The 144,179-nt window shown below is 44.2% G+C and overlaps 2 protein-coding genes and 1 pseudogene across 4 annotated transcripts; 1 reads left to right on the top strand and 2 right to left on the bottom strand.

Annotated features, from left to right (window-relative positions):
- Nucleotides 1–37,634: 37,634 nt before the first annotated feature.
- On the top strand, nt 37,635–97,567 carry XDH (xanthine dehydrogenase). Of its 3 annotated transcripts, none has more exons than XM_043468249.1 (36): nt 37,635–38,026; nt 43,051–43,108; nt 45,998–46,094; nt 47,716–47,824; nt 50,868–50,994; nt 51,940–52,001; nt 55,735–55,803; nt 56,136–56,225; nt 57,391–57,532; nt 60,178–60,270; nt 60,864–61,015; nt 62,259–62,352; nt 63,714–63,823; nt 65,576–65,760; nt 67,889–68,063; nt 69,452–69,532; nt 71,302–71,471; nt 72,878–73,001; nt 74,753–74,872; nt 75,355–75,451; nt 76,355–76,479; nt 77,209–77,342; nt 77,714–77,801; nt 78,757–78,843; nt 81,990–82,181; nt 82,359–82,504; nt 83,293–83,374; nt 84,110–84,205; nt 84,814–84,942; nt 85,573–85,647; nt 88,953–89,005; nt 90,943–91,057; nt 91,697–91,762; nt 93,384–93,572; nt 95,069–95,245; nt 96,835–97,567. In XM_043468249.1, exons 1-36 carry the CDS (start codon nt 37,985–37,987, stop codon nt 96,883–96,885), a joined length of 4,002 nt encoding a protein of 1,333 aa, XP_043324184.1. In that variant the 5' UTR covers nt 37,635–37,984; the 3' UTR covers nt 96,886–97,567. The 3 variants fall into 3 exon arrangements, with proteins under 3 accessions (XP_043324184.1, XP_043324183.1, XP_043324182.1); XM_043468248.1 differs by having other exon boundaries at nt 37,638–38,026; nt 56,139–56,225; nt 69,449–69,532; XM_043468247.1 differs by having other exon boundaries at nt 37,638–38,026; nt 69,449–69,532.
- A 10,363-nt stretch (nt 97,568–107,930) lies between these two features.
- On the bottom strand, nt 107,931–112,394 carry FAM136A (family with sequence similarity 136 member A). Its single transcript, XM_043468246.1, has 3 exons — nt 112,244–112,394; nt 111,259–111,399; nt 107,931–109,449 (listed from the first exon to the last, which is right to left on the bottom strand). The coding sequence occupies exons 1-3, from the start codon at nt 112,370–112,372 to the stop codon at nt 109,261–109,263; spliced, it is 459 nt and encodes a 152-aa protein (XP_043324181.1). The 5' UTR covers nt 112,373–112,394; the 3' UTR covers nt 107,931–109,260.
- Nucleotides 112,395–133,182: 20,788 nt separating this feature from the next.
- Nucleotides 133,183–133,317, bottom strand: LOC122442572 (annotated as a pseudogene).
- Between the last annotated feature and the right edge of the window lie 10,862 nt (nt 133,318–144,179).

Genomic DNA, 144,179 nt, shown 5'->3' with positions numbered 1-144,179 from the left:
CTTCCAGGGAAATTATATATTGGCACCATCTATAAGGTACATAGCCCAGTTTTCTAGTGTTACTAGACTGATTATCCTTAGTATGATTTAATTGTTTCCAACACAGAGGAGACTTTAAATCTAAATTACCATAGCCTGGTGTTATCTATATAAATCCATCCCATAACTGTCGGGGATTTTTCCTCCTTTGCTGAAACTTTTCTTGTTGCTCTGATTGAGCTTGAGTAATAGAAGAAAGCTCAAATTTATGGCCAGAGTCAGAGAAGGCATTATTAATTGGCCCAATGAGGGGATCCCATCTAGTAATATCAAAGTGACCTGAATATGACTATAATTTTTTTTTAAGTAAATTTTCTCAGGGCCAACCAGTTAGAGTCTTGTAGTAGAGAAATTCACAAAGGTAACCCAGGACTAGACACAGGTAATTGGCCACAAACCCAACAATTGGATTGATTTCTAAAACTAGCATAGGATCAGGCCTATGATAGAAAAGCATTTGATTTATAAGCAAAGGTCTAAAAAGTCAAGAAAACATTATAAATGATCATACGAATCAGGTCCAACATCTTGGGCAAGCTGTCTACCTCTGATGTCGTCGTCTTCTCATCCTGGTGTAGTGTAGTTTCTTCTGATAAAAAAGTCCTTCCATCCAGGTTGGAGACAGTCCCTTAAATTACGCCTTTTTCCAGTCCTGGTTGCAGGTCATGAGGCATCTGATCTTCATCCAAAGATAGATTACTGAGATAAGCTTCAGAAACAAACTTAGGGTGTTCTTTAAGAATTGAATTAAATTTTACATTAATATCACATAACAGCAAAGAACTATTCAAGAAATGAGTTTTACTACATGCAGACCTCCATTAAAAAACTGGGATTTAACATTTCTTGAAACATCTTTTTCCCCTAAAATTACCCTCATTTTTATCAGATATAACCAAATTAAGGCTAGTTTGTTTGCAAAATAGGTCTGTTCTCACTAATTTTGGTCTGATGATTTATATAACCATAATTGATCATAGACTTTTAATTTTGCTGAAACACTTATAGAGTCTCAGACTGAACTTTTAAAATAAAACCGGGCTGGGAAACACACCAAAGGCTTATCACAGATTTTGCCTGACAAATCTAAGTGAATTCTTCCCTTTTTAAAGTCTCAAAACTCCTTGAGATTTTTGTACCTGTTAGTGACATAACCTTCCTAATTCGTTTGATAAGCTTACTGGAAACCTAAGAGTTTCCAATTTCTGGAGGAGTCAGAGAGAAAATATAATTGTTTTGTTTATAATGTATATTTTTACCAAAGTATTGTCATAACTAGTTTGAGAGGAAGGTTTTCCCTACTCCCGGAAAACACAAGATTCAAACCTGTAATTTTTCAGATAGAAACCGTAAAAGTTATAAGCATATTGGCTAGTTCATTCAGTCCTTTTGTTAACTTTTGTGAAGTCATCAGGTTTTCCATTAGAATACCAGGACATATCAGAATGTTAAGAACTCCATATAATTTATAGTATATCTGTATTAGTAATTTTACCATACACTATAACATGAGTGGATTTATTACTCATTTGATAATCTTTTTCAAGTAACAAATAAACACAGCTTAATATCTCTCTTTGGGATGTTTCAGGGGCCCTCTGAAGCACCCCAAAGTTCAGTCAGTTCAGTCGCTCAGTCGTGTCCGAGTCTTTGCAACCCCATGAGTCGCAGCACACCAGGCCTCCCTGTCCATCACCAACTCCCAGAGTTTACTCAGACTCATGCTCATCGAGTTGGTGATGCCATCCAGCCATCTCATCCTCTGTCGCCCCCTTCTCCTCCTGCCCCCAACCCCTCCCAGCATCAGGGTCTTTTAGAATGAGTCAACTCTTTGCATGAGGTGGCCAAAGTACTGGAGTTTCAGCTTCAGCATCAGTCCTTCCAATGAACACCCAGGACTGATCTCCTTTAGGATGGACTGGTTGGATCTCCTTGCAGTCAAGGGACTCTCAAGTTAGCTAGCGGTAAAAGGAACTTCAAAAGAATTCGATTTAGGAGGTTTTATCGAAAAGATCAATTAAAAGCGTTTATAACATTTGGTCAGATTTAGTCAGTGTTGATGGGTGTATCATTTAGCTTGTTGATATGTCACAATGGGCGTAAATACCAAGGCTCAAGGTCTAGTGAAAGTCAGCTCCGCCATCTTGGACCTAGTTGGCTCTAACCAGTTTTCTTGTGGCTGTGTCATTCCTAACAAAATCCATTTATCTAACTAATTGTAATCCAATTTTAGAAAATCCTGATCTTGCATAACTCTTTTTAGTATTTTTTGATATCTTTTTTTTTTTAAACTGGAAACACACTTCCTACTTTCTTTTAGCAACCAAGAGCTAACTTTTATATTAGCATTTTATAGATTGGTGAGCATAAATACCAGTGATAATTTCTAAAACCCTTGCTTTCTTAGAACATTTTGGGATGGCACCAAACATTATTCATTTATAGTCCCAAATCTCTCTAGTTTCTCTGTAAAAGGAAATTAGTGTTTAGTAGTAAATGTTTCAAAATCTTATTTTATTTGGAAATGACCTAACTATTCAATAGACTTCCAACACTTAGCACACTCAGCACAACCCTTAGAAATTCAAGTTACGCCAATCAGGAGAGACTATTTTAGACAGATATTCCTAAAGAATAATTATTCTTAATAGAGTTTATATAAAAGCTCATATCTCATTTACATTTTTTTAGAATTTTCTTCACTCAAGGTAATTTCCTTGTTGACAAACTTGTAACAGATATAATATTTAACTTATATTAAATCTAGGTACAATGAAAATATTCTACTTAATATTAATTACTCTAAGACATGTCTATATTAGATAGGTCAACAAACAAACATTAATATCAGGTATTTAATACTGAATATTTCCCAGTTCACATGAACCTGGAATTTATTGTTTAATTTAGAATTATTTGATTTATAAGCGCTTACCTTTCTTTAAGCCAATTAAATAGAGCTCATTTACAAATTAACCTCAAAAATATTACCCAGAGACAAAGACACACCAAGACATATTTAGACAGACACAGTGCAAGATCTAGGTTCATTTTTTAGTTTAGTCATGAATTAGATATTACAATATAAAATTTACTAGTTTATAAAAAAACAGTTGAAATAAATAAAAATTTTAAAGTCTTTCCCCCTTTTTCCCTCAGTCTCAGGAGTTAGAGATGGTCTAGATAAGTGTTCCTGAGAGCCCTGGTCTCAAGGCACAGGGAGAGAAAATCAAATTCTAATAAAGGTGGCAGGTCTAAACAAAATGGTGGCCAGACAAAGCAAAATGCCTATCAAAAATCACAACACAGAATACAGAGTTAAAACACACACATATAAACCTGGCAGTCCTCATCAGACACTCCCTTAAATCTTCAAAGATTTCAAAGGGAGGAAAGGAAGCCAGGTTGAAAGAAGAAGGGGGAGGAGGTGGGAGAGGGGGGCAAAAGAGGTGGCCTTACAGACGTCTTCTGCCACCTGCAGATACCCAGGCATTATGGGACTTTACCCTGGGCCTCCAGAAAAGGGAGGACTGGAACTCGGCCCTACCAGAAATCAGAATTCGAGTTCTCTGCCAAGAGGAGGTGATCAGCCTCCAATCCTCAGCTTAGGCTGAAGCCCTTCGACCAGATTCCTGAATCCAGGACAGGGGGACTAGAAAAATGGGGAAGGATAGGAAGAAGGGTTAAGGAGAGGAAAGAGAGAGGGCACGGGAGAGAGGTCAATAAAGTCTCTTGTTTCTTACCGCTTGGGGCACTCTGGCCAGTTGTCTGCGTCAGGAGGAGACCAGGGACAAAAGTGTCCCAGTTGTGGCCGCTGGCTCTGATCCATTGGCAGGCAAGCTGGTCCCTGAGTACCCCGAGTGGTCAGGATGTCAGTCTCAGCGAAGAAGAGTCCCCACCAGAGTCGCCATTTGTTGCAGGAAGGGGGACCCCTTCCAGGGCCTGAAACTGGGCTCTTACCTAACACTCGGAAATGAATTGTCCCAGGAGACACATGTGCTGACAAAGCAAGAGATTTTATTGGGAAGGGCACCTGGGTGGAGAGCAGGAGGGTAAGGGAACCCAGAAGAACTGCTCTGCCCGAGTGGCTTGCAGTCTCAGGTTTTATGGTGATGGGGTTTTCTGGGTTGTCTTTGGCCAATCATTCTAATTCAGAGTCTTTCCTGGTGGTGCATGCATCACTCAGCCAAGATGGATGCTAGCAAGAGGGATTCTGGGAAGTGGACGGACACGTGGTCTCCTTTTGACCTTTCCCAAACTCTTCCAGTTGGTGGTGGCTTATTAGTTCCGTATTCTTACCAGGATCTCCTGTCATTAAAACAACTCATGTGAATGGTTACTGAAGGGCCTGACCAGGGTGGGAGGTTAGTCAGTGTGCTTCCCCTAACAAAACCACCAACTTTTTTCTTTTTATGGCCTCACCTTGCCCCAGATCCAAGGAGAGGCGGCTGCGCCGGCGGAGGAGGGCCGAGAGGAGCTACTCCATGCTCAAGGTCAGGAGGCGCGGCCGTGAGGAGATACCCCTCATCCAAGGTAAGGAGCAGTGGCTGCTCTTTGCTGGAGCAGCTGTAAAGACATACCCCACATCCAAGGTAAGAGAAACCCAAGTAAGATGGTAGGTGTTACGAGAGGGCATCAAAGGGCAGACACACTAAAACCATAATCACAGAAAACTAGCCAATCTGATCACATGGACCACAGTCTTGTCTAACTCAATGAAACTAAGCCAGGCCTTGTGGGGCCACCCAAGACAGACAGGTCATGGTGGAGAGGGCTAACAGAATGTGGTCCACTGGAGAAGGAATGGCAAACCACTTCAGTATTCTTGCCTTAGAACCCCATGAACAGTATGAAAAGGCAAAATGATAGGATACTGAAACAGGAACTCCCCAAGTCGGTAGGTGCCCAATATGCTACTGGAGATCAGTGGAGAAATAACTCCAGAAAGAATGAAGGGATGGAGCCAAAGCAAAAACAATGCCCAGTTGGGGATGGGAGTGGTGACAGAAGCCAGGTCCGATGCTGTAAAGAGCAATATTGCATAGGAACCTGGAATGTTAGGTCCATGAATCAAGGCAAACTGGAAGTGGTCAAACAGGAGATGGCAAGAGTGAATGTCAACATTCTAGGAATCAGCGAACTAAAATGGACTGGAATGGGTGAATTTAACTCAGGTGACCATTATATCGACTACTGTGGGCAGGAATCTCTTAGAAGAAATGGAGTAGCCATCATGGTCAACAAAAGATCCGAAATGCAGTACTTTGATGCAATCTCAAAAAACGACAGAATGATCTCTGTTCGTTTCCAAGGCAAACCATTCAATATCACAGTAATCCAAGCCTATGCCCCAACCAGTAACCCTGAAATAGCTGAAGTTGAACGGTTCTATGAAGACCTACAAGACCTTTTAGAACTAACACCCAAAAAAGATGTCCTTTTCATTATGGGGGACTGGAATGCAAAAGTAGGAAATCAAGAAACACCTGGAGTAACAGGAAAATTTGGCCTTGGAGTACAGAATGAAGCAGGGCAATGGCTAATAGAGTTTTGCCAAGAGAACACACTGGTCATAGCAAACACCCTCTCCCAACATCACAAGAGAAGACTCTACACGTGGACATCACCAGATGGTCAACACCAAAATCAGATTGATTATATTCTTTGCAGCCAAAGATGGAGAAGCTCTATACAGTCAGCAAAAACAAGATCGGGAGCTGACTGTGGCTCAGACATGAACTCCTTATTGCCAAATTCAGACTTAAACTGAAGAAAGTAGGGAAAACCACTAGACCATTCAGGTATGACATAAATCAAATCCCTTATGACTACACAGTGGAAGTGAGAAATAGATTTAAGGGACTAGATCTGATAGACAGAGTGCCTGATGAACTATGGATGGAGGTTCGTGACATTGTACAGGAGACAGGGATCAAGACCATCCCCATGGAAAAGAAATGCAAAAAGGCAAAATGGTTGTCTGAGCTGTGAAACGAAGAGAAGTGAAAAGCAAAGGAGAAAAGGAAAGATATTCCCATCTGAATGCAGAGTTCCAAAGAATAGCAAGGAAAGATAAGAAAGCCTTCCTCAGCAATCAATGTAAAGAAATAGAGGAAAACAACAGAATGGGAAAGACTAGAGATCTCTTCAAGGGAACAGTTCATGCAAAGATGAGTTTGATAAAGGACAGAAATGGTGTGGACCTAACAGAAGCAGAAGATATTAGGAAAAGGTGGCAAGAATACACAGAAGGACTGTACACACCTAGAAGTGATCTAGGTGTGATCACTCACCTACAGCCAAACATCCTGGAATGTGAAGTCAAGTGGACCTTAGAAAGCATCACTATGAACAGAACTAGTGGAGGTGATGGAATTCCAGTTGAGCTATTTCAAATCCTGAAAGATGATGCTGTGAAAGTGCGGCCCTCAATATGCCAGCAAATTTGGAAAACTCAGCAGTGGCCACAGGACAGGAAAAGGTCAGTTTTCATTCCAATCCCTAAGAAAGGCAATCCCCAAAAATGCTCAAACTACTGCACAATCGCACTCATCTCACACGCTAGTAAAGTAATGCTCAAAATTCTTCAAGCCAGGCTTCAGCAATACGTGAACCATGAACTTCTAGATGTTCAAGCTGGATTTAGAAAAGGCAGAGGAACCAGAGATCACATTGCCAACATCCGCTGGATCATCGAGAAAGCAAGAGAATTCCAGAAAATCATCTATTTCTGCTTTATTGACTATGCCAAAGCCTTTGACTGTGTGGATCACAATAAACTGTGGAAAATTCTGAAAGAGATGGGAATACCAGACCACCTGACCCGCCTCTTCAGAAACCTATATGCAGGTCAGGAAGCAACAGTTAGAATTGGACATGGAACAACAGACTGGTTCCAAATAGGAAAAGGAGTACGCCAAGGCTGTACATTGTCACCCTGTTTATTTAACTTATATGCAGAGTACATCATGAGAAAGGCTGGGCTGGAGGAAGCACAAGCTGGAATCAAGATTGCTGGGAGAAATATCAATAACCTCAGATATGCAGATGACACCACCCTTATGGCAGAAAGTGAAGAGGAACTAAAAAGCTTCTTGATGAAAGTGAAAGAGGAGAGTGAAAAAGTTGGCTTAAAGCTCAACATTCAGAAAACTAAGATCAGGGCATCCGGTCCCATCACTTCATGGGAAATAGATGGGGAAACAGTGGAAACAGTGTCAGACTTCATTTTTTTGACTCCAAAATCACTGCAGATGGTGATTGCAGCCATGAAATTAAAAGACACTTACTCCTTGGAAGGAAAGTTATGACCAAACTGGATAGCATATTAAAAAGCAGAGACATTACTTTTCCAACAACGGTCCATCTAGTCAAGGGTATGGTTTTTCCAGTGGTCATGTATGGATGTTAGAGTTGGACTGTGAAGAAAGCTGGGTGCTGAAGAATTGATGTTTTTGAACTGTGGTGTTGGAGAAGACTCTTGATACCCTTGGACTGCGAGGAGATCCAACCAGCCCACCCTAAAGGAGATCTGTCCTGGGTGTTCATTGGAAGGACTGATGCTGAAGCTGAAACTCCAATACTTTGGCCACCTCGTGCGAAGAGTTGGCTCATTGGAAAAGACCCTGATGCTGGGAGGGATTGGGGGCAGGAGGAGAAGGGGACGACAGAGGATGAGATGGCTGGATGGCATCACCGACTCGATGGACATGAGTTTGAGTAAACTCCGGGAGTTTGTGATGGACAGGGAGACCTGGTGTGCTGCGATTCATGGGGTCGCAAAGAGTCGGACACGACTGAGCGACTGAACTGACTGACTGACTGTAGCATGTGAGATAGTAGTTTGACTAGGGATCAAACCTGTGCCCACTGCAGTGCAAGCTCAGAGTCTTAACCACTGGACCACCAGGGAAGTCCCCTGAAACCATTAACTCTTTAAAAAATTTTCTTGTTAGTCACGGCCTGTTTACTAGCTGCCATTTCATTTTAAGAGACCACTTCCAAATGTGTTGAGGATTCACAACAGACTATGGCCCAGTGCATTTCTACTACCATTTATTTAATGCAACAATAAACATTTACTAAATTCTTCTTAAATGACAGACACTTTTCTGTGTCAGGCATCACAGAGGGTACAAACATGAATAAGTCGCAATTCTTACTCTGGAGAATATCACTGTATGTGTGTGTGCGTGCTCAGTTGTGTCCGACTCTTTGCAGCCCCATGGGTTGAAACCCACCAGGCTCCTCTGTCCATGCGATTTTCTGGGCAAGAATGCTGGAGTGGGTTGCCATTTTTTCCTCCAGGGGATCTTCCTGACAGAGGGAGCCAACCCACATCTCCTGCATCTCCTGCATTGACAGGTGGATTTTTCACCCCTGAGCAACCTGGGAAGCTCCCATCTCACTATTTAGTGGGAGAAATAAGACAGATAAAAAATATTGGTCTCTCTAAGGTCAGGAAAAAGGCAAGGATATCTACTCATCACTTCTATATAACATTGGTCTGGAGATAATAATCAGTATAATAAGGCAAAAATTTAAAAAAGAGAAATGATAGTATAAATATTAGAGGTGAGTATTAAAACTCTTTATTTCAGACAAATAAAAACTTCTTTGTATTTTGTCACAGTCTTTGTTTTAGTGTCTAGTTTGCCTGATGCAAATATTGCTACTGAAGATTTCATGTCATTTTTATTTGCATGAAATAATTTTTTCATCTCTTCACTTTCAGTTTCTGTGTGTCTTTAAATCTGAAGTGAGTCTCTTGTAGGCAGCATGTACATGAGTCTTCTTTTTATATCCTTTCAGCCATTCTATGTCTTTGATTGGAGCATTTAGTCCACCTATATTTAATTATTGATAGGTACGCAATATTGCATTCTGTTAATTGTTTTGAAGTTGTTTTATAATTCTTGTTCCTTTTCTCGTCTTTTGCTCTCTTCCTTTGTGATTTATGACTGTCTTTAGTGTTATGTTTGGATCCCCTTCTTTGTTTGTGTGTATCTATTTGTTAGAAAACGCCGCGGGAGGGAAAAAGCCGCCTCTAAGGACCGGTGGTAAAGGCCTTTATTGAGCGGTCGTTCTCGGGCAGAACTCCCGGGGACGGGTGAGTGAGGAGACAAAGGGAGTCTGCAAGGTATGAGGGAGTGGGGAGGGGTTTTATAGCCAGGGCCAGCGTCCAAGCCAGGTCTTTTCATATAAGGAAGAAAGCGCGGGCTACAGCGGCGGTCAGTGTCCAAGGGCTCTGTGTTGGTACCTGATTGGACCAGGCTGCAGGGGGTCGGCCTCCGGAAGTTTAGCCAGCCTCCGGAATTTGCCTTGTGGCACTTTCCCGGGGCATGTCTCAACATACCCGACCTTTCACTATTCTCAACGTTTGGTTTGTGGTTACTATAAGGATTCCAAAATGGTGCTTACCAGCACTGGTGTCCTCCTGTTAGAATGAGCTCCCCCAAAATGTCTGCTTCCAGTGTCTGTGTACCCTGGGTCAGTCCCAGTTGCTCCTGCCTCTCCTCTCTGGGAGGTTCTTCAAGATCGGCAAGCAAGTCTGACCCAGGTTCCTTTCACATTAATACTTCTGCTCTGAGCCTTAGAGTGTGTGAAATTTTCTATGCATCTTTTAAGAGCAGAAGCTCTGTTTCCCCTAGCTCTCTGAGTTTCCCCAAAGCCAGCCCCTTTGGCCTTCAAAGCCAAACATTCTGGGGGCTCATATTCCCAGAGCGGGAGCCCTGGGCTGGGGAGCCCAATGTGAGACTCAGACTCTGACCTTTGCAATTGATTATCCTTCCATTTGTGGGTCATACATCAGGGAGTGGGGGTCTTGATTATACTGCATGTCCCCTCGCTCCCACCCTCTTGTTGTGGTTCCATCTCAGAGTGTTAATAGTGTTGGACACTTGAGGCCAGAGGTCCCCAAGCAGCAAGAGGAAATAAACTGCAAGTGGCAGACATTTTGTTTAAAATTTTCTCTTCTAATCCTGTGTTGTCATGGTGACACCTGTTTCTGCCTGAGCTTAACTCCATCTCAACCCTTGAGCAAAACAATGCGTTTTTCTTATGGAAATGTTTTCTTAAGCTATGTTAATGAACTATGTATTTGCTTGGAAATCTGCCTTGAAGATTCATGTTAATTGTTTTATGGCCGGGTATGACTCACCTTGTGCCAGTTCAGTTCAGCTCAGTCGCTCAGTTGTGTCCGACTCTTTGCGACCCCATGGACTGCAGCACGCCAGGCCGCCCTGTCCATCACCAACTCCTGGAGCTTACTCAAATTCATGTCCATCGAGTCGGTGATGCCATCCAACCATCTAATCCTCTGTCGACCCCTTCTCCTCCTGCCTTCAATCTTTCCCAGCATCAGGGTCTTTACCAATGAGTCAGTTCTTTGCATCACGTGGCCAACGTATTGGAGCTTCAGCTTCAGCATCAGTCCTTCTGTTAGGGGAGTGTATAATTTCCTTGATTCTGTCTCATCACAACAAAAATTTGAAGCGATGGACGTTAAGGCCCTCAGTGTGTCACAACTCTCGGACAGTGTTACGGCTCCATGTTACCGCTCAGTTTTATTTAGAAAATAAAGGAAAATACATCCTTGAGGTGCGAGGGCATACTGACCCAAAAGACACGAAGAGAAGAGAGCGAGAGCGCGCGCGCACACGGGGGTGGGGGTGGAGAGACACCCCTGGCCCTTTGGTTTTTCTTTTTATGTTTTTTCCTCCCCCTGGGCCTGCCCTATGTAAATTGGAGTGCTGTTTGGAGAAGGCAATGGCATCCCACTCCAGTACTCTTGCCTGGAAAATCCCATGGACGGAGGAGCCCGATAGGCTGCTGTCCATGGGGTCGCTAAGAGTCGGACACGACTGAGCGACTTCACTTTCATTTTTCACTTTCATGCGTTGGAGAAGGAAATGGCAACCCACTCCAGTATTCTTGCCTGGAGAATCCCAGGGACGGGGGAGCCTGGTGGGTTGCCGTCTATGGGGTCGCACAGAGTCGGACGACTGAAGCGACTTAGCAGCAGCAGCAGTAGGAGTGCTGTTTGTTCTACCTGAGGTCCTCATTCTGGTCCTCAGAACTTCCTTTGTTCTATTTTCACAGGCTTTTCCCTTCCTTGTCTTTTAGCCACTGCTATTCTGGACTTCTTTTTCCTATTCTAACTACCTAATACTTCCAATAAATATTCAGGACTGATTTCCTTTAGGATGGACTGGTTGAATCTCCTGGCTGTCCAAGGGACTCTCAGGAGTCTTCTCCAACACCACAGTTCAAAAGCATCAGTTCTTTGGCTCTCAGATTTCTTTATAGTCCAACTCTCACATCCATACGTTACTGCTGGAAAAACCATAGCCTTGACTAGACAGACCTTTGTTGCAAAGTTATGTCTCTGCTTTTTAATAAGCTGTCTAAGTTGGTCATAACTTTTCTTCCAAGTAGCAAGTGTCTTTTAATTTCCTGGCTGCAGTCACCATCTTCAGTGATTTTGGAACCCCCCAAAATAAAGTCTGCCACTGTTTCCACTGTTTCCCCATCTATTTGACATGAAGTGATGAGACTGGATGCCATGATCTTAGTTTTCTGAATGCTGAGTTTTAAGCCAACTTTTTCACTCTCCTCTTTCATTTTCATCAAGATGCTCTTTAGTTCTTCTTCACTTTTTGCCATAAGGGTGGTGTCATCTGCATATCTGAGGTTATTGATATTTTTCCCAGCAATCTTGATTCCAGCTTGTGCTACATCCAGCCAGCATTTCTTGTGATGTACTCTACATATAAGTTAAATAAGCAGGGTGGCAATATACAGCCTTGATGTACTCCTTTCCTGATTTGGAACCAGTTTGTTGTTTCATGTCCAGTTCTAACTGTTGCTTTCTACCTGCATACAGATTTCTCAAGAGGCAAGTCAGGTGGTCTGGTATTCCCATCTTTTGAAGAATTTTCCACAGTTTATTGTGATCCACACAGTAGGGTTTGGCTTAGTCAATAAAGCAGAAGCAGATGTTTTTCTGGAATTCTCTTGCTTTTTTGATGATCCAGTGGATGTTGGCAATTTGATCTCTGGTTCCTCTGCCTTAACCCTAACCCTAACACCTTGTGCCAATGCATCTCAAAATGCATGTTGTGGGTGAGGGGCCTGATGCAACTCTCTCAGTTTTGAGGAGTTTCCTTTGTCTAATTAGCAGCTTGCTAACAGGTATATCACTTCTTGCTAAAAACTAGGAAGGGGGCACTCTTTCTGTCCCCTTCTGATGTCTATGTCAGAAGCTTTCACTATCTCTTTTCTACTTTAATAAAACTTTATTACACAAAATCTTCAAGTGATCAAGCCTTGTCTCTGGCCCTGGATCGAATTCCTCTCCTCCAGAGGCCACGAATCCTGGCGTCACACAGGGCTCGTAGCTGCAACCTTTCACTTCTTTATATCTTTAGTTGTAGAAGGTATTTGTATTAGCCTTCTGGTCATTTGCATTCACAGCTGCTCTGTAAGTAGCTGTGATTTTGGTGTGACTTTGGGAGGAGGTGAGCTCAGAGTCTTCCTACTCTGCCGGCTTAGCCAAGCTCCCCCGTGTACGAACTTTTTAAGAACCCAAAGCAGTGTATGAGACAGGAGCTCTACCTGTTTCTCCCCACTGCTAAATCAAAACCCCTGGTGACATTAACGCCCAGCTTTCTTCCTCTTCTGTGCCTGAGAAGAAATGTGACTTCCCCTCCTCTGCAAAGCAAGGCTCCCTATTACTGGTCTGGATCCCACCCTGCCCTGTTTGCCTTACAAGGCTGTTTGTTCCTTATTAGGGATTCTGCCTTTACTCTCTTCAACTCTTCACTCTCCACTGGATCCACCGAATAAATAGTCAACATTTGTATACCACCCGTGGGCTTCCCTGCTAGCTCAGTCAGTAAAGAAGTTGCCTGCAGTGGAGGAGACCCAGATTCAATCCCTGGGTCAGAAAGATCCCCTAGAGAAGGAAATGGCAACCCACTTCAGTATTCTTGCCTGGAAAATCCTATGGACAGAGGAGCCTGGTGGGCTACAGTCCACAGGGTGGCAAGAGTCAGACTTGACTTAGCAACTAAACCACCTATGTGTTACTCTAATCTTCTGAAGTATTGCCCCAATTTTCTGTTTCCCTACTTAACTGCACTTCTTTCGAGAGCTGTCTGTGTCATGTCCTCACCTCTTATTAATTCTTCAGTGTTTTCAATGGCAGTTCTGCACCCTCCACTCCATAGAAACCCATTTTGCTAGGTCACTTTATGCTGCCCAAGCCAACACTGATTTCTTTGTCCATGTTTTGCTGGACCTTTCTGTGGTATTCTAGGCTGTTGACCACTTCTTTTTTCTTGTAATAAAAGCTTCCTCTCTTGGCTTGCATGACACTGTACTACTCCGGCTTTCTCCTAACTCCTTAGTCTTCTCAAACTTCTTTGCCAACACCCTTGTTCTTCCTCCCATCATCTGAACTCTAATACTATATGCTCTTCAAGAAGCCATTCATGGACTCTTCTCTTCTCCCATTAAATCCACATCCCATCAATTCCCATGACTTTTGACATTGCTTTATATATAATGATCCTTATATAAATATTGATAGTCCAGATGTTTCTTCTGGGCCTCAGATTCCTATATTTAATGACTAGTTTGATATTTCTAACTTGGATGGTTCAAAGGAATCTCAAAATTAACATATACCAAAGACGTATTTCATTCCAATTTCATCATTCTTTTTCATCTGGGTAAATTTCATTCAGGTGGAAATAACTGTTTTTGGCCACCCTGTACAGCATGAGGGATCTTAGTTCCCGAATCATGGATCAAACCCATGCCACCTGCAGTGGAAAGGCAGAGTCCTAAACACTGGACCACCAGGAAATTCCCAGGCAGAAGAAACTCTATCTTTCTTGCTACATTTTCCTCATTCACTGCTTCCTGTCTCCCAACACATTCTAATTCATCACAAAATCCTGTTGATTCTATCTCTAAGTCAGTGGTCTTGGAATATCATGGATATGTCCATATCCATCTCCAGAAGTTTACCCCAAGTCACCATTATCTTTTGTTTGACTCCTGCCTAACCTCCAAACTGGTTTTCCTTTGTCAACTCTTTCCTTCCATCAATCTTCTCTCCAGATAGCAATAAAAATGATTTATAAATGAGTATGGGATAATGTCTCACACTTGTACACAAATTGCATCTCTCCTCAGGATGAAAAACTGTCAATGGCTTATTTCACTTAAAATACAATAAAACCCTCACTGTGATTTCAAAACCTTGCATGATCTATCTCCTCACTAACTTGTCCTTGAACTGCTTTTACACTCACTCACTACATTGATATCCCTCCTTCTATCAGTACTTAGAGTGACCAATCTCTTTTTTTTTTCCCTCTCAGGAAGTTTGTGCAACCTGTAAGCTCTGCCTAGAATGTTCTTTCTGACATTCTTTGCCTGGCTAACTCTGTCAGGGCTAGGTTCTCATATCATGTCCTCAGCATGGACTTCTCTCTGCCTTCCTGTACCTGATAGCCCAGTGTTTTCCATTGTAACAGCCCAATTTGCAAATATATATTTATTTGGGTGTTTATTGGTTTAATGTCAGTTTTTTTCCCCTAAATATATTTAATTTCTGTGATGGTAGAGACCAGGCTGATTTTGCTTGTCACTGTTTGTTAGTTCCTGGCCCATAGTCGATACTCAGTAAGTGTTGAATGAATTTACTGTTGACTATAATATACATAACGATAAGTTCTCCAACCTAGGGCCAGGATCAATTGTCTGTTTTTCTGTAACTTTCCCTACTCCCTTAATCCCTAATATAGGCAGAACGTACCATTTCTTCCTCCAAGGTTTTATTTTATAGCCCTCTGTATTTGCCTCTATGATGCTATTAATGTCAGATGAACAAGAAATAAATCACTGTTCTTGTAAATTACTGAGATGTGGGGGGGCTGCTCATTGCCATCATTTAACCCAATGTAGAAAAGAGATAGACTCATTTCCTTGAAGCAACTAGTTCTGCCAAGAAAATGTGAGCAGAAGTCACTTGGTCATATCTTTCCAGGCTTCAGAAATCATACTTCTGGGTCCATACTTACTGGGAGCAGTAAGGAACCAGGAACGAAGTGTAGGGAAGATTAGATATGTACGACTACGTCAAGAGAGAATGAGATTGCATGGAAGACCTTTTGCATCTAATGTAAATATGCCTTAACTCTCCCATCCAAATCCTTACACTGCTTTTGGGTCACTCAGTGTTTTCTTGGATAGGACCAGACCTAGGTGTTCTGAAGTCCTGGATGTCAGAAACTCAGTCCCATCTGTGCTTGGCTCCCCACATGTGCAGGAGCATTGTAGCAGCGTGGCCTGAGGCAGGCTCTTGGGAGGGGTTCATGCTCCTCTGTCCATATGCTTGTTGCTGGTGTATCCCACAATGGGACTCAGGACCTCTCCCCTAGGAAGTGCCTATGTGACATCACCAGTTTACTGACAGATGCATTTGACTTGGGAGAGTGGCTAAATAACAGAATAAAATACTGCCAAACTCAAACTTCTGCTTCAGGAAACATTGTCTGAGTACCTGCTCTATTTCTGGCAATTAACAAACACCTTACAACCATCAGGTAAGGAAAGTATCATCTCCATTAGACAGATGGAGACCCTGGTTTAGAGATCATAGGGATCTTATGCATGGGTGCAGAGCTAGTGAGTGGAGAACAAGAAATTTGAATCTCTCTCCCTCTCTCTCTAAGTGTATATTAATGTTGTTGCACATACAACTAAATATACAACTTATTGTGTAACATTCCCTTCTTTAAATCTTGTCCCTGGGATCTTTCTCTTGAAATCTCTTCCTACTGGCCTGGTGTTGAAGGGTATTTTTCAAAGTCTTGGAAATTGTTGCTTTGTGACAAAAATCAGTTCGCAGAAGTTTGATGGAAGAGCCTGGAGGGGCAAGTCTTGGGAATCAAAACAGTGAAAACTTCTTTCCTGTTGGTTACTCCAGTACGAGCTGTGCTGGGCTGCTGGAAGGGGACAGAGACTCATAGCACTCCCAGTTGAAGCCACTGGCCAAGACAGTCCTCTCAGGGTTGCCTCACACACCTGAGCCAGTACCTAGTGTCCACCTGAATACAGTGGGATAATCCAGAGGAAGAGACCAACTGCTGGGTCTGTCTCCCCAGGACACTTCTCAGAACTAATTGTGGGCTTCCTAAGTTGGAAGGCACAGTATAATTAAGGGGATCTGCGGGGGCAGTACCAGGCACCCACAGCTCAGACAGTGCCACCCGCCACTCCCACCTGTTGCTGTCATTCCTGTCCTTAAGGTGCTCTCCTAACTCTTGAAGGTGACTAATTATCAGGTGGTGGTTCTATGGGGTGTTTCAGGGCCTGTGGCCATTTGGGCCTTCAGGGAATTCCTGGTGGGAATTTGAATGGCATGTGTGCGTTATGTTAAGCTTTATACAGAATGGTGTCTTCCTACCCTCTTTCACACATTTCCTTTCCTTTCAGTGGACTCTGGTAGCAAAGGGCTGGATCTCCAGGTCCTTACTGAAGGAGAAGAACGGGTGCTAGGTGTGTGAAAGTGGATGCAAAGTTGGGCTCTTTAATTTAGGTCATGTCAATGACCACTTCTTGGAGTTTGTATCTGCTTACATGCCATCTTCTTTTTTAATTTGAAACAAAATTTAGTTTTATCTTTTAAATTTATTTTTTATTGAAATATAGCTGAATTACAATATTGTGTTAATTACTGCTGTGCAGCAAAGTGATTCACCTGTACACACACACATTCTTTTTCATATTATTCTCCATTATGGTTTATTACAGGATATTGAATATAGTTCCCTGTGCTGTACATAGGACCTTGCTGTTTATCCAGTCTATGTATACCAGTTTGCACCTGCTAATCCCAACTCACAATCCAACCCTCTCCCACCACCTCCTTCTTCCTTGGCAACCACCAATCTATTCTCTCTGTCCCTGGTTCTGTTTCATAGATAGGTTAATTTGTGTCCTATTTTAGATTCTACAAGTAAGTGATATCACATACCCTATTCCTACATGCTGGAAAACTGACCTTTACCCACAGGAGCTGATGTTTAACTTCTTCCTTACCTTGTTCTACAAAGTCTGATATGGCACCATGCTGCTTGCTACACAACAGAAAACCAAATAAAAGCTACCCCACCCCACGTCCAAGTAGAAAGTGACTGAATGTGCAGTCTTTTGTTTTTTGAGAGGCCACAGCGGGAACCTGGCGAGAATTTCTGGAGGATAAGGGAGGCTCTGATGTCACAGCAGTTCCTTTCCAGAAGGGAGGTAAGAAAAGATTGTCTGAGATTTCTGGTGATTTTTGTTGGGTAGGGGCAGTTAGGCATGTGTTCTGCCCCTTCAAGTCAGAGCTGACTCATTTGGTTGGATGCAATTAGGTTTGCACAACACCACTGGGGTCCATGAGGCCATGGCAGTGGGCAGCTGTGACCAGCTCATCCTCCCTCTGCTGGGGCTGGTTTTCTTTGAGCTACTTTCTTGTCTCCTTCCTCATCCTCTGCCCAAACCAGTTTCCCCACCTGTTCCTTTCTCACTTTCCTTATAATCTTTTCTCGTCCATTTCTGGTCTGCTTCCATACCTTTAGCCATTCTTTTAGCCTTACCTTTAGCCAACATTCTTTCCAAACCCCTTCTGAAATGTTTCTAACAAGAGAGCACCCAGCATTGCCCATGACAGATTTCCAAACCTTGAGTAACTCCCATCTGACCTGCTCTTTTCTGGAAAGTCCTATTTTACTTAAGCTAACATTTCCGGTGACTAGGACTTACTTAAGCCAAACTCACTTCCTGATCGCTAGATTTGCAGTGTTGATTGTTGCAATTTCGTTTTATAAATGTTAAGAGTGTCCTTCCTAACTCTTCCTGATCTGTCCACGTCCAGTGTTGATGAGATCTCTGCCCTGGCCAGTTACCAAGGTCTACATGAACTTCTCAGTCATGAGAACAGTGGGGGTGTTCAAGTCATAATCTCGAGGATCAAGTCGAGAGGAAGGGACATTGAATCTGGGATTAAAACCTGGGGTTCAAGTTCACTCTGCTGCTCACTTACTCTCAGGCCTATTTCTATAGATGAAAATGGGATTATAACACCATGTATTACTTGTGAGGATACCATGAGTTGATGTATATAAAAGAACTGTTGTTGTTTAGTCGCTAAGTAATATATGAATCTTTTGCAGTCTCATGGATTGTAGCCTGCCAGACTCCTTTGTCCATGGAATTTTCCAGGAAAGAGTACTGGAGTGGATTGCCATTTCCTTCTCCAGGGGATCTTCCTGACACAGGGATCGAACCTGAATTTCCTGCATTGCAGGCAGATTCTTTACCACTGAGCCACCAGGGAAGCCCATAAAAGAGCTGTAGTGCTATACAAACCAAAGTGCATGGTGACGATTAAGGGGAAGCATCATGATAAAAATAAACATAAGATTAAGATGACTTTCTCTTTGGGCAGGAGGGAAGCAGACTTAGGTAAGTTGTGTAAGAAGAATTAGTGCCTTTTCCTCAGCTGTCTATAGCTGAGCAGAGGTCACTAAGCAAGTATTTATTGAGATGGACCATAAAGAAGACAGAGAGTCGAAGAATTGATGTCTTCGAACTGTGGCACTAGTGAAGACTCCTGAGAGTCCTGTGGACAGCAAGAAGATCAAACCAGTCAGTCTTAAGGGAAATCAACCCTTGGAAGGACTGATGCTGACCAGATCTGGTCTCTGTGTTCTGTAATAGAGGTAGATGTAAAGTGCAATGGAAATAGATGAGAGATCAATGAATTTTCCTTTGTGTGGTTGTGTGCAGAAGTCTGAGGCTATGGGCTGATTGCATTTAAGCTGAGCTTTTAAGGATTTCATTAGGGGGAGAAATGGGGAAAAGGAGTTCTATGCTGAGGGAGTGTCCTGAGGAAAGGTCTTGAGACTTGGTGGTGAGTTCAGGGATTGGGAAATAGGCTTAATCCCCGTATAGCTGAAAGATGGGTTGTGTGGGTGAGCAAGCTGAAAATGAGACTAGAAGGTGGGTGGGGTCCAGATGGGTCCTGATAACACAGCTCTGTATGCAGAAGTAAAGTTATTTGTGCTGGACATAATACCCTAGAATGTCAGAGCTGGAAGAATACGTGGAATATCACAGATAGGAAAGGGTCTTGCCATAAGTGTCAAGGAGGAACAGATCCTTAGCTATCACCTGAGTCTCTTGTCCTCTAGACTGGGATTTTTTCCATGGCTTCATCTCAACTCAGTACTTGATTGCCAAAATTCTCTAGATCAGTTGAACAAGGGCTCTGTTTCATAACAAAGAAATGGGAGGCTGGAAAATTTTGCCTTGGGAACAATATTAATTTTTTTTTGAAACAAGTTCATAAACTCTGCTCATAGACCCACCATTGAAGCACTCTGATTTAGCCTCCAGGCAAGGTGCCTCACACAGTTCCTGGGAGCTGCTACTTTCCTGGCACCCAGACATGGCTACTGGGCTGTGTGGTTCATTCACAAGATCCTTGTCACCCTAGTTCCTACTTCCATATGATTTTCTCAGAATAATAGTGATAATTAGATAGAGGTGATGAATAGGGGGCATTTAATGTAGAAAAAACACTGATAGTGATCAAGACTGAAAACTTATAGTTACTGGGTCACTGAGGACTATTAGCTATTCTGGTCTGGCTACTCACCTGGTTCTGGAAGACACCCAAGAATCACAGGGGCAGGAAATTTGACTAAGAGGCCATGGAGTGGTCCCAGAGGTAACTTCAGTTGCCATTCAATGTTCATCATCCTTGGGAACCACTCTTTTATTGCTTCCTTTGGGTATTCTGTCTTCCTTCTTGCATGTGTATGTTCTAAATCCATTAGTATTCTGCTCAGGCCCAAAGGTGTCCTCTGTGGGAGGTTAAATCTTTTCCCATTCAGGTTCATGTTCCTTTCATGTGCCAGGAAGCTACCAATCCACTCACAGACACTGCTTTCCAGACGATTCTTAGTTCTCTAGAAAAAAAAAAGGACTGAGTCCAAATGTTGGGTAGACCCTGTAAGAATACTCCCTCCTTTGTCCTTCTCTGCACATCCTGGACTGGAATTCTAGAGGAGTGATGGTAGTCATCACACATTCTGCTTCATTTATTTCTCCTGGTAGAGTGAGCCTGGGACCTGGCACCTTTATTCTTGGTCCCTGGGAGTCAGTTGTCAGATGGGTGACCGCTAAGATGGCACTGACTTCCCACTGTCTGCTTTTTCTCTCTTCCTGGAACTTTTTGACACTTTACATTTCTTTTGGGAATATAGAATTCCTTAAGATTCTTGGAGTCTGACACCCAGTTTCTGTTCTCTGGATGATCCCTGTCTATGAAGCATGTTATGGGGACTAAACTATCTCTGTGTTTTTTTCAGAAGACAGGTCTGCAGGGCTTCAAGCCTGCTTCTGCCACACTGCACAACATTCTCCCTGCTGTTTCAAGCTCTTCTGTACTCCTCTGGTTCTCTCAAGATCAAATTTTTTCAGTGCTGACACCTCTTCAATGTTAAGTGAGACCTTTATCAATGAAGCAGTTTCTCCTCTGTCTCTAGCCCCCATAATTGCTGGTGTTACACTAGGAAAGCCTAGTCTTTGCTCCCTATTGCTTTCAGAAGATTCTAGAATCAGAGAAACTTGGATTCAAATCCTAGTTCTCCCTTACCAGCCTTGTGAATTACTAAACCTCTCTGAGGGCAGACAGTTTTTCCATATAGAAAATAAGAAATAGTACCTATCTTATAAGGATATTGTAGAAAGTAAATGAGATCCACATAAAATGCTTAACTTAGGACTTGGCATATAATAGAAGCTTCATAAATCTGTGTCCTCTTCAAATAGTCTCCCTCTAAGGAGGTTATTTAACTTGGACCAGTAGACTAACCTTGGGACTGGAGGCCTTCCATTGGGGCATTTATAGCAAGAACTATAGGATGCTCTTAAAAGAGCTTAAGGTTACTTGATCAGTGGAGAGATAAGGATGTCTTGATTTCTCCAGTCATCACAAAATGCACTAAAACAAAGCTGACAGTATAAGAAATCTCCTTAAATCCCTCAGTGAGAATAGCCCACTGTTCTGTGTTGTGGATGCAGCATTATAGCTCATGAGTTTAAAATTCATGCTTCAGAAAAATGGCAAGTATGTCATGAAACTCTGGGATTACTCACAAATGGCTAAAATCTCAAATGTGCATGTGTGTGCACTTCTCCATGGACTGTAGTTTGCCAGACTCCTCTGTCCATTGGCTTTTCCAGGCAAGAATACTGGAGGAGGTTGCCATGCCCTCCTCCAAGGGATGTTCCCTATCCAGAGATCAAACCCTCATCTCCTGCATTGGCAGGCAGATTCTTTACCACTGAGCCAACCAGGAAGCTCCCAAATCGCCAATGTTATCCCACAAATTCCAATGATCAACTATCCTTCAAGATACTGGGGAGAGGGGTAGATTGTTTCCAAAAGTACAACAGAGGATGGAAGGAAAGATCCAATCAGAAGAAGATAGTATCAGCCAGACATGAATAAGACCACCAGCAGGGACTCATGTATTAGGGCAGACTCTACATAGAAAGTCCTTTCAGCTTCCTTTTCTCTCTCCTTGAGCATCAGGAAAACTGAACTTGGTATACAGAGAGGTCTGAGGTGGCCAGCTTGCTCTCTGTCCCTGATTGTTTTGGTGCTCCCTTTTGGGGCTGTATGCTCTGGGATGTAAACAGTAGTTTAATGGATTTTTTTTTTAAAGCAGGAAAGATGGTGTTCCTTCCTTTTTAGAAGAAAGACAAAGCAAATAACATCATTAACAACACTATGTTCCTGTAGACAGTTCTGGTTCAAGGACAAGTTTAGAATGGGAACAGTAGGTGATCTTCCTATACACTCTTGCACCCTGAATTCATTTCCCAGAGGTCACTGTAATAAAACTAGGGAGGCAGCCCTGGGAGGTCTAAAGGAAACTCTTAAGTTCTCCGATGATAACATATATAAGCCTAAAATCTGCAGCTTTGCTTTGGGTAGTGGTGATATTTAGGAGGAACGGTAGTGTTATATGTTCAATTTCTGCAACACTGGCCCAGAAATCAGAGATTGTCTATAAAATACAATGAGGGTGTTCTTCAAGCCTCTTTGACCTTACCAATGCCCATCATCATGTCTGAGACAGGGCTGAGTCCTAGTAAAGTTGATAAATGAATGGGTGTGTGAATGTTGCCTTATGTAGAAGTTGCTCTGAAGCCCATCCTTAAAACAGTGTGAGGATGGGAACACTAAAGGCCGAGGATGTCAGAAGGAAACAAAATTGTGTTTGGCTCAGAAGCCCACAACCCTTGGTGGCCATGATTTACACATGCAGCTTTGCACATGGGTCAAACCAGAGCACTGAGCCATGCCTCTTGCCTTTAACTAAAACCAGGTCCTTGCACTGTGTCATTCACTCATTCAGTCATTCATTCATTCAGTATTCTAAGAAGTTTCTTTCTTTCTGATTGATTATTCCATTTACCTGAGAGAGGCAGATTTGAGCTTATTTATAGAGAATTTGATCATTCTTAAGATTAATGAAAGACTCCATAGAGAAAAATTTAAAGTATTTCTTGAATAAATATTTCTTACCCTGCCCAGGCAGTGTTTTGCATGAACATATCTGTCTTTGGGGAACTTAATGTATGGGGTTGGCCAAAAGTTTTGCTCACATTTTCCTGTAAAATGGTGTGGAAAAATCCAAATGAACTTTTAGGCCAACCCAGTATTAGTGAATGTAATCCTGCATGCTAAAACAGACAACTCAGAAATCTCAGTGAGTAAAACTGATTTCCTGCTCCTAGAAAGTCAAATAAGCAATAAAGTAGAGGAGAGGAAATCTCAGATCATTGTATTTATTTAAGAACTTTGGCTTGAAATTCTGTTATGTTCATTGTGAGGCTTCCATGATTACCCTGGGCATTGACATTAGTGATCAGACAATGGAAGAAAAGATGGCAATCAGGACATTGTGAACATCACTTGCACCCATATTACATTAATCAGAACTCAATAATACAGCTTTATCCACATGAAAGGGGGCTGGGAAATGTTATTTCTGTCTGGCAACAGTTTCCCAGCAGAAACTCTCTATTACAGGAGGGCATGAATATTTCGTGGGGAAGTAGAATGCCTGCCACACTTATCTTCTATTAGGTGTGGGGAGATAGACAATAACATGTAACTGAGTATACTACATAGTATTTCAGATGATAAAAGGAAAATAAGTTAGGAGAGAGGAAAAGGGCTGCGAACAATTGTGAAAATAGTTTTCCCCAGTGGTACACATTTGGCCATATTGTCTACAGAGCATATGTGAGTTGGCCCATTAAAAGTAAGACCTCTCCTTCCTGAATTGTGCTGGAACATTTCAGACTGGAGAGACCCTACTTGGTGTCCAGACAAACCCACATTGTCATTGTCACAATGGCGATGAGATTAAAGTGTTTCTTGAAAGACATTATCAAAAAACATAGTAGATAAGGTAAGTTTAAATTTGCTTCTGGATCTTTTCTATTCTTTGAGCTTTTTGTTGGCAATATTGACTCAGGCTGAAGTTTAGAGGCCTTTAGTTTTGATTATGTATCCACTTTTGGGTAATACCACTTTGTTGATTCTAAAAGCAATCCACTTCCCAGATTTACATTGAAAATCAAGGGTTGATTTTTCTCGATAGTAAGAGAGTAATGTGGCCCTTATGCTGAAGAGTACTAGCTGGTTACCTAATATCAACAACAGAAGGTTGGTTGGAAAGAAGCTGGTGAGGGACTTTAAATGGTTCTGAGAAACCTGTATGCAGGTCAGGAAGCAACAGTTAGAACTGGACATGGGACAACAGACTGGTTCCAAGTAGGAAAAGGAGTACGCCAAGGCTGTATATTGTCACCCTGCTTATTTAACTTATATGCAGAGTACATCATGAGAAACACTGGGCTGGAAGAAGCACAAGCTGGGATCAAGATTGCCGGGAGAAATATCAATAACCTCAGATATGCAGATGACACCACCCTTATGGTAGAAAGTGAAGAAGAACTAAAAAGCCTCTTGATGAAGGTGAAAGAGGAGAGTGAAAAAGTTGGCTTAAAGCTCAACATTCAGAAAACTAAGATCAGGGCATCTGGTCCCATCACTTCATGGAAAATAGATGGGGAAACAGTGGAAACAGTGTCAGAGTTTATTTTTTGGGCTCCAAAATCACTGCAGATGGTGATTGTAGTCATGAAATTAAAAGACGCCTACTCCTTGGAAGGAAAGTTATGACCAACCTAGATATAGCATATTAAAAAGCAGAGACATTACCTTGCCAACAAAGGTCTGTCTGGTCAAGGCTATGGTTTTTCCAGTGGTCATGTATGGATGTGAGAGTTGGACTGTGAGCAATGCTGAGTACCGAAAATTTGATACTTTTGAACTGTGGTGTTGGTGAAGACTCTTGAGAGTCCCTTGGACTGCAAGGAGATCCAACCAGTCCATCCTAAAGGAGATCAGTCCTGGGTGTTCACTGGAAGGACTGATGCTAAAGCTGAAACTCCAATAATTTGGCCACCTCATGTGAAGAGTTGACTCATTGGAAAAGACCCTGATGCTGGGAGGGATTGGGGGCAGGAGGAGAAGGGGACGACAGAGGATGAGATGGCTGGATGGCATCACTGACTCAATGGACATGAGTTTGAGTAAACTCTGGGAGTTGGTGATGGACAGGGAGGCCTGGCGTGCTGCGTTTCATGGGGTCGCAAAGAGTTGGACACGAGGAATGACTGAACTGAACTGAACTGAACAATGTATGGAGTGAGGGGAGAAAGTTCCATGTTTGGCAAAAGGCAAAAAGCCTTAAACATTTCTGAAAGCTCAGTTCATTCCTTGCATTGTGGGCTTAATTCAATGAGCATTTACTGGTCCTTTTTATATGCCTGACCCTACTCTGGGCACCAACAATGTGGTAGTAAGTGGTTCTGCTTCTAATCTCAGGAGCTCACCATCTAGGCATGGGAAAATTCACCAATGAGAAGACTGGATTTCAGCTGGACAGAGAAGACCCATGAGCATTGTGCTAACAGTTTTGAGCTTAATGTTTCCTAGTTAGTGAAGAAGCATCAGAGAGGATTTCTCTGCTGGGTCGTGGGTGATAAGTGTTGAAACCGGTACTTGCTTACTATGAGACAGCTGGCAACTCAACTTATCAGACTTCTATTTTCTCTGTCTGGAAAGTGAAGATAATAATAACTTCCTGCTCTTCTGGGAGGACTTTCATAAGGATCTAAAGAAATCACATGGGAAAGAAATGCTATTCTGGTGAACTATTATTAGGGCTGATTAATAATCTAGACATGTGAGAGAACAAAGGAGGACTTGGGTGCTGGGCAGTGATGCTGTGAGAATATAGCAAAATCTTTCATCTAGAATGGACATATGTAGGAGGGAAATCAGTCTTAGTGAAAAAAAAACCACACACATAATGCACAACAACTTAGTGAAAAATAATATCAACAATGGAACTGATTTTTTTTTTTTTCAAGTAAAATTTGTTGTAAGTGAAGAAAGTGAACAGGGATCCTGGTTGGCACCAGGAAGATGCACATCTGGATTCAAAGAGAGGGAGTGAGCAGACCAGAGGCCCTGCTGCAGAGACAGGTTAAGGGCTGGCAGTGAGACATCTGCAGGGATCTGGGGATCTGCCAGTGCACAAGCTACCAGAGGATCAACTCAAAAACAGCCAAACTCTACAGCTGTTGACCCAACCAAGACCAAGCCTTCAGAGAACACGAGAGCACCTGGCCCTAAGGGAGCTCATGCTTCCAGAAATAATGATTTAGCTCTTAGAAGTATTTTCTCTCTTATGATTTCCTAAAATTGTTGTTCCAAGAGGAAGAGGTTTGTGTCCAGGAGGCCTCAGAATTTATCTGACTTTTCTGTGGACTTTGGGACCTCACATGCCAATGCAATGCATATTATAAGTCAAGAAGTTCTTAGAAGGGTCTTCCTCAATGGCTCAGTGATAAAGAATCTGCCTTCAGTGCAGAAGACACAGGAGATAAGGATTCAATCCCTGGGTCGAGAAGATCCCCTGGAGGAGAAAATGGCAACCCACTCCAGTATTCCTGCCTGGAGAATCCCATGGACAGGAGGGCTATAGTCCACAGGGTCACAAAGAGTCAGAGATGACTGAGTGCCTTAACACACAGTCCTTAGGAAAATGGAGGGAATTAATGTAATGTAAGTTGTAGTTGGCCTATTTCAAGACCATGAAATCCCATCATTCAGCCCAAATGTGAGAATTCATCCCAAAGTTGAAAGCATAAACAGAAGGCTTGTGGAACAAATGCTTATTTTAGACTGTTTCTCCCTAATTTATAGCATCTTGAAAAGCTGCAGAGAAAGACATGGTCACAAACATATTTTTTTAATTTAAAGTAATCATCCTAAGTCAAAGTGTGTGAAAGTTCTGTTAAATTTCAGTCTTATAGAAACTAGTTATTATAGAAATAAAATCTGAATGATAATCTGGTAAACCTTTTTTGAAAATCATATTCAGAGTTTCATAACAGTGAAATTTTATCTCTAGGTAAGAGAAGGAGGCTAACAATTGACTGAGTGGGAAGTGACCAAGCCCTATATAAAACTGTGCTGAAAACATGCTTCTTTGAATCAGTTCCTCACACAATCTTAGAAGCTGCCTCCCAGACTATAGTCCTCAGTTTGGCTTTTGAATAGAACTTTTCTATTCATATTGTAGGTTGACTATTGATGACTTCCTTTGACATCACTTTTTGTAGTCGACACGATATCAGAAAAACCCACCTGAGGTTAAATGGAGCCTATTTTGGACTAGCACCCAGTATCAAGCACAGACCCTTGAGCCCCTACCACCTCAGCTTCACAGCATTTTTCTGATATTTTGGTGAGTTCTTCCTGATATATGGACCTCCTTACCTTAAGTTTGATGTTCTGTGACTTTTATTCAAGTTGTCATCTTAAATATTGGACTTTTATTGTGGTATCTGTATACCTGGGAGGAACTGCTAGGCATGAAAAGACTAGAAGAAATTTTTGTTATATTTCCTAGGTGAAAAGAACTTGAGGGGGATTTGCAAACAATAAAAACCTAGGGACATCCCTGGTGATCTAGGGTTTGAGACTGCACACTTCTAATGCAAGGGACATGGGCTCGATCCCCAGTTGGGAAACTAGGATCCCATATGCCATGTGTGGGATTTAATTAATTAATTAATTATCAATTAATTTATTAAAAATAAATATAATAAAATTATTTAAAGCTTCCGTGGAGGCTCAGATGGTAAAGAATCTGCCTATAACGCAGGAAACCCTTGTTCGATCTCAGGGTTGGTAAATTCCCCTGGAGAAGGAAATGGCAACACACTCCGATATTCTTGCCTGAAGAATTTCATGGACATAGGAGCCTGGTGGGCTACAGTCCATGGTGTTGCAAGGAGTCGGATATGACTGAGTGACTAACAAACAAGAAGAAACTTTGGAGTGCTTTCCTAGGTGGGGAACTAGAGGTGATTCAGGGACCTAGTCCTAGACAGGAAAACTTTAGAGTGAAATGTGTTGGTTGACCTCTTTTTCCAATTTGGCTTAAAGTGGCAAGACTGGTATGTATATATTTTTAAGAGGCTATTTGAGACTGGGTCCATTCGAGCTCTCAAAAGAAAGCATACTAGTTCCTTTAAGCCCAGAGGCATACTTCAGTTCAGTTCAGTCACTCAGTTGTGCCCGACTCTTTGCGACCCCATGAATCACAGCACGCCAGGCCTCCCTGTCCATCACCAACTCCCGGAGTTTACTCAAACTCATGCCCATCGAGTCGGTGATGCCATCCAGCCATCTCATCCTCTGTCGTCCCCTTCTCCTCCTGCCCCCAATCCCTCCCAGCATCAGGGTCTTTTCCAATGAGCCAACTCTTCGCACGAGGTGGCCAAAGTATTGGAGTTTCAGCTTCAGCATCAGTCCTTCCAATGAACACCCAGGACAGATCTCCTTCAGGATGGTTGGTTGGATCTCCTTGCAGTCCAAGGGATTCTCAAGAGTCTTCTCCAACATCACAGTTCAAAAGCATCAATTTTTTGGCACTCAGCTTTCCTCACAGTCCAACTCTCACATCCTTACATGACCACTGGAAAAACCATAGCCTTGACCAGACAGACCTTTGTTGGCAAAGTAATGTCTCTGTTTTTTAATATGCTATCCAGTTTGGTCATAACTTTCCTTCCAAGGAGTAAGTGTCTTTTAATTTCATGGCTGCAATCACCATCTGCAGTGATTTTGGAGTCAAAAAAATGAAGTCTGACACTGTTTCCACTGTCTCCCCATCTATTTTCCATGAAGTGGTGAAACCAGATGCCCTGATCTTAGTTTTCTGAATGTTGAGCTTTAAACCAACTTTTTCACTCTACTCTTTCACTTTCATCAAGAGGCTTTTCAGTTCCTCTTCACTTTCTGCCATAAGGGTGGTGTCATCTACATATCTGAGGTTATTGATACTTCTCCTGGCAATCTTGACTCCAGCTTGTGCTTCCTCCAGCCCAGCGTTTCTCATGATGTACTCTGCATATAAGTTAAATAAGCAGGGTGACAATATACAGCCTTGGCGTACTCCTTTTCCTATTTGGAACCAGTCTGTTGTTCCATGTCCAGTTCTAACTGTTGCTTCCTGACCTGCATATAGGTTTCTGAAGAGGCGGGTCAGGTGGTCTGATATACCCATCCTTTTCAGAATTTTCCATAGTTTATTGTGATCCACACAGTCAAAGGCTTTGGCATAATCAATAAAGCAGAAATAGATGATTTTCTGGAATTCTCTTGCTTTCTCGATGATCCAGCGGATGTTGGCAATTTGATCTCTGGTTCCTCTGCCTTTTCTAAATCCAGCTTGAACATCTAGAAGTTCATGGTTCACGTATTGCTGAAGCCTGGCTTGAAGAATTTTGAGCATTACTTTACTAGCGTGTGAGATGAGTGCAATTGTGCGGTAGTGTGAGCATTCTTTGGGATTTCCTTTCTTAGGGATTGGAATGAAAACTGACCTTTTCCTGTCCTGTGGCCACTGCTGAGTTTTCCAAATTTGCTGGCATATTGAGTGCAGCACTTTCACAGCATTATCTTTCAAGATTTGAAATAGCTGAACTGGAATTCCATCACCTCCGTTCCGTTCATAGTGATGCTTTCTAAGGTCCACTCAACTTCACATTCCAGGATGTCTGGCTCTAGGTGAGTGATCACACCATTGTGATTATCTGGGTCATGAAGATCTTTTTTGTACAGTTCTTCTGTGTATTCTTGCCACCTCTTAATATCTTCTGCTTCTGTTAGGTCCATACTATTTCTGTCCTTTATCGAACCCATCTTTGTGTGAAATGTTCGCTTGGTATCTCATACTTAGGCAACTGATAACCTAGAGAAAGTGTCTGAGAATTGATCATCATAACGAGTAGTGGTCCCATAGGGAACTCCACCATGACACTTCATATAATTTACAGTTCTCCTGGGAACACGTACATAAGAATTTGTCAGTAAGTGCTTTGAGCCCCCATAGAGGTTTCAGATAGCTGGCAGAAGAAACTGAAACACAAAAGAGCTGCACTGACTTGAGGGTAACACCTTGAGGAGCTAAGCTCACAAGCAGCACCCTTCTGATCCACTACACTGTCTTTAGAAATTGTTCAAACCTTTTAAATAAAATGAATGTAAAAGGGGAACAGTACTTCCAAAGTCTACCATCTGCCAGATGGGCAGCCACTAGAACTCTGTCTGAGCTCATGTACAGTTGGTCCTGAACCATTACTATCAAGTACTTATCTGGTCCTAAAATGACAATTATGGGAGTTCTTCTGACATTCTGAAACTGGTTTTTATATATGTAGCTAGAAAATAAAGCTGGATTGATAAAACATCTTTGAAAGATTCTGACTTGGAGGGAACAAAATTATTTCTAGGAGAAAGCTTGAAGTTTTAAATTTTACCATGCCCCTGAAATGTAAGCATAGCCTACATCTCCTGAGACTATGCCCTTGGTTTAATCAGTAGAACCTAAAACCTAAACAAAAAAAAGAGAAAAGAGGCCCTTTCAAACTCCAGTAGAAAAACTATGAGATCTCTCTGTATCTGGATGTACATATGTCTGTGTGTATGTTATAGACATGATATGTTCCTACCTTCAGATGGTATTATCAAAATTAAATTTTAAAAGTTCTGTATTTAAATAGCTTAAACAAGTAAGTTTTTATATAAATTCTCAGAAATAGAAATTTACTGAAAGGAATTTTGGGTTCACGTGATGTGGGAAATATTCAGTATTAAATTAATATTCAGTATTAAAGTTAGCTTCAGTTATTGGTATAACTAATACAGACAGGTCTTTACAAGTCATCAACAATAGAATAATACTTTAATTGTACCTGGGTTTATGAAAGTCAATAAACTCATGTTATCTCTGTTAGAAAAATTTTCAACAAGAAAATTAACTTGGCATGATGATACTTTCATAAGTAATAAAACAGATAGAGATAGATGGATTTTAGGTAGATTCTTTAAGACTAACTATGTTTTATGGTAAGTTTGCTTAAAAATAGTTTATCAAAAAAAATAGTTTCTCCAGATTTTTGTTGAAATCTTTACTTGAAACTAGGGTTTTGCTAAATTAAGGATGGGAATTCATCTAATGTCTATATTGTTTTTAATAAATGCTGAAACATTAATTGCTAAGCAAGTCTATGTTTACCTACTCTTGTCTTTTATTAGAGAAAAGCTAAAGATGTTTGGTTTATTGCAAAGACATCTTATACCGCATTGAGAGAAATTATGTTGTGAAAATATGCATGTTTCTAGAAGTTATGGAATATGTATGTAAGCATGCCAATCAGGAAATGCTAATAAAACAGACAACTTGCAATGATTGGTTCTTGGTTTTTGCTAGAGATTAAGAACTGAACTGAACTGAAGGCTCTTAAGGGTTAAAAATAGTTTTTTTAATATATATGTATGTATGTATATATATGTATATATATATGCATACATATAATTAAACCTACTAGAAACAGTAAGAGAAATATTTCAATATTCAAGGAAATTAGGATGTGATTCCAATAAAAGAAGATATGAGGATATGAAAATGCATTTTCTTAAGGTAAAAAGAAAGTGATTTTGTCCTAAATCTGGTTATTTCTAAATGAGAAAGAAGATAGTCAAATTTGGATATGGTAAATTGTGGAAGGTTTGTGGAAGAGGTGACCTGAGAAAAGGTAGTGGTCAGGACTAGAATTTGGTTTTCTCTGTTAGGAGGACAAAGGTTTCTCAGAATATTGATCTGTTTTGATAATGGATTGTGAAAGGTCCTTTTTTAAAAAATACATTTTAAGCAATCTGTTGTCTTTCTGTGTTTGCTTTTGAAATATTTTATTGACACTTTGGTTAATGACTAAATATTTTTTCATAGTGACTCATTTGATTAAATGTTTTAAAAAACCTTTTTGATATTTTGAAAAAATTTCCCATATTTAAATTCTAAATGAAGTCTTTTGATTTAGAACTAACTTTGAGATATTTTTCTCTCCTTATGGAAAGAGACTTATCAACTAATCCGGCATGTTGTCATGGGAAGCACTGTCAAATTAAAAGTAACATTCAGCCTTCTTTATGTAGTTACTGTCTATATAAATATGAGAAATAAGTGTCTCAGAAATTTTTATGTGAAATTCCTGGAAGTCTTAAATGTCCTGACATGAAATGTTATCTGTCATCAAAATTGAGTCTACACTAAATAAGGAAATGGCAACCCGCTCCAGTACTCTTTCCTGGAGAATCCCATGGACAGCGGAGCCTGACGGGCTACAGTCCATGGGGTCACAAAGACTGAAGTCATGACTGAAGCGACTTTCATTTTCACAAAGTGACTGAACTCGACCATCAGGGAAATGCCCAGTTTGCTCACATATGAAGGCAACAGTAAAAGAATCTGTAAAGATTATTTTATGTATAGATAAAGTCCATGCTACTGCTGCAAAAATTAACCCTTCTTTGTCAGACTTTTTTGGGCTCCAAAATCACTGTAGATGGTGACTGCAGCCATGAAATTAAAAGACGCTTACTCCTTGGAAGGAAAGTTATGACCAACCTAGACAGCATATTAAAAAGCAGAGACATTACTCTGTCAACAAGGGTCTGTCTAGTCAAGGCTATGGTTTTTCCAGTAGTCATGTATGGATGTGAGAGTTGGACTATAAAGAAAGCTGAGCGCCAAAGAAGTGATGCTTTTGAACTATGGTGTTGGAGAAGACTCTTGAGAGTCCCTTGGACTGCAAGGATATCCAACCAGTCCATCCTAAAGGAGATCAGTCCTGGGTGTTTATTGGAAGGACTGATGTTGAAGCTGAAACTCCAATATTTTGTCTACCTGATGCGAAGCGCTGACTCATTGGAAAAGACCCTGATGCTCGGAAAGATTGAAGGCAGGGGGAGAAAGGGACGACCGAGGATGAGATGGTTAGATGGCTTCACCAACTCAATGGACATGAGTTTGAGTAAACTCCGGGAGTTGGTGATGGACAGGGAGGCCTGGTGTGCTGCGGTTCATGGGGTCGCAAAGAGTCGGACACGACTGAGCGACTGAACTGAACTGTCAGACTTTTGCCATTCTGATATCCTTGTAACATGGCAACAGTCTGCTCCTAAATCAGAGGAGTTAAGATGAGTGAGGAATAGCTGTAAATTAAATAGTTGGGCCTTGGGAAACTCAAGTTGACTGCTTGGCTCTTCCTGGATTCCTTGCAAACTCCACTTTTCTTTTGATGGATTAGAACTTTTCCTTACAGCAAGGCTGATGCCCTCACAACGACAAAGGAACTGCTGGAAAATAAATGTAATTTCTACTTGGGGTATATCTTCCACAGTCTCCCTGGGCAAATTATATGAGCCTTAACAAAAACCTTGCAAACTTCTTGAGATGATCACTGACATTATCACCTTCCATCATCAGGCAAGAGTAATAAAACTAAAGGAAAAATTGGGTTTAAGCAAAACAAGAATTACTTATATGGGTTGACTGAACTGATAAATATAATAATAATTTTAGTGATTTTTTTAATCTGAAATATTACTGGCTTTTTATCTTTCTTTTTTGGATATTAGGAAACATTTCCCCTAAGCTAATTATGAAAGCGAAAGTCACTCAGTTGTGTCCGACTCTTTGTGACTCCATGTACTATACAATCCGTGGAATTCTCCAGGACAGAATACTGGAGTGGGTAGCCTTTCCCTTCTCCAGGGGATCATCCCAACCCAGGGATCGAACCCAGGTCTTCCGCATTGCAAGTGGACTCTTTACCAGCTGAGCCACAAGGGAAGCCCAAGAATAATGGAGTGGGTAGCCTATCCCTTCTCCAGCAGATCTTCCTGACCCAGGAATCACACTGGGGTCTCCTGCATTGCAGGCAGATTCTTTAACAACTGAACTATCAGGGAAGCCCAAGCTAATTATGACTTAACACCAATTTGGTAAATTAAACCTTCACCGGAATAAAAACTTTTATCTTTCCTCTCTACCTGTTTCCACCAGAATTTGGAGTATTCTTAAGTTTATGGTAATAGTTATTCGCATGAGTTTAATAAGAATTTTTTCTCCTTATGTTGATTGTTGTTGTTTAGTCGCCATGCCTGACTCTCTGCGAACCCATGGACGGCAGCACGTCAGCCTTCCCTGTCCTTCACTATCTCCCAGAGTTTGCTCGAACTCATGTCCACTGAGTCAGTGATGTCATCCAACCATCTCATCCTCTGTCACCCTCTTCTCCTCTTGCCCTCAATCTTTCCCAGCATCAGGGTCTTTTCCAATGAATCAGCTCTTTGCATCAGGTGGCCAAAGTATTGGAGCTTCAGCTTCAGCACCAGTACTTCAATGAATATTCAGGGTTGATTTCCTTTAGGATTGACTGGTTTGATTTCCTTGCTGTCCAAGGGACTCTCAAGAGTCTTCTCCAGCACCATAGTTCAAAAGGGTCAGTTCTTCAGCACTCAGCCTTCTTTATGGTCCAGCTCTCACATCTGTACATGACTACTGGAGAAACCATAGCTTTGACTATATGGGCCTTTGCTGGTAAAGTGATGTCTCTGCTTTTTAATACACTGTCTAGATTTGTCATAGCTTCCCTACCAAGGAGCAAGCATGTTTTAATTTCATGGCTGCAGTCACCATCCACAGTGATTTTGGAGTCCAAGAAAATAAAATTTGTCATTGTTTACACTTTTTCCCCATCTATTTTCTATGAAGTGATGGGACTGGATGCCATGATCTTTGTTTTTTGAATGTTAAGTTTTAAGCCAGTTTTTTCACTCTCCTCTTTCACCTTCATCAAGAGGCTCTTTAGCTCCTCTTTGCTTTCTGCCATTAAAGTGGTATCATCTGCATATCTGAAGTTGTTGATATTATATTAATAGCAAGACACAATTGGAAACACTGGCGATATTACCATGGCTTTGACAGAAATGTCATATTTGGGAATATACGTGAAATAAAGTATGCCTTAATTAACAAACATCTTAAAGAGAATAACCTGTGTATATTATGCCAGCTACTCTCAAATATTAAATGCCATACATATAACTTTTGGAAAACCTGCAAAAAAAAAAAAAAATCCATGCCTTAATACTGTGTTCAGAAAACTTCCAGTTAACAAAGCTGTCAGTGAGATTGTTTGTGCTCCCTGGAGTTTCATCTTTGCATGTGGCGTTAGAATTGGCCCACCTTCTCAGAGGTCAGCACATAAATGTCTTTATGGTAAATAAAATCATTATGTTGACAGGTACATAATGCTACCCCATTGTCTCTGTAGAAGGCAACAGATGAACCTTCTTTCTCTTTTCATTATGGAGTCATGAGATCCATTTTAGCAGAATACCAAGATACCTGGTGGCAAAGTCTTTGGGGAATCTTGATTCTTTGTGCAGAAGTATATGTAAACAGAGAGATGATTAGAAATCTATCAGTCGCTTTTGGTGAAATGGCAGAGGACAGTGCAAACAGCGTTAGAGCACAACAGACATCCCTCAACCACTTAGTCCAAGCAGTATTGGATAACAGGGCTGCCTTAGATTTTTTTGCTGGCTAAACAAAGAGATGTTTGTGCCATTGGTCACATTTCTTGTTGCACTCATATCAACACCTGAGGAAAAGTAGGTTATACACTTAGAAAAAAAAATTTCAAAAAAGCTAAAAGAAGTATGGGGAACAGACCCTTTAAATAATCTGGTTGGAGTTCATCAGTAATAGGCAATTTTTTTCAGCTTGTTTTACAGAGGATTACTGTCATCACAGTATATGTTATTATTCTTTTCCTAGCTGTCAAGGTGCACGTGATATGTATTACTCTTTGCCCTAAGCTGACTGCTAAAAGCACATGTACAATGTTGGAGCAACAATTTGATGTAATTGATAATATAACTTATAAAATGTTTACCCATCATCATATACCTCTGCGTTTCCTTTGTTCCATTAATTAATTACCTCCCCCATAATGAAAATAATTGGGCTTCCCTGGTGGCTCAGACGGTAAAGAATCCACCTGCAATGCGGGAGACCTAGGTTCAATCCCTGGGTTGGGAAGATCCCCTGGAGAATGGAATGACTACCCACTCCAGTATTCTGGCCTGGAGAATTCCATGGACAGAGGAGCCTGGCAGGCTACAGTCCATGGAGCTGCAGTCATGACTGAGAGACTTTCACTTTCACTTTCAATGAGAATAATTAGACAACTCTTTTCCTGCAAAAAATAAAAGGAGAGGAAGTCCTAGCACTGAGAGACCTGTGGGTAGGGAGCAACCACTCTGGCATCAAGGGACAAATATTTTGGTCATCACTGCTTTCTTTTCAAAGATTTTGTTCGATCAGAAAAGGGAAATGATGGTGGAAATATTCACATATTGAGGCATGAGGAAGTCATTCTGGCTTATCCATGAATTAAATTAAACTTTATCCTAACTAGGACAGCCTGTTTTGTGACCTATTAAACATATGTTGTACATCTGCTTTAACAATAAAGAAAAAATTGGTCTGCATTGACCAGAGTGAAACTGTCCATTTAAATGCCTCCCTTCCTAGGACACCAGTGCTGGTGATCCTTGGATGATAAGCCTTCTTTACCAGGTACCAGGGCTTTCCTGACTCCCTGTGTATGTGCTGACCTGTCTTTTTTGAAACTATGAAGAAATGTACTCTTGTCATGTTAGATTTTTTTTTTTTTTTTCTTTCTGACAAGATACAAAACTTCCCAAAACCGTGCTTTTCTGGAACGGTTTTTCAGAACTATTGGAGAGACTGCTTCCTGAACTGTAGTCCTCAGTTTGGCTCAAATAAAACTCTCTTTTATTATTATTATTGTTGTTATTGTCATCATTATTATTATAGATTGATTATTGATTATTTCTGTCACCAAGACATATCCCCAGGCATTGCCAAAAGGCTCCTGGGATGGGCATCATGTCTTCCCGGGTAAGAACTACTGTTTTATGTTGACCAATCATCCTAGTTTGCCCTGGACTGAGATATGTCAAGACTTTAGTGCTAAAATCAAGACATCTGGAGGCAAACTGGAATGATCAGCCACCCAACAAGTGGAATTTCATCTCCTGCTTAAATGGAGGCTGTTGTGAGAGGGGCGTTGGTTGATCTCGTGGTGGTTGTCCTGCCAGTCTTCTGTTTCTCTAAGTTATTTCTGTACCAAACACATCTGCTTTTCTCCCTCCTTGTATCCTTCAAGGGATATAGGGGAAATGACCTACCTCAGAGAGGCTGGCTGAGTAGAAGACCAGAGAGAATGCTGTTGAGTATGTGCATGTGTCAGAGAGAGAGAGAGAGACAGAGCTGGGAGGGGCATTGGGGTGCTGGGCTTTAGAACCCATTGGTGGTGTCAGGTAGGTGATATGTATGTGTGTTTATACCAGTAGTTAATGGAGACTGGATGGGGAAGGTTTTCAGCTCGGTATTAATTCTGCCTATGACTATGAGATAGGCACATTTTATTTGGTGCAGTATTTTAAAATATGTTTATGAGTTATTCTGACAGTTTACTCCATGGTGTTTCACTGAGAGAAACAAAAGGAAAACCTCAAAAATGGCTTGTTATGAGGATTATTTTTATTGTGCTGTGGAGAATACGTTTACAACAGAAAAAAAAAAATTAGGTTGTTTGCCAATTTACAAAGCACTTCCCAAGTACGTCATCTATCCCTCAGCCTTTTGCTCTTGATGTCATTCATTTGCCCATTTACAGATGAAAATCAATGAGTTCTGAAAGTGAGAAGAGACAAGCTGGAGTCAAAGGCCAGAGTTTGCATCTGAAGCACTGGACTCTGCCTCTTGTGGCTCCAGACTCCTCCAGGCTCTGGGAGAATGAGTCCTGCATGTTAAGTGCTGAGTCTGGGTCTCTATAAGTAAATGGTGAGATGACAAGTGTGGACTTGGAGGATGTGATTCATCTCTATTGCTATGACTGCGACTATGACCATGGCCCGTCCCCCTTCTATGTCTTCAAGTAGGGGATGAAGCAGGTTCCATGAGGGTGATGCCTAGGACACACAGCCATCTAGCACCAAGGCTATATCCACCGTGTCTTCCTCTGTGCTCTCGGACACAAGTGTTGGGGGTGTGATTTGCTGTGTACGGCTGTTTGCATTTTCCTTGATTGTGTAAACTGGTGGCTTGTGCCAAGAACTCTCTGTGCCCCGAAGCTCTAAGCTTGGTCCGTCCCATTGGCTGACTTCATTTCTCTTTTGGGGGAGGTGTATTTGTCAAGTTGCAGGGCAGTGATAACTGGCAGTACCTTTCGGGCGTGAGGTACCTGGAGTTTGGGGACAACCAACCCATTGACAATGACAGCAGATGAACTGGTTTTCTTTGTGAATGGCAAAAAGGTAAGCAGAAGCTGACTTTTCCTCTGGTTTCCCTGATCCCTGGGAGGGATGTTTGTCTTCTCTATTTTGGGTTCTCGCTCACTTGTTCGCCTTCTCTCTCTTCCTTCAAAGCTATTCCTGAATTTGGGGTATCACTGGTGAGAGAAGACCTTCTCAGGTCTAGAACCCAGTTGAGATCCCCATGGGGCAGAGGAACGATGGGGAGTGAAGAGAGAAGAAGGGTATATGTGAGCACTCTCCTCCCCCGCGCTCCCAGCCTGTAGAGATGCTGGCACCAAGCTGAGAAAGGTAGACAGGGTTCTTGGTGAGATTGGAGGTCACCCACCCCACCTCTATTTTGGTGTTTAATCAAAAGCATCCTAAGGCTTTTGTTGCTCTCTTTACTGAGAAAAGGAACAAGAATGTGTTTTCTTGCTAATCTCAGGATATAACGTGTACACAGGTTTGATTCTGAAATTTTATCCATATCAATGTAACAGCTAACTTGCGTGAGGACATATCCTGACATCTTGTGGCAAGTCACAATTCTTGTTTCCTAAAGGGCATGGGTCCCCCCCCCCACTCTTGGTTATATGTATAAATAGTGCAAACCTCTTACTTTGATAAAAATTGCCCACTTGGATCAACTTCACTGGTGTTCATAGGAACCTAGGAAAAGTGGGGTTGGAATGGGACAGAGGAGAGTCTTATGATATGGGTACCAGTCCTTGCAGCACCAGAGGGGTAAGAATCTTTGCAGATTTTAATGCAGGTGAAGGGAGAGAGCTGTAAGCACATCACATTGTCTCCGTTGTCCACTTGCCCTCCCTCCACCGGTGCTGAGGTGCTCGCTTCAGCTCCCGGATTGTGAATGAAATGGACAGTAAAAGAGTAGCTGTGGTTGCACATTGTGAATGGCCATGTGGATTTTATGAGTGAGGACCAAACCCAGGAGTCAGAGCAATTTTGTTTTGCAATATTGGCAATTTTAAGTTGAGAAGCTAGGCGACTTTGGAGGAAGTTTTCAAGAATTAAAATGCAGCTAGTGCTTAAATTGTCAGGGTGTGTTTGGGTGACTCCCAGGGGAATGCTGTGAGCTGTTGCAATGTAAGGGGCTTCCAAGGAGGTCAGATTCGATTTCAGTGGTATCAGCGAGTGCTCCTGGGGAAGGAGGTCACCCGTGCTCTTCCAGGTGCAGAGTGGTTTCTCTGTGTTGACTTCCTTTCAGCAAACTAAGACGTAGGGCAAAGCTTCCACGTTGGTGGTTGTAAGATTTCTGCAGCCAAGAATTCCAACAACGCTGTCACATGCAGCAGTTACATTGGAGAGATTTAAGAAACAGTTGCTGAATAGGTTTTCTTCACATATTACTTACACAGAGGCATCTTCTGTGGCATTTTTGTAAGTGATTTTTGTAATGGGTGAGCAGCTGGATTCAGTGACTTAATTCAAAGGTTTGATTATTTATGAAGCCATCAATTCACGTGTGACAGTGCAAGGTTCTTTCTTTGGGGATGGTTGCTGTGATGCACCGAATCTAGAAAGCAGCATTTCAAGGTCAGTCTGGTTTGTTGAAAGTTGTTTCCCTGTGTATTTTATTTTCACCTTAGGAAAGCAATTTAAAATTTTTTAGATGATATTATCGCATCAAACCCTACCATCTCTTGAAACTTCCACTACCGTTAAGTTTCTGTGATGAATACTGGCGCATTTAATTTTGTAAATGTGGACTTTTGAGAATCTGCTGGAAAGGTGGTGAGGCAAGGTGAGGAGTGATGAGGTGAAAACAGTGCTGTAAAAATTGGACCAAGCAAGGAATTCCCAGTCAAATAGAGGCAGATGTTTCTTCCCAATTCTATTCCCAAGATGTTCTAGATCTTTCTTTACTAGACATTGTGCAAGGAGGTTACCAAAGAAGCTGATGGAACTTGCTGACTCACTCTTAAATATGCACTTCCTCCTCTTCCTATTTCAGACCACTGTCTAGGACTCCTGTCTTCCCTTGCTGTGACCCTGGAGAGGGTGTAAGATACAAATGATCAAATACCTCCAGAGCCTTCTGTGGTGGTGACAGGCCTTGGTGACTATGGCTTCCACTTCCTCTGATTTAAAGTCAGAGTCAAAAGGAAAGAGTTGCCCAGTATTTTGGTATCACTGTAGTGATCATGCTTTTGGCTGTTTTCCTTTTTTTTTTTTTTTTTTAATGTATTTTTAATAGGAGGATAATTGCTTTACAAAGTTGTGCTGGTTTCTGCTATATGACAATGTGAATCAGCTCTAAGCATACATATATCCCCTCCTTCCTAAGCTTCTCTCCCAACCGCCATCCCCCCCCTCTAGGTCATCACAGAGCACTGAGCTGAGCTCCCTGCGCTGTACATCCGCTTCCCACTAGCTATCTCCCTTACACACGGTGGTGCATCCATGTCAGTGTTACCGTCTCGATTGGTCCCACCCTCCCCTTCCTCCGCTGTGTCCACAAGCCCATTCTCTACGTCTGCATCTCTGCTCCTGGTGGTCGGGGTGGGGGTGGGGGGTTGGTGCTGGATTCTTGTTATTCAAACAGTCCCTCTCCGGTTAGTGGAGATGTTGACCCCTGGAGAAGTCTGGAAAATTCTGCATGGAGGGTACAGCTGAAAGTGTCCAGGAGTGACGCCCACGAGAAGCAGCAGTCAGTGATAATTCAAAACTCAGTCACGTACCCACCTACCCCCCTTGTTATCAACATTTACAAGCTCCTCCCAGGCCTGAGGCTGTGGGACACACATGCATGAAAGGAACACAATCTCCAAGACCAGGCATTTACCATTTGGGAGCTAATGAACGGGTTGGCAAAGTGGATTGTGATCAGGTAAATTACCATATTCCAAAATGTATTTCAAAGACAAGTATCCCCACAAGATGCTCTTTTTAGATATTCTTATACCACTTTGTTGGCACATTGTAGGTGCCCAATTAATGTGGAAAGGATGAATGGATGGATATTAAAACCCTGAGAAATCCTCTACTAAAGAAATTTACTTTTCAAACTTTGAACTTTAAAAGTTAAACTTCTAAGGAAGTTGCAAGAAGAATACAAAGAAATGCTTGCTAAATGAATGCCAGCAAAATGATATATAGGTACATAGATATATAGATTTTTAAGTACATAATTTTATATATTTAAATATGTAATTGCAATGAACATATAAAGTATAAAATTTTATTTATGAACAATTGAAGATGAATTTCAGATATCATACTTTTTTCTCCCTTAAACTAAGAATAAGGGTATTCTTACATAGCCACAATCTATTTATAAAAATCAGGAAATCTAGTGTTACTATATCATTATTATCTAATCTCTAGACTTTATGCAGCATTATTCCAATTTTCCTAAAAATATAATTTATAGCTTTTTCTCCACAACCCCAGGACCCAGGATCATGCCTTTCACTTAGTTCTCAAGTCTGTTTTTGTTGTTGTTATTGCTCAGTCACTAACTCATCTCCAGCTCTTTGTGACCTTATGGACTGCACATGCCAGGCTCCTCTGTTCACCACTATGTCCCAGAGTTTGCTCAAGTTCATGTCCATTGAGTTGCTGATGCCATCCAACCGCTGTCTCATCTTCTGTCACCCCCTTCTCGTCATGCCCTCAATCTTTCCCAGCATCAGGCTCTTTTCCAATGAGTTGGCACATTGACGGCGGTTGGGAGAGAGGCTCAAGAAGGAGGGGATGTGTGTATCAGGTGGCCAAAGTATTGGAGCTTCATCTTCAGCATCAGCCCTGCCAACGATTGTTCAGGGTTGGTTTCCTTTAGGCTTGACTGGTTTAATCTCCTTGCTGTTCAAGGGACTCTCAAGAGCCTTCTCCAGCACCACAGTTCAAAAGCGTCGATTCTTTGGCACTCAGCCTCCTTTATGGTCCCACTCTCACATTTATACATGGCTACTGGAAAAAACGTAGCTTTGACTGTATGGACTTTTGTCAGCAAAGTGATGTCTCTGCTTTTTAATACTATCTAGGTTTATCATAGCTTTTCTTCCAAGGAGCAAGTGTCATTTAATTTCAGATACCTTCTCCTCCTAATTCAGGAACATGTGGGACTCCTAGTACAGGTTTCTCTAAAGAAATTCTTATCACACGTCTGTGTGTGTGTGTGTGTGTGTGTATGTATGCTAAGTCACTTCAGTCATGTCTGACTCTTTGTGACCCTATGAACTGTAGCATCCCAGGCTCCTCTGTCCATGGGATTCTCCAGCCAAGAATACTAGAGTGGGTTGCCATGCCCCCCTCCAGGGGATCTTCCTGACCCAGGGATTGAACCCTCATCTCTTATGTCTCCTGCATTGGCAGGCAGGTTCTTTACCACTAGCGCCACCTGGGAAGCCCCTTATGACACATGCTCTCCCCTTACTCACCCCAATCATCCAAACCCTATTGTGCTTGATGATGCAAGAGGAGAAGTGAAACAGATTTTTACGGATTTCCTTCTATGATTTCCATCAGGACCTGGCACTGAACTTTGTAAGACAAACTTTCCATCTTATTGAACATTCTGTTCATGGGCCTTTGGTTTGAGACTTTTCCTCCATTTCTAACCTGTGTTAGTGTTGTTCATTGTGATAACCCAACTCACAGTACTCTGCTATGATCACAGGCCGACCAACTGGCCGCCTACTGCCTAAGAGTCTACTCTCCAGGAGACAAAGCCAGAGGTCTGTCCCTGGCATACACAGATGTTATCCAGCAGCTGGAAATGAAATGACATGCTTAACTCAAAGGGGACTTTGCCTTGATCAGCCCAGTATGGTAGGTGCCACACCTACATGCCCTGTCATGGGTCCAGAGCTGAGCATGAATGCAGAATTTTAGAATTGCAGGGTGTTAGCTTGCACACAATTTGGCTTGCAGCTAATATGTTCATCTTATGGAATGGTCAAGAAAAATACCTTCATTTTCATGATATGTTTAACACACCTCCATTAACTCTGCAAATTCTTGGGTGAGACAATGGCTAAGTATATATTTGATATAGTTTTCTTTTGTGTTTGTTTTTATAGGTGGTGGAGAAAAATGCAGATCCAGAAACAACCCTTTTGGCCTACCTGAGAAGAAAGTGTATCCTGACTTTGGAGTGGGGATGAGGGAGAGGGGCCACGGGGAACTCATTCTCTGGGCCTTAGGCCATTTGCTAGTAACTGGTCTGGAGGCCATGGAGTACAGAGAAGAGCGCTGGATTAGGGCTCTGGATCTCTGCATTTTAGCCGCAACTCTGTCACTTGGCAGCTGTCTGACCCTGGGAAGTCATTTGAACTCTGTGGGTCTGAATTTCTCAGCTGCCAAATAAGAATGTTGTCCCAGATATTCTTCAAGGTCTCTTGCATTTAAGACTCCAGTAATGCTGAGATTTAATCTTGGGCCTGTAAAACAAACAGCTCCAAAAGGCGCTCCTTAGCCCTGACCAGCTTCATGGCCTTTCCCTTCCCCACCAGGAAGAATGTGTGGGGGGGTGGGAGCCTGCCTCAGCAGACCTTTGTTAATACAGGAATGGGCTTCCCATGGAGGCTTTCAAGCTCTGCAAAGTGAAAGGGAAAGTCAGAGGAGGGGGTATTCTGGGGGAAAGGGATGCCTGAGGTGAGAATCCTGTAGGGGCACCATCCACTGTGGTAATGGCAGGTGCTGGGAAGCATGGGGTGGGGGACTCCTGTGGGGTAGGGTGTTGCTCTGCCCCCAGCGTGGGGAGGTCTTCTGTAAGATCCTGCATCCCTTTTGTTCTTTCATAGTAGGAAAGGATTCTGAGACCCTGGAACAAGAACAACAGTAAAGATAATAGGAGCTAACATCTAATGGGCACTGACCATGTGCAGGCAGAGTTCAGGAGATTTGTGTAGGCTGTCTCACTGACTCCACCGCGATCCCTTTGACAGAGGAGGAAGTGAGGCTGGGTGTGTTCAGGCACCTGCCTCCCCCACCTCACGTATTCTGCACACGTGCTGGGAGGCCTGGACTGAAGCCCAGCACCACGGTCTGAAACTCCCACCCACCACTGGAAACTTTCTAGGGGTCTGCTGTAGAGTGATGCCCATCCTGACCTCTGTCAACAAACCCCTGAGGCTCCCAGAGGTGGGGATGTCTTGTAGCTCTTTCCAGTGATGTATTTTGGAACAACAAAAAGATGTCTCAACACCCACAGAAGCCAGCCTGGAATCCATGGCCTTCCCTCTAGATTTTTCACCTCCTATCAGAGAGTGGCTGGCTCTAGTGTACTTTGTCCTGGATTTTTGACCTGGAGAGGGAAGGTCTGGAGGTTCACAGCTCATGGACCTGATGGTGTTTTTGTAGAGGCAGAGTCACTCAGTAGGATCAAGGAACTGCATGAAACTCCATTTCCAACCCATCTACGTAGGCAGCTAGGGAAGAGAGGCTCATTATTAGATTGTTAGCATCAATTTTTGGTTTTCTAATACGGTTGTGAAGACCCAGCAGGCTAAGAAGTTCCTGATCATAGCATTGGTTGGTTTAAATGCCAATTCTCAAATAAAATCCAACCCTGAAAGATGGCTTCATGTAAATATGAAGTCCTCGTGGCTTCTTGCTGCCTGTGTTGAGAGTTTATTTGTCAGAGTTCCAGGCAAGAGAGAAGACTCCAAACTTGACTTCTACCTTGGCTTCCAGAAAGATCCCCAGGCTAGCAGAAGACCTCTAGACTACTTTGGGCTGCTTCCTTTCATCCTCATGAACCCCGAGAGTGATCTCAACTGCTGATCTCATAGGTCCAGACTAGTGAAAGGAAAAACTCTAGATCTAGAGCACCCTCTTCAGCTGTACCTTAAAAGAAGCAGCAGCATGGTGAAGGAGGAGACCCCAAATCCAGAATTAGAGTACTGTGTTTGGGCCCTAACACTCAAAGTAACTGACTGTTACCTTGCAGGGCTTACATTATGTCTTGGGTCTCAGTCTTTCCTCCTTCTTTCCTTCCTTCCCTCCCTCCCTCCTTTTTCTTTCTTTCTCCCTCCCTCCTTTCTTTCTTTCATTTCACTGTTTCTTATAGCAGTTCCTGCCCTGCCTGCTAACCAAATTATTGTGAACTTCAAACATGGGTATGAGTGCTTTCCAAGTAGAAGATGCTCTATCATTGTTAATTATTAACTTTATCTTAAAATTAGGGAAATAACTAGGAGATAAGAGACTCAGTTCTTTCCATCTTCAGCAGGAAACTGAAAGCCTTGGAGGCCTGGGGGCCTGAGGGAGAAGCAGCAGTGGAGCTGGTGTGTCCCGTGGGAAAGAGGTCACCGTAATTGCTGTTCTCCAAAGCAGCCTATTAGTTAGGCACTTTTCAAACTTCAAAAAGTATCAGAGTCTTAATTTCTCCCAAGACGTAAGAGGTGTCTCCAATATTGGCTTTTGACCCCCAAGATATCCTCATTTTAATTTCCTTTCACATATCTGATGGGATGGATATTCAGAAGCCCTTAATCCAGCTCTAATTTTGGTCCCCAGACTTCATCAGTCCATCCTCATCAGTTTGGTGAGGGAATGAGGGAAGCTGAACTCAGCAAGTTCTGTACTGGCCTGTGTGGCTTCATTGCATGCCCACCTGGGATGAAGTGAGGATTGCTCCACATGCTCCATCTTTGAGGCACCTGATTCACCTGCTGTGTGAGCCCACCAGTTTGGGGGCCTGTTAAGACCACACTTAGAAGACTGTGATCCCAAGAAGATCTCCAGGTCTAGAGAGCAGTGGCACTCCAGTCCCAGGGGATGACACATGGGTGCCAGGGCCTTTCCTCCTCTGCACGTGGAGCTGGCCCCATCCCTGCCTCCCTGGGTTGCAGGGCAGCCTCTCTGAGTGGGAGGCCCTTTGAGCCTGCTGCCTCCCGGGCTGAGGGGCCTGAGCCTGTGTGTGGATGGATGGCTCTTCACTTGCAGCTCAGCCCAGGCATTTCCCAGCAGCCCAACAAAGACTTTTTTCTTTGAGTTCATACTCCTTAACCCTTGACCTTCCAGTGGGGCTGAGAGGAACCAAGCTGGGCTGTGGAGAAGGGGGCTGTGGGGCTTGTACGGTGATGCTCTCCAAGTATGATCGTCTCCAAGACAAGATCATGTATCCTTTGCTTGCTGGCTGATTGCCCTTGGGGACTAGGATGCAGGCGTCAGCTTTTGAGTGATGGTGTGTCTGTGTGTATCTGTGTGCATGTGTGTGTCTGTATGTGTGTGTATGCACACATGTGGGTAAACCCCTGTGTTCCTGAATAGGCTTTGATCATGACCAGGGGTATAATACAATGATGTCTTAGGGAACATCTTCTTGGCTTTTAAATATGGACAAGATTCTCCACTGTTGATAAAATCAGCTTTCTAAAATTCAGACTCATTTCACATCCCATGAAATCCTTCAGTAGGCCTCCATAGCCCCCAGTCTAAGTCTAAATTTTTTGCTCAACATGTGAGGTCTTTCAATTTGCCCCACCTTTCCTCTCCAGTTTTCTTTCTCTCCATGGGTCCAGCACTCCGCTCATGCAGAAACAGTTATGAACTACCAATGCTCCATGTCCACTCATTTCTTGGTCTCTGCACAAGCTGTTTCCCACCTTGAATGTCCTTTTTTCAAGGACTTCTCCACCTGACTAATTCTTATTAACACCTTAGGATTGGGCAAAATATCACCTCCTCCATGAAGGCTTCCTTGACCTCCTAAGGTTGGGTTAGGAGCCCTCTGTGCTGGTTCTTTGGTGCCACATACGCAGCCCTCCTGCAACCCTTACCATAAGATATTTAAACTGCATCTTCACACTGGTTTCTGCTTTCCTGAGTTGAAGGCAAGCTATTAAAGGACAGAGTTTTTGTCTGATTCACCTTTATTTCCTCAGCCCTCAGCAGGGTGCCTGGTATAAGGTTGGCCTTCAGTGACTGATGTTGGTTGCATGAGTGGGTGAGAGGTGAGTAAAAGGATGGAGGTGGGGAAGCTCTAAGGGCTGTTCACCTGGGGGTTTTGGCCTCCCTCTCCACACAGATGAATGGGAGAAATGGAGGTGAGTGAAAGCAGAGAAGCAAAAGTGACAGGAGGTTCTGAAATTGAAGTGGCTAAGGGCTTCCCTGGTAGCTCAGCTGGTAAAGAATCTTCCTGCAATGTGGTTTGATTCCTGGGTTGGAAAGACCCCCTGGAGAAGGGGTAGGCTACCCACTCCAGTATTCTTAGGCTTCCCTGGTGGCACAGACAGTAAAGAATCCTCCTGCAATGCAGGAGACTTGGGTTCGATCCTGGTTGGGAAGATCCCCTAGAGGAGGGCATGGCAGCCCACCCCAGTATTCTTGCCTGGAGAATCCCCATGGACAGAGGAGCCTGGTGGGCTACAGTCCATGCAATCACATGACTGAGCAACTAAGCACGTAGAGAAAAAGGGACGCATTAGACCTGGGACCTCCCAGAGGCTTCCTCTTTACTCAGCCTCCAGGATCTACCTGAGTAAGAGGCAGCTGAAAGTGCCCCTGGCTTCCACGCTCCAGCCCAGAGGCCTAGGGTGCACCAATGCGTGCCCCCACAGGACAACCGGGGGGGCTCGGGCCCTGGCCCGGGTGGAGAGATGAGGATCCCTGTGGAAAAGAGAACATAATGTAGAGTGAGGAGAAGTGACACGAAGCATCACAAATCTCTCAGACCCTGCGCTCGGGTCCGCTCTGATGGCCTGACTGGTCAGTGGGATGACCTTAATCTGGGGTTCCAGCCACTTTTCTGCCAATGCCTGCCTGGCCCCCATCTGCTCCTTGCACCATGTGGCTGTGACGACCGTGGAAGGAATTGGAAGCACCAAGACGAGGCTGCATCCTGTGCAGGTAACCAGCGGCTCTTCCCAAGGCTGCAGGCTTGCTCTGGATTGTTGGGATGAGGGTTGCAGCCTGAGGCAAGGAGGCATTCTGGCTGGCCACCCCCCTCCATTCCTGTGGAGGTCAGGGGGCTAGCTGTGAGGTGGAAAGAGGAGACGCCCGAGCCTGAAGCTCCCTCCTGTGTTTGAGTGGCTGGTGACATTGCATGGCCCCGTGGGAACCACGAGATCAACTTGATCTGGTGGCTGCAGGTCTAGCTGTACCAGAGCTGGGGGAGGAGGGGCGGAGGACCTTCCTCTCTGTGCCCAAGTGTGCTTAGGAAGCCCCCTGCCTTCTCGGATTGAAGATTCCAAATGCTGTGTGCCTTTGATCAAAAGCCCACTTATTCCCTGCTCCCTCCCACAGTAATTCCATTGCACCTCTCACCTCCCACCCACAGATCACTCAGACACAGGCTTGTTAAAGTGGCGGCTAGCAAGGGCAGAGTCAGAGACATGTGGGTGTCTGACCAAGGCTTTCTTTCTGGTGGTATCAGGCATCTGATGATGGGTTGAGATTGGGACCTCTTTGGGCAAGAGTGGGCAGTAGTCAGGGTTCTGTGGAGTGAGAAAGGGTGTTCGTAGGCTAGGTGGGAGAGGCCCCACATCGAGCAGGGCACAGAGGAAGGAAAGGCCGCAGTTCCCAGCGCTCATGTTAAACTGAGGTGGAGGTCTTTGGGAGGGTGTGATCACAGAGGGTGTCTGAGCCAGACCCTTTTCTTAATATTCCCTGTACCATATCATTCGGATCTTGCCTTCCTTGGGTCCCTGACATGAATCCTGGAGCCAGGGCTGCCAGTCGAGCAAGCTAATTATACCCCCAGAGGGAGCATCTTGGACCAGTCATGGGGGTCAGAGTGGGGTGAGGCGGTATTACATCACCTGTGTGGCTTCACTTCCTAGGCAGGAAAGTGGCAGGTTACTAAACTTGTCCAACCTGCAGCAGGTGTGAGAGGGTTAATGAGGGCTTGTAATTTTCTTTGAAACAAATAGATGAAAGAAAGGAGCTGTTTAAACACAGGGATCGCATCCCTAGAATCAGAGGAAAGCTCTCCCTTTCCAATGGTACAGAGCCTTATTCCTGATGTGCTTCTTTTGGCTCCAGATAAGCTTAGATTCCACTTTCCCTTGTCCGTTTACGTTTTCTTCTGGGATTCTAAGACACCACATTTCCGCCCTCCCTCCGTGCTGGAACCACGTGCAGTTCCTTCTCAGCTCAGTCCCTGATCACCACAGCACCCTGGGCTCTGGCCTGGGCCCAGTCACTTCTCCACCTTCACACTCTCCCGACATGAGTTTAAGACCATATCTTCATATCTTCAGCTTCAACCTCTCCTCAGAGATCAGACTCCGATTTCCAGCTGCCTACTTGAATCACTAGATGGACGTCTGATCTAAAACTTAACAAAAACTCTTTTTCCCCCCAAATTCGTTCTCCCCTGGTCTTCCTCCATCTGAATCAATGGCAAAGCATCCATCCAATTTCTCACGACAAAAATCTAGGAGTCCCCTGTGATGTTTTCATTCCCTGCACCCAGTCCATCCAGAAGTAATAGCTACTCTACCTCCAGAGTTTACAATGAAATCTTCATTTGTTTCTCTGTCTCCCCTACAACTGTTTCGTCCAGGTCACATCCCTTCCCACCTAGGCCACATCAGTGCCGTGATCCACTGTGTCTTCTCTTGCCCCCTTGGCCATTCTCTATTCAATAGCTAGAGTGATTCTTTAAAAACACAAACTTGATCGTATCAAGCCCTGCTGAAATTCCCATAAAGGCTTCCCATCATCACACCCAGAATCACAATCAGGATCCCTAATCCTGGCTGTGAAGAGCTGCAGGCTCTGGCTGTTTCCTGTTTCCCGGGCTGACATCTCTCGTCCCAGGGTTCCACCTGTCCTGGCCTTTCAGCAGATTTTCGCACTGTCTGTGCTCAGAGTCTTTCACTCACTGTTCCTTCTGCCTGGGTGACTCTCTTCCTTGTTCCAAATCATGTCATCAAGTTCACCTTAAAAGTCGCTTTATCATAATGGCTTTTCTGACCGCTCCAAATAGCCACTAGTCACTCTGAGTCATGTCATCTTGTACTAATTCTCTATATAACACCAACCTCCACCTCGAATATTCTTCTTTGTTTTTTTCAGTATTTCCCCCACTAGGATGTGAGCTTCGTGAGACCAGGGACCTCATCTCTCTTCTACATGCTCCATCCCCAGGACCTATACTATGCCTGGCACATAATAGATTCTCAGTAAATATTTCTCAAATTAATGACTATCCGAGCTAAGTGCTGGTGATACAACATTCTAGCAATTTTACTTGACGTAAGTTCCAAGAGAGATTCCCAAGAGATCAAAAAATAATGTAGATGAGGAGAATTTCGTTGTAATAAAGATCTGGCAGGTCTGAATGAAAATTCTGTGACGTTCAATGCTTTTAGTGAATTCTACAGCACACATTCCCCAATTCTTAAGTCTCCATCCATTGGGCTTCAAGAATTGCCTTCACTTAAGAATACAGGGGCAATTTAATTTGGAATAAAATGGATTCACTTGGTTGATTTTGGATTGTGGGGTAGTGAAGTTAAAAGAACTTGCACAGTTCTTGCATTCACCACTGTGATCTTACACACATCCCTTAAATCTCTTAAATCTTCCTCCTCTGTCTTTAGTAAAGAAAATAGTTCTAATTGCCACTGTTCTTTGAGGGGGTATCCTATTAATAACTGCCATTGGTTAATAACATGCCAGGTATGATGGCTAAGTGTTTTACATGAATGATCTCACTGAATTCTCAGCACAGCTCTGAAGATAAGTGCTAGGGTAGTGCTAAACAAACAGACAAGGTTTAGGGAGGCTTGGTAACCCAGCCGAGGTCACAGCTGGTAAGTGGGAACACTAGGATTTGACTTTGTACAGTGCAGACTGTCAACGTGGACTGTCTTTAGTTGAGTCACATAGGGAGCCTGGCAGGGGTTCTGCCAACACAGGTGTCTATGTCATCTGCCCCTTTTAGGAGAGAATTGCCAAAAGTCACGGCTCTCAGTGCGGGTTTTGCACCCCCGGCATCGTCATGAGCATGTACACGCTGCTTCGGAATCAGCCCGAGCCCACTGTTGAAGAAATTGAGGATGCTTTCCAAGGTATGGTCCTTGTGCAGGGCCCAGGAGGCAAAGGGCAAGTCGGTTTCCGAGGAGGGCAGGGCAGGGGCAGAGTAGAAGCCAGGAGTGAACTAGGAGTTCCAGGCACTTTTGAGAGAAAGGCTCAGGCTATCCCATCATGGTAGCTAAGATTTCCTGGGAGATTGGCCCTTTCTTAATTTGAAGAACACTTGGTTGGTTTGAAGACCTTCTGGGTTCTCCTGCCTTAGTGTCCATCTTCCTGCACTGTCTTCCTGACCACCCTCTATGCTGGCAAGGGTGACCTTGAGTGGCTGGCATGGGAGGTGGTCATCTGGGAAACTGCACAGAAGTCAATGACATGGCATCTGCCTTGGCAGCTTCCCCAGAGCAGGGTTCCAGGGGGCAAAGGCCATGTGTGAGGAAGGCGGCCCTGATTCTGTCTTGGGCAGGGACTGGCTCCCCACTTTGACTTCTGTGAATGGGCCCAGGTGGCTGGACCTGATATCTCTTCCTCTGAATTGAGTAGAGAAGGTTTCCCATCCATTCAATTTCTTTCAGTGCATTATTTATTCCAGTTATTTATATGATGTCCAGTCATATGTCAGGCACTAGACAGGGTACAAGGACACAGGAATGGAAGATAGTCCCTCTTCTCAAGGAGTCCATGTTCTGCAGGGGAAGAAAGTTTATAATGTAGTTTGATAAGCTCACTGATAAAGCTTTGACTAGGAGTCACCATGGGAGGACTTAGGGGAGCACTTCATTCAGTCTAAGCATTCTAGGAAGGCTTCCTGGAAGAAGTGGTAGATGTTTGGAAGTCAGGGGTACAAGTAAGAGGAGGATCATTCCAAGTAAAGAAAATAGAATATGTAAAGAGGGCATTTAACTGAGCTGGGAGCAAAGCCACAAACCCCTTAGCTGCCCTGGGGCCAGTGCTGACATTGCAGATTTTTCCTTGGCCCACAGGAAACTTATGCCGCTGTACAGGCTATAGACCCATCCTCCAGGGCTTCCGGACCTTTGCCAAGGTGAGTGGGGGCTCGGGGACAGCAGTGGCCTGGTTCCCGAAGCAGCAACGCTCAGGAATCACAGTTGGGAGGGATGCCAAGGGCCTCTGGGTTACAGAGAAAAAAGATAAGATGGCCAACTGGCAGAAACTTCTGCTGTAGGTACCTGGCAAGGGTGCTGGGCTTTGCCATTCTTATTTGGGGTGTGGGGTAAGTGGTGGTTCTCATCAATAGCATGGAGACTTTCCTTCCAGGAAAGGCCTGGAGAGCTGGCTCCTGAAAGAAACATGCCACCTAAGAGCAAACTTCCTCCAGGGCGTTCGGGCTTGGCATTCTGCCTTGGTGTCTGGCCCGCTCAGCCCATGGTGCAGGTGCTGAATGTGACATTTAGTAACAACCCAGCCTGACTCAGCACTCGCGTCCCTCTTCCCTTGCCGTCCAGGCTGCTTTCTGCAGCTGGCACCCTGCTGGGTTTATGAAACTGCTAATTAGATCTCCAGACAGTGTGTGAAGCCCTGCAGTATTCGTATAACTCTGAGTGACAAACCACAGCTGGGATGAACAGGCGCTGATCACATAAATGCAGACACACACCTGCCATGCGGCAAGGAGGACCGAGAGCTGGCTTCCCCTTCTTGGCTTAATCTCCCCAGATTTTACCTGATTACCCAAATGCGTCAAGTTTATCCAAACTCCTATCAAACTGTCTCATCTCAATTTGATTCTGGGTCGAGGGGAGAGTCACAGACCTCTAAGGTCAGTGTCTTTCACTGACCTTAGAGTTGGTACAGTGCAAAAAAAAGGAGTATTGTGTCCAAATAATCCAAAAGGGTGGAGGTGGGACCTCTAAGGATGGGAAACAGCACACCCTGGTGAATGCTGTTGATACTGAGGAACCAGGAAGTATGAATTTAAATGAAAGTGATTGAAAGCTTAGATTCCGTCTGCAGACCTGGGTTCAAATCCCATTCCATCACTTAATTGATACATAATATTGGGCAAATTTCCTCATTTCTAAAATGGGGATTATAATAATACCTACCTTAAAGTGCTTGTGGGAAGAACTCCTTGTAAAGCTCTTAGAACAGTGCCTGGCACATCGTACATTTTCAGTAAATGGCAACATAAATTATGATGCTCGTACATTTTTTCCTGTTACCCAATATTTAATCTTCATGTGCTGCTTAGGCTTCCCTGAGAACCATGGATTGTGAATTTTGTCTGTGTATTTACTTCATAGGAGGCTTCTCAAAGGAAGATAATCTGACCAGCCCTACTATTTTCTCGAAAGAGAAGGACTTTTGAGTGTAGCTGGGAAGTATCCTCCTTCTGAGAGTCAGAGTTTTATCATTTTTATCACTCTAGATCCATACCTCCCTCAATCCTGCTGCCTGGCAGCGTAGAGAAGAGTCAAATAGAGCTGGGTGCTTTAAGTAGCCCAAGTGACTGGTACACAGAGTGTGCTCAGAAGCTCATGCATGTTACTCACCAGAACCCCCAAGGCCCTCTTCAGAGCCTTTTAACTCTTATTTTACACACAGTTTTAACAAACTCAGTTATCTAGTTTACATGGCCACACTGGAAAAGAGTGAGGAAGGTATGCTATAGGAAGGCAGCCTGTTCACAGCAAGAAATGATAACATCCATCTAGCAGCAAAGAAGGAAATGAGGAATCATAAAAATAATCTTGAGCCTAATCACTTTAGCCTGAGCTTCCCAGGTGGCTCAGTGGTAAAGAATCTGCCTGCCAATGCAGGAGATGCAAGAGATGCAGGTTTGATCTCCAGGTTGGGAAGATCCCTTGGAGGAAAAAATGGCAACGTATTCCAGTATTTCTTGTCTGGAAAAGTCCATGGATAGAGGAATCTGATTGATTACAGTTCATAAGGTTGCAGAGTCAGACATGATTGAGAAACTGAGCATGCACACACCCAGAAAGAGGAAATCTCTCTGGGGGAAAACCCTAATCTTATCCAACCTCAGCAGGCCTTGAGGGCAGTGACACATCATCGTAAATCACAACAATTTATGTCATAAAAAACATCAGTGAATTATGAAGAAAAAAGATCTAAGTAAGAATAAGCTGGTACTTTAATTATTTGTGAAACTTACTTTTGTGAAATACATCCTGCCCCACAAGGACCAGGTGAGCAAGGCTGTTGCCTTACTGTATGCAGGGCCTAGTATTCCCCTACATTACTCCTTCTCCAAAAAGAGAGATGATAAGAGGCCCTCTTCTTTCTGCCCAAACACAGAGGGGAAAGGCAAAGTGTTGTTGTTTAGTCACTAAGTCATGTCCGATTCTTTGTAACCCCACGGACTGCAGCACACCAGGCTTCCCTGTCCTTTACTATCTCCTGGAGTTTGCTCAAACTCATGTCCGTTGAGTCACTGATGCCATCCAACCATCTCATCCTCTGTCACTCCCTTCTCCTCTTGCCCCCAATCTTTCCCAGCATCAGATCTTTTCCAGTGAGTCGGCTCTTCATGTCAAGTGTCAAAGTATTGGAGCTTCAGCATCAGTCCTTCTAATGAAAGTTCAGGGTTGATTTCCTTTAGGATTGACTGGTTTGATCTCTTTGCAGTCCAAGGAACTCTCAAGAGTAGTGGGGAGGTAGAAAATAGACAGCTCTGAGATCCAGTGGTAAAGTAGTGACTACAGGAGGGGTCTGCAAGCAGGGTGGATGAAGCAAGTCTGAGAAGGCTTGCAGGTTCCCAAAGGACCTTCAGCCTCCTTGCCCCTCTGAGAACTTCTTCAGGGACACGGATGAGCTGTGAGTAAATGGTGGTATGAACACCCATTTCATTTAGTAAATGGTGTTATGAACGCTGTCTTCCACAATTCATGTAGAGAAGGGCTCCTCCCAACTACTCCCCTAGGAGCTGGCTGCTCTGGAAATGTGTCTAGGACTGAGCCTGGGAGTTTTCCCCACTCTTGTAGAACTCCACGATTCTGTAGTGTCTTCTGGGGCCCTGAGCTGAGACTTCTGCCTCCTTAGGGCAGATCAGTCAGGTAAACACTCCCTTTCCCACCTTCAGTGCATTGGTTTTGGGATGTAGCAATCTGGGCTCTAGTTTGTGCTCCGTCATTGGCATCTTAAGAGGTCTTGAGCAAGTCCCCTGTCCATAGGTGTTGGGTCAGCAGACCTGAACATAACCTCCCGAACAGGTCCATGTTGAGGAATAAAGAGTGTGAACTTTCTGGCAAGAAGTGCCGATAAGGAGTGGGAGGCTGTCAGGCACATCCCTGGCCCAGCTCTGGTCCTAGACATCTTTGGCAGGAGCCCCACAAAGACTCCAGCCTGGGAGGTGCCCAGGACTTGCTGGTTTAGAAGTACAAGCGTGAGTGATGTGAGAACCAACGGGAATTTCTCTCAGGGAGGCTTCCCCAGGAAGCAGTACTGAAGTAGGGAAGTGAGCACAAAAAGATGTTTTGACAAAATAGGGCCTAGTTTTTAATGGAGAAATTTTCTTAAAATTAAATTTCTCTGTTACTTCCAGGAGAGATCCTGTTTATATATCCTCAAGTTATATAATCTATATTTATCAAGTGAGAGAAAGTAACTAAAGCAGAGGCAAGTGGGATGGGTGGGGGTGGGGGTGGGGGTGGGGAGGTGCAGTATCTGCTGCTCCTCTAGATGCTGGGGTGGATTTCAAACCCAGGTTTCATTTTACAGTAATAATCTAGGTTCTTTAGCTCCTGTGAAAACTCTTTGCAAATATCTTTGTGTGGTATTTGTGGTCATCTCTCTAGAATGGTGGATGCTGTGGAGGAAATGGGAACAATCCAAACTGCTGCCTGAACCAGGAGATAGACCACAGGGTAAGTGGGTCTTTCTTGGCCTGGAAGCCTGAGGGCCAACCTCAGGTCAAAGGAGCCAGTGGGCTATCTCTACATTCTGGGCTGTGGCCGCTGGAAGAGGAAACCATTATGTTCAAACTGTGAAGTTGGTGAATGTACTCCTTAGCCCTGGATCCTCTGGCAAAACCTCTTTTTTCCTGCTTCCTGGGAGCTACCTCTCCCCCAACCCAACCCCCACCCCAACCAGCCTGCGGGGGGCTGTGGATGAGCTCGCTTGGACAGAGGGCTGGGCCAGCCCTAGGGGGCATTTTAATGCAGGAGACGGTGTATCCCTTATCTTTTCCCCTTTCCAGCAGGTTACTCTCTCGCCGTCTTTATTCAACCCAGAGGAGTTCATGCCCCTGGATCCCACCCAGGAACCCATCTTCCCCCCAGAGTTGCTGGTAGGTGATGCGCCCTGAGCCCCTGGAGACCTGCTGAGTCCCACTAGTACCCACTGGGGTCTTTGTGTCCTCTTTGTCCTGTGGCTTTCAGCCTGAATTTCCCTTGGTTTCTCTTACTCCAAGTCCCTGTGCCACATATCGCCACAGGGACCCACACTTCTCCTTTTCACACGTGTTGCTCACAGGTGAGGAGTAGATCTGTCTGGCATGCTGTGTATAGTAATAGGAGCTCCAGAAGTGTTGGCTGGCATCCTGGCTAAATCTCTTGTCTGAGCCCTGAAGCAATGCATTCTCCTTTCTGTAAGCAGTCCATTTATTTACAAAACAAACAAAAAAACAAAAAAAGCTGTGTTCAAAGAACACAATGATCTGCAGCCCTATCTTAAGAACACCTCTCACGCCCATTTTCTCACCTTGATGATCTTGCTCCTCCACACCAACATTGATGGCAAACAGACAAACAAAAATCAAGCCACTCTCAAAGTTTCTCAAGTGCAGACTTCTCTAGGGGTGGTGAGCACATGAAGATGATTTTAAGAGTTCATTGGGCCAGAAAGAATGGCTTTGCAGCAGACCACCAGGATATCTTTCTCTGGATTATGAAACCTTTAAAAAACCATCAATTCAATTTGGGGATTTTCCCTCCTAGCTCTGCATCGCCCCTCATGCACTAGAACCGGCCCTCCATTACGTTCCCTTCTGATACCCCAGCTTCTGCCACCCCTGTCCCCTCTCTCACCTCCTGGAGACTGTGTGGGACAGTTGAAGTCACCTGTGGTGGCAACCTTCAGCAGGTCCCAGAACCTTGATCCCCAGGTTTCTCCTTTACCTGCGAAAGAAGAGACTAACAATGCCTTCTTCCCCAAACTCTTCTAAAGCTCTTTTAAACCACTACAATGTTGTAAAGTAATCCGCTTCCAACTAATAAAGTTAAGTTTAAAAAAAAAAATAAAGACTAAATGAAATAATGTATGTAAAAGAGCCGCGACCCAAGTCCTGCCTCAGGACCAAGTGCTTCCCCTCGCTTCTTCCCTGACATGCACTTTCCCTCTGAATCCAGTACTAAGCAAATCCATAGATGATCCTCTTGCAATCTGAAAGCAATGGCCCTGGGAATCACAGTGGGGAGGAGGAGGCCACATGGTAAGAAAATGGCATTTTCCAGAGGCTGAAAGACATTCCACCGAAGCAGCTGCGTTTTGAAGGGGAGCGTGTGACCTGGATCCAATCCTCCACCTTGAAGGAGTTGCTGGACCTCAAAGCTCAGTATCCCGAGGCCAAGCTGGTGGTGGGGAACACAGAGATTGGTAAGGGTGTTGGGCAGCTCTGGGTCAGCCTGTCCAGTTCAGCCCCTTGTGGCCATGTGTCCTGTGTGTCCTACTCTGCCTTCATTTCCCCATTTCATATGTGGAGGTAATGATGCCTCCTCTAATGGGCTTCCCTGGTGGCTCAGACAGTAAAGAATCTGCCTGCAGTGTGGGAGACCTGGGTTTGATCCCTGGGTCCGGAAGATCCCCTGGAGAAGGGAATGGCTTCCCACTCTAGTATTCTTGCTTTTAGAATTCCATGGACAGAGATGCTTGGTGGGCCAGAGTCTGTGGGGTCACAAAGAGTTGGACACAACTGAGCGACTAACACTCACCTTTCAAGGGTTGTTCTGAGTATTAACTGAGATCCTTGCTGATTGTTCTCCATAAACATTGACAGAGACCTGGCCCTATGCCAGGTATTCTGGGGGAGCCAGGGGTACCCAGATCACCTAGACTAGACTCCTTCCCTTGAGGGGCTCCAAGTCTGAGGGTAAGGGAGCAACATGGGTCAAGTGCCTGGGCCAGTACCTGATAGGCCCTAGGGGTTCCATAAATGTCAGTCTCCTGCTCCCTTTTTCTGGGGGTGACGTGGTAAGGCAAGGGAGGGGAAATGTCCCAGTGTGGCCGTTCTGTGTTGCCCACGACTGTGGCCACCTGCTCTATGATGCCACCCCCTAGACGTGAGCCCCATCATATGCAAACAGGGCACGGAGGCTCCAGAGGTGCTGCTCTCAGCCCGGTGCCTGAAAACTCAGGAGCAGAGACACCCCAGCCCCTGCCAGGCTCCATTCATTCCTATACCCGGCGTGGCCTGTTTCCCCTTGGCTGGGCCGCAAGCCCAGTGAGGATCCGGAGAGAGGATGGAGGCACAGGCCAGGGCGGTCTCAGAGGACCCTCAGAGGCCAGGGCGGTCTCAGAGCAGCCCATTCTAGCCTGTCAGGGCTCCTATCTCTGGCTCTGGAAGAACCCCCCAGGCCCTGGGTTCTGGTTGGTTCTGCAGCTGCAGAGAGGAGGGCCCGGCTCAGGGGTGTACTGGTGAGTACACCCTTAGATTCTCTTAGATTCTAAGAGAAAAGGAATTCACAAAGATATTACAAGCTCCAAATTAGAAATAATTGCCTAAGATCACTCCACAGCTCCACCCCTCTTCCCTCATACACCCTACCTCCCCCAGTGTAACCATCACACTCCCTATCTCCCCCAGTGTAACCATCACACTCCCTATCTCCCCCAGTGTAACCATCACACTCCCTATCTCCCCCAGTGTAACCATCACACTCCCTACCTCCCCCAGTGTAACCATCACACTCCCTACCTCCCCCAGTGTAACCGTCACGCACCCTATCTCCCCCAGTGTAACCATCACACACCCTACCTCCTCCAGTGTAACCATCACACTCCCTACCTGCCCCAGTGTAACCGTCACGCACCCTATCTCCCCCAGTGTAACCATCATGCACCCTATCTCCCCCAGTGTAACCATCACACTCCCTACCTGCCCCAGTGTAACCATCTACTGCCGTGATGTTGGGGGAAGCTGGGCATAGAGAAAACCTTATCAAGATGAACCACTTACTGCCTGCCTCTCCCTTCTTCATTCTATGAGCTGATATTCAAACAGATGAGGTTTCTCAAAGCCTGCTCCACCCTTCAGAGACCCTCTGCAGCACGTGAGAAGATGGGGGACGATGCACAGATATTTCCTTTTTAACCTTTTCTATTCACAACCCTGTGGGTGGGGCTGGGAGGGGTGCTGTGCTGACTGGGTCTGAGGAACAGGGGCAGGTCTGTTCAGAGAGGTTTCTTACTTGGTTCACTGGAAGGACAGAAATCAGACACAGACATTCGGTCCCATCAAGCCATGCACCGTAAGAACTCAGACAGATATTGGGACCTAGGAGCTGATTTTGAATTTTTCTCTCAGTCATTTTTCCTTTTTGTCTGAATGTTAGACTTTCATATTATATTACCATTATATCCCAACTCTAATAATTGCCCTGGTACTGAAATGTGCCCATTCTTAGCTGTATAATTTAGGAAAGAAACTTCACCTCCCTGTGCTCCAGTTTCCTATCTACTGTTGTTGTTTAGTGGCTCAGTCGTGTCTGACTCTTGGCGACCCCATGGACAGTAGCCCACCAGGCTCCTCTGTCCATGGGGTTTTCCAGACAAGAATACTAGGGTGGGTGGACATTTCCTTCTCCAGGGGATCTTCCCGACCCAGGGATCAAACCCATGTCTCCTGAATTGCACGCAGATTCTTTACCGTTGAGCCACCAAGAAAAACCTTCTTATCTATGAGCAGAGAAAATCACAGTATTTCATAGGGTTATTGTGAGGATTAAATGAGTTAAAATATGTAAAGTGTTTAGAAGGGTTTCTGACTTATTTTCATGCCCTTTTTCTAATATTGTGAATAAACACACATGCACACACACACACATGAAGTCAAGTTCGTCTTATTTGAGTTCCGATGAGAGAGAGAAAGACATAGCTTCCTGGCTGATCATGTGGAAACTGCCCTTTATCCCATGTCTTGTCCATTGCACCTCCAAGTCCCGCGACACCCACAGAGCATGTGAAATCCGTGCTGTCTGCAGAGGTGGGAGCCCTGCAACTTGGGGCTTTTCGTTTCTTTCGAGGCATTGAGATGAAGTTCAAGAATCAGCTGTTTCCTGTGATCATCTGCCCAGCCTGGATCCCTGAGCTGAATTCAGTGGAGCACGGACCTGAGGGTAAGGCGGGGCCTGCCTGAGCTCACAGGGGGGCTGGGATCCTGGAGGCGGGTTGTCCAGAGGATGGTGGCGATCAGGAAAGCCTCCCTCTGGCTCCTGCTGTGCCTGCTTTTCCAAGAGCCACCCTGCACTGGGGAAGCGGAAACCCTCACTGCTCTCCTCCGCTGAGCATCAGTGGTCAGGTGCCAATGGGCTTGGGGCTTGGTATTTTCAGTAATCGTTCTCAATCCTGGCTGCACACAGACTCACTCACGGGAATAGGGGGTAGGTTGGGAGGTGGGGTTGGGTGCTTTTGAAAAAAGGAATGCCAAGAGTTCAGCCTCAGAGATCTGATTTTATTGAGGTGAGAGTCACTGGTTTAGAGAAAAAAGCACTCTGGTTTTAGGCCTGGGGTTGAGTCCTGGCTCTTTTATTAACTGTGTGGCATTGGGCAGGTCACCAGACCTCTCTGGGCCTTAATTTCTGCATCCATATAAGGACGTGCACCCTGGTTCATCCTTACTCAGTTGCTGTGGAGCTTCCTAGGAGCTGTGTATAGAAGTGCTTCTTGAGCTGTGAGGTGGATGGCTGTCATTCCGGGCATGTGTTCTCAGGGATCTCCTTTGGAGCCGCTTGTCCCTTGAGCTCTGTGGAAAAGACCCTGCTCAAGGCAGTTGCCAAGCTGCCCACCCAGAAAACGGAGGTGTTCCGAGGAGTCCTGGAGCAGCTGCGCTGGTTTGCCGGGAAGCAGGTCAAGTCTGTGGCGGTGAGTCCCTATTTAGGGGCCCAGGATGGGCACTTTCCTCACAAGGTGAGGGGGCCAGTCTGGGTTCTATTACAGCCCGAATAGACCTCAAACTTGTGTTTAGAATTCCTGGGGGCTTGTTGAAAATGCAGATTCCTGGACCCCGCTCTCAGACAACCTACAGCAGATCTGGGTTGGAGTGCCGGGGTCAGGCTTTAACAAGCCCCACAGGTGCTTCTGATGTGACCCGAGGGCCACCCTGGGGGGTGCACCTGCTGTGGCCCCATCTTTACCCCTGAGGTTGGAGAGATGGAGCCGCCTGCCCATCTCTTTCTGAACTTAGCCGAGGCTGACAGCAGGTGGATGAGAGATAAGTTAGGGCGAAGCCAAAATAGGAAGGCGGGCTGCCTTTCAGAGTCAGGGGGAGAACCAGAGGTCGAGCCCCTTGAGAGGAGAGAGAGGCCCACGTGTTGACTGCAAGCAGCCTTCAGATGAGCCCCCAAACCCAGGGTTTGCCGACGGCGTTCTCACACTTGGCGCCATTTGAGTCTCACAACTCTTGATGGGGTTAGGAGGAAAGCTGACCCTTCCATTCTACTGTTGTAGCTGTTGTTTTAAATTAGAACAAAAAGCAAAGCAAAACAACCTACTCCCATTCCCCTTGCCCTACCTCAAGCACCTCTTCCAATTATAGATAAGGAGACGCAAACCCAGAAAACTCTACTAAGTTCCCCAATTCAGATGAAATCTACTTGTGGGAAGGATTTTTTTTTCCTGGAGCAACTGGTTTTCTTCCCCTTTTCTAATAATGGGAACTCTGTGTCTGATTGTCCTTATATTCTTTGCCAAGGAAGCTCAGTTAGAACACATTGTTCATCCATAAGACTTCCCATTCTTTTTCCTTGATCTTTGTCTTTTATTTCTCTTTCACGAACTCTCTACAGCCTCAGTGATAAACCATCTCAGACCTTTCAGAAAAAGGTTGGGTGAAATCAATCAAACAAACAAATTTAAAGGAGCTGATCCTGGGTTACATGTAGGTAAACTTCAGAGCTGGGACCCAACCCCAGGCGTTGGAATCTCAAGTTTTGCATGTTGCCCGAATGTCCGGGTTCTTACTGTGCTGGTCTGGTGCCTACAGTGGGTGGAGGACCTCAGAGCTGTCCCTTCAGCAGATGTCCCCCACCTTCCACATTCGGGAGCCAGATGTGTGAGCTGGACTTTGCTGGGGTGGGCTCTTACACATTCTCCCTGCTTGTCCTAGTCCATTGGAGGGAACATCATCACAGCCAGCCCCATCTCCGACCTCAACCCTGTGTTCATGGCCAGCGGGACCAAGCTGACCATCGTGTCCAGAGGTGAGCTGCCTCATGCAGAGGTCAGGAAACAGGGCCAGGGCTGGAGTGGAGTCTCACAGGAGAAATCACTTTCTGCAGAAACAGAACCCAAAGTTCAATAACGTAGCTTTCCTAAAGCCTGGATCCCTGGAAACTACAAAAGGAGCTGCACCCAGGCTGGGGGTCAGGAGGGCTGGACCATCACTTTATTAAGAATTCACAATAGGACCTGTCACCCAGATGGCATACTCAGTGGTGTGTGCTGGGGCCAGAGTATGCCACTCAGCATAGCTGATGGCTGGGTTTTCAGGGAGTCTGAGCATTTGTTAAACATGGCCATTATTAAACATTAAACTATATACCCTCACAATAAAATACATTATATTAAAAACAAAGGTAATAAATACTCAAAATTCACCATTTCCTCATTATTTCCCTTCATTTTACAGCTGTCTATATCTTTGAGGTTATTTCCATTTATTCCATTTATAGACTGGAAATGCTATGTAATAGTTCACTCCTGTGCCACTTTCCTTGCTCAAGGGTCTCCCCAAGACCACCTCTAGGTTTAATGGCTTTCAGGAGGACAAGGAAGACTCACAGGACTCAGTGTTGAGTCTGCTCACGGCTATGACTTATTACAGCAGGTGAATAGAGAGCAAAATCAGCAAAGGGAAAAGAGGCATGGGGCGGAGGAAGCCAGGCACTAGCTTCCAGGGCCTCCTCCCAGGGGAGTCACACAGGACACACTCATTCTCCCCGGGAATAAGTTGAGCCATGACCACACACGTGAAGGATTGTTTACTGGAGACGCTCGTTAGAGACCCAGCACCCAGGGCTTTTAGTGAGGCTGGTCATGTAGCCCTGCCTGGCATGTACCAGAAGTCCAGACTCTCAGAAGGAAAGTCAGGTGTTGAGCATAAACCATATGATTTGTACAAACATTTTAGGCATTGTGAGCTGGTCTTATGAGGGAATGGTGGGAACTCTCCTGAAACCTAAGGTCCCAGAGGACAGCCAGTGGCCAGCCTTGTAAGCAGACCTCTCCCAGGATGGCAGGCCTGCTGTGTCAACTCCTCACTACCCTCTTCTCAACTTCACACTGAGCTATGCTGCTCTGGTAGCTTGACATTGGCCGTTGTAGAAGTATTTATACCACAGAAGATTGTGAATGCTAGGAGTCAGGGCTTTTTCTTAAAGAACTGATTGTTAAACAGTCACCAGCACACCAATGCTTAGGGGTTTCAGATGGAGCACCTGGGTCCCTGTCGTGCCAGCCACTCCCTCTGACTGTGGGCATCAGGGGCCAGGAAGGAGAATTCCCCTGGTGATTTGTCCTGTGCTTTCTCACATTGGTCCCTGTCTGTCTTGCCTCTGTACAGGCACCAGAAGAACGGTTCCAATGGATCACACCTTCTTACCCAGCTACAGAAAGACCCTGCTGGGTCCAGAGGAGATACTGCTCTCCATTGAGATCCCCTACAGCAGGGAGGTGAGATGCTGTCAGAAACAACCCAAATCACCCCTGCTCCGGCCAGGCTCCAGATGAAGAGACCAGAGTCTGCCTCGGGGACCACACTTTGCATCTCTCCACTTTAACACTGATGTTCTCGTCTCTGAGCCTGGCCTTTATTAACAAACCATATTCCTTTCTGGACAATGAGGAGTTTCAGGGTATTGGGCACAGGGCATAGGCAAGGAAACCAGACAGGTAGATGTGTGGTTCTGAACAAGTCATTCATCTTTCTGAGCCCCAAATCCTCATCTGTAAAGTGGGCCCATGTTTACTGACTGTGAAGATTATTGCGAGGACCAGAAAGACAGAATTCTTAAGGTTCCTGGCAGGTGTCTGGGAGCTGGTGGGGATCACTAGCTGGTGCTAGTGGGAGGGTTTTCTGGCCTGGTGGGGCAGGTCTGGGCTCCTCTGGCAGCCTTGCTCGTGTTCCTTGGGGCCTGTGGTATCCTGACCTGGCATGGTTTTGTCCTACACATTCCATGAGCCTTTAGAAGAGTGATCTGGGAGAGGCGGGGCACCAGCAGTAAAGGAGAGTATTAAGGGTTTACAGAGCTGGTTACAAGGCATGTTTGCCCTTGCAGATTTTGACCTCCTTAATGAGAATGCTGATTAAATTAAAGCAGTTATGTCCCTGCAGTGGTTTCTTAATGATTTTCCAGCTTGTCTTTATAGGCTATTTTGAACAGTGATTCCCAGAATTTTTGTATGTCACTGATCAATAGATTTAAAAAAAAGAAAAAACTTATGAGATGGGGAAAGGAGGAAACAGTCTGGTTTGTATTCTCCCAGGTAGAGACATAAACAAAAAACATTTCATAAATGAAAGATTTTCATACCCAGAATTTGGAAGTCTTTCTCAAGAAAGAACAGCTGATGGCCTGACCCTGACCCTGCATGCACCCTGGGGAAAATGTTGCTGTGGGCTTGCACAGTCCTAGAAGTGGTTGGAACCTCTGTTCCAGAACCAAGTTCAAGCTCTGGGCTCATAGCCCCAGTGTTATGTTAGATGTCAGAAATCTCATCAGGAGGGCTCTCCTTGGCTTCTTCAACAAAAGCCTGGGGTCATTTTGAACCTCAACAGTTGTGTTTCTTCAATACACTTTCCCTTAAACCTCCCACCACTGATGTTCATCAGAACTTGGTGCCAGGGACAGTTCAAACCCTGCACAGAACCTGACACAGGTGGATCTTTACCTGGAAACTGACTCATGCTCTCTTCCCATCTCCAAAGACAGAGCCTGGCTTGGACCCAGGGGAAGTGTATGCTCAAAGCACAAAGAAAGCTACTGTTTCATAGTGTGAGTCTTCCTTTCAGGAAAAGAGAATTCTAATTGAAGCCAGTAGACTGGTAGGAGAGACAGGTCAGGGAGAGCATCTATGGAGGCCCAAGCTGACACTGGGTTTCAACACCCTTTGGCATCTCATTGTATCTGCTTGAGAGGCAGTCGTGTTGATAGAGGCTTTGGCACAGCCCCTGGCTGTGTCCCTGGACTTCCTGTTTTCCTGACTGATGGGCAGAAATCCTGACGCTTTCCCAGTTTCTGGGGATGTTACCCGGAAATCCTCCTGAAAAGGCAGTAGTTATGTCCTCATCTTTGACCCCTACCACCAGCTCCTGGCTGCTCTGTGATGGTCTTCTGACTTCACCCCACCCTCCCTGCTTCAGACCCATTGTTTGAAGTCTTTGCAAAGCAAGGTGAGAAAGAGGTATTTTTCTGTTATTTTTAGGGTGAGTTTTTCTCAGCATTCAAGCAGGCGTCCCGGAGAGAAGATGACATAGCCAAGGTGACCTGTGGCATGAGAGTCCTGTTCCAGCCAGGAAGCACGCAGGTAAAGGAGCTAGCCCTCTGCTATGGCGGAATGGCGGACAGAACCATCTCAGCCCTCAAGACCACGCGGAGGCAGCTGTCAAAGTAAGAGCTGAGAGTGGAATAAAGTTACTGCTGCTGCTGCTACTATGATTACCAGTAGTGCTACCATTGCTGCAACTACTGCTAACACCACTGCTACTACCAGAGCTGCTACTACTACCATGATTACAGCTGCCACTAGTGGTAGTACTATTAGTAGTGTTGCTGCTGCTATACTACCATTAGCATTACTACTGCTGCTGCTACTGTTGGTACTATTACTACTTATTTCTACAGCTACAACTATTACTACTGCTGCTGCTGCTTTTACTACTCCAGTTACTGCTGCTGGTGCTACTCATCTCATTCCTCTACTACTGTTACTATTGTTCTACTATTATCATTACTGCTGTTCCTACTGCTATCACTGCTATGACTAATACTACTACTGTGGCTACTGCTACTATTACAGTTGCTACTACTATGCTGTCTCTTCAACTGCTAATAATATTATTGTTGCTACTCCTAGTGTTACTGCTACTGATGTTTCTGTTATGGAAGCTATTATTAATGCCATTACTACTACTTTCCTGCTACAATAACTATTACTATTGCAACTAGCACTGCTGCCGCCACTATTACTGCTAACAGAAGTATCACTATTGCTGTTGCTGTTACTTCTCCTACTAGTAGTATTGCTTGTACTGTTGCTATTACTACTGGTGCTTCTCTTATCTCTACTATTACTTCTGCTTCTACTGCTATTGCTATTGCTTCCACTCCTACTATTCATGCTTCTGTCACTGCTAGCATTACTATTACTAGTATTGCTGCTACTACTACTGTTACTGCTGCTACACTATTAGTATGGCAACTACCATTACTAAGGCTACCACATGGCAGCAACTGTACCAAGCACTTTGCTGGTACTCTTCTATGTAATCCTTACAATAACCATATGGCTAGATAAAGCTTAACTTTGGAGTTAGGCTCCTTGGTTCCAATTCCTGGCTTGAACACTTAACAGATGGTTAATATAAATCAAGTTACTTAATTCTCCCATATCTCAGTTTTCTCATGGTAAAGTGAGTATAAAAATTTTCCCTACTGTACCTTTTAATTTACATTAAAAGTAATGTTTCATATGAAGCACTTAGGACATTGCTCAGTGTGTTGTAGGAACTCAATAGATTTAACTATTATTGTTTGGTGTGGTCTTCTAAAAATTGCATTTATTCTTTTTTTTCCATTTATTTTTATTCATTGGAGGCTAATTACTTTATAATATTGTAGTGGTTTTCCACAGATTTGCATGTGTTCCCCATCCCGATCCCCCCTCCCGCCTCCCTCTCCATCCCATCCCTCTGGGTCTGAAAGAGACACATGTACCCCAATGTTCATTGAAGCACTGTTTATAATTGCCAGGACATGGAAGCAACCTAGATGCCCATCAGCAGATGAATGGATAGGAAAGCTGTGGTACATATACACTATGGAATATTACTCAGCCATTAAAAAGAATACATTTGAATCAGTTCTAATGAGGTGGATGAAACTGGAGCCCATTATACAGAGTGAAGTAAGCCAGAAAGATAAACACCAATACAGTATACTAATGCATATATATGGAATTTAAAAAGATGGCAACGATAACCCTATATGCAAAACAGAAAAAGAAACACAGATGTACATAACAGACTTTTAGACTCAGTGGGAGAAGGTGAGGGTGGGATGTTCAGAGAGAACAGCATTGAAACAAGTATACTATCAAGGGTGAAACAGATCACCAGCCCAGGTTGGATAAAAATTGCATTTATTCTTAAAGAAGAGGAAATTGAGCCTTAAGGAGGTTAAGTAACTTGTGTGAAGTGAAAGTAAAAGTTGCTCACTTGTGTCTGACTCTTTGTGACCCCATGGACTATAGCCCACCAGGCTCCTCTGTCCATGGAATTTTCCAGGCAAGAATATTGGTGTGGGTTGCCATTTCCTACTCCAGAGTATCTTCCTGACCCAGGGATCAGATCCAGGTCTCTGCATTACAGACAAATTCTTTACTATCTGAAGCACTAGGTAAAGCCACATAACTATAAGTATCTGAGTCACATTTTTGAGCTGAGGTTCATGACTCCACTCACACAAGTGATTCTGAGAGCTGGTTGGGAACACTCTCCCATGACCTGCTCTCTGGCAGGTTCTGGAATGAGAAGCTGCTACAGGACGTGTGTGCAGGTCTGGCGGAAGAACTGGCCTTATCCCCAGACGCCCCTGGAGGCATGATTGAGTTCCGACGCACCCTGACCCTCAGCTTCTTCTTCAAGTTCTACCTGACAGTACTGAAGAAACTGGGCAAAGAGGACTCAGAAGATGTGAGTTTGGGGCCTGGCAAGGCCGAGCACGTGTGAGCTCCTGTAGCACTTGTGTTTCGGGATCTGGGAAGCTGGCCGAGGCAGGAAAGGACTGTGGACCAGGTGGTAAATGCTCCTTTCCTCTGGATGTCTAAGGACAGAGGAGTAGGGACCAGGGACACAGCCTAGAGAGTCACACGGAGATGGGCGCCAACTTGGGGGTTGAGAGACAGAGCACTGGGCTGGGAGTCAGGGATGTGGGTTCTTGTCCTGGCTGTGACATTACTTCGGATGCGAACTTGAATAGGTCACCACTCTTTCTAAGCATTAGCTGTAAAATCTGGGGGTGGGTAGACCTGATGATCCTTCTGCCGTGTAGCTGATACAACTGTGATTATGTGATTCTGATTATGTGATTATGGGAATCTAGTGTGATAAGATGTGAGGTGGGGTTGTGCATTCAGGAGAGGGTGCTAGTTGAAGTGCAGCCCAGCTCCTGAGGTGGGTTTGCCAGCAAGCATTTATTTTATACGTTTTATGTCATAAGATTGTACTGCACATGGTGGGCAGCCTAGTGTGGGAGAGAATAGGATCAATAAAGGCCAGCCTGGTGTGACTACTGAGGAGATGGAGTTGGGAGCGGGGAGCACAAAGGAGAAAAGGCTTCACATCTGTGGGGACAGCAGAGTGAGATACCTCTTTTATAAACATTCATCATAATTTTTCTGATTATGGAAGTAAAAAACTCGTGGAAGACTTTAGAAATACAAAAATGTATAAAGAAAAAAGTAAAATTACTCTAAGATCTTAGATAAAACCACTGCTAGTATTTTTGCTTATTCCTCTGATCTTTTCCCCGTGTTTATCTGTCCAATCTGTATGTAATCCTTTTTGTCTGCCCCATCTCTCTCTTTCTGTCTCCCTTCCATCTGTCTATAAACCTATAGGTTTATAAACCTATCATCTTGCTGTCTTTTGATCTGGATATATTATTTTCTAAACAGATTTGGTATCACACGGCATACAGAGCTTCACATGCCACTTAATTTTGTTGAGATTATATTACTATTATGAATAATTCCCCTACATTAAATATTTCCCACGAAATTGAGGGGGAAAATAATGACTTTTCCAGGAAGGCTGCGGGAGAAGGATGTTCCCAACAGAGAAGCACACATCAATGCAGGAAGGAGGGAAGCCTTGGTTGGGTCAGAGGAAGTAGGGTGCAGAGATGGGAGAAGAGAAGCTGACAGAGCCCATGATAAAATGTTGAGGTAGATCCAGCCAGCATCAGAAGGAGTGCAGATGAGGAGATGAGAAAGTTGTTACTTTTACCACTTGGGGACAGCCAAGGTTGGGACCAGTGATAGAAATAGTCATGATTACCTGTCACCTTGTCTCCACAGAAGTGTGGTAAACTGGACCCCACCTACACCAGCGCCACTTTACTCTTTCAGAAAGACCCTCCAGCCAACATCCAGCTCTTCCAAGTGAGTACAAACCTTATGTGGCTAATATCAGGGGCCCTTGCAGCCCACCTCAGATGATGCTGACCATTGATGAGTGACTGATTCACGCTGTATGTCACTGCTTAGAGCTCCTTACCATTGTGCATAAATGTCTAGTGAAGGAAACAGGAATTATGTAAATGTGAATGAAGCTTACCTCATTTCTCTCTTGGGCTTACTCTCACCTTCACCTGCTCCTTAAACTTTTTTTTCCATTTTGTTTTTTTCTCGTTCCTCTACGGGCTAATGTGCAAAGCCAGGCATGCTCAAGTAAACAAAATTTAAAAAAAAATTTTTCTATTAACAGTAATTTTTTGAGAGGCACTAGGTAAAGGATCAACTTTTCGGATTTTGTGGGCCACGTAGTTTCTGCTACAATTCCTCAGCTTCGTCACTGTAGCACAAAAGGTGCCAGAGGCAATACATAAATTAATGTGCATGACTGTGTACCACTAAAGCTTTATTTATAAAAGCAGAGAGTGGGCCAGATTTGGCCATTGTCCACAATTTGTAGACCTCTGCTCTCAAGTGTAACAATCCAAAACATGAACTCTGGGCCTGACGGCCAGGACTTGAATCCAAACTCTGCCATCACATAACTGTGTACACTTGGACAAGTGACTTTCTCTCTGTGCCTCTTGGGCAAGATAATTATACCCAGCTGCAGATGTGGGTAAGGTGGGTCCCTGTTTCACAGCACAGTTTTGAGGATTCAATTTGTTAATAAAAGTAAATAACTTAGATAATTCCAGTATATGGTAAGCTCTAAATAAATACTAGCCATCATTATTGTTATTTTGAAAAAACACATAAAACAGAATTTTATTTTAAACTGAATACACTTTGGAACATTTTGAAAAATATAGAAAAACATAAAGAAGAAAATAGAAATCACACCAAACCTTACCTCCAAGAGAAAATTATTATTATGTTTGTGTGAGACAGTGAGAGAGTCAGTTGCTCAGTCGTGTCCAACTCTTTGCGACCCCGTGGACTGTATACAGCCCACCAGTCTCCTCTGTCCATGGGATTCTCTGGGCAAGAATACTGGAGTGGGTTGCCATTCCCTTCTGTAGAGCATCTTCCTGACCCAGGGGTGAAGAAGAGTCTCCTACATTGCGGGCAGATTCTTTCCCACCTGAACTCTCAGGGAAGCCCATATGTTTGTGTACTGCTCTCCATTTTCCCCCATGCATATATGGACATATTTGCATTTTACAGTGTTTTTCCCACAGAATTTGAATCATTACATGTACCCATACAATAGTATGTGTCCTGATTTTACACTTACCATGAGCATTTTCTTCTAATTAAAATTCTTCAAAAATATCTCTTAGCAACTGTATATTATTCCAACCTGTGAACATAGCATAGTTTATTTACCCAACCTCCAACAAACGGACCTTTAGGCTCCTCGTTTTGTTTGTTCCTGTATACAGTTAGCCCTCATCTGTGTATGTGGAATCCATGGGTACAGAGGGCCGACTGTACTGCACCATTTTATAGAGGGACTTGAGCACCCGTAGATTTGTTCTCCAGGGGGTGTCCTGGACCCAGTCCCCCACAGACACTGAGGATGACTGTACCACTCTTCAAGTGACTTCTAACCTGCCTCCTGTTTCCTTGCCCCTGGGCCCTCCTGCCTCCTCCATTCTCATTCCTCACATTTGCTTTGGCCTGAAGCTCTCCACGGTTCCCCAGGGTCTATAGAGGAACAGTGTCCTCTGAAACCAGTGACCATGTTGTTCCAGGAGGTGCCCAAGGGTCAGTCCAAGGAGGACACAGTGGGCCGGCCCCTGCCCCACCTGGCCGCGGCCATGCAAGCCTCTGGGGAAGCCGTATACTGTGACGACATCCCTTGCTACGAGAATGAGCTGTTCCTCAGGCTGGTCACCAGCACCCGGGCCCACGCCAAGATCAAGTGCGTGCAGTGAAAACACTTGGGGAGGAGGGTGCTGGGAGCACCCGCCAGGCACTGGAGATGCCACAACAATGAGCCTTCTCTAGGGCCTCCTGGTCCAGAGAGGAGCACAGCAACTTGTGTTAAACCCAGACAGGAGAGGAGCAGGATACAAGAGGGGTTCAGTGGTTCCTGGGAGGGTGGGGTGATGATAATGAAGACATACTCAGGGCCCAGATCAGGAAAGCCTTAGGGGTGCTGACCAGGGATGTTACACTTGGCCCAAAAAGTGATAAGGAACTGCTGAAAGACCTTTCTTAGATCTACACTGTGGAAATGGGCGAAACTTCAGTACAAATCTTCAGGAAAACTTGAGTCAGCACTAAAGGAAAGAAGGAGGCCTTAGCATGGCTGGCATTGACTTCCTGTTCCAGTGCCTAGCAAATTGACATTGGCCTTGTCAAGCCAAGCTCTTGACAAGCTCTCATTTTCCCCATGTATAATAGCATATTTAAAATGATAGTGTCCACAAAGGACCCAGTAGAGAACAGTCACTTGTACTTGTTTATTAAACTTTGAAAGCCCAAATGGCAAGAATTGCCACCTCTAAGATGATGATGATAATAAAGAATAGATACTCATATCACACTTAATGTTTGCTGCAGCCTGGTTTAAGCATTTTATACATGATGCTTTATCTATTCCTCTCCACAGCCCTATAGGCAGGGCCTATTCTTGTCCCCATGTCCCAGGTAAGGAAACTGAGTGGTATAGCCAGAGCCCTAACATGCTGATTCTGGATGGTTATATTAACCATGATGTGGGTGTTAGTTGGAGCTCTCCAGAGTAAATGCTGTTTGGTTCCCTTGTACATGGAGACCAGAATAGCATCTGTACAAGGCCCATGGGGACAGACTTGTCCTATTCATCTTATACTCCCCCTAGCGCCCAGCTCATGGCCTCCACATGGTAAGTATTTAAGCAGCATTTGCCAAATAGGATAGGATAGGAGGGAGAAAGGGGAAGAATTAGGGTGAAGGAAAGCCTGTCAAAAAGAAGATAAGGTTATCTGATTGGTTAATGGGTCATATTTTTTTTTAAGAGGAAAATGTTTTCCCATTTAAGTTCATGGATCCTTGAATTCTATCAGTGGATCCTTCGAGGATATAGCTCTGTCTTCTAGATGATAGTATCTGTTCTTCCTGCAAAGGGATGGGTGGTATTGGATGGGGAACTACAAGGAGCAAGATTTATAAGGTATCAAAATACAGCTGAAGGTATTTCAGAGATTTTCTCTACCATACAATCTTTGGGGAAAAAATGACTGATCCGCAGATTGAGGTATGGCCTAGTTCGGCATTTTCTCAGGTGACAGGTCTTCTGCTTCAGTTTTCCTTCCTGACTCCTCACGCTCCTCCTTCTTGCAGGTCCATTGATGTGTCAGAAGCTCAAAAAGTGCCAGGGTTTGTTCGCTTTCTCTCTGCTGATGATATTCCTGGGAGTAATGAAACTGGACTTTTTAATGATGAGACAGTCTTTGCAAAGGATAAGGTATATCTTGGATTTTTTTTTAAAAAAATATGAAGCCAGTGGAATGAGTATTTAAGCTTTAATTTGTGTTCATTTCTTCAGACCCCTAATCTTGAAAAGATTTATGCATTTGCACATATTGTGGCCATCATCCAATTGGGCAGTATTTGGGACAATCAGTAAAGGGAGAGATATGCCTGGTAGCACTTTTAACTTAAGGTGTACTTACTTATTTAATTGATGGCTGCTGCTTTTAGTATCAGACATGGTAAGATGACTCCATGCCAGGGTGGCATTAAAAAAAAGGCTGGTGACTGTATTTTAACTAAAAATCAGGTTCTTAGGGTACAATATTAAGCTCCTTTATTAAAAGGAAATAAAAATACATTAAGCAGAATGTATTGTATACATTAATGTATACAATTAAGCATTAAGCAGAAAGTAAACAGAATAAAAATTACAATTATACTACCATTACTATGTGAACTGATAATTCACTTACATGAGAGTTTAACTATTGATTTCAACTATATCTGGAGTTCTGCAAAAAAAAAAAAAAAAAGCATTCAAGGCAGGTGCTACAAAAACCTGTATACTTATAAGATAGTTCTCAGATAGTCATTTTGTTATTCCAGTACAGATCAAATATTGCAAGTTGACGGTGAGTAGGTGTTGCTTAAGGACAAATTCAACTTATTACTGAGGTAAACATGAAGGAGAGAATTCAAAACTACAGCCCTGAGTCATTAGAACTAAAGGAGAGCTCTTGGTAGAAGATAAATTGCTTTACAAACTTCAAGAGCCTCTAAGACCATAATTATGGTTAGTGAGAGTCATCCAGGTTCGACATCCTCTATGCTAACTAGCTAAGTCAAGAGCTTAATTGAGTCCTAAAGAGGTAATTATGAGAGACAGACATGTTAAATATTGGTCCTTATTGTCAAGAAATATTATATTCCAAAGTGATGAGCTGGACAATTTTTTGTTGTTGTTAATTTTTGGAATGATGTTGGAAAACATCCCTGAAGGAGATACATAAAGTTTTTAAAATAGAAACTGAGCTCATCCAATGAAAAGAAAACAATAATTATTAATTAGTTTGTAAATCTAACAACCCAAAAAACTGGCTTATAGACTATCGTAACTAAGAACCAGTATTTGAGAACTACCGCTTTGGGGCATCTAGATGAACTAGGGGAAATGATTGCTGCCCTTTGAGAAACTTTTGGTATAAATCTGAAAAAGAGAAGATAAAAAAGAGTAGAGTGGTAGAAAGAAAATAATACTCCAAGTCAGAGATTAAGACTTAGCTATGGTCCAGTAACGAGCCAATTTAGATCTTGCTGCCTTGGTTTCCATCTCTTCATATGAAGAACAAGGGTGCTATGTGGATCTGAGTGGATAGACACTTCATGATGCCATGCTTTCCTTTCTGCTGCTCATGGCAAACATCACTAATCAACCACCATGCTTCATCCTGAGCAGCTTCTCAACAGGTTGCCCTCAGAATTGGCCCTGGAGATGAATCAAGTTTGCCATCCTGAGACTAGTTCTCTCCAAGTCCTATTCCAATTCTGCTGATTCTAAACACTTAGGACGAAGCACATAGCCCCCAGTAGTAGGCTAAGAACATGAAACGGTCCCAGGACATTCCTTAAATGTACCTTAGAAACCTATGAGGGTGGGACTTCCTTTGCTGTTTTGAACAATCCAAAATAACTTGCTTCATGAGGAATGTGTCATGTTCTTTAATGGTCTGACTCTGCTCCTAGGTGACTTGCGTTGGGCACATCATTGGTGCTGTGGTCGCTGACACCCCAGAACACGCACAGAGAGCTGCTCATGGGGTGAAAGTCACCTACGAGGATCTTCCTGCCATTATCACGATTGAGGTAACTGGGGGTGGGCTGGCTGGAGAGGGGAACGCTTCCTGTTCCTGGAGGCACCTTTATTAAGATCCTCTAGAGGAGATGTGAGGTGCAGGTGGGATTTTCCCAGATAGGCTTTTAAATCTCCTCCAGTCCTGTGATTATATGATCCTGCTAATCCTCCCCATCATGATCCTAGACTCAGTCCACTAATGGCCAAACTGAGTTCTTCCTTTCCAATTTCAGTTTCAACTGATTTCTTGAGAGGTCCTTTGCTTTTCCCCAAGAACCAGGGTTGTGTGTCTATATCTGAGGAAACAGAGACACAGGACACCCTGGACTACAACTGAGCTTACTTTTAGTCTGCGTAAAATACTCATAGAGATGCCTGTGTGATTTACATGAGGAGAAAGAAGTAATCATTCAAGAGCTTCTTTTCCCCAGCCCCTTAAACTCACCTCCCATCCTTTAAAGTCAAGTCATTGAAACTTATTTTTAATCCTCAGGATGCTATAAAAAATAATTCCTTTTATGGATCTGAGCTGAAGATTGAGAAAGGAGACCTCAAGAAGGGGTTTTCAGAAGCAGATAATGTGGTTTCAGGTATGGCTGCACCATGCAAAGGTGGGGATGGGGTGGCCCTGGTTTCTGAGTGAAATTTAAGGGATGTACCGGAGCCCTGCAGCAAGGAAGTGATTTCCTGACATTTCTTAACAGAAGAATCTTTCTGATGCTTGTGAAAAATACTAGACAGGTGGCTGGGAAAGAAGGAACGTCAGCATCTTAGTCTCCATTCTCCTGTCTCTAGACTGGACATACCTAAGTGATTCTGGAGAGATTATGGCATTTTGGATTTGGAAGACTGTCTAGAGAAGATAAGGGTCACAGATGTCTGGCCAGCCTTGGGTCTGCCAGGCTTCCAGCTACACAGAATCCTCGTCCTCCCCATCTGCATGAAGGCAGTCCTCACCCATTGACAGCTAGTGCTATCTCCTCTCCCCACCCCCTCCCTCCCCCACTGTGCAATTAGGTTCAGAGCTCGCATCCTAGGGCAAGGCTACTGATCAGACCCCTTTGGGGTTTGTTTTTTACATTGATTTCTGTGCATTGCTGTAACTAGTAAGCCAGCTCTCCAATTGGCCTGACAGCCTCAGCTCTGGAAGATGCAGTTTATTTTCAGCTGTTCAATCACATTAATTAACTCCTTTTCTATTTTTTTTAAAAGGTTTACCATGGTAGTTTAAAAATCTTTGATTTCCACTGGCTGAAGTAGGACGAAAGCTTCACACCTGACATATTTCAGTGTTGTCTTGGTTTCTTCTTTGGGGTTTGGCTGCCAGACGGCTAAGACTTTGAGACTCCTGCCCATCCTGGTTAGGGAACTGAAAGGCTACCTGTGGACCGTTGGTACTGCCCAGGGCCCTGGACAAGCACATTCTCTCCTTAAGCAAACTCACTGCCTCTGCAGCACTGGGTTCACTGTGGGGAGTGTTGTTGCTTCCCCAGGTGAGCTCTACATTGGTGGCCAAGAGCACTTCTACATGGAGACTCACTGCACCATTGCTGTTCCGAAAGGTGAGGCAGGAGAGATGGAACTCTTTGTGTCCACACAGAATGCCACGAAAACCCAGGTAGGAGTCCAGAAGGTCAACAAGGGGCCAGGGGAGAGGGAGACATGGGCTGGTCCAGGAGGGGATGTGAGGGTGGTAGTCTGAAGTCAGGCCCTGTCTCCAACAAGTTGGTATGACTGAACTTGTTATACAACCTTTCTCATCTATAAAACCGGGCCTGGCATGGATGCTGTAACGATTAGATAAGTTTTAAAACTTGGATAGAGCCTAGAAAGTGTTAGCTTTTGTCATTCCAGTGCTGTATTGCGTTGGTCAGATCATATCTGACCTCAGTTTCCTCATCTGTTAAATGAAGGAGTTGAGCTTAATGAGAGCCACGGGGACCACGAGATGATCTGCGGGGGCTCAGCTAGTCCTCATTTCTCCATTGTGTGTAACATGACAATGGTTGCCAGTGTTTTTGGCAACTGGTCTTCCCCTGGTGACCCACCAATTCTTGGCTAAATGGAATGAGTTTTGACCCTGATAGTATGCTGTGGACAGCTGCTCACCCCTCTGATTAAAACAAGTAAACAAGTATGTGAACTCAGTGGGCAGTAACTGATGTGTGCTGGACCCTGGCACCACTACCCAAGGGGTGCCCTGGGGCAGGAGGGGGACTCTTGAATCAAGGGATTTCAGAGTTCACAGCAATGATTAGGCTTCTGTGTGTCAGGTAGGCTCTGGGTCAAGCATGAAGAAAGTCCTGGTGATGCATTCACTGAGAGTATTTTGTTCTTTCGGCCACAGTCCTTTGTTGCAAAAATGTTGGGGGTTCCAGTAAACCGGATTTTGGTCCGAGTGAAGAGAATGGGAGGAGGCTTTGGAGGGAAGGAGACCCGGAGCACCCTGGTGACTGTGGCTGTGGCCCTGGCTGCTTACAAGTGAGTTCCAATGGGCTCTGGGGGGAAAAACAAGGCTGCCTCTGCTGGGAAGACTTCCTGGGTTTCCTTTGTTGGGAAGCAGATAGCTTTTGCTTGGAATTTGCACAGCCCTCTGTTTATAGAACTCTTGAGTATAGGGGTGAAGGCAGTATCACCTGGCTCATTGTGTCCATATCTTATCTCCTCTATCCAGCTGTGAGGACCCTGATGGCAAGGACACACCCCACACCCCATTACCCACATCTGTATACCTCTACCTTGTCCCTCACAGTGTCCTGGTGGAAAAAGAAGGCTTCCTTGCAGTTTTTATCTCTGAGATTCACCGGGTTTGGTTGTTGTAGAGATTTCTCACACTCTGGTGTCTCCCCCAGGACCGGACACCCGGTGCGCTGCATGCTGGATCGTGATGAGGATATGCTGATAACTGGCGGCAGACACCCCTTCTTGGCCAGATACAAGGTTCTAGATGTCAGGGGTTGTGCTGGGTGCGCAGTGTCCTCTGCTTAGGAAACTGGGGATGAAGATTCAGGGATCCTGGGATATACTCTAACTTTTCTCATGATAACCTATAGAAGTTCAAAGAAGAAATAGCAAGGAGAGAAATTCAAATCAGCCAACAGCAACATAGGAGGGCAATGCAGGCCAGCTCCCAGGAGATGCCCCAGGTTGCTATGCACGACTTCTGTGAAATTGCTGTGGTCCAAATCTTGTCTTTGTCCACTCAGGCTCAAACACAATTTATCAACAGACCTGGGGTAAATCCATTCCACAAAGTGGCCTAACGTTAATGTGCTATAATCCTGGGAGCCCTCTGTCTGCAAAAGCTGGTTTTGAAGAGCTCCTCTTTGGCCTCTTCTGACTTCATTCCATGACTTAACTTACCAAAAGAAACTGTTTTACTGTTTTTCTCATTCCCAAATTCTTGTGGGCTCCAAGCAAGTAACTTGGTCTTTGGAGATTTCAGGTTCCTCGCTCACGAAATGGCCTGTCAGGGTTTGTTTGGCTTGTTCACACGAGGCTGGGGATGTGGAAGCATGTTCATGCTTGTGCAAAGTGTAGCTTTTGCTGTCTGCTGCCCAAAAGCTATGAGCGGGTCTCTGGTTTCTCTTCCCAACATTCCCCTCCCTGGCCTGTCATGACCAATGCTCTCTTTTCTACCTCCTCACTTCTGCTGGTAGAACAGAAGCCAGGAGTAGAGAGGAAGAAGGACAAGTGCAGGGAGAAGGGTGCATCAGTGGGAGATGTTAGTTCCTTTCTTCTTTACCTGTGAAGTCTGCGGATCTCTTTAAGTTCTCCTTCATTTCATGGTGTGATGTCTTATTCTTTCTGTCTTTTGCAGATAGCTTAAGTGGGAGAAGATGGTTAGAGACAGACAGAGGGAAGGAACTATTGAGCTTACTCTCCTTTTTACCAGGTTGGCTTCATGAAGACAGGGAAGATTGTGGCTCTGGAGGTGGATCACTACAGCAATGCCGGGAATAGCCAGGACCTCTCTCACGGTGTATGTCAGACCTGCCCCTGCATCCTGGGGTGACTGGAAGGTCCATGTTATAGCATGGACCATTCCTTCATTCCTTTTTATTGATGAAGAATATTCCATTGTATGAAAGGACCATATTTTGTTTCCCACTCACCACTAGATGGACAATTGGGCTGTTTCCACTCTTTAGTTTTTATGGACAGTGCTGCTTTGAATCTTCTCATATGACTCAGATTTTTGTCATTTTGAAAATTAACAAAGTTACCTCGATGGTACTATCTTTATGTTTTTTAAATCTTAACTTTATGACTATATTAGTTATATATGTATAGATTCCTGTAAAAAAGAAATTTCAGAAAAACAGAAGTTCTCTATTATTCCCACTTTGGACATGCTAAGGGCTTCTCTAATTGGCTCAGTTTGGAAGCTTTATACTTCAGATCTAGGATAAGAAACTGTTCAGAAAAGAAAATATTTCTAGTAGTCTTACTAACTATAAAACTTGCTTCTTGATGTTATAGGAAAATCAGGTTGAGAAAGATACAGAACTTATCCCCAAAGATTTTACAAGTGTTAAAATTCAACCCAGCAAATATTTATTGAACCCCTAGGGTGGTGACATAAAGAATATGACATTGTTTCCACCCTCAAGAAGGTTACAATATGGTGGAGACAGACAATAAAAGACAAAATGAAATAGAAGTACAATTGACAAAGTACTAAGGGAAAGCAAAAAATGGGATTGAGACACATAAAAATCATCTAGGATGACTAACACCGAAAAGCAACCTGTGGGAAAGAGACTGTAAATGGAGAAGTAAACTAAAGCCAAAATGAAACAAACAAAAGCTATCATTTAGCTCATTAAAGAGACGAGTCATTATACTTTAAAGAAAGAATAGAATGCTATAAAAATGGAGCAGTCCAAGAATAAAAATGAAGTCTTGTGAATTAAAACTGTGAAAGCAGAAGTGTTGAAAGAAACTGAAGGCACTCTCTTAAAAAGGAGGAAACAATGGGGAAAACAGTAGAGAAAATACAAGAAAATCTGAGGACCCATCCAGGAGAGCCAAATAATAGAAGCTTCAGGAACAAAGAATAGAAAAAAGAGCGAGGAGGAAAACTGTTAAGAAGGAATTCAAGAAATTTCCCCAAACTGGTGGGCATACATTTTGAGGTTAAGAGAGCCCATCCAGGAACCAGGACAATAAAGGAAAATAGACTTATGGTAGTTCTATTCCTAGTTTTTAAAGGAATCTTCATACTGTTCTCCATAGTGGTTGCATCAGTTTGGCCAATTCATGTTGAGGTATGGCAAAAACCATCACAATATTGTAAAGTAATTATCCTCCAATAAAGTAAATAAATAAATTATAAAAATATTTTTTAAAATAAAAAAAAGAAAATAGACTTATGCTAATTTACATCATTGTGAAAGTTCAAAAACCAGGGGGCAAAGGAGATTTCACAATTTTCAGGGAGGACAAAACCAGGACTCATTCCAAGAATTGGAAAGGTATTGATTAGATTTCTCAATACTGGCGAGCTAATGCTTTCAAAATGCTGAGGGTAAACCAGAAATTTATTTCCAACCTGGAATTCTACATACAGCCAAATCATGAATTAAAAGTGAGAGCAGAATAAAGACATTTCAGACAAACAAGTTCTCAAAAATGCACCTCTCTATATACCCTTTTTAGAAAGATATTGAAGGTTATACTCCAATAATATGAAGGTGTAAAACTAAGAAAGGGGAAGACATGGAAATCTAGAAAGAGGAAATGCAATGTGGAGAGAGGCAGAGGGAATCATGGGATGAATGTGAGGGGAAAACCCGTGAGTGACAGCTGAACAGACGCATCAGACTGTAGCACGCCAGGCTCTTCTGTCCATGGAGTTCTCAAGGCAAGAATACTGGAGTGGGTTGCCATTTCCTTCTCCAGGGCATCTTCCCAACCCAGGGATCAAACCCAGGTCTCCTGCATTGCAGGCAGATTCTTTACCCTCTGAACCACCAGGGAAGCACCACCACTGACGCCTGGGGAAGCCAATTTAAATGAAAGTTGGTCAGAAGGCTCCAGAAACAATGTCTTCAAAAAGATGAGACTGATAGAAAATCAAATATGTTTGAACATATTGAAAACAGCTTTTTAGAAATATGTGAATAGAAAACAAAGCCAGTGTAAAAAGTAAAGATAATTATTAGCTCCAAGGAGGAAATATTATCAATAAAGAGAGAAGTAATTCTAGCATAACTCCAGGGCCTGTTCAACTGTAAGTGATGTTTACAGAATTATTAAATGGACTGTTAATATCAATATACTGTCAGATCAATATATAATGATATAGGGATGGAGGGAGACAGGAGGCCAGTGTGTACAAAGAGAAAGAGGGTTGGGGTGGGGGTGGGGGAGGGAGGACTAAATCCTCCTTTTCCATGATGGAAAAACAGTGTAAAAGTCTAAACTGAACAAGTCAAGAAATGGAAATGTAAACACATTATTTAGAGACATGGAAGACAATGTTAACAACTGACAGAATAAGAGGTTGCTTCTGGGGAGTGGAAGGAGGAGCGTGGAGGGGCTGCTGGTTTGCATTACATGACTTATGGAAGTATTAGATTCTTAGAACTATTTGTAGTACCGGTTTAATGGGAATAAAATCACCAACTTTTTAAAAGAGGCAAATAATCAATCCTAACTGGAGGATCTGGGAGGGACTTGCTCATGTGGGAGCCGAATGGGGATTTTAGCAGGTGGATATGGTGGGAAGGGGCATTAAGGTGAGAGTAACAGGCTATCAGAAAAGAGGATAAAAGATACACTGGGGAAAGGTCAAAAAGTGTCCTGAATTCCACACTTAAAGATATACAGACTTTATTCTGGTGTTAACAAGGGGCACTTTGAAGCAAGTGCTTTGAGTAGCTATGATCTTACCTTTTAGTATGAAGCATAGATTAGAGGGAAGAGACGCAGGCCAGGAGTGCACTAAGGAGGCAGTTGTGATATCACAGGAAAAAACTACTGCGGGCCCAAAGAAGAGCGGTTGACTGTGGGGCTGGCAAAGGCAGGGATGGGTGCAGCCCTTGAAAGCCCGCCTCCTTTTTTGAGGAGCCAGTGAGATCCATGCACGTTCTCTCCCAATTTGGTTGCTTGTGTGTGCTTCAGATAATGGAACGAGCTCTATTCCACATGGACAACTGCTATAAAATCCCCAACATCCGGGGCACTGGGCGGCTCTGCAAGACCAACCTGTCCTCCAACACGGCCTTCCGGGGCTTTGGGGGGCCCCAGGCCCTGTTCATTGCTGAGAACTGGATGAGCGAAGTCGCAGTGACCTGTGGGCTGCCTGCAGAGGAAGTAAGCTGGGAATATGGAGGAACAAGTCAGAGGGTCTTAGCTTAGTTTGGATTTTGGACATCTCCGTCGCGGTAGAGAATGGGCAGGCGCTGGGGGGGGGCGGGAAGCTCCACTTCCGGTTACGCCCCCCTGGTCTGTTGCCACGGCCACAGCCTCAGCATCTCACTGCTTGGGAAGGTGCGGCGGAAGAACCTGTACAAAGAAGGGGACCTGACCCACTTCAACCAGCGGCTTGAGGAGTTCAGCGTGCCCAGGTGCTGGGATGAGTGCCTGAAGAGCTCTCAGTATTACGCTCGGAAGAGTGAGGTCGACAAGTTCAACAAGTAAGCGCCGCGGGGGAGGAGCCTGATGTTCTGGGGTTCTCTAGGGTTTCAGATTTTATAGCCTTTTCGCTGAACTCAAAATAATAACTTACTAGATAACTGAGAAGGCTGCTGCGTTTGCGGACTCATCCATAGCCATCTCTTTGAGATTCTGAAATGTTCTGCAGCCCAGGGGCCCCCGGGTCACAGCACTTAGGATCATAGCAGTGTGGTTCATCTTCACATGTTTGTATGCCTTCTGGGCAGACGATGCTTTGAAAAGCCAAGGACTAAGAACACCATAGTTACATGCCTGCCTCTGACACCAATCTATAAATGTGACCTTGGTAGTCACTCCATCTCCTTGCGCCTCAGCTTCATCACCTGCAGAGTGGGGATAATTGTGCTGGCCTCATCTCTCACAGAGTTACTTGGATAAGCAAATATACAGCACAGAGGAAGTATTATTAGCAACAAGCCACAGTTCTTCCCTGGCACCATCACAGTCCAAGACCACGAGAGCACTCTGACCCAATCCTGATCCCTCTCAGGGAAGCAGAGTAATGACTCTAAGGTCGAGACTGTCGAGGGTGGGCCTTGTTCCAGCTCCACTGGAGGATCCAGAACCCAAATGCCCACTCTTCTCACTTTGTCTGCCCAATCAAAGCACAACTCAGTTATGACCAAGACTGAGTGGGCACTTCCAAGGACGCCTTGTTCCAGTTTTACAAAGATATTACATAAAACGTGTCCAATCTGAAATGAATGTGGTGGAGAAGTTACTATGAGATTTTTTTTCTTTCCTCTAGGAAGAATTGTTGGAAAAAGAGAGGATTGTGCATAATTCCTACCAAATTTGGAATAAGCTTCACAATTCCTTTTCTAAATCAGGTAATTGCTTTGTATAATTTTGTCCATCTTCACTGCCCTGGGGTCCCATTCCCCTCTCTTTGCACTGTTGCAAGACTTCCCAAGTGGCACAGTGGTGATGAATCTGCCTGCCAATGCAGGAGACACGAGCAATGCAGATTTGATCCCTGGATTGGGGAAGATCCCCTGTGGGAATCTGGCAGTAGGAAATGGCAACCCACTCCAGTGTTCTTGTCTGGAAGATTCCATGGACAGAGGAGCCTGGCAGGCTATAGTCCATGGGGTTGCAAAGAGTCAGACATGACTGAACATGACACAACAAGAACACATTGTCATGGGAGCAGGGCTGACCAGAGGAACTCTCTGCTGTTTAAATGAAATTGAATTTGTACATCCCTATTTGACCTGGGGTCAGTACCTAGTTATTATCTTCCTGACTTTTGGACTATGGACAGCTGCTCTGCCTTTCTGATCCCATCTGTTTGTTTAGAGAAGGGGGACAAACATACATGACTGCCCCCCCTCTGAGGACAGGTGACAGAGAGATATATTTTTTAAAAGTTTTGCTAACTACTGAAGGTATATATTATTAAATCATGAGATGTATACTACTTTGATTTTTTTTTGGTCTGAGGTTTCTATTCAAAATGTTACTGTGGGTTTTCTTTTTCCTGGGCTCCAGTACTTTTGGTCCCGGGCCTTAAACTGAGTTAGGATTTGCTGAATTTTGTGTTTGGCATTCTTCTTTTCCTTTAGGCAGGAGCCCTGATCCACGTATACACAGATGGCTCCGTGCTGGTGAGCCACGGGGGCACAGAGATGGGCCAAGGCCTTCACACCAAGATGGTCCAGGTGAGCAGTCTGGAGACAGATGTCTGGGTGAAGTAAGATTCTGTGAAAAAGTGAACAGTGCCCCATACCAGAGGCAGAAGCAGGCCCAGGTTCTGGCCCTTGCCCAGGTGCTTGTTTACACGTGACTTTGGGCAAGCCTGCTCCTCTTCTTGGCCTCAGTTTCCCCATCTATGCAAAGGTTGGTGATGATTCGGGCCACTTCCATCACCAGCACTCAAGGGCTCTGTGCCAGTGTGTAAGGTGTGTGTTAAAGGTAACTGGCTTCCCTCACACATGTGAGACTCCTCTCAGTGGAGCTGGATTAGAGTTGTCTCACCTGCTTGGCTTGTGGGCACTGGCCAAGCTGAATCTTTTTTAAAGCCAGAGTTAGTTTTAAAAAGGCATCGTTCATCACCATCAGGTTTATGAATATTTTGAATCCAACCAAACCACTCCATAAAGTGTTATTTCAGATTCAGACTGATGTGAGAACATCCCAGCCTCAGTAGACTTGTGGTTTATGAAATTATTTTCTTGCCTGTTAAGAGTGAATCTGAATCCCACCCTGGGGAGAAGGCAGCCAAGCCCTGCCAGGCCCTTCCCTGGAAGGTAGTGTCCTCTGTTTGCAGGTGGCCAGCAGAGCTCTGAAGATCCCCACCTCTAAGATCTATATCAGCGAGACAAGCACTAACACAGTGCCCAACTCCTCTCCCACGGCCGCCTCCGTCAGTACTGACGTCTACGGACAGGCCATCTACGTAAGGAGACTCGGGGGCTGCTGAGATGAGGGCCAGCCCAAGGCCGGGGGCCGGGAGAGTCCCCGGGTAGGAGCTGCAATGGTTCCCTTGCGGGCTTGTGGCGGTGGCCGTGGCTCTGGTTCTCTTCATCGGGAGGACACCAAGCTAAAAGAGGGGCCCAGGAACCATTATCGCGTCCATCAAGGCCTGGAAGGATGAGCGTGGGGGGGTGGGGAGGGGAGTTGGAGGAATGCAGGGGATTCTGGGAGGACACACACCCTGGTGGTAGAACTGAACAGGAGACAATGGATCGAAATTGAACTTTGATTGGGGGTCAGCCAGGTCAGAACCCGTGCTTCCCCCTGCCCTACGGTGGGTAATGTCATCAAACAAAGGAGTTTGAAGGGAGAAGACACCTCCTTAGGCATCCTTCAGCATTTCCCCCTCTTGTCAACTTCAGGACTGAGTTGTGAAGTGCTCTCCATGCAAGGGCCAGTGGCTCCTACCCTGGGCCTGGGACGTTCCTGAGAGGGTGGCACGGCTGTCTGAGCAGCACTCTGGGCACAGCATTGCTTGGAGAACCTCAGGGTTTTGCTTGAGTTGGGGAATGCAGAGGATTGATGTGTCTGCCATGTGGGCTGTCTCCTTTAGGAAGCTTGCCAGACCATCCTGAAAAGGCTGTTACCCTTCAAGAGAAAGAATCCTGATGGCTCCTGGGAAGACTGGGTAAGTTTGCAGACAAAAGAGAAATTAAGAACAGGGCTGTGTCCCCAACCCTGGGCAGGAAGAGGAGGCCAGGATCTAGTCACACAGGCAAAGAGAAGTTAAGGTGTCTGTATGCTTTCACAGGAGAAGCAAATGTTCAGCCTTGCTGGCCACCTTCTCTACAGCATTCATAGTTGAGGGAAGTCACTTGAGAATTTTTGATCCAAGATCTTGACAGCCCTGAGGGAATTGGGCTTGCCCTGAGCAGCAGAAGCTGGGAGTGACTGTTATTCCTGCCTCGCTGAGAATTCTTCCCTCAGAGCTCATCCGACATCCCATTCATCTGCAGTCTTGAAGAGTCTCTTTTTCTTCAAACCTCCATTTCTGAGAGGGCTGCCCCAGGAGCCTCCCCCATTACCCAGCTCTGGGGTCTGGGTCCACAGAGACTCTTGTCTGTGAGGGAACAGGGAAAAAGACACTGTGTCCATGCTCAGTCATTTCAGTTATGTCTGACTCTTTGCGACCCCATGGACTGTAGCCCGCCAGGCTCCTCGGTCCATGGGATTTCCCAGGCAAGACTACTGGAGTGCATCGCCATGCCCTCCTCCAGGGGATCTTCCTGACCCAGGGAATGAACCCATGTCTCCTGCTTGCCAGGCAGATTCTTTACCACTGAGCCACCTGGGAAACACCAAAAGACATTACCCACAAATTTATATCATCCCTGTGATTTTAGGAGTGATACTAGCACTCATGAGAAGAATGAGCCCTGTTCTCTAATTTCTGGTTTAGAAGCCTGCTTGTCAGAAACCCTCAGAGGGAAGCTGCAAGGCAGTGTCTCTCGGGTGGGAGACTCAGCTCCACCCACAAGCAAACATGCAATGGTGGCCCCACTTGACCTTCCCCTCATGTTGCAATGAAAGGACTGGATGCAATAGTAACCCATAAAATGGGTTCATGACCGCACATGAACCAACTCAGATTGTACAGCTCAGTTCAGTTCAGTCGCTCAGTCGTGTCCGACTCTTTGCGACCCCATGAATTGCAGCACGCCAGGCCTCCCTGTCCATCACAGACTCCCAGAGTTTACTCAGACTCATGCCCATCAAGTCGGTGATGCCATCCAGCCATCTCATCCTCTGTCATCCCCTTCTCCTCCTGCCCCCAGTCCCTCCCAGCATCAGGGTCTTTTCCAATGAGTCAACTCTTCGCATGAGGTGGCCAAAGTACTGGAGTTTCAGCTTCAGTATCAGTCCTTCCAATGAACACCCAGGACTGATCTCCTTTAGGATGGACTGGTTGGATCTCCTTGCAGTCCAAGGGATTCTCAAGAGTCTTCTCCAACACCATAGTTCAAAAGCATCAATTTTTCGGCACTCAGCTTTCTTCAGATTGTACAAGTCTCCCTCAAAAGAGTCAAAGAAAATAAGCTGTTTCTCCTAGATCTACTCATCTTATTGTGCCTCACACAGCCTGTCCTTCCCTGTCCACACTCATAGATACAAATGAATGTGGGCTGATTTTGGTAGTGTGGATTTTAGCATGGATTTGTAAGGCAATGTAAATGTTTTCAATGACAGTCTCTACAATCTGTTGACCTGGGCTTTGTCTTCATCTACTGGCCATGTAGTCCAGTGTTCCTTATAAGCAGGTAACCCTCCAAAAGGGTTTTATCAGAAGAGTGTGATTGGGACATGACAGACATCAAAGCTCTTTAGTGTCTGTACTGTATTGAAAAAGCAAGCTATTACTGCTACCACTACTATCTATGTATATATTTGACATCATATAGTAAAGATCCTAGAGAAATTCTTTCTGTAAACGTTAGTTTTCTCATCTGTAAAATGATTATAGTAATACTACTGATCTTATAGGGTTGTACTGAACATTAAGTAAGGCAGTGTCTGCAAAGAACTCAATAGCATCTTTTATGTAGTAAAGTGCTTGGTAGTTGACAATGATCATGAAGCAAGCTACATCAACAACAAATTAAATTTAGAGCCGTGAATATTGAAAGAGAGAAGAAAGAAAGGAAGGAAGGAAGAAAAAAATAAAAATTTATTATGTAGTTGTTGTTTGGTCGCTAAGTCATGTCCAACTCTTTGCAACCCCATGAACTGCAGCACACCAGGCTTCCCTGTCCTTCACCGTCTCCTGGAGTTTGCTCAAACTCATGTCCATTGAGTCAGTGATGTCATCCACTATCTCATCCCCTATTATCCCCTTTTCCTCCTGCCTTCAATCTTTCCCAGCATCAGGATCTTTACATCAAGTGGCCAACGTATTGGAGTTCAGTTTCAGCATCAGTCCTTCCAGTGAATATTCAGGATTGATTTCCTTTAGGAGTGACCGGTTTGAGCTCCTTGCAGTCCAAGGGACTCTCAGTGAGAGTCTTCTCCAGTACACAGTTCAAAAGCATCAATTCTTCAATGCTCAGCCTTCTTTATGCTCCAACTCTCACATCCATACACGATACTGGAAAAACCATAGCTTTGACTATATGGACCTTTGTCATCAGAGTGATGTCTCTGCTTTTTAATACACTGTCTAGGTTTGTCATAGCTTTTCTTCCAAGGAGCAAGCATCTTTTAATTTCATGGCTGAGTCACTGTCTGCAGTGACTAAAGAGATAGAATGGATGGAGTGGTGGACAACTTTATTAATAGATCACAAGGCTAATATGTTCAATAAGGAATGAGCATTGTACAGAGTTGCTGTTGTAATGGCCAGAGTAGGGAGTCATCACAGGAGAGGTGGATGAAGAGGCCAGCTTGATTGCCTTCCCTGATTGTTGAGGGAAGAAAGGGGTTTGGACAGATACAGCAGAGGAAGCACATAAATGAAGGCGCAGAAGTGTAGGGATGAGAAGGATTGGGAGAGAGTTAACGCTGGAGTTTGATTGGAGCAGCGACGATAAGTGTGTTACCGAAAGCCAGAGAGAAGACTGGAATCCTTACTGTCAGGCATTTGCTCAGTGGCTCTGTACGCAATGCGGAATCACGGAAAGCTCTAGAGTAGGTGAGTGACAAGGACTGTATGGTGTGTTAAGATGATCCCTCTGACTGGACTGGGCTACACGGCAGAGAGGGAGGTGACTTGAGGCTGGAAGACCAGTTAAGAGGCCGCTGTGGTGCTCCAGGCTTCAGATGACCAGTGCAGGGGGTGGTGGTGAAGAGCAGGAGGTGCCATGTGGAAGCGAGAGTCACTATTGAAAAAGAGCTGATCAGCTTCCAGGTGAGGAGGAGGAGCTCTTGAAAGCTTAGCGCCGGGCCGGGGTTTCTGGAAGCCATGCTTCCCCCTTCCTGATGGCCGTTCTGTCTCCTCAGGTCATGGCTGCCTACCAGGATAGAGTGAGCTTGTCTGCCACTGGGTTTTACAGGTAAGTAAGGTGCTGACCTTGCCCCTCTCACCGTGTGTTGTCATCCTAACCTCCGCAGGCCCCTCCAGCACTGCACTCTGTCAGCCTTTGGTCAGGAGAGAGCAGGTCCCCCAAAATGCTTCTCTCTCCAATGGACTTCCACTAACTTCAGTGTATTGAAGTTGCCCTGAAATACGTGAGCTTACCAAACGATGTGCCAAAAGCATGAGCTATCATATCGAAAGACCTCTGTTCTAGTTCTGGTCTTAAAGTGTACTATTCCACTTGGGGAGTCACTGGTCCCTCTTTGAACTTGTCTCCTCTTTTATGACATAATGGGCCCATCAGCAGCCATGCCCCTCAGCACTCTCCTGTAAGAATCAGGGGCGTCTGGTGTTCTGAGGGTTACCCACATGTGTTGCTGTGTGCTCTGGGTCAGATTGCTTTAACAGGCTCTCCTGCAAAAGAAAGAGAGGAGGATCTAGAGCACGTGGTCTTGTTACAAAATGCAGAGTAGAACATAAAATGAGATTTAGAAAAAACTGTCTTCTGAAACTTGAAAATTCAGTGAGACCCTGTTTCAGCAGAGGCCCTGCCTGTCTCATCTAGAAGCTGTGAAAAGAAATGATCATATTTACTGTTAGCCATAATGTTTTAGCTTTCTCTGGGAAATCTATCTAGGACCTTTTCTTTCACGGATCAGTGGACGTGGAAAATAGTTCAATGTTTGCTTTAAAAGGTCTTGTGTGAAAATTTATAAATATATAGACTATATATGTAATATAAATACATACATGTATTTTTTAGAGCAAAGCAGTGTTTTGCCAATGCTCCCTGGTTGTGTAATATTTGACTTACACACACACAAACCAATGAAGATTTTCTCATAAGTTCCTATTTCATTGTTAGAGTTGATAGAACTGGAGCTTTATCAGGGAACACCCAGATGAACTTGATGAGGTTAGAGGTCAAAGAACATGGCCATCTCTCGGGAGAAGCCTTTTCCCTCAGTCCTGTATTGGTTTTGTTTTCATGCAAATTCTTATCGCATCAGCTCACGTTATTCTTTCTGTGTAAGGTATAGAATAGCTCAGGTGTAGAGTGCTATAAACAGAGAATACACACACACAACCAATGTAACTCATGCAAAATTGGAATCATAGTATAAGATATTCAGGATTGAAAAAAATGTCACATTGATACTTGGCAGAAAACAACAAAATTCTGTAAAGCAGTTATCCTTCAATTAAAATAAATTAAAAAAAAAAAAAGAAATGAACCAAGTCTAAAACCTAACACCAAATGCTGGAATAAACTTACTAGTAATTTTTTAAAAAGGAATAGAAAAAAGAAAAGAAAAAGGTAAAAAAAAATTTGCTTTTTTTAAATAACCCTTTGCTCAAATCATCTGTTAAAACTTAGGAGGGGTCCGTAGATGAAGAATAATAACAGGTGGCTGCACCCATGTTGGCACGGGTTACTGATCTTGTTACCTTTCACCTTGAGAAAGGTGAGAAGCCCCAGGTGCGCTTGTATGAATAGCCCAGGAGCCAGCCCAGAAGGAACCTTTGGTTCTGAGATCTTGAATTCTAATTCAGTAGATCCTTTGAAGTGTGATTTCCACGTCCTTCATGAGCTCAGGCAATCCTGTCACCTCTGTTTCTACCACATAGAGGCCAGCATGCTGGGACCCTGCACTGCTCAGCTCTGCAGAATGATTCATATGAAGGCCGTTGGCAAAATGGAGCAGCGACAAAGGGCAAGATGCTCGGGCGTGTAGGGGTTTCACGGACACGTTCAAAGTGTTCAGAACTCACGGGCTTTTTAAAGAACAGCTGAATAAAAAATAAAGCCTTTAGGGTCTTCAGATTTTATGGGACAAACTGTTTGTATGTGTATGAGTTGGGAGGGGGGACATGTTCATCTTATTCATATGAGATGTTTTCTCTTCTCCCCAGGACACCCAACCTTGGCTACAGTTTTGAGACCAACTCAGGGAATGCCTTCCACTATTTCACCTACGGGGTGGCTTGCTCAGAAGTGGAAATTGACTGCTTGACAGGGGATCATAAGGTGAGAAGTTTGCAAAACTTTACTATGGAGGGTAAAAGAGAAACATCTAAAACTGTAATACAAAGAGCAGAGGAATGAACTTTCTGGTTGAGAAAATTATGTGCTAAATCATGACTTGGCAAACTTCCTGTAAAAAGCCAGAAAATAAATATTTTAGATTTTCTGGGCCACAGAGACTTTGCTTCAGTTATTCCACTCTATCTTGTAGTGTGAAAACAGATAGGAATGTATGCAAAGAAATGAGCGTGAATGTGTTCCCACAATATGTAATTTATGCACCTGGAATGTGAATTTCATATTGTTTTCATGTCACAACATATTCTTTTTATTTTTGTCAGTCATTTAAAAACATGAAAACCATTATTAGCTCACAAGTTCCACAAAAGCAGGGGATGGGCTGGGTTTAGCCCATGGAATGTAAGCCTTCCTTACATGATCGATCTGGGCTCAGGTTCAAAGCCCCAGGAACCTGGGGGCCTGCCGTTCCTACTCACACTGCTGCCTGAGGGTGCCTGGAGCTCTCTGCTTGGGAGAGAACTATACAGGTTGTTCTTAATAACCTAAGGGTTGCCACGACCCACCTATCATTCCATACATCCCTTTCTTCTCAAACTGCTTTTGTTTTGCTATCCATTCTAGAACCTCCGCACAGACATCGTCATGGATGTTGGCTCTAGTCTGAACCCTGCCATCGATATTGGACAAGTAAGATTCCTGGGGGGCCGGTGGTGAGGGACTTGGCCACTGATGTGTCCCACTGCCTGCTAGGATCCCTGGCCACAGCGTCTCACCCGCTGTTATTTTTAAGGAGGTCTGAGCATGGTGCCAAGTGAGTCCCCCTGAGAGTGGGATTTAGTGGATGAGAGTCCACCCAACTCCTGAGGCAGAAGAGAAATCGACATGGATAAACCTGAAAAGGGCATTCACGCAGCAGAAAGCAAGATGATGGGCAATGGGAACACTGAATGTTCAAACACACACATATATGCATGCACACACATAGGCACACATGCATAGTTTGAGAGGGAGCACGGGAGGGGGAGTGAAGATTGAGTTTGGATTCAATGTGCAGGCAGTGGGGTCTCAGGGCAGAGGCATCTTCTCCTTCTTTATTCCTCCTCCACTGAGGATGGCTGTTGTACTCTAGCAAGTAAATGCTACCGAGCCTGGGGTGGTGGAGGGTCCTGGGAGCAAAAGACACAGGTTCCAGCAAGAGGAATAAAGGAATGGCTGGAAGAAAATCACTTTGGAAAAATATGAGAGCACTGAGCAGAGCAGGTAGAACAGAGTCAGAGGGAGGAATCAAGAACCGAGGTATTGAACATGCGGTAGAAAATGTTCGTTGTATTTCCCAAACCTGGACAATCACTGAGTATATAGAAACTTAGTCATAAATCTGTTTTTTAAGTCATGGAACAACCGTGTGGGGAGCCCCTCCTATGGGCAGGCAGTGAGCTTGGCATAGCAGACAGAGAGATGCTCAGCGTCTGGTCTCCCTCTGAACACACTTGTTTAGCTGTGATGGTGCCACATACCATGATTCTGAGCAGTGAGGCTGGGAGAGCAGACACGTGGGCCAGCAGAGCATGGCACGTGCTGTTCAAGAGCCCTGTGAGCTGCAGCAGGGGCCGTCTTCTCCCAGAGGGCAGGCAGGACTGGGAGTTCAAAAAGCCTGCAGTCTACTAACCAAGAAAATCCTGTCTTATGCTGTGTGCTCAGTCGCTCAGTCGTGTCCCACTCTGCAACCCCGTGGACTGTAGGCTGCCAGGCTCCTCTGTCCATGGGGATTCTCCAAACAAGAATACTGGAATGAGTTGCCATGCCCTCCTCCAGGGGATCTTCGCAACCCAGGGACTGAACCTGTCTTGTGGGGCTGCCCCAAAGTGCCTGGTCCCTCTCAGTACACGGGGGGTAGTGGTCCCCTGAGGGACACCCTCAGCCACCATTACCCCACAAGCTCACTTCTCAGCTCTGGGCTACCATTTCTCCTGTGGCATCATGGAAGGAACATCTGCATCAGTCCTGAAGTAGGTTTCGTGGGAAATCATGCCTACCACCGCATGTCCCCATCCTGGAGCCTCTGACAAGTTCTGAAACTGATTTCCGTGTCCGTGCATTTGCTCTGCCTACACCAGTGCTGGCAAAGGCCCAGATCTGTTATCCCAGGTTGGGGCAAGGAGCTGGGGAAGGAAGCAGTGGGGGGCTGTTTTCAGCTTCTCTCCAGTCCCCTGGGCAGGTGGGGCTTGGTGCCTGCTGTGGGAAGCAGCACCTGTCTTTGGATGGGGGGCGGGAGGCAGGGTGGCCATGATTTCTGTCTGTCCTGCAGGTGGAAGGGGCGTTTGTCCAGGGCCTGGGCCTCTTCACCCTGGAGGAGCTACACTACTCCCCCGAGGGGAGCCTGCACACCCGCGGCCCCAGCACCTACAAGATCCCCGCGTTTGGCAGCATCCCCACAGAGTTCAGGGTGTCCCTGCTTCGCGACTGCCCCAACAAGAAGGCCATCTATGCCTCCAAGGTACCGTTGCCCTGGGTCTGTGCTGCCTTCCCGTCTGCACTTTGGGAAACCACCCACCATGTGGGTCTGCAGGGAGCTCGCATGGAAGAGAGAGGGAGGGGCCTGACCAGAGCCTAAGGGCTGGGGGTGGGGTGAGGGGGCGGTGAGCAGACCCGCCTGGGAGCATAGGGCACGGGGTTGAGGATGACACCACCCCCGGTCATTTAAGCCAGCTTTCGGGGTGCACTCAGAGGGATTCCTTAGTTCAGCCTTATAGGTCAAGCCCTGACCTACCCCCACGTCTCTGGCGTGCATCCCTGAGGCTTGGTCCCAGAGATGCTCTGACAGGTCCTGCACCCCTGTCGACTCATGAGGACCAGCCCATTCCCCGGTGCACACACTTTCACCTCCTCAATGACCGCCACTAGACCTTAGGGCTTGATCAGCATGCCTGGATGGTTATAACTACCCTCTGTTTCCTCCATGTCCCCAATAAGTATGAAAAACAGTTAATTAAAATTCATTAAACTGATTGGTACCATTGTTGGTCTAAGAAGGAAGACAGATAATTACTTGTAATCAATGAGACATATCTCAGTTTACTTTCCTGCGGGAGGGCCTGGGACACTTGTGGTCCTTGCCATCAGCTCTCACACTTTAGCATGCGTTGGGTCACTGGGGGCTCAAGATAAAAAAGGTAGCTCCATGGGACTCACCCTTACAAATTTTGATTCGGTAGGTATGGGGTAGGGTCCTTAAACCTGCATTTAAAAAAAAATTTTATTTATATTTGGCTGCCTTGTGTTTTTGTTTCTGCGTGGGCTTTCTCTCATTGCGGAAAATGGAGGCTGCTCTCTACCTGCAGTGCCCGGGCTCTAGAGGACAGGGTCAGTGACTGTGTTGCATGGGCTTAGTTGCCCCTCAGCATAAATGATCTTCCCAAATCAGGGATGGAACCCGTGTCCCCTGCATTGGCGGGTGGATTCTTACCAACTGGACCACAAGGGAAGCCCAGGCCTGCATTTTTAACAAGTCTCCCTGCTGACTCTGCTATGGGCAGTCTCTGATCTATGCTTTGGGGGATGAAAGCATCTTTGCTAGAAAATAGTTGCCATCCTGTTGGTCATGATGCCTCTGTTTCAGCAACTTGTTAAGTATAATTATGGTGACTGTAAATATTGGTGAGAGTTGCAGGTAGATTATTCCCTGAGGTTTATTGCTATGAGGAAAGGGTCAGATTTTTTTTTGTCTGTAAAATGTAATGCTTTATACAACTTTTAATCGTCCATTATATTCACATGGTGTCATCAGAGAAAATCACACAGTGAAATTTAGAAGACATGTGCCCACAGGAGGAATCATTTATTAGACTGTGCCCAGCCCCTGTTTAATTTTGAGCTCCTGCCTTGCTCTGTGTGGCCGAGTGCTGGCTGGGGTCCCGGGGTCTCCAGCCCTGCAGTTGTGGAGGCTGGGCCCTCCCCTGATTCCCTGCCCGTGCTCTGCTCTTGTCCACTCAGGCGGTCGGGGAGCCGCCTCTCTTCCTGGGCGCCTCCATCTTCTTTGCCATCAAGGATGCCATCCGCGCGGCTCGCGCTCAGCACACAGCCGGTAACGCGAAGAAGCTCTTCCGGCTGGACAGCCCCGCCACCCCGGAGAAGATCCGCAACGCCTGCGTGGACAAGTTCACCACCCTGGTACGGGGGCCCCGCAGTCCAGGGAGGTGGGGCCACAGGCCGGGGAAGTTCTGCTGCAGAGGCAGGGCTGAGATGTTAGGCTGTCTCTCAGCCTTCCTGTATGTTAGGTTGGGAAGCCATGGGTCCACACCGCCTGCTGCCATGAGGCGCCGCCTCCAACTTGCAGGAAGATAACAAGAATCACCTTAAAGCTTCAGCTTGGGCTGGGCCTCCTGAGAGGAAGGAGGCTGTGTGATGCACTTATCGCCCACTGATTTCATTATTTCCATAAAGATGAGGGTAATGGATAAAACTCCAGAAGAGCCTGATCTTTAGTGTCCACCAGTGGCATTTCTGAGACCCTTCTTTGTTAAAGACACTGTGAGGTACTAAGGAGATGGAGAGGGAAAAAAATGAATTTGTGAGATGGAGCACATTTGTTCTGTGATGACCCTGTGCCATGCTGATACCGGGGATGCGTAGGTGCCCTGGAAGACATTGCAGCCTTTTCGGACACCAGCTGATTGCCCTGTGTGGTGATTGGTTACTGCCTTGGAGGTGTGTGTAGCAGTGAACTCGATGGTCTCTGGAATCATTTGGGGAGGTCCCTGTGTGTGATACTTGTGGGGGACAGTGCCTGGTGAAAGGAGACTGTGCCAGGACAGATTTGTCCACTGTCGGAGCCTCAGAAGCAGCCCTGTCTCTGAGCTGGGCTGAGTGAGCCTTGCACTCACTCTCCAATGGCTTTTGCAGCCTCTGTTGAGTTAGCAGAACCAGATTCTTCCCGACACCCAAGTTGGATCTCCTCCTGGGCATTTGATAGGAAATGTGATAATTTTGGGTTTCAGAGGGGGAAGGTACAGGAGAGTCCCTGGGGGCAGGCAGATCTGCAGTCAGCACAGAGGGTGAGAGAGGCGGAGGGGTCTCCAGTCAGGCGGCCCTTCAGGTTTTGCAATAGCTTTAGCTTCAGGGTGAGACACAAACAGACCATATGCGGGGCTCCCAGGCAGCAAGGATGCCTACAACTGTGCAGCAACCTCGCTGTAGCCCAGACCCTTCCCACCATGGCCTCGGGGCTGACAGTAACCCAAACCCACCTCCTCTGAGAGGAGAGCTGCTGCATGGTTCCCAGTAAGCTCACAGAAATGGCAAAGTTAGCTCCTTGCAAACCATCTGATGCAGAAGTCAGTGATCTGATGAGCCCCTCCTTCTGAGGCCCCAGACTCAAGCAAAGATTCTAACCCAAGTGCCTTGGCTATGCTGCAACACAGCAGTGATTTAAAATCCCTGCTACGGATTTTCATGAGCAGCTGATCCATGAGCCAGCTGGGCTTTTGAAGGACTGTGAGTGCCTTGTGAGAAAGGACCACTTCTGTATCTGGTCATCCCTGTATCCCCAGAGTCTGCCACAGTGCTTGACACATGGAAACATACAGTGAAGATTAATGAATGACCAGGATATTACGGGGTCCTGCCCTGGAGGCATTCCCCACAGCCGGGACTGCAGAGTGGTTTTGGTCTTGGGGTGGTGGTTGGCAGTGATGGGATGTGGCACAGAGCCCTGAGCTGTAGGAAGACCCTTCAATCAGTTCTCCATTGTTCCTTCCTAGTGTGTCACTTGTGTACCAGAAAACTGTAAACCCTGGTCTCTGAGGGTCTGAAGAAGAAGCCCCACAGGAGTCTTCTTATGCTACCCTGGGGATTCCATGGAAGGTGGAACTTGCCCTGCAGAACATGAATCTGCGAAAGTCTCAGGATGACAGAGGTGTTATTCCTCAGGATGGTGGTTGGAAGAACATTGAATGGATTGGAAGATTTTGATAAAAATATGACTTATTAGCCTCCAACTAATAAAAATAAATGAAAAAAAAAAATAAAAAAATAAAAAAATTTAAAAAAAATTTAAAAAAAATATGATTTATAATCATGATGATGAGCAAATTCAAAACTACTAGGCCCAAATGGCTAATAGGCAATTAGCATCATTTCATGTCTTTTTTTTTTTTTTTCTTCTTCTTTTTTTTTTTTCATGTCTGTTTTAATCACGTATTTGAAATAGGTGTAGGAAGTATTTGTGCTGTGTCCTAACTCCCTGGACAGCTTGTATACGCTTAAGTGTTGACAGCGTCTTTCCTTCAAAGAAGATTCTCACATGCCTCCAGAAGCTTAAAACAGAGTTACTCTAAGTCTGTGTGTCTTCCTCAAAAAGCTTTTCCTTTGATTCAATAAACATCATATTATAACCTCAGATCCACACTCAGATTTGCAATGGGACAGCGGGGTGCAATTCAAACCTCTGACCGCTTCATTGGAGAGAATAAAGAGAGAAATTCATTACTTGAATTGTCTTCATTTAAAAAAAAATTTTTTTTTATTTACTTATTTGGCTGTACCGAGTCTTGGTTGTGATACAGAGGATCTTTTAGTTGCTGCGTGTGGGATCTAGTCCCCTAACCAGGGATCGAACCCAGGTTCCCTGCATTGAGAGTGCAGTCTTAGGACCACCAGGAAAGTCCCATGAATTTAATCTTCTTAAGTTGCATAAAGTAAGATTAATCCATAAAAGCAAAAGCCAACCAACCCACTTATTCAGTACCTACAATGTGCCGGTTTCTTCCTCTTCCTCTGTGCTTTAAGAAATGATCGGGCTTAAAAATCTTCAACTGAAGCCAGTAGTTCCCATCTAGAAAGGAGGCTACTCGAACTAAAGTCAGCTGGAGAAAAAACAGCCAAGGACCCCGAGTTCTCATCCCAGCTGTTTGTCTTTGTGACCTTAGACTGCCACTTCCCTTTTCTGTGCTTCATTTTACTGCAAAATGAAAGGATTGGACTGGAATACTCTCTTAAGGTCTCCTTCAGATCCAAAAGCCTATAAATATATGACCTGAAAAGGCCAGTTATTTAAGAGATCTGCAGGGCTTAGAGATATGACTCCTTTACTATGATGTGCTGTCTGGGTTTAGATTCCCCCAAGTTGAAAAGAGAACAGGAGAAAGGCAGGTGTTCCCTCTGCTGGCTCTGACGGGTGATTTCATCACTCTCTGGTGCTGATGGACAGTGTCGCCAGGTCATGTGCCTTCACTCTGTGAATATCCAATGTTCTACTGGATGGGGTCCACGGTTCTGGCCTGGAAGGACTGTGGAAACCGTGCATTGGAGCCCGGTTCTTGATGTTACTAGTAAATGAAACTGTCTGCTGGTTGGCACGTGAGAAATGCTTATTAATCATCATCATCATGACAGATGCTGACATCTGCCATATATTAACTGGTCTGCATTGCTAGGGAATGCACATACCAAACTCACACATTCACACACATACACACACGCACTTCCCTACAAAATTCCTTTCCTCTGAATATTCTGGATTGTTTACAGCGTGGTTAAAACTGAAGCGCTTTAGAAATAACACCAGTATTTGCACTGAGATCTGCACAGGTCTGTTTCATTGGTTTTCTGGAACATTCTATCAGGGTATGGTTAGGGTATAGGACTTGGCCTGAAACTGAGACAGGTCAGCTGTTAATAGTGAGGCTGTCAGGGCTGAACAATGACCGTGAATTCCCTTCTGAGCTTAGGAACAGAGGCAAGCCAGGGTGGTCATGAAAATCAAACAGCCAAGCGCTCTGTGAGCTATAAGTCACTGTGCAGTTCCAAGCCGTTGCCCTCCTCGGACACCTGGCCTTGGCTTGCTGTCTTCCTCTGTAAACCGCTTCACCTTGAGGGTCCGTGGGCCTGGGATGCCAGCATTGCCTGCAGTATCACACGGCAGCCGGCAGGGGGCGGTGGAAGACCAGACGTGAGACCATGCCCTCCAGCGGGCCCAGCAGCATGGCCGTCTGCTACGGGTTAGATTCTAGGCAGCGTATTTAGTGTCTCAGAGTAGGCCGGACACCTTCAAAGTTCTCTTCAAGAGCCGGATTGGAAGCTGACTTAGGGTGTCAGACTGACAAAAATCTCAAAGGAGCTCAGAAGACGGGGGTCAGCTGCGGGAGTCTGCGCTTCCGGTAAACCGCTGGCGGGGCAGGGCAGGCCTTACTTTCTTAGTATCTGCAACTTGCCAGGTGCCGGTTTTCACATTTTGCTCGTACGTGTGTGCTCAGCTGTGTCTGATTCTTTGTGACCCCATGGACTGTAACCCACCAGGCTCCTCTCTGCATGGGATTTTCCAGGCAAGAATACTGGAGTGGGTTGCCATTTCCTCTTCCAGGGGCTCGTCTGGACCCAGGGATTGCACCTGAGGCTCCTGCATCTCCTGAATTGGTAGGTGGATTCTTTACCTCTGAACCACCTGGGAAGCCGTTTTACTTATGAAATCTCATTTAATCATCCCAGGGGCCTTGGGAGGTAGCACTTTAATCTCTGTAACAACATGAAAAAGAAGTCCTACCCATAGCTGTGCAGAGGGATTACTCAGGGGCATTGACTCCTGGAAAACAGGCTGCGACTGGGCCATGCGACTGGGGAAACCTGGCTTATACTGGGTGTCGCTCTGCCTGTCAGAGTGGACCCATGCTACCCTGGCTCCCAGAGGTTGGTGGAGGCCCCCGAATGCCTATCTATTCATCTGTACTTTGGGCAGCTTAGGACTCTCACGATGACTTGGCCAAGTTGTGGACTGTTGTCAGAGGCAGCTGAAAACTTCCTTCTACTCCAGTTAAGGTGGCTGGGAAGCCAGGACAAGAGGACAGGATGGATGGAGGTTGTAGGAGGAACTCCGGGCAAGGGATAAGGGCAGAAATTGTCCTAGCTGATTGATTTACAACTGGGAACATCCCTGAGCCCATGATATTTTTATCTCTAGTGGAGGGGGAGCCTGGACCATTCCTGCCGCTGCCTATTTTAGGTCCTGGGACAAAGCTCTTTGGAGCACACAGCTTCCTTGATCTGCTGAGGCTTGAAGTCACCCTGGGGCCCCCAGGCTCAGGGACTTGTCCTTGTCTTTGTTCTGGTTTGGGGGAGAGCATGATCCCAAGGCAGGAGACAGATCCTGGGACAATTGTGTCACCTGATACAGAGCAGCCCACCAGAAGGAATGGAAATGTCATGAACTACCCAGAGGGTTTGGGCGTCATCTCTGTCCTAGAATGGGCCTGGCCCTGACCTTGCACAGTCCTCTAGACCAATTCACATCCTAGAACTGGAAAGGCCCTGGGAGCCATCAGACTCAAGCTTTTTGTTTAAGAGCTGAGAATCATAAACCCTGAGAGGGTAACTAATTTGTCTAAGGTCCCACAGCCCTTTCGTGAGAGAGACAGGCTTATGACAAGACTGCCTGAATCCTGGTCCAGGTGCTTTAAACTAAATCACCCACTAGTGGAGTGAGCCTTAGGCAACCTCAGATTGTGGGGGACATGCTAGAAATCTAGTTGTGTGGGTGGGAAGAAGATATGGAGAGCTTGGAGCCCAGGACAGCCCTGTGGCCGGAAGGGATTCATACTTCACTCATCTGTGCTCTAGGATAGGATGCTGCAACGGGAATCCTTCTGAAGCCCTCCAGGTGGGACCAAACAGTGTGAAACATCCCCTTGTTCCAAATGAGGGCCTAAGTAACCCATGCGAGACTTGCAGGAGGGATGGCTGAAACTGACTTTGCTGCTTTTAGCTCATGACCTACCTTAGGGATTCAAGAAATGAAATAGAGAGTTTGAGAGACTGGAGGGAAAGGATGTCTGAAGATCTTTGAAGAGGGCAAGATGTATGTCCTCTGTTGAAGAGAAGGGAAGGAGGGAGGAAGGAGGAGAGAAAGAGAGGAAGATTGTGTGTGAGGCAGGGTTTCCCCTCACTAGGCCAGGAGAGGGGGAGCTTCACAGGGTGCACTCAGAGACCCAATCCTGAGAGCTGCTTGAGAGGCTGTGTTTGGATCAGCCCAAGGCACAGAGCAGCAAGGAGAAGGGGATGAGAGCGAGTTACATGTCCTCCAGTGTTCGGGCAAGGATACCAGTTGTGGCCACACTGGAGGGAGCCACCCATGAGGACTGCCTGGAGGGGGAGATGTAATCCCATCCGAGGGAGGGACCATTTTATGCCCAGGATCAACTTGCTCCAGTGGCCATGAGAAATGCTCTCACATCCCTGCCTGCCTCCTCTGTTCCAACCTGACCTCCTCTACCACGCTCCTCACTCCCAGCACAGATCTCTCACCAGGGAGGAAGGTGGCAGGGCTCTCCACTGTGCCTCTGTGATGGCTGGTGCCTGATACCTGGAATCTCTTACTCAGAAATCTTCCCTGAGAGAGAGCCCTGAATGCTGGGGGAGGAGGCTTAGGGGCAGCGGTGCCCAGGCTTCTCCACTTACTCTGATGTGCTCAGAACATCAGCCCAGGAGCACAGAGTGTGTTTCTGGGAATCCGGCAGCTTGTGGCTTGCGGCCCCCTCCCCCTGCCTCCCCATCTCCATCACAGCCTAGCTGGAGTGGGGACCGGGGTCCTTCCTCTGTGCAGCCGGTTGTCCTAATCAAGTGTTGAACTGACCCATGTGTGGGCCCTGTGTTCTTCCCATGAGATGTGGATTCCCTGGGGTCCCCCTGGCTGTGTGCTGTGCTGGGGGGGAGGCTGGACTGAGCACCCGTCCTGGGCAGTGGCACCAACATGCCTCAGGCAGCACTTGGCTGTTTAGGAACTGAGGGTGGGCAGGCCAGTTAGCTCCTCTGAACCTCCCTCTTTTCATCTGTAAAATAAGCTTGGATAATCATACCACTCCTGCAAGAAATTATTGTTTCCAAATGGACACCCATGAGGTCTCTATCTCAGCATGGGAAATTGCCGTTCCTGCAACAAAATTATAAATGAAGGCATTCAACTTTAATACCTGCTTCCAGTCCTTTATCAAACCAATATAATTATTTCATGCTATAGTTTCTTAAAGCATTTCTATGTATTGAGACAATTACACAAAAGTGTATCTGATTATAAACACAACCCTCAAAACATGACTAACAGACCAGACCAAGGTATCGTCCTATGATTCTGTGAGAAAAAACACAGATATATCCAAAACACTTTTCATGAAATAGCTCTTCTTTTCCATGACTGCAACCAGAACTAAATACTGTGTATAGAAATTACTTGTGGTGATTAAAGCATTTGAGAATCTAGACTGATCATTAACATCTTACTGAGACAAACTCTGTATGTAAACTCTGTGAAAATAAGTTCCTATAATGGGCCGATGGAAACCTCTAGGAAGGCTTTGTCAGTTACTCATCCACCCAGCTTCATCCACTCATTTAGCTATTCATTTGTTCCTTTATTCAAGAAGAATAAAATGGTTTCTATTTAAAATAAGTATTTGGTTATCTATCTGCCTGTGACACTCTTTTCCTATAACATATATTTTAAATTTAAGATGGTTCTCTTATTTTATTTAAATATAGATATTTCCATTACTTTATATTGTTCCAATTATTAAGCAACTCCTTCAGTTCCACAATAACTCTTCTATCTGCTCAATAAAGCTGGGGCGAAACGGTGTAAACCACATTCTTGCTCTGTCTGCGCCCTCTGCTACAGTCTGCCAGTAGAGGGCGACCGTGGGGCTTGGAGGAGGAGAATGGAGGTGTGCTCCATTCTATTAATACTTGCTTCTTTTCTAAAAATTAAGTTTATTTTTAAATGAAACAAAGATGGATATTTTTAATGATAAAAGGTACAATTCACAAAGAAGACAGACATCATAAAACCATTTGACACCTAACAACAAAGAAACAGAGATACCTAAAGCAAAAATCAGAAGAAATAGAAGGGAAAAGAAAAAAATACAATCATAGTGAGACATATTAACATTTCTCTGAGAATATTTTACCAAGTGTATAAAAAATAAGAATAGGAGCATCTTGAATGATGCATTAATAATTTAAATTAATAGATTTCTACTTATATTAATTTATATTAATCTTACATCCTATATAAATATATTTAAAGTTTTGTCTCTCATACATTGTTATCAGAAGTCCATAGGACATTTAGAAAAACTGGAAATAATATAAACATTATTAAATTTCAAAATGGAATTTTTTTGCTGTGATTCAGTTATACATATGCCATATATTATTTTTTAAATTATTTTTCATTATATGTTACTACCAGACATTGACTATGGCTCCCTGTGCTATACAGTAAACCTCTGTTGCTTGTTCCATATTTTTTTTTAAATTAGAGATCTAGCATCCTATTCACACTAAGTCAAACAGTGGAATCAAAATGTCAAAAATTTTTTAGTTAGGCAAAAAGTCATGTTTTCTAAAATATATATATTATACATATTATTTACATACAAGAGCTTTTCTACTATGCTTGGCAAAGACATGAGAAAGAACATCAAAAAAAAAAAAGAAGAAGAGATGAAGAAATTGGAAAACATGAATTAAGTGAAATGGGAGCGCTGAATATGAGATGGAAGAAGTGATGCAATCTAGATAAAAGTAAAAGATCCTCATACAGTCCAGTTGTTTTTAAACATGGCTGCTCATTAGAAACATTTCTGGTGAAAAAAAGCGATACCTGGGCATCTGTATTTTTCAAAAAATTCCAAGATAATTCTGATATGCATTTGGATTTTAAAAAGTGATTACAGATTTTTCTATTAAATGGTAGTTTTGGTGATATAGAATTCTATTATTTTTCTGTTGACCAATCATGATACAATGGTTTTAAGTGAGTAATAGTTACATAATCACAATAGTAAAAGATGTTTATCAGTTTTCACAATCAATAGCCAGACCAAAAATAAAAGATAGTTATAGTTGCAAGCCATAGTGGGAACATGATTATCATAACAATATAAAATAATTACATACAATTTGGGGGGTCAAGTAGACTGATGTGATGAGTAGAAGTGCATACATGCACATGTTTTCATCTGCTCAGCTGGTCTATATCTTTTGGTTGGTGCATTTAAGGTAATTATCAATATATATGATACTATTACTGCTTTTTAAATTGTTCTGGATTTATTTTCTGTAGGCAGCTCTCTTCCTTCTCGTTTCCTGCCGAGAGAAGTTCCTATAGCATTTGTTGTAAAGCTGGTTTGGTGGTGCTGAATTCTCTTACCTTTAGCTTGTCTGGAAAGCTTTTGATCTCTCCATCAAATCTGAAGGAGAGTCTTGCTGGGTAGAGTATTCTTGGTTGTAGATTCTTCCCTTTCATCACTAAATATATCATGCCATTCCCTCTGGCTTGTAGAGTTTCTGTTGAGAAATCAGCTGAGAGCCTGATGGGAGTTCCCTTGTATATTGTCATTTTTCCCTTGTTGCTTTTAATATTTTATTTCTGCCTTTAATGTTTGTCAGTTTAATTACTATGGGTTTCAGTGTGTTCCTCCTTGGGTTTATCCTGCCTGGGACTCTGTGCCTCCTGGACTTGGTTGACTATTTCCTTTCCCAGTTAGGGAAGTTTACAGCTATTGTCTCTTTAAATGCTTTCTCAGGTCCTCTCTCTCTCCTTCTGGGACCCCTATAATGCAAATGTTGATGCATTCAATGTTGTCCCAGAGGTCTCTCAGGTTGTCTTCATTTCTTTTCCTTTTTCTTCTATATTCTGTTCTGTGGCAGTGATTTCCACCGTTCTGTTCTCCAGATCATTTATCTGTTCTTCTGCCTCAGTTATTCTGCTATTGATTCCTTCTAGTGTATCTCTGTTTGTTCTTTAGTTCTTCTAGGTCTTTGGTAAACATTTCTTGCATTTTCTCAATCTTTGCCTCCACTCTTTTTCCAAGATCCTGAACCATCTTCACTATCAGTATTTTGAATTATTTCTCCAGAAGGTTGCCTATCTCCACTTCATTTAGGTGTTTTACTGAGGCTTTATCTTGTCCCTTCATCAGTGATGTAACTTTCTGCTTGTTCATGCTGATTCAGTTCAGTTCAGTCACTCAGTTGTGTCCGACTCTTTGCGACCCCATGGAATGCAGCACGCCAGGCCTCCCTGTCCATCACCAACTCCCGGAGTTTGCTAAAACTCATGTCCATTGAGTTGGTGGTGCCGTCCAGCCATCTCCTCCTCTGTCGTCCCCTTCCCCAGATTTGTCTACCTGTCGTCCCTTCTCATTTTCTTATGCTGTCAGTATCCATCATCCATCAGCTCTTCTTTTCTATAGTCACAAATATTTCTAGGTCCATTTTTCAATTCTTCATTGTCACAGCAATTCATCTTATTAAACAATAACCAGCCATACAAGTTGTGAAACATCCTTTCCAAGAAAAATTTAGCAGTCTACATATGAGATATGTGCTACTCCCTAGAAGGAAAATAAAAGATGAATAAGGCTCAGATGCTGCCCCGAGTGGGCTTCCCAGGTGGCACTGGTGGTAAAGAACCCACCTGCCAATGCAGGAGATGTAAGAGATGTGGGTTTGATCCCTGGGTTGGGAAGATCCCCTGGAGGAAGGCATGGCAGCCCACTCCAGTATTCTTGCCTGGAGAATCCCGTGGGCAGAAGAACCTGGCGGGGTAGTCCATAGAGTCACAAGGAGTCGGACAGGACTGAAGTGACTGCCCTGAGTATCACATCATCTAGTAGGAGAAATATGACGTATGTCAATAACCATAATTATATGACCCAGGTGGACCATGGCAATGGCTGAAGAGGCTCGGGGGCAGAATGCTCTGAGACTTAACAGTGGACACACCTATAGATGGAGAAACCAGAGAAGGCTTCATGGAAGTGGTATTTGTATGAATGATGGTGCTAAAGGATGGTATGTTTCCTATTGCTTCCATAACAAATTACCACAAATTTAGTGCGTTAAAACTACATTTGGTAATGTACAGCATGGTGACAATAGTTAATCATACTGTCCTACATATTGGAGTTGCCAAGAGTTATCATCACACAGTTCTGTAGGTCAGCTATGTGTGGCGCTGCAGGGTCCTTCGCTTAGTTGTACAGGGTCACAATCAAGGTGTTGGCAGGGCTGTGTTCCTTTCTGGAGGCTCCTTAGATGCATCTGCTTTCAAATTGTCAGCTGGATTCAGTTCCTTGTTGTGGTAGGACCGAGGTCCTGATTCCTTGCCAGCTGTCAGCTGGGGGTCTGTGTTTGCTCCTAGCAGCCACTTCCCTCCTCACACCTTCCATGTGCCCCATATCCACCCCCCAGCAGTGGGGGTTGAATCCTCTCATGCTTTGAAACTAACTTCTACCTCATCTCTTCTGACCTCAGCTAGGGAAATTGATTAAATCAGGCCCACTTAGGTAATCCAGGCTCAGTTCAGTTCAGTTCAGTCGCTCAGTCGTGTCCGATTCTTTGCGACCCCACGAATCGCAGCACGCCAGCCCTCCCTGCTCATCACCAACACTCGGAGTCCACTCAAACTCATGCCCATCGAGTCGGTGATGCCATCCAGCCATCTCATCCTCTGTCGTCCCCTTCTCCTCCTGCCCCCAATCCCTCCCAGCATCAGGGTCTTTTCCAATGAGTCAACTCTTCGCATGAGGTGGCCAAAGTATTGGAGTTTCAGCTTCAGCATCAGTCCTTCCAATGAACATCCAGGACTGATCTCCTTTAGGATGGACTGGTTGGATCTCCTGGAAGTCCAAGGGACTCTCAAGAGTCTTCTCCAACATCCCAGTTCAAAAGCATCAATTCTTCAGCGCTCAGCTTTCTTCATAGTCCAACTCTCACATCCATACATGACCATTGGAAAAACCATAGCCTTGACTAGACAGACCTTTGTTGGCAAAGTAATGTCTCTGCTTTTCAATATGCTATCTAGGTTGGTCATAATTTTCCTTCCAAGGAGTAAGCGTCTTTTAATTTCATGGCTGCAATCACCATCTGCAGTGATTTTGGAGCCCAAAAAAATTAAGTCTGACATTGTTTCCACTGTTTCCCCATCTATTTGCCATGAAGTGATGGGACCAGATGCCAGGATCTTAGTTTTCTGAAAGTTGAGCTTTAACACAACTTTTTCACTTCCCTGGTGGCTCAGACGGTAAAGCGTCTGCCTACAATGTGGGAAACCCGGTTCAATCCCTGGGTCAGGAAGATCTCCTGGAGAAGGGAATGGCAACCCACTCCAGTATTCTTGCCCCCACTCCCCCCAAAAAAGGGGCTCAAAGAAATCCAGGCTAATCAACCCATTTTCAGTCTGTAACCTAGTTAACATCTGCAAAGTCCCTTGTGCCTTGCAAGGCAGTGTATTTACAGGATCCAGGGATTAGGGTGAGCACATCTTTGGAGAGCACTTATCCTGCCTGCCTCTAATACGTAGAAGTTACATATGCTGGGCGTGGCCAGAGGGCTCTTCAGGCAGAGGAAATGGAAAGGATGAACCTTAGAGGCCAGAAACCTCCTGCAAGGAGCCATGAGAACAGCCAGCTTTTCTCCTGAGGTGTAACCTTGTCTTCTGAACCGTAGGATATGTGAGCTCTTGGGTAGAGTAACAGCTTTTGAATGAGAATAAGGCAAACACAGACAACTGACCAAGGGGTGTGGGACGTGCAGGGCCACCTGCCTAGTTGCACGGTGGAAGCAAGAGACCTGATGTGCATATTAAATTTTTCAGCGTTCCAGTTTGTCTTTTTACATTAACAGACTTACATTCGCAGTGTTCTAGTACGTCCTCAAAGTTCTCATCTATAAGCACCCGGACTATAACATATTTTTCACTCCCTGGGACATCTTAAATTTATTTCACACATTACAAAGAGAAGTATCCTGACAAAGTTGTATATTCACTGTCCAGATATAAGGGAAAAAAACACAATAGTGGAAGAAAATTAAGTCTTATTTATTTTGAAAACCAAACCACTAGGAAAATATATCACAGTCTTGAAACAGACTTGAAACAGCAAACAGACAATATTATCATTTCAAGTACTAAGTTGGTAAAAAAAAAAACAAGGTCCTTATCAAAATGATAAGGGGCCAGAACTGGGGCAAGAACAACACATGTAGCAAAGGCCCTGGCAAAAGTGGTATTTGGTAATGGAGGGCAGTCCCTTTATCGCTCTAAAGGAGCCACAGTTCATCCCCAAGTTGCTTACTTTTCCTCCCTTGACTTTTTTGTTGCCAGGGGATTGTCTCAACAAAGCTCTGTTATTTCAGGGGGCAAAGTAAGCAACACTGGGTTTAGGCTTTCATTCTGTTTCATGAAAAACAGATTTTCCCAAAGCCCGTACTTCACAACTCTCTTATTTAAGTAGCTAATAGTTCCTCTTTCACTGTTCGTTCCTGAATATGAGCATATAATACTGTCAAAATCCTGTTTCCGTTCAAGGCCGAGTGTCACTGTAAGATTGTCTTGTCGCTTGGCTGATTCTGCTGCAGGCGGCCTCAGGGCCCACCATGGCTGCCAGTGAGAGGGAACACTTGCTTCCCTTACCAGTGTGATATCGCTTCTTACATTTTTGCAGGGTCTCCAGGCTGAATGATGTAATGTGTGAGAATTTTAAGAAACACACATCCACATCTTGATGGAGAAATGAGTACCCGCAGGGACCCTTTCAAAGTTTTTATCCGAACTGCCTCTCCCAACTTTACATCTTAACATCATGCCCTTGTCTATAAAAGAAAAACAAGCAAAACAAACCCCCTAAAGCCCCCTGCCCCTTTTGACATTAGTGACTGCATGGATTTTATTAGTTTGTGGAAAATGTTGTAGTGATCCTTCTGGTAAACAGCAGGTGGGCAACAAATAGAAACACCTCTTTTCATACTCCACTAGACCATAAGCAGGTTACATGAACCTGCCGGCCTCTTGGTATCTGTGCAGTAGGAGAATCTGGTACCTTGGAGGGCCCTGGTTTGGGACAAGGGAGACTCCCTATTGGCAGGAGAAGTACTTGCCACATGAAATTCAGGCTCACAACAAACCTCCTGTGCTATCTGTGACCCAAATTTTAGCACCATTTTTCTTCCATTTCACTTTCTAGGATTGAAACACAAAGGAACCAGCGTCCAGAGGAAAGAAACACAGGCCTTAGACTTGCTGCCATCCTTAATTTCCTCATTCCTTAACTCTCCTTAAAAGACCCAAATCCCCATTCCTCCTTTTAAATCGATTCCTGCCCTCAGCCCTGATGGCCACTAGCAGACAGCTATTTCCCCATGGATGAGAGCGACTCCTTCATCTTCCTGGTCATGGTTGGGATGAGGTTCATGTGGTCATCCACACACTTGGTCACGCAGGTCTCCAGCTGCCGCTTCACCTGAAGCTCCTTACTCCCTGCATCTATCGAATCTCTGGCCTTGTCATTGCAATACATAGTGCACCGGGCCAGGCGGTCCTGTGGCAAGAAGGAAAAGGGTAGAAAAACTGAAAGGTTGACCTTCATCTACCAAGTGCTTATCATGCGCCACGGTCTATACTACATGTTTTAGCTTGATGTGTATTACCTTGATCAATTAAAGGGACACGATAGTGGAACTGACCAAGAGTGTCCTGATTAAAACAGGGGGTGGCACCATGAGGGCCCAGACAAAGCATTACTAGAAAGCAGCTGAATGACCAAATAAATTGTAAGAAGTCCCTTCCAGGAAGTAAGAAGGAACTAGAGGCAACTGTTACTCAACTACAGACTTTCAAACACCTTGATTTTATATGATCTGTCATAGCTACAGAAAAATACTCAATTCAACAAATATTTATTGAGCTTCTACTATGTGCTAGGGACTCTACTGTTGGGGAATACAGCAATGAGTGAAATAGGTAAAGCTCTTTCTTTCACTGAACTGATATTCCAGTGGAGGGAGATGGACAAACAAATAAGTGAAGACGTTGGGGAACAGCTGAATATATGAATCTGGATAAGGAGTGAAACTGGTCTAAAGATATGAATGCAGGAGTTGTCAGCATATAAATATTTGCTATGAGACTACAGAACTAGATTGAGGTCCAAGCATAACCCTGGGCACTCCAGTCCTCTTCAGAGGTTGGAGAGAGTAAAAAAGACAGTAAATGAGAACAAGAAAGGAACTGGGGGTCAGGGGGGTGGGAAACAACACAACCAGGAGAGTGAGCTATCCTATCCTGGTGGCCAAATGAACATTTTTAAAGAAGGGGGAGAGTGATCCACTGTGTCAATGATGCAGGTAGACTGAGTAAGATGAGGAATGAGAAATGTCCATTGGATTCAGCCACATGGAGGGGAGTGGCAAGAGTGGGCCTGGCGCAATGGATAAGTAAGTCTGATTACAGGACTGAACAGTGAATGGAAGAGAAAGTTGTACAGTAATTCAAGAAGCAAACTTTGAAAGACCTGTAAAATAAAGTGTCAAACACAAAGAAACCCTTTGGAGTTTCATGATCTTGGAGAAGTTCTCCTTTTACAGTGCCAGTCATTTTGAAGAATTTTATATAGAATATAAAAATGTTTCACATTGGATATAAATCTGTCCACATGAACAGAATCCCAGGCTATGAAATACTGATTCAGAAGTGGGCCCTCTTTCACCCAGGTTTCAGGAAAGTATACCCAGAGGAAGGGAGTAAAAGGAAGCTGAGGACACCCTTTGCTTCTCCAGAGAGAAATATGGGGCAGGGTTGGGGAAGAGGAGGCTCTAAATGACCTGAGAGAGGCTTGCGAGTCAGGCATCAATGAGTCAACAAAAATAATGCTTCATGTAAAGGACTGCTCCTTAGTGACAGGAGCTGCCCTCTGGATACAGCAAGTAGGGGCATCCTGGGTGGGAAAACCCATAAAATGATGGTAGGATCTTGCTCTAATCTGTACCTTTTAAAGACTGGCTTATTCCACTCTCCTGGGGATTCTGCTATTGTAAGAATGAAATAACATATTTTACAAAGCTTTATACTGTACAGTATACATATATTTGATGTTTATGGGGAAAAAAAAAGCATAAGGCTCTTGGTCATGAATTCCCTTTTGCATTGTTTCTATGGGAAATTCTTACAGCACTCAACCTCTAGGACTTTTTCCAAAATTTTAAACCCTGTAAAGACTAGCTGGACATAGGCCTGTCACAGATGTTAACAAAGAAACAAGACACTAAAGCCAAGAATTCTGAACCAACGCTTGTCATCTGCAAAAGAGCAACACCTAGGGCTGAAGTGGTCTGACTGAGGTATTCCTCACCTGGAACTTCTCCAACTCGCTGGTCACCAGGGCCTGGGCTTGAGCCAGCGGTGCATGGCAGCGCTCAATGCACTGGTGGACTTGCTGCATGGACGCATGGCTTTCCTCACAGCAGGCGGCGCTGCACCGGAACATAAGGCCCTGTGGGGGGAGGGCAGAGATGACCACCGCCGAGTGCATCAGAGGCTAGCAGGCGCGTCACACCTGCACCTCTCCTTAGAACAGACACCAAGAGCTTAAACCCACGACCGGAAACATTATCCTCGGTGCCTAGCAATGTTTCATTGCTGCTAGCTCACTGACAGTTGTTGAACCGAAGGCTGGGTGGACAAGGAAGGCGGCGGAGGATGAGATGGAGCCAAGTTCTGAGAACCAGGGTTCAGAGGTCAGCGATCTAGTAACCATCCACCAGGGGGCAACTGGTCCACCGACTCCAGGGGCACCTTTACAAGCGAAACCCACCAGGCGGCTAGGGAAGTGGGATCAACAGCCGCACAACCTTCAGGGGATCAAAGAGGAACAGCAAGTAAGGCAGTGTGCGTGAGCCGAGCATGACCAGGCCATTGAGGAGGCCGAGCACTGTCGCCTTTCCGGTCCTTCACCTTGGCGGTGCTCTTTGGACGGGCTCTGGCTGCTCACCTGCGAAGGGGCCGCGCAAGACGGGCAGGTGGGGGAGGCTGAACACCTTACTCCAGGGGGTTTCTCAACCCTGGCGAGGGGACAACCCCTCCCCCGCCTGGCCTGGGGGGCAAACGGCCTTGCGCGTGGCGAGGGCGCACAGATTTCATTCGCTCAGCCGAAGCTCCAGTTCTAAGAGGGACCAGTGCTTCCAAGGACGCAGCGACGACCCCAGGGACACCCCGACCCGGGTCTGCAGGCTGGGAGGCAGTGGTGCGGAAGGATCCTGAGGCGGCTGCGGAAAGGCGCAGAAAATCCCGGACCGTACTCGCTCCCCCCCACCCCGGGTCGGCTCCCGCCCCGCTACCTGCATCTTCCGGATATTCTCCCTCTCCAGACTCTTCACCATGGAGTCCACCGCCTCCTGCACCCGGAGTTGCTGCTGCAGCTCCGCCATGGCGACCCGCGCGGTTCCCGGCTGCGCCGGCGCCCACATGGACTCCCGCGCACGGGCCCGCCCCCTCGTCGCCACTTCCCGGGTCACCGCGCGCGCCCTTCCCCGGCCCACGCCGCCCCCTAGCGTCCGAGAGGAGTAACTGCACCCCTGGCTGCCCGCTCCCGCCGCGCTCCGGGGTCCCGCCCCCGGCGTCCCCGCCCACCCCGCGAGCGTCTTTACTAGGTCTGCGCACGTCTGTTAGTGCCAAACGGTTTTTTCTCTCCTTACCTGTCTGGGTCCCTGTTCCCCTCTCTTACTTAAAGTTCTTTAAATTCATTTTTGTTTATTTTTTAAAAACTGAAGTAAAGTAATTCTCAAAATTCTCCAAGCCAGACTTCAACAGTACGTGAACCATGAACTTCCAGATGTTCAAGCTGGATTTAGAAAAGGCAGAGGAACCAGAGATCAAATTGCCAAAATCCGTTGGATCATAGAAAAAGGAAGAGAATTCCAGAAAAACATCTACTTCTGCTTTATTGACTTTGCCAAAGCCTTTGACTGTGTGGATCACAACAAACTGAAGACTTCTGAAACAGATGGGAATACCAGACCACCTGACCTGCCTCCTGAGAAATATGTGTGTAGGTCAAGAAGCAACAGTTATAACTGTACATGGGACAACAGACTGGTTCCAAATCAGTAAAGGCTGTGTATTGTCACCCTGCTTATTTAACTTATATGCAGAGTACATTATGAGAACTGCTGGGCTGGATGAAGCACAAGCTGGAATCAAGATTGCTGGGAAAAATATCAATACCCTCAGATATGCAGATGACCCCTCCGTTATGGCAGAAAGCAAAGAAGAACTAAAGAGCCTCTTGATGAAAGCGAAAGAGGAGGGTGAAAAAGTTGGCTTAAAACTCAACATTCAGAAAACTAAGATCATGACATCTGGTCCCATCCCTTCATGGCAAATAGATGGGAAACAATGGAAACAGTGTCAGACTTTATTTTCTTGGGCTCCAAAATCACTGCAGATAGTGACTGCAGCCTTGAAACTAAAAGACACTTGATCCTTGGAAGAAAAGCTATGACCAACCTAGACAGCTTATTAAAAAGCAGAGACATTACTTTGCCAACGAAGATCTGTCTAGTCAGCGCTATGGTTTTTCCAGTAATCATGTATGGATGTGAGAGTTGGACTATAAAGAAAGCTGAGCACCAAAGAATTGATGCTTTTGAACCGTGGAGTTGGAGAAGACTCTTGAGAGTCCCTTGGACTGTAAGGAAATCCATCGAGTCCATCCTAAAGGAAATCAGTCCTGAATATTATTCACTGGAAGGACTGATGTTGAAGCTGAAACTGCAATACTTTGGCCACCTGATGTGGAGAACTAACTCATTTGAAAAGACCCTGATGCTGGGAAAGATTGAAGGTGGGAGGAGAAGGGGACAACAGAGGATGAGATCATTGGATAGTATCACTGACTCAATGGACATGAGTTTGAGTAAGCTCTGGGAGTTGGTGATGGCCAGGGAGGCCTGGTGTGCTGCAGTCCATGGGGTCGCAAAGAGTCGGACACAACTAAGCTGATCATTGATTTACAGTGTTGTGCCAATCTCTGCTGTACAGTAAGGTGAAAAAAATATTTAATATGATTCATGTAACAGATCGGTGCACAGATCTTAGGTGTAAACAATGAGTTTTAACAGGCCTTGACCTTTCCCTGTTAACCTCTGCCCTTTTTCACCCAATTGCTCCTGACCCCAAGCAACCACTGATCTGCTTTCTTTTACTACAGATTATCCTTTTCTTTTCTAGAATATAATATATGTATTTATATAAAATCATTCATTCCTATATACTTTTTGAGGGTTCTGGTCTCTTCACCTAACATAACACTTTTGAGGCTGAGCCTTATCTTCAGTTCTTTTTTTCTTTTTCAATAGAATAGTATTCTATTGAGTGGAGGTACAGCAATCTGTTTTTCCATTTCCCTGTTGACGGGCATTTGGGCCCTTCCCAGTTATTCTGAATAAAGTGGTGACTGAACATCGCTGAGCAAATCTTTTGTAGACCTAAATTTCCATTTCTCTTGGGCAAATAAATATCTAGAAGTGGAATCATTGGATTGTTGGTAGATAAATTTATGCATTCATTTCTAATAAGAAATTGTTAGCTTCAAAGGCACAATGTGGTAGCTACAGATATTCAGTTGACAAGGAAGCATTTATGTGTCAGCAGCAGTGAGCTGTTTCGGAGCTTCTGGAACAGTTCTGTCTGGAAAACCCATTCCCCCACCTCCTATGCATTCATTTATTAGGACTTCCCTGGTGGCTCAGCGGTAAAGAATCCACCTGCCAATGCAGGAGCCTCGGGAGATACAGTTCAATCCCTGGGTTGGGAAGATCCCCTGGCAGAGGAAATGGCAATGCACTCCAGTATTATTGCCTGAGAATCCCATTGCCAGAGGAGCCTGGACCGCTACAGTCCATGGAGTTGCAGAGTTGGACAGGACTGAGTGACTATGCATGCAGGCACGCACGCTTCCAACCCCTCCTGTTACAGGCTACTTTAGTGAGTTTTCCAAACTTTAGTGAGTTTTCTATCCTATTAATCTGGAATTATTTCTAGTTCTCCCAATCCAATGTCTGCTCAAGGTCTGCAGGTCTGCAGAGGAAAGTTCTAATGCCTTAGAGACGGACTACCAGGCCCATCAGAATCTGCTGGAAGCTACCTTTCCAACACCAGTTTCTCTACTCACTACCATATGTCCGCCATGCCCAACCATTGACAGTCCTCAAACATGTCAGCAGCCTTCCCAGGTCCCCGGACCACCCGCTGTGCCCCTTGTCTGAGCTGCCCTTCCCTGCCTCTCTTTTTCACCTGTGGGCTCCTACTGAAGACTTAGTTTAGATGCTACACAATTGGTGTCTTATCCTGAATGCTCCCGTCGTGCTTTATGTTTTCTGCCTTTTTCCTATCACAGTGTCTTTTTAACAAAGCAGGGGTCTCAATCTCACCAGCATTTTGGGTCCTAGAGGCAGCGCCAGTGAGTGAAGCTGGTCTGGGGTAAGTACCTGTGTGGGCTGAGTGATGGGGACTATGATAGACCAAAGACCATTTTCAGTGTTTCCCCTTGAACAACATGGCCATACAACACAAGGTAAACCTGACTTTTCAGGTGCTTTCATCAAGTGATTAAACTGCTTCCTTTCCTTTTTGTTACCCCTTGCTAGCTGGTGAGCCCTTTGAGAACATCGTGTTGTTCTTCCCATTTTCCTTAGCACTAATAACAGTACAACACACACACATTATCAGGGAAATTTTGCTGAAGACAGTAACGAGTGGGAAGGCGATAGCTTATCTTTCTGTAAATTTTCTCTACTTTCAAGTTTGCCTGATGATTGGTGTGGCCTCTGGCCCACTCTGTGTACTTGGGAAGATTCTGGGTAACTTGGTGAGGGGCTTTTAGATAAGATGGAGCAAAACCAAGCCCCTTTGGGAGAAATAACTCTAACTAAAACCCTAGGGGGTGTGGACACTGGGCAAGGGATGGGAGAAATCAGGTTGGGACCTGGCTAGAGGTTGTTCCTAGTCCCACCGACCCCCTAGTCCCTCAGTCTTCATCTCTCTGAACCTCAGTTTCCTAATCTGATGAAAAGAAAAAAAAAGAGGGAAGCAAATCTATATTCATTGGCTGGTTTCAGGGAATAGAATAGAGTACTTTTAGGTTCTCAGAGGAAAATCTCTTTTTAATACAAAGAATTATTATTGAGAAATTTTAAGACTATTACTAAGAATTATTATTAGGAATCAGATCATTGACCAATGAGCTTACTGGTCACTGAAGAGAACAAGATGAGATGTGGGATGTTTTGTGGTGAGTTTATGACAAGACTGAGGAGACTTGAGGTGTTTTCACCGAAAACAGATACTTCTGTCACCCTTACCTGTCTGCAACCCTGGTGGGTCAGAGGGCTCACCTTCCTTAGAGATGTTTAAAGCCCAGTTCCAGGGAGATAATACAGATTGACAACCACGTGGCTATGGAAGTGTCCCTCTTATATATTTTCTCTGTTAAACAATAAATAAAACCCATGAGTGCTGTGGTCAGTAGGAAGTCAGCCCAGTGGTTGAGAACTTGTCAGATCTGGATTTGAGTTCTACTTTGCCCCTTACCAGTGATGTCGTCTTAGACAAGTTATTTATTTATTCGGGGCTGTGCTGGGTCGTTGTTGCTGTGGGGGCTTTTCTCTAGTTCCTAGAGAGCAAGGGCTACTCTCTAGTTGCGGTGGGCAGACTGCTCACTGCAGTGGCTTCTCTTGTTGAGGACCATGGGCTCTAAGGCCTCCGGGCTTCTGTGGTCATGGCTTCCGGGCTCTAGAGCACAGGCTCAATAGTTGTGGTGCATGGGCTTAGTGCCAAGACATGTATGATCTTCCTAGACCAGGGATCGAACTCGTGTCTCCTGCATTGGCGGGCAGATTCTTCACCACTGAGCCACCAGGAAAGCCCTAGACAAGTTATTTAATCCGTGTCTATCTCACCATGTGGTTGTTCTGTGACTTTTGCCCCTGGATCATGTCTGCCTCCACTCAGGCCAGGCCAAACTAGTCTAGTCCTTTCTTCATGTAATCATAGACATCTTGATACTTACAGAGCAAAGTATCCCAGGAGGAATCTCTTCTGTGTGAGTGAAATATCATCTTGAGACAGCTGGACCTGGGACACTCTACTGAAGGGCTTGCACCTGAACAAATGTCTGCTTGAGCCAAAGAATACAGAGAAACTGTAGGCGATTGAAAATAACTGCATGCATGTGCAGTTGGGGCAATTATGAACAATAGGATACAAAAGGCCATAAACCAACAGCTATTTCTGATGTGCCTGGGGCAAAAGTGAGGTACTGCACCAGGTCCTGCACTCAGTATTACCAAGGGGGCGGGCAGACCACCTAGGTATGCCGCCTGCCCAACCCACGGATCCTCACTGCCCCCGCCCCCCACACCCCACTGTTACCCTGTTTAAGGACACAAGCAGCTCTCCTTGGGGACCTGCTTCTTGTCTTCTCTCCCTCCCTCTTGCTGCAGCACAAGCTGCAATAAAGTCTTGCCTGAAATTCTTGTCCAGTCTCTTATCAATTTCTATTGATTAAAGAGTCCTACGGCCCAGGTTGGTAACAATCTGTGTCTCTAGTGAAGAATCATAGAAGTTAAAGGGTTCCTAGAGATCTGTTTGCTTTTGCAAAATTTTGAGAAGAATCATTTGTTTTCAAACGTGACAACTGGGGAAAACTCCAATATGAAGAACAGATGAAGATGTTATTTTAACAGTCTAAATTAACTTTCCAAGTTCAAATTTCAGAGAATTGTTTATTTTAAAGACTATCCAGATAGCCACTGGCCAAGTTATTAGTTATTTGAATTTAAATTAAATGTAAGTGAAAACAATTCAGCTCCTTAGTCTCATGAGCCACAGTTCAAGTCTTCACTAGGCAAACTTGACTGCAGTATATAGACACAGAGCATTTCCTCCATCGCAGAAAGTTCTGTTGGACAACACAGCTTTAGAACAATGAGGCTGTGTTGCTCAGGGTTGTGAATGATGTTCCTATATCCCTATAGCAGTCTCAGATCCAGTGTACATCTTGGTTTGACTTCACCTGCACAGATTCAAGGCAACCTTGATTTCACTGGATGAGTAGCTACACACTGTGATCTTTTCCAATTGCTTTTTTTTTTTTTTTTTTTTGGCAGTCTCAGGATGGCCTTCCACTAAGCAAAGGTGGCAGAAGAAGCTTTAGTTAGATCCCAGGCCAGAGTTAGTTAACCCAGTGGCAAAATAACTAATGACGTCTTGTGGGTTAAAATAGGGCAAAGAATATATTTGAGCAGGTGTTTTTTGAAGGATAGCTCAGAAAGTATTTAAACATATTAAAAAAAATTAGAATTTTGAGATGTGTGAAATACTAGGGCCTCTCTTGTGGAGCCCTAGGATGCTGCTGGGCACAGTTTGAAAACTCTTCATCCAAATCAAAGTTCTCATGAAACCAGGTCCTAAAAAGACAAAAAGGGATTTCATATGGTCACACAGTAGGTGACTATCAAAAGGAGAGTAGAAATAGATTTTTCTGACTCTGTCAAAGTGTTTTTCATACACTGTTGAAATGATAGAGTCCAAACACGGCTTCCCCCATCATCTGGTCCCTGGTCTTTGGGGCCTTGGTGGTAGGAAGGGTAGGCTCTAGAGCTGGACCCAAGCAGGGAGCTGAGCTTGGCCTCACCTTTCTGATTTGGGATGTTATCTTTGGTGACAACAATAGCTGCTTCCATTTATTGAGCACATATTGTGTGCCAAGTATACTATTATCCTCATTCAACAAAGGACTGTCAAATAAAAAATGAATGCAGACTTGTTGCAGGAAGGGGGACCCCTTCCAGGGCCCAAAACTGGGCTCTTGTCTAACACTCGGAAGTGAATTGTCCGGGGAGACACATGTGCTGACAAAGCAAGATATTTTATTGGGAAGGGCACCTGGGTGGAGAGCAGGAGGGTAAGGGAACCCAAGAGAACAGTTCTACCATGTGACTCACAGTCTCGGGTTTTATGGTGATGGGATTAGTTTCCAGGTTGTCTTTAGCCAATCATTCTGACTCAGAGTCCTTCCTGGTGTTGCACGCTTTGTTCAGCCAAGATGGAGGCCAGAGAGGATTCTGGGAGGTGGCCAGACATGTGGTGTCTCCTTTTGATCTTTCCCCAACTCTTCCGGTTGGTGGAGGCTTATTAGTTCCCTGTTCCTTACCAGGACCTCCTGTCCTAAAACAACTCATGCAAATGGTTACTGTGGTGCCTGACCAGGGTGGGTGGTTTCAGTTAGTGTGCTTCCCCTAACAGACTTAGTAAGGAGGAATTTTAGTTTAAAATGCTTATTGTAGTGGGGGAGGAAGACTACTTTAAAGAGTCAGGTAACTATTGCAATAGGGAGCCCGTGTTGACCGAAAGACCTACAAATTTCTTCAGAGTTAGGCAAAAACTGTTTTCCTTTCACAGAGCAGTAAACAAAGCTAGAGAGAAACAGGTGTAAGGAAGTGGGATGAAAGGATGGTGAGATTAGATAGTGGATCAGAGATTCTTTTACCCAGAGGCTAGTTTATTTTCTGGGAAGAATCCTTTAAGGGGCTATATGCTGGTTCAGGCTGAGGGTGGACAGAAGTTCAGGGCACTGGAGAGGGGAGAAAAGCTTAACAGAAAGTTTGGTTAACAATAACAAGTCTTATTCTGATTGATCAATAAGGACAAGCATTTCAGCTACTCATTTGTAAAACAACAAATAAAAATTTGGAGACTGTGTGACCTCCAAGTAAGTAAACAAGGAAGGCATCTGCACTCTTAGAAAATCTTATGGGGAGGGGTGGGTCCTCGCAGTGAGGTATTTTTGGAACACAAAGGGTGTGAGGATTTCTTAATCTTCACTGGGTTCAGGTTAAATTCCACATTGTCCAAGAAGCAGGTTTAGAAGTCAAGCAAATTGTCTAAGGTCACACAGCTAAAACAGTCAAAATGAGACTCAGATAAGATCTGATAGACTTCAAAACTACATTGTACTCTGTCAACTAAGGGCTTCCCTCATAGCTCAGTTGATAAAGAATCTGCATGCAATGCAGGAGACCGGGGTTCAATTCCTGGGTCAGGAAGACTCCCCTGGAGAAGGAAATGGCAATCCACTCCAGTATTCTTGCCTGAAAATTCCCATGGACAGAGGAGCCTAGTGGGCTACAGACAATGGGATCCCAAGAGTTGGATATGACTTAGCTACTAAACCACCACCACTGTCAACTAAAAAAGGATGTGTTAGATAGTTAGAATAGGGAAAAGGAGTCCAAAATGGGGGTGGCTAAAAGACAAGGAAGGGTAAAGCCCGTGAAAATAGAACAGAGTAAGGTCAAAGGAAGGTCCGAGGACCGGAGTGAGGACCATTCAATATCACAGTAATCCAAGTCCCCCTTGACCAGTAATGCTGAAGAAGCTGAAGTTGTATGGTTCTATGAAGACCTACAAGACCTTCTAGAACTAACACCCAAAAAGATGTCCTTTTCATTATAGGGGACTGGAATGCAAAAGTAGGAAATCAAGAAACACCTGGAGTAACGGGCAAATTTGGCCTTGGAGTATGGAATGAAGCAGGGCAAAGGCTAACAGAGTTTTGCCAAGAGAATGCACTGGTCATAGCAAACACCCTCTTCCAATAACACAAAAGAAGGCTACACATGGACATCACCAGATGGAGAACACTGAAATCAGATTGATTATATTCTTTGCAGCCAAAGATGGAGAAGCTCTATACAGTCATCAAAAACAAGACCGGGAGCTGACAGTGGTTCAGGTCATGAGCTCCTTATTGCCAAATTCAGACTTAAATTGAAGAAAGTAGGGAAAACCACTAGACCATTCAGGTATGACCTAAACCCTTACATTTATACAGTGGAAGTGACAAATAGATTCAATGGCTTAGATCTGATAGACAAAGTGCCTGATGAACTATGGACGGAGGTTCGTGACATTGTACAGGAGGCAGTGATCAAGATCATCCCCAAGAAAAAGAAATGCAAAAAGGCAAAATGGTTGTCTGAAGAGGCCTTACAAATAGCTGTGAAAAGAAGAGAAGTGAAAGGCAAAGGAGAAAAGCAAAGATACACCCATTTGAATGCAGAGTTCTCAAGAATAGCAAGGAGAGATAAGAAAGCCTTCCTCAGTGATCACTGCAAAGAAATAAATGAAAACAATAGAATGGGAAAGACTAGAGATCTCTTCAAGAAAATTAGAGATACCAAGGGAACATTTCATGCAAAGATGGGCACAATGGCATGGACCTAACAGAAGCAGAAGATATTAAGAAGAGGTGGCAAGAATACACAGAACTATACAAAGAAGATCTTCATGACCCAGATAATCATGATGGCATGGTCCCTCACCTAGAGCCAGATATCCTGGAATGTGAAGTCAAGTGGGCCTTAGGAAGCATCACTACGAACAAAGTTAGTGGAGATGATGGAATTACAGTTGAGCTATTTCAAATCCTAAAAGATTATACTGTGAAAGTGCTGCACTCAATATGCCAGCAAATTTGGAAAACTCAACAGTGGCCACAGGACTGGAAAAGGTCCGTTTTCATTCCAATCCCAAAGAAAGGCAATGCCAAAGAATGCTCAAAGTACTGCACAATTGCACTCATCTCACATGCTAGTAAAGTAATGCTCAAAATTCTCCAAGCCAGGGCTTCAATAGTATATGAACTGTGAACTTCCAGACATTCAAGCTGGATTTAGGAAAGGCAGAGGAACCAGAGATCAAATTGCCAACATCTACTGGATCATCGAAAAAGCAAGATTTCCAGAAAAACATTTACATCTGCTTTATTGAGTATGCTAAAGCCTTTGACTGTGTAGATCACAACAAACTGTGGAAAATTCTTAAAGAAATGGGAATACCAGACCACCTGACCTACCTTCTGAGAAATCTATATTCAGGTCAAGAAGCAACTGTTAGAACTGGACATGGAACAACAGACTGGTTCCAAATCAGGAAAGGAGTTCATCAAGGTTTATTTGATGAACTTATTTAACTTTATGCACCCTGCTTATTTAACTTATATGCAGAGTACATCATTTCAAATGCTGGACTGGATGAAGCACAAGTTGGAATCAAGATTGCTGAGAGAAATATCAATAATCTGACGTGCCAATGACACCACCCTTATGGCAGAAAGCAAAGAAGAACCAAAGAGCCTCTTGATGAAAATGAAAGAGGAGAGTGAAAAAGTTGGCTTAAAAAGCAACATTCAGAAAACTAAGATCATGGCATCCCGTCCCATCCCTTCAAGGTAGATAGAAAGGGAAACAATGGAAACAGTGACAGACTTTATTTTTGGGAAGGCTCCAAAATCATTGCAGATGGTGACTGTAGCCATGAAATTAAAAGACACTTGCTCCTTGGAGGAAAAGTTATGACCAACCTAGATAGCATATTGAAAAGCAGAGACATTACTTGGCCAACAAAGTTTTGTCTATTCAAAGCTATGGTTTTTCCAGTAGTCAAGTATGGATGTGAGAGTTGGGCTATAAAGATAGCTGAGCACTGAAGAGTTGATGCTTTTGAACTGTGGTGTTGGAGAAGACTCTTGAGAGTCCCTTGCACTGCAAGGAGATCCAACCAGCTCATCCTAAAAGAAATCAGTCCTGAATATTCATTGGAAGGACTGATACTGAAGCTGAAACTCTAATACTTTGGCCACCTAATGCCAAAAACTGACTCATTTGAAAAGACCCTGACGCTGGGAAAGATTGAAGGTGGGAGGAGAAGGGGACAACAGAGGATGAGATGGTTGCATGGCATCACTGACTCAGTGTAAAACTGTTTACCACAGATAGGGACTGGAACCCATATGGCTGGGACTTGAACTCAGCCAAAACCCAGTTTGGGACTTGAACCTACGTGGCTGGGACTTGAACCCAGCAAAAACCCTGTACCTGGTTTCAGGACCTAATGAAGCTCAGATTCTTCATGTCTCAACACAGAAAGAATTCAGTGAGACAAAGTGATAGGTAAGAAGTGGATTTATTCAGATACAGAGAGAAGCACACTCCACAGACAGACTGTGGGCCATTGCAGAGGGTGAATGTGGTGGCCGTGAAATGTGGCATGGTTAGTTTTTATAGGCTGGGTAATTTCATATGCTAATGAGTGGGAGGATTATTCCAACTATTTTGGGAAAGGGGCGGAGATTTCCTGGATTTGGGCCACCGCCCACTCCTTGGTCTTTTAACAGTGCCTTGGAACTGGCATGGCACCTTTGGGTGTGTCATTTCATTTGCTGATTCAGGATCAAGGTCTAGTCTTGTCTGCCATCTTGGTCCCACTTGATTCTAATCAGTTTATGTTGTCTTTGGGCTATGTCATTCTTTTGAAAGTTATGCCCTGCCCCTTTCCCTCCTGTTACAAATGGACATGAGTTTGAATAAACTCCGGAGTTGGTGATGGATAGGGAGGCCTGGTGTGCTGTAGTCCATGGGGTTGTGAACGACTGAACTGAACTGAACTGAACTGAACTCCTCCACTCATTCAGTTCATTCCATTGAGTCGGTGATGCCATCCAACCATCTCATCCTCTGTTGTCCCCTTCTCCTCCCACCTTCAATCTTTCCCAGCATCAGGGTCTTTTCAAATGAGTCAGTTTTTGGCACCAGGTGGCCAAAGTATTGCAGTTTCAGCTTCAGCATCAGTCCTTCCAATGAATATTCAGGACTGATTTCCTTTAGGATGGACAGGATGGATCTCCTTACAGTCCAAGGGACTCTCAAGAGTCTTCTCCAACACCACAGTTCAAAAGCATCAATTCTTCGGTGCTCAGCTTTCTTTACAGTCCAACTCTTACATCCATACATGACTACTGGAAAAACCATAGCTTTCACTAGATAGACCTTTGTTGGCAAAGTAATGTCTCTTCTTTTTGGGGGAAAGAGCTGCAGATTTCCAAGTATTGGGCTACTGCCCACTTTTTGACCTTTTCTGGTTGTCCTTGAAACTGTCATTGTGCCTGTGAGTGTGTCATTTAGCATCCTGAGGTGTTACAATGAGCATATACTGAGGCTCAGGGTCTACTGAAAGTTGAATCTCCCTGCTATCTTGGCTATAGTTAGTTCTAACCAGTTTTTGTCATGTCCTGTGACTGTTATTTTTTTTTTAAAGGTTGTGCCCTGCCCACTTCTCTCCTGTTTCAGTGTGGGTTGGAGTAAGTGGTGGATTCACTGCTATTACATCTTTTAAAATATGTTTACTCTCAATACTGTAAGACGCTAATGAAAGAAATTGTAAGACCACAGAAACAGATGCAGAGACATTCTGTTTTCTTGTATTTAAAGAATCAATATTGTTAACACTGAAACAAGAGGGAAGGGGGCAGGGTATAACCTTTAAAAGAATGATATAGCTCCAGGACACAAGATACACGGATTAGAGCCAAATGGGTCCAAGATGGTGGATGACTCAGCTTCCACTAGACCTTGAGCCTCACTGTATATGCTCACTGTAATACATCAGCAAGCTAAATGGCACTCCCACAGGCATCATGACAGTTCTAGGGTCAACCATCAAAGACCAAAAATTGGGGTAGTGACCAAACTCCTGGAAATCTCTGCCCCTTCCCTCAAATAGTTGGAATAATTCTCCCTCTCATTAGCCTATGAAATTACCCAGCCCATAAAAGCTAACCACACCACATTTTGAGGCTGCTCTTTCTTTCTGAGATGGTCCACACTCTGCCAGTGGAGTGTATTTCACTCTAAATAAATCCACTTCTTATATATCACGTTGTCTCTCATTGAATTCTTTCTGTCGTGAGACATCAAGAAGCTGAGCTTCACTAGGCCCTGAAATCAGCATGTGATCTCAGTTGGAAGACTGTGAGTTTTGGCTGGGTTTGAGTCCCAGCACATGGGTTCAAGTCCCAACTTGAGGTGAATGGTTTCAATACCACCCAAGGCAAACTATGAATTCAGTGTAATTCCTATCAAATTACCAATGGCATTTTATATACAACTGGAACAAAAAAAATTTGTACGGAAATACAAGAGACCCAGAATAGCCAAAATAATCTTGAGAAAGAAGACTGGACCTGGAGGAATCATGCTTCCTGACTTCATACTATATTCCGAAGCCATAGTAATGAAAGTACTATGGTACTGGCACAAAAAATAGAAATACAGATCAATGGAACAGGTGTTATAGCCATGCTTTCCGGGAAACAAACTCACTCAGAAGGACAATGCAGATAATGGAGTGCAGTTTATTACACCGGCGGGCCCAAGGCAGAGTCTCCTCTTAGCCAAGGGCCCCGACCAGCATTTGTGAAAATCTTTTATACCCCGTGTGTACGTGTCCAAACCCACCAGCCCAAATCCCTTGAGGCTTACAAAGGAAGGGTAAATACAATCACAATAACCCCATCATTCACATGTTATGTGTTCAAACAGTTAATAATCAATAAGCCCATGGTTATATTCCAACTTGTTAATAACCTATAAGCCTGTGGTTACATTCCGATAGATACTGTCCGGAGGCAGGGGTGATTAGTGTCTGTTTTTCTCTTAACCTGGATGTGATTTTCAAGATTCCCCTGCCCAGACGGGGTCTTATCCTTCCATTGTCATTCCCACAGGCGCTAAGCACAGAGTTCAGAGTCCATTAGAGAGGCAGCCTAGCACGATCAGCAAGGACAGGCCCGAGATGGAGTCCAGACCCTATGAATTCCTTCTTCACAGGAAAGGCCAGAAATAAACCCACATATCTATACTCAATTAAGCTATGACGAAGGAGGCAAGAATATACAATGGGGAAAAATAATCTCTTTAATAAGTGGTGCTGGGAAAACTGGACATAGCCAGAACCCTCTTTGACATGACGTAAATTGTAGCAGTATTCTACAGTAATGCAAACAAAAGCAAAAATAAACAAATGGGACCGAATTAAACGTAAAATCTTTTGCACAACAAAGGAAACCATACAAAAGGAAACAAAACAAAAAGACAACTTAAAGAATGGGAGAAAACATTTACAAATGATGTGACCAACAATGGCATAATTTCTAAAATATACGAACAGCTTATACAGCTCAATGTCAAAAAACAAACAACCCAATTAAAAAATGGGCAGAAGATCTAAATAGACATTTCTCCAAAGAAGACATACAGATTGCCAACAGGCATGTGAAAAGATGTTTAACGTCACTAATTATTAGAGAAATGCAAATCAAAGCTACAATGAAGTACAACCACTCACAGGTCAGAATGGCTAGCATCAAAAGGTTTACAAACAATAAATGGAGAGGATGTGGAGAAAAGGGACTCTTCCTACACCATTGGGGATGTAAATTGGTGCAGCCACTATGGAGAGCAGTAAGAAGGCTCCTTAAGGGGGAGGAGCCAAGATGGCGGAGGAATAGGACAGGGAGACCACTTTCTCCCCTACAAATTCATTGAAAGAACATTTGAACACTGAGCAAACTTCACAAAACAACTTCTGACCACTAGCAGAAGACATCAGGCGCCCAGAAAAGCAGCCCATCATCTTCAAAACGAGGTAGGACAAAATATAAAAGATAAAAAGAGAGACAAAAGAGCTAGGGACAGAGACCCATCCCGGGAAGGGAGTCTTAATAGAGGAAATTTCCAAACACCAGGAAACCCTCTCACGGGCGGGTCTGGGGGAAGTTTTTGAATCTCAGAGGGCAACCTAACTGGGAGGAAATATAAATAAAACTCACAGATTACATGAAGGCCCCTTAAAAAACTAAAAATAGTGTTACCATATGATCCAGCAATCCCATTCCTCTGTATATATCTGGAAAAGGCAGAAACTCTAATTCAAAAAGACACATGCACCCAATGTTCATTGCAGCACTATTTACAATAACCAAGATATGGAAGCAACCTAAATGTCCAGTGACAGATGAATGGATAAAGAAGATGTGGTTCATATATGCAATTGAAACCTGTGCATGCATGCCAAATCACTTCAGCCATGTCTGACTCATCGCAACCCCATGAACTGTGGCGACAAGGCTCCTCTGTCCACTGGATTCTTCAGGCAAGAATACTGGAGTGGGTGGTCATGCCCTCCTCCAGGGGATCTACCTGACCTAAGGGTTGAATCTGCATCTCTTATGTCTTCTGCATTGGCAGGCAGGTTCTTTACCATTAGCACCACCTGGGAAGCCTATGAAGTAGTACTTGGCTGTAAAAAAGAATGAAATAATGCCATTTGCAGCAACATGGATGGACCTAGAGATACTATTGCAGAAAGGAGAACTCCTTCCAGGGCCCAAGAATGGGCTCTTGTCTAACACTCGGAAATGAATTATCTGAGGAGACATATGTGCTGATAAAACAAGATGCTTTATTGGGGATAGGCACTTGGGCAGAGAGCAGCAGGGTAAGCGAAACCAGAACTGCTCTGCCATGTGGCTTGCAGTCTCGAGTGTTATGGTGATGGGATTCATTTCAGGGTTGTCTTTGGCCAATCATTATGACTCAGGGTCCTTCCTGGTGGTGCATGCATTGCTCAGCCAAGATGGATGCCAGCAAGAAGGATTCTGGGAGGTGGTAGGACATGTGGTATCTCCTTTTGACCTTGCCTGAATTCTTCTGGTTGGTGGTGGCTTATTAGTTCTGTGTTCCTTACCAGGACCTCCTGTTGTAAAGTAACTCATGCATATGGTTAGTATGGTTCCTGGCCAGGGCGGGTGGTTTCAGTCAGTGTGCTTCCCCTAACAATGCTAAGTGAAGTAAGTCAGACAAAGACAAATATAATATGATGTCACTTACATGTGGAATCTAAAAAAAGATGATGCAAAAGAACTTATTTAGAAAACAGAAATAGACTCACAGACATAGAAAACAAACAAGATTATTAAAAGGGAAAGCGGGGAGCCATAAATTGGGAATTTGGGATTAACACATATACAGTACTATATATAAAATAGATAAACAACAATGACCTACTGAATGGGGAACTTTTTTCAATATCGTATTAGAAAAACCTATAATGGAAAAGAATCTGAAAAAGAAAATATATATATATATATATACATATATATATATATACACACACACACATATATGTATATGTATATGGGTGACTTCCCTCGTAGCCCAGTTGGCAAAGAAATCTGCCTGCAATGCAGGAGACCTGGGTTTGATTCCTGGGTAGGGAAGATCTCATGGAGAAGGAAATGGCAACCCACTCCAGTATTCTTTCCTGGCAAATCCCATGGACAGAGGAGACTGGTGGGCTACAGTCCACAGGTTTGAAAGAGTTGGACATGACTTAGCAACTAAACCACCATATACATATACATATATATGTGTTGTTGTTTAGTTGCACAGTTATGTTCAACTCTTTTTGCCACTCCATGGACTGTAGCCCTCCAGGCTCCTCTGTCCATTAGATTTCCCAGGCAAGAATACTGCAGTAGGTTGCCATTTCCTCCTCCATGGGATATTCTTGACTCAGGGATGGAACTGGCATCTCCTGCATTGGCAGGCAGATTCTTTACCATGAGCCACCTGGTAAACCCACTTGCATGATTAGATTTATGTTAAACATTTTGGGCAAAAATTCTACATAAGTGAGGCTGTGTACCTCTGCTATTATTCCTTAATCCCACAACTGTGACTCTATATTCATTTTCTTCTACTTTTATCCCTAACACCATTTCTTTCTTTCTTTCTTGGAGAAGAATCTCGTCTAGCCCTTCTTTAGTAGTACTCTTATCTTCCCTCTGAAGATACATTTTTCAAACTGTGGGTGTTAAGTCACTAGTGTGTAGTCAAGTACACTTAGGGGATTGTAACTAGCAGTTTAAAGAACAAAATAGAGTAGATTTAGAATGAAAGAAAAAATATCCAAATTCACGGCACATGGTAAGGGTTAACAGCACTTTTATGAAAACTTTTATTTCTGTTATATATATAAATGTAAAATCTCAATTTTTACTGGGGTTAATGGTCAAAAGAGTTTGGAAAGTTCTGCACTGGAATGTCATGTTGGGCAAAGGTCTAGGTTCTGTTGAAAACACAGGTTTACAGATCCAATCTACGGCTGAACATCAAAGTCTTCAGTATTTTTCACTTATCTCTGACAATCTATCTTTGGATTAATCCACTGACACACTTCCCTTTTCTTTTCTTTCCTTCTCCTCTCTAAAAATTGTGGACAATCCTGCTATCTCTCAGGGGTGCCATGGCAGACCATGATTTAGTGTCTTTGAGGTGTGAGGTAAATAATTATTATTGTTGTTGGGAATCTTGTATTTCTCTCTCTCCCACTGTTATTACTACGGTAATCATAGTGGAAACAACAATGATAATGCTAATATCATTATTAGCATTGATATCAATTAGCATGATTAGCAATGATAATAATAATAATAATAATTCATGGAGCCTGCTATGGGTCAGGCCTTGGGGGCAGAAGGACTGATGAGCCCGCATAAGAAGACCTCTTATGGGGCAGTGTTCAGTGCATTCTACAGGAGGAGACCTGAGGCTGGTCACACATGTTCTTAACCCAAGCGGCTCTGGTTCTCATGACATTGAAGGAACTTTGGTTGAAGTCTTTGAGTCTGTGACGGCCTTAAGCCTTCCTTTCTCTTGGACTCAAATTCTTTATCTGTAACATGAGTGGGATTGGATTAGACCATCTCTGTGGTTCTCAACAACTTTACTCCCTGTGACACCCTTTACCAAAAGATGAAGTATCTCTTGCTAATTGGGAAACATATCTGGCAGCCAAGTTTTGAAGAGTAAGAGTGGAGGAGAGGCCTCTGTTCTGAGGCCTTGTCAAGATTGCGGGGAGGTGTTAGGAATGGAGGGGATAAGTGGTGAAAACAGTGGCAGTTAAAGGGCATTAAGATGACAATTGGCTTCCCTGATAGCTCAGTTGGTAAAAAATCCACCTGCAATGCAGGAGACCCCGATTCAATTCCTGGGTTAGGAAGATCCCCTGGAGAAGGGATAGGCTACCCACTCCATTATTCTTGGGCTTCCCTTGTGGCTCAGCTGGTAAAGAATCCACCTGCAATGCAGGAGACCTGGGTTCAGTCCCTGGGTTGGGAAGATCCCCTGGAGAAGAGAAAAGCTACCCACTCCGATATTCTGGCCTAGAGAATTTCATGGATGTATGGGGTTACAAAGGGTCGGACACAACTGAGCAACTTTCACTTTCACTTTTTCATGACGACAATAGTGTCCCAAGAAGACTGGGGATAGGACAGAAGCTTTAAGAGAGAATTCAGGGAGTTATCAAAGACTGACTTCATCTTCTATAAACACAGACTACTTTAGCTGCTGTAAACACCATGCAGTACAAGTTTTAAAGATATACTTGAGTTCAATAAGCAGAGTATGCAATAGATTTGACTGACCCTAGGTATGAATGTGTGTGTGTTGGGTGGTTCAAGTACTGGCCACATGTAAATGTCCATGAATGACTGTAAATACAACAGCAGTTTTCCTTTTGGGCTGCAAATAAATTTTACTGAGTCAGTAAAAAAAAAAAAAGAAGAAGAGTATGCAAATAACCTAGATTAAGCTTCTCCTGGGGATATAAGAATGTCAGTGGACCTCAGAAGAACTCTAGACATCTCAGGTCCAAGTGCACAGCAAGCACAAGCAGCTTATTCTTCTTCTGACCTTGGACCACTGTGAGTCACTGAATCCTGAAGAAATGAAAAGGTTGCCTTCAACATTTAAAAATGAGGTCTGTGTGCTTACTTGTGTCATTGCATCACCATAACTTAGACAGTACCGGGGAATGATTGTGGGCTGGGAAGGGAGGTTGCCATTCAGGAAGTCAGTATGGGGGTGGGTGAGATGGGCTGAAGGAAGGAAGGGAGGGGCTGTCATCCACTGGGCTTTGGGGCCTCCAGTTGCTGCCTGTGGCTCCTGGCCAGGAACACAAGGCGGGGAGGCAGGACCCTTGGGTTCCAGCTAAACTCTTAGCAGACTTGCAGGGTGGCCCCATCTGAGTACCAGATAGGTGGATACATTTATGCTCCCAACATGAGGTGATGTTGGTAATAATGAGACAGATAATCAGTGGGACTCTCTCTTCCCTGGTAGAAGCATGGTGAGCTGTTTAGTAAAGGGCCAGGTGAACACATTCTTACCAGAAGGACAAGAGGTGGGAAGAATGCCCTTGGCTCACCTAGGCTAGCCCAAGAGGACCTCAAGCTACCCAGAGGGGAACTGTACAACCCTCTCAGTAAGGAGGCATAGGGTACAGTCCAAACTGTGCACAAGGATAAAAAAGCTAAGATGTATTTGATAGGGAGATGTGAAGAAGGTATTACACCTCCTGGACAAACACAAGGGTGGGATGTCTGAGTGTGGTGGGGGGAGGGTGGTGGGAAAGGGAAAGGAACGAGCTAACAAGTATCCAAAGAGCTGCCTGGAATACAGACAGGTTGTCTGTGCAAGGAACTGTGGTGTTGGCGAATACTCTTGAGAGTCCCTTGGACTGTAAGGAGATCCAACCAGTCCATCCTAAAGGAAATCAGTCCTGAATATTCATCGGAAGGACTGATGCTGAAGCTGAAACTCCAATACTTTGGCGACCTGAGGCGAAGAACTGATTCATTTGAAAAGACCCTGATGCTGGGAAAGATTGAAGGTGGGAGAAGAAGGGGACGACAGAGGATGAGATAGTTGGATGGCACCACTGACTCAATGGACATGAGTTTGAGTAAACTCCGGGAGTTGGTGATGGACAGGGAGGCCTGGCGTGCTGCAGTCCATGGGGTTGCAAAGAGTCGGACATGACTGAGTGACTGAACTGAAATGAACTGAACTGAAGGGTTATATCTTTCCAGACATGACCAGAAAGGAAAAGGAGGACCTGCTAGTTCTAATAGGAAAAATCCTGAAAGGGACTTCCCTGGCAATCCAGTGCTAAGACCCTGAGCTTCCACTGCAGGGGGCATAGGTTCAATCCTTGGTTTGGGAACCAAGATCCTGCATGATGCATAGTGTGCCCCCCCCAAAAAAAAATAATCCTGGGAAAGAACTCTGATTGTCCTAGTTTGGGTAGCAAGTAAACCTTGGTTCAGTTGCTTTCATGAGGTGGCTTAGGCACTAAGATGGACTCAGCCTCATACATGTGTACCTGATGGTCAAGACTGCAGGGCCTCTCATCAGATAAGGTGTGGGAGAGGAGTTGATGGATAGAGTTTTTAAAAATAGCCACTAACATAAATAAACAAATTCAACACATTGTTGTGAAAAACAAGACAATGATAATATACATACCATGGCTAGTTCAATAAAGATAATTAAAGTAAGTTATCAAAAAACAGACCTAATCATGGAGAACTATAATTATTAAAATATTCTGCAAAATGCTATGCTAATATGTTTTAAAACCTTGATGAATTTCTTTTTTAGAATAAATTATCAATTTATGTTCAAGAAACTTCATGCATAGATGAGTTCTTTCGAGTCTTCTAAGAAAAGAATTCTCATGATATATAAACTGTTGGATAGCAGAGAATTTTATTTTACAAAACTGGCTAGTCCGGAGACAAGAAGAGAAAGAAAGATCCCCCACCAAGCAAACAAACAAACAAAAAGGCCTATAGACTAGAGAATGAACATGAATGCAAAAATACTAAGGGGACTACTTCTGAATAAAATCTAGGAGTATATTATTTTGATTATTTCAGGTTTTAAAGTTTTTATTTGCATATTAAAAATTGTGCATTACAGTAATTAAAATCATTTGAAAGTGAAAGTCACTCAGCCGTGTCTGACTCTTGGGATCCAATAGACTGTAGCCCACCAGTCTCCTCTGTCTATGGAATTCTCCAGGCAAGAATACTGGAGTGGATAGCCATTCCCTTCTCCAAGGGGATCTTCCCAACCCAGGGATCGAACCCAGGTCTCCCGCATTGCAGGCGGATTCTTTACTTTCTGAGCCACTAGGGAAGCCCCCAAATTTGAACAACAAAATGGGACTCTGATTAAATAGCATTTTACAGCCTGAAGGAAACCCTGGGCCAGGTTTTTATTCTAGATTTCTGTCTTCCCACCCAGCTTCTTCCTTTACTAACAACCAAGTTCTTTTCCTTCTCTGCCAGGCGGACAGGCAGATGGGAGAGGCAGGCCCAGGGTTTTGTCAGTAGTTCTCCATTCTTTGATGTGAAAAGGGGCAGCACGGTCATTTAAACTTGTACCAACCTCTTTTCATCTACAGAGTCGAACAGTTAAAAGAAGTGAAATAAAAAAGCAATGCTTGTGGCATGTACAGCGCACTTTGGTTACGACTCACCTGCTTGCTTCTCTTGTTCAATTGTTTCTTTAGAAGGCAGTGGATTTTCCGGTTGTGTTTCTGTTTTCTTCCATTTTTACTTGTCAAATTTCTCAATCTCAGTCATACCGGGTTTGTCAGACATGGTCGCTCGAGGAAGTGGAGTGAGGCCAAGGGAGTCCAGTCTGCAGTGGCTGCAGCCTGGTGTGGGAGTATATTTAAAGAATAAAAGTTGAGTTCAAGTAAGGTTTGCTAGAGGAATGCTGATATAGTTCAATATAAAAGATCTGTTAGTGTATATTGTTCATTTAATCACACTCACAGGTTAAAGGCAGCAAAAGTGATCAAATAATTGTTTCACTTAGTTCAAATATAATCAAGTTGTGCTCATGCTGAAAACACAATCATGGCTTCCTAACACATTTAATGTTAGTCCAGTATATCAGGCCTGTGTATCAGTACATAATCAGGCCTCTCTCTAGAGTCTTGTCCCACCCCCTCCTACCCCCATCCCACCTCTCCTTGGTGAGCTGTGGTCCAGCCCTCTGGGCCTGTTTCCTTTTTCATTTACACCAGCTTCCATCGCATCACATTTGCAGGTGCTGTTCCCTCCACCCACAACACTCTTCCCTCTCTTTTAGGCTTAGTTAATGCTTTCTCTTTTTTCAGGTCTAAGTATAGTCTTTGCTTCCTCAAGAAATCTTTCCTGGGCCTCTCTGGTGACTCGTGGTAAAGAATTCACCTGCCAGTGCAGGAGACAAGGGTTCCACCCTTGATCCGGGAAACCCCACTTGCTCTGGAGCAACTTAGCCCCTGCGCCACACTATTGAGCCGGTGTTATAGAGCCTGGGAGCCACAACTATTGAAGCCCGCCTGCCCTAGAGCCTGTGATCTGAAACAAGAGAGAACATTACAATGAGAAGACCCTGCACCACAACTAGGGAAAGAGGGAAAGGCCTGCACAGGAACAAAGACTGAGTGCAGCCAAATATATATATATGTGTGTGTGTGTGCATGTATATATCTGTGTGATATACATGTGTGTGTGCATGTATATCTGTGTGATATATGTGTGTGCATGTATATATCTGTGTGATATATGTGTGTGTGCATGTATATATCTGTGTGATATATGTGTGTGTGTGCATGTATATATCTGTGTGATATGTGTGTGTGTGTGCATGTATATATCTGTGTGATATATGTGTGTGTGCATGTATATATCTGTGTGATATGTGTGTGTGCATGTATATATCTGTGTGTATATATGTGTGTGTGTGCATGTATATATCTGTGTGATATGTGTGTGTATGCATGTATATATCTGTGTGATATGTGTGTGTGCATGTATATATCTGTGTGATATGTGTGTGTGTGCATGTATATATCTGTGTGTGTGCATGTATATATCTGTGTGATATGTGTGTGTGTGCATGTGTATATCTGTGTGATATATGTGTGTGTGCATGTGTATATCTGTGTGATATATGTGTGTGTGCATGTATATATCTGTGTGATATATGTGTGTGTGCATATATATGTATATATATATAAATCTTTCCTTACCTTTCTAAACAGTGAAATCTTTCCTACTCTTGTGCTCTTCAACCTGTAATGTTTGAGATTCTGTTAAGACACATGTTAAGGTATAGATCCTGACTGGGGAGGCCTGGAGGGACTGGAGTTTCTGTTTTTCTAATAAGCTTCTATGTAAATCCTTTACTGCTGGTGCATGGACCATACACTGAGTAGTGATTGTAACCGTTTTCTTTCTCACACCTATTGTGGTTGTACTTTTACATTCACTATGTGATTTTTAAAAAATATATTCATTTGATTTATTTATTTTTGGCTATGTTGGCTCTTTTGTGTTGGACTTCCCAGATGGCTCAGTGGTAAAGAATCCGCCTGTGATGCAGGAGATGTGAGTTCAATCCCTGAGTCGAGAAGCTCCCCTGGGGGAGGACATGACAACCCATTCCGGTGTTACTGCCTGGAAAATCCCATGGACAGAGGAGTCTGGTGGGCTACAGTCCATGGGGTCACAAAGAGTCCCACTGACTGAAGCAGCTGTTCATGCACACAAGGGAAGCATTAGGAGCATGTGTGATAGATGAAGCGTTTATATAAAGGGCCCTACCAACCAAAGAAGAAGACAACTCTATAGAAAAGCGAGCAGTTCACCTTAGGAAAAAGAAATACACATGGTCAGTACACGTGCTGTTCTGATTTGAATTGTAACAAAAAAGATACACTGAAGTCCCAAACCCTAGAACCTTGGATTCGACCTTATCCGGAAATAGGGTCTTTCCAGAAATAACCAGTTAATGCAAGGTCATTAGGGTGGGTCCTAATTCAATAGGACTGTGCTAAGTCACTTCAGCTGTGTCTGATTCTTTGTGACCCTATGGACTGTAGCCCACCAGGATCTTCTGTCCATGGGATTCTCTAGGCAAGAATACTGGAGTGGGTTGCTGTGACCTCCTCCAGGTTATCTTTCAGACCCAGGGATTGAACCTGCGTCTCTTATGTCTCTTGCATTGCCAGGTGCATTCCTTACCACTAGTGCCACCTGGGAAGCCCCAAATATGACTGGCATCCTTATAAAAAGGAGTTTAGACACAGAGACAGACACGCACAGTGAGAGGATCATGAGAAGAGGCACAGGGAGAAGTCTCCCAAGGAAGGCTCCCAGAACCTGGGAGAAAGGCCTGGAATAGATCCTCCCCTAGAAGCTTCAGAGGGAGTGGGCCCATGGCCACCAACACCTTAACTCTGGGCTTCCAGCCTCCAGAGCCCTGAAACAGGACATTTCTGTGGTTTTAGCCCACCCGGTTCATCACAGTTTGTTACAATAGCCCTAGGAAACCAATGTACTATGAAATAATATTCAGTTTCACTAGAAATTTAAGAAATCAAAAAGAAAACAAAACACTGTTTTTTATACCACTGTTCAACCTGTGAGGTGGCAGGATAAAATCAACTATCAGTGAAGACGAAAGGAAAAAAGGAACGTTTATACAATAATAGTGGATGTAAAGGGTACAACTTATCCATAGAGCAAGGAAGGCCATTTGGCAGTATATATAAAAACCATAAATACATGAAAACTTCTAGACCCAACAATTTTTCTAAAAAGAAAAACCTGAGGAAATAATCAGACATGTTTGGAAAGATATGTGAACAAAGACATTTAGCACTTATAATATTCCATATTAGGAAGCAACTAAATGTGTAAACATATAAAATTGATTAATAACTAATGAATGTACTATGTAATGGAGTACCCTGCAGACATAAAGAATGATGCTGAGGGAGCAGTTTCTATTGATGTGGAAAAATGCATATTTGATTGATTGAGTTACTTGAGAAGTCAAGTAAGAAAATATTCTGTGCATAAAGATTTTATATTTATAAGAAACGAACAGGTTTATATGCATAGAAGAAAGTTTGGAGGGTTACACAATAAAATGTGTTAAGGTTTGTTACCTGTGGGTGGTGAAATTATTTTCTTCTGTATGTTTACATTTTCTTCAACACATACGTCTCCCTTGGTTATATAAAAATTATTTCAAGTTAGAACATTCCACCATAATTAATGAGCAAGAGAGTTAGGACTCTTAGGGTTGCAAATAGTTAGACACGACTGAGCGACTGAACTGAACTGAACTGAGAATTAGGACTGATTTTCTCATGTAATATTGCAACTCACCCAACAGTAACACTTTCCCTTTAATTTTAATTTTTAATCAGAGGATAATTACTTTGCAATATTGTGATGGTTTCCGCCATACATCAACGTGATTCAGCCATAGGTATATGTATCTTCCTTCCCTCTTGAATCCCCGCTCCTACCTCCCCATCCCACCCCTCTAGGTTGTCACATATCTCCAGCTTTGGGTTCCTTGCATCATACAGCAAACTTCCATTGGCTACTTATTTTATATATGGTAACATATATGTTTCAATGCTATTCTCTCAAATCATACCCCCTCTCCTTCCCCCACTGTGTCCAGAAGTCTGTTCTGTTTGTCTGTGTCTCCTTTGCTGCCCTGCATGTAGAATCATCAGGACTACTTTTCTAGGTTCATATCTATGCGTTAATATATGATATTTGTCTTTCTCTTTCTGATTTACTTCACTCTGTATAACACGCACTAGGTTCATCTGCCTCATTAGAATCAACTCAAATGCATTCCTTTTTATAGCTGAGTAATATTCCATATCAGCAATACTTTAAAATTATTATTATTTTTTTCTATCAGGCACCTTCCCCACAAAACCTTAAGGCCACACCACTGCTCAGATGTACTAAGTGGACAAAAAGACAGCCCGAGAAAGCTCTGGCCCCCAACAGAGAACTGTACTGTGGATTGGGTTTCCATCTCGATTTCATCTGTAGTCACAGCCCTGCCCAGATTGCCTTAATTACAGGCTCTCCTCACTTGGTTTTCTGAGGGATGTGTATCTTAGAAGTGGGAACATACACAGAATGCTGTTCTAATTCTAGAGGACATGGCCCAGCCTCGCTCAGCACCTCCTTGCCGGGGACCTGCGTTAAGTCACTCTGTCTTTGTACCGACAATCTGATTACTGTAATGAGATTTTTTTTTCTTCTTACCTCCTTTAACTCAAAGAAAACACCCTCCTACTCAATGTCTCCTTCTGTTCTGCTCGTATGAATCACTTTAAGGGTTAACAGAATTATCTCTTCTCTGTCTGTAGCTTTGGGAAAGCAGATATGTGCACGTGCGCTGGAGAACAGAGGATAGGTGGGCACACTGGAGCTTTGATTTCTGTTCTGATGGGCTGCTGGAAAATGCAAAGTGCTTCTGTTAGAAGAGGCATCCTGGTAGTAGTTAGTCATGAGGATCTGCAGTTAATCTCTCCATATATATGTATGTACCCACACATAGGATATACAAGATGTTCTATAATTGTTAGTTGTTTTATTATCAGGGATGATTTTGGCTGGCTTTTTGCTTTGATTCTTCTGAACACAGTGAAGTGGAACAGAAGAGATTAAGGACAGACACTGGAATAGCTTTTGCTCTTCAATAGAGATTTGTGACCAGAGCTTAAGCCTCCCATCAATGGAGCAAGTCCTGTCTTGGATTCTTTGTTGCTTATAGAACACTGGAGGGAGAAGTGACTCCTGGTATGTGCCAGGCACATCAATAACCACTTTGGTTCCTAAGTGCAATATTGCCTGACCTCACCGTGTGACTTTTAGGACCACAAGACATATTTGATGAAATTTGTTGTTGTTGTTCAGTTGGAAAGTTGTGTCTGACTCTTTGTGACCCCATGGACTGCAGCACGCCAGGTTTCCCTGTCCTTCTCTGTCTCCTGGAGTTTGCTCAAACTCATGTCCACTGAGTCGGTGGTACTATCGAACCATCTCATCCTCTGTTGTCCCCTCCTGCCCTCAGTCCTTCCCAGCATCAGAGCCTTTTCCATTGAGTCAGCTTTTCGCATCAGGTGGCTGAAGGATTGGAGCTTCAGCTTCAGCATCAATCCTAAAGAATCAGTTAATAAAGAAATAAGTTAATAAAGAAATTTCCCTCAAATTTACAAGTTTTATAACAGTTTGAAGTATACTGACACATTTACAGCATTTTTTGAAGGCAGAAACAGGTGAAGTTGTGTTTTTCTTTCTACTTCTCAGTATTTTGCCAAATTTTCTTTAAGAACAATGCCTAACTTTTATAAATGTGAACATCATGAAACTTGAAACTCTGGAGCATAACCATCTATCCAAGTCCAAACAGTCCACCCAATGTTTCTCCAACTGGGGAACCGCTGGGGGCCTCAGTGTATTCTCAGAGTTTGTGAATCCGGTACAAGTTTTTAATATTTTCATTTTATTGATACTCTTAGAGAAAATAATATAAATATATGAAATATTTAAACATATTTATATAAAATATAAAGTAATGTTTTATACTATCCTTCTGATCAAATTGTGAATGGATTTACACATCTATTCTTCCATATAACTTCAGGGTTCATGTTTTCTTGTTTGCATCTTTGATTACCATCACATTGGCGCTAAAGTGATTTCCCAAAGTGATCATTTTTTAAATTTATAAATTGAAGTATTGGGACTTCTCTGGTGGTACAGTGGTTGAGACTCCACACTCCCAATGCAGGAGGCCCCCGTTCGATCCTTGGTCAGGGAACTAGATCCCACATGTTGCAACTAAGACTTGGTATATCCAAATAAATACTTGAAAAGAAGAAATGGAAGTATTTTCTCTGATCATAGCCTTGAATTGGCCAGTGGGAAAATCTTCAAAATCAATCTCAGGCCTGGAACTTTCCTCAAAAGAAGTCTATGCTTTTCTCAAATTTGAACATAACTGCCCTAGGTTGTTCTGCCCAAGCCCACTTCCTCTGCTGGGGACTCCCCTTTCCTGTGCTCACCTTGATGCCCCTCAGCCGTCCCCTGCTTCCCAGGCTTCTCTCAATGTGCCCCCCTAACTAATTCACAGCTGGAATCCTGATGAACCCCTGACTCAGCTGTGGGCTTTGCTGTGGGTGAGTGAGGGCCTTGGGACAGATCTATGGGTTCAGGACGAACAGAGGGGCCAGAGTCTCTCCCAAGCAAGATTATGGTTTTCATGTGTATCTCAGGTCTCAGCAGCAGGGGTCACTGCACGAAAGGTTCTAACCATGTGGCAGCTTTTCAACCAGCCTCCTGGTGTAACAAGGGAAATAAGCAGCTTAGCACCAGCTGTTTATCCCATGGGGTCTGTCTAACTACGTGCACAGGGGAGCTGAATGGATTTGACTTTATTGTGGCTTCTGCTGGCATTATCACCCACTTCCCAAGTTTTGCTGAGACTAAGGACACAGATTAGACCCACCCAATTAGACTGCAAGTTATTTATAAACTCACTCAATTGTTATGCATATTAAGAATAAAATCTCAAAATAAGGCCCAAAGATAAGATCTCTGTTTTAAATACTTAACATGTTGCAAGTTCCAGCAATAGCTCCAGCTCTTCTCACCCTCCCCATGACTCTGAGTACCCTACCAGTCCGTGTGGGCCCCAGAGTGTCCTCAAGGTCAGAGATGTGATCATACACTTAGCATGCCTATGAATCTTCTCCAAATCTTTTTTCCTCTTGAGATTGTGAAGCAAAACCTTTACCATCCTGATCAGGTCATTTACTCTTCTGGGACTCAGTTAATCCAACTGAAAATGGGGTTGGATCCATGTTTCTAAATTTTTCTTCTATGAGGTGATTCTGAAATCCTAAAACCAACCAAACTCTCAAAATAATACAGACGGTATTTTTTTTTCTTAAACATATTTAAAAACATGTAATAAAATAGGAACACACATATGGTAATGATTATTATGTAAAAAACTATCTTTAAGGGATGGTGAGCCCGGCCTAGGAACACAAGGTGGAGACGTGCTGCACAGATGAGTGGTGATTATGATGGTGGTGGTGGGGTCCAGACCATTGTCCATGTGATGATCACTGCTCCATGTGAGGCTTTTTGGCCTATAATTATTGTACAATTTTATCATGGTTTGTGCTTTTTGTTCTTCATGCAATAAAAATAGTTGTGTTTTTCTCAGTATTTTCTCTCCAACATATGAATATACTTGGGATCATTTTGTGTAGCATTTAACTCCCCCGTGAGACTGTTTTGGCTGATTAGTTGAATCCAAGTGATTCCACGCACATTCTTTCAACAGATGATGATTTAAAAAAAAAATTACTTGTCAAATTTTTTTAAGAAAGCACACTGGTTGTAAGATCTGTTTATTTCCTTTTGGATCAGGGAATCTATATTCATGTGGATATAATTCAGGGAATGAAAGAAGAAAAAAAGTTCAGAGGCCCCGTTCAGTAGGAACTTAGGGATCTACCAATCAAAGCAAAGTGTGTGTGTGTGTGTGTGTGTGTGTGTGTGTGTGTACACCTGGGTGCAGTGTGTGCAAAGGAAAAACACTCCGGAACAGGAAGACTTGGAGTACCTGGAACGGACAGGGACTACTCCCAGAGCTTGTCAGGAAACACCTTACCGAAGGGACTGCTTCCAAGGCCCCCTGGACTCAGACAGAGAGAGAGACACAGGCACACACACAAACAGAAACATGCTCAGAGACACACACACTCAGACACAGACGGGACTAGAGAGACACATGCAGACATTCTTTGAGAGAAGGTTTTAGTCAGGTGCAGGCATGAGAGGAGACGGAGGAGGGGCCTAGGAAAACAAAGTTTATTGCACTCATGAGTCCTCGAGACACGGGCTGTCATGCAGGCCACAGGGAGAGAGACACCAGGATTGTGAGGAGGCAGGAGTGAGGGGAGCCCTTAATCCATGGGTTTTCTTGGGCCTTCCATGGAAACAGCAAGGCGAGGCGGGGTGAGCATTTTAGGACTGGTCAGTTGGAACAGTTTCAATGGGCTTTAGCACTGGTTCCAAGTCACTGGCACAGGCTGGGCACCCCTATCAAACTCATAAGACCTGGTCATCCAGAAGTGAGCTCCAGCAGACCCTTTGCTGTTTATCAATCCAAATCTGCACTTACTGAGTGTGAGGGGGGGAGGTGGTGGTGGTGGTGGACGATTTTTGGGGTACCTGGCCCAGATGATTAAGGCATAGGAATATTGCCTCCAGGTCACATAAAGGAGATGTGACCTGGCTCTGGAATGTTTAGTTTGCATCCTGGCTGGATCCTTTGCTATCCTCAGATATGCAGATGACACCACCCTTATGGCAGAAAACGAAGAGGAACTAAAGAGCCTCTTGATGAAGGTGAAAGAGGAGAGTGAAAAAGCTGGCTTGAAACTCAACATTCAAAAAACTAAGGTCATGGTATCCAATCCCATCACTTCATGGCAAATAAATAGAGAAACAATGGAAACAGTGACAGACTACTTTTCTTGGGCTCCAAAATCACCGTGGACTGTGATTGCAACCATGAAATGAAAAGACACTTGCTTCTTGGAAGAAAAGTTATGGCAAACCTAGACAGTGTATCGCAAAGCAGAGATATTGGTTTGCCAACAACGGTCCATCTAGTTAAAGCTATGGTTTTTCCAGTAGTATGTACGGATGTGAAAGCTGGACCTGAAGAAGGCTGAGCATCAAAGAATTGATGCTTTCAAACTGTGGTGCTGGAGAAGACTCTTGAGAGTCCCTTGGACAGCAAGGAGATCAAACCAGTCAATCCTGAAGGAAATCAGTCCTGAATATTCATTGGAAGGACTGACGCTGAAGCTAAAGCTCCAGTACTTTGGCCACCTGATGTGAAGAGCTAACTCCTTTGAAAAGAACCTGATGCTGGAAAGGATTGAGGGCAGGAGGAAAAGGGGACAACAGAGGATGAGATGGTTGGATGGCATCATTGACTCAATGGACATGACTTGAGCAAACTCAGGGAGATGGTGAAGGACAGGGAAGCCTGGCGTGCAGCATTCGACTGCGGGGTCAGAGTCAGACACAACTTAGCGACTGAACAACAACAAAGGGAGGGGCTGTCTCTCCTCAGCAGGAAAGGATTTTTAAGGTGTCAAAACATAATAACATATAGAAAATGATATAATATAATTTAATATATACATGTAAAACAGACATGCCCTCAGACAGACACAGACATACACAAAGATACACAGTACTCTTCATCAATGCAATTTCTTTTCAGAAATGTGGAAGTGCTCCAGCCATGCCCTCTCTTTAAAGGTGTCCTGGATGAAGTTTCTTGATAATCGGGGCTATTTCCAGTTACATCCATGGTGCAATGAAACCACTCAGTGTTCTGACCAGCTAAAGGCCTTTGCATGATAGAGTTAGCCTTCACTTTCTAGGGGAGTTTGAATCCCAAATTTGAAGTCCTTTCTGAGACTCAGTAGATCTCAAACTTTAGTCTTCTGATGGTTCTCTGGGAAGCTAGGCCTTGGGCTTCATGCCTCTGATACTGAAGGGTTGAAGAGAGATCCAGGGATCTTACATTTTTATGAGCCCTCAAGTAATTCTGATGCAGGAGTTTCATGGAAAAAATATGCCATCAAACTGTCTCAGAAATTTCATTAATACAACAGAGTATTTACTAAGGAAATCAAGGTACTGAGTGTTATAGTATAAATATACAAGAACCACCTAGAATGCCTCTTTCCTAGTAGTCACCTTCTTTATTATTCTTATAAGCAGAAGGCACTTCTAATCCTCTTTCTAGTCTAGATGATAAAGCCAAATGGGCCCATCTATAACATATTGCCAAGGTACTAGATTTCCCAGTTTCCTGGACTCATAGCAATGATATTGGCCTCAGAGGGCTTTGGTAACTTCTGGAATTGCAATAATAGTCTAGCTTCTCAAAACTTAAAAAGTTATATTATTCAAGGAGCAAATACATTTAATTTCTTGATCTGGTGTAACATACACAAACACATACATTTTATTGAAAAAGTTTCTCGACAGTTCTTATACCCTTATTAATTTATATTCCACTTCATTCTGTTCTACTTAGTTTTAAAAAAATACTGGTCATGCTATAGTAGATTGAATTCATGACCCACTATTCTAGTTATCTATTACTGCATAACACATTACCCTAAACACTGTGTCTAAAAATAGCAAAAATCATTTTATTATATCCCAAGTGTTCTGTGGGGCAGGAATTTGGGAAGGGCTCAGCATGGCTGCTGTTAGGTCTGTAAGTGGTTGTTAGTGGCTGGGGCTGGCACGGTGTGGGCCTGAATCACTGTTTCTCTGTAGTCTCTCCATGTGGTCTGTCTACATGGGCTAGTTTGTGCTTCCTCACAGCATGGCAGCCTGAGGGTACTTGAATTGGTTACACGTGGCTAAGGGCTCTAAAGCTGAAAACAAGAAAAACGGTAGCCTAGCCTTGAAAGTCATCTAGCATGACTTCCTCCATAATCGCAAGCTCACTCCAATAGAAGAATATATAACATAAACGCCACCTCTTTTAAAAAAAATATTTATTTATGCGTCGGGTCTTAGTTGCAGTGCAAGGC

The sequence above is a fragment of the Cervus canadensis genome, chromosome 5, assembly GCF_019320065.1.
Source record: "Cervus canadensis isolate Bull #8, Minnesota chromosome 5, ASM1932006v1, whole genome shotgun sequence".
NCBI classification, from domain to species: domain Eukaryota; kingdom Metazoa; phylum Chordata; class Mammalia; order Artiodactyla; family Cervidae; genus Cervus; species Cervus canadensis.
This window is presented reverse-complemented; position numbering and strand designations above follow the sequence as displayed.

Excerpts from the sequence above, each read along its gene's own strand:
- XDH (XM_043468247.1), top strand. The coding sequence starts at position 37,985 with ATGACAGCAGATGAACTGGTTTTCTTTGTGAATGGCAAAAAG. Across the intron at positions 73,002-74,752 it reads CAGTCTTTGCAAAGGATAAG|GTGACTTGCGTTGGGCACAT; the intron begins GTATATCTTGGA and ends CTCTGCTCCTAG. Across the intron at positions 82,182-82,358 it reads GTGGGCTGCCTGCAGAGGAA|GTGCGGCGGAAGAACCTGTA; the intron begins GTAAGCTGGGAA and ends CTGCTTGGGAAG.
- FAM136A (XM_043468246.1), bottom strand. The coding sequence starts at position 112,372 with ATGTGGGCGCCGGCGCAGCCGGGAACCGCGCGGGTCGCCATGGCGGAG. Across the intron at positions 111,400-112,243 it reads AGAATATCCGGAAGATGCAG|GGCCTTATGTTCCGGTGCAG; the intron begins GTAGCGGGGCGG and ends CTCCCCCCACAG. Across the intron at positions 109,450-111,258 it reads GCGAGTTGGAGAAGTTCCAG|GACCGCCTGGCCCGGTGCAC; the intron begins GTGAGGAATACC and ends TTCTTGCCACAG.